The sequence below is a fragment of the Leptinotarsa decemlineata genome, unplaced genomic scaffold (assembly GCF_025532065.1).
Source record: "Leptinotarsa decemlineata unplaced genomic scaffold, Ldec_3_MD MMD2_tig00001973_RagTag_RagTag, whole genome shotgun sequence".
In the NCBI taxonomy this organism is placed as follows: Eukaryota; Metazoa; Arthropoda; class Insecta; order Coleoptera; family Chrysomelidae; genus Leptinotarsa; species Leptinotarsa decemlineata.
Window position 1 is genome coordinate 3,322,143 of NW_027412572.1, and position 144,179 is coordinate 3,466,321.

Below are 144,179 nucleotides of genomic sequence, written 5' to 3' on the forward strand. Positions count from 1 at the left end.
CGAGACTTATAAATTTATCAGTGGCTTTTTGAAGATTTTCTATTTGAAGGACCTCCTTCCGATATCTGGAATGCTCTTTGAGTTTGGATTTTTTTTTGGTTCGAAAAAATTATCTGAAGTAAAATGTGAAACTAATTTTGACTCTAATGTTTCCAAGTAGGTATTTTTTTCTGCAATAGCGATACATAATTGTGATTCCTGAAGTGAATCTAAAAAAATTAAGTATAATTTGTCACATAAACTAACGATAACGTGAATAACATGAATTTTGGAACCCCGTTTGAAAAAAAACTAACGATGAAATAAACGACGAATAAAAAATAATTAACTAAAAAATTATATAATATAAATTTGCTCCTAGTGACATCAACATGATCATACTGAAATATGACAGTATCAACAAGTAAAACGTGTTATCACGAAACACCTCCAATGACCATTGGTTCGAATAACACCAACGAACCTCTCCGTGCACGATCATTAAACTCCAGACCAATAGCGACACACCTAAAATTCTCCAATAATCGTGGAGCACGCCCCGCCCTACGCAGCCAGCAAGAATGGCTCGCTATGCAGTCAGTCCAGCTGTGAACACCGGGTGTACTAGTCCTCCCAGTGGGATACACCGTCCTGAGTGAAATGAACAGTTCGCTATTTTTTTAACATACGTTTCGAACTTATTTACTTCAGTGTAGTTTTTCCGCGATGAACAATTACCGATGAAGTGAACACTGAACGACTGCAAAGTGAAGTTTTCATAATGATAAATGCATTTATGGACAGTAGCCATCACCATTTGGCGACGTACGGTTTGAAAATGTCTCCGGGACATAACAGTGGTAGTGCTGCTATTCCGTCGCCGCATCAAAACCCCCCGGCTGCGATGACTGCCCCAGAAGTGGGCTCGGTACACCAGAATCACTTCCAGGCTAATTACGGGCACATGGGACATTTGGGATCGCATGCAGGTTATGCAGCGAGGGATTTTCTACTCCGCCGCGACCACCACGACTTTCCGACGGCACAAACCGCACCCAGCGACTCCGTTTTATTCCACCATCACACGGAAATGCCGCCTCACTACAATCCGCATTTGACCCCTCATCACCAGATGCTGCATTCAAGAACAGACCACCACGCGGCGTACCACCCTCAACCGAACCACCATCACCAGTATCTGAACCCCCACATGGGCATACCTCCCCATCCTACCAACGTCCATGGAGCTTTCTTCAGATATATGCGTCAACCGATCAAGCAGGAAATGCAATGCCTTTGGATCGACGCAGATCAACCTCCCCCGAGGAAGTCTTGCGGGAAGCATTTCACAAGCATGCACGAAATCGTGACGCATCTGACAGTCGAACATGTCGGGGGTCCTGAGTGTACGACACACGCTTGTTTTTGGCAAAACTGTTCCAGAAACGGCAGGCCGTTCAAAGCGAAATATAAACTGGTGAACCACATCAGGGTGCATACCGGAGAGAAGCCGTTTCCTTGTCCATTTCCTGGGTGCGGGAAAGTGTTCGCAAGGAGTGAGAATCTGAAAATTCACAAACGGACGCATACAGGTATGTAGATCGGTGGTTTTTGCCCGAAATTTAATGTTGGCCAAACGGGGAGAACCTTTCCCTGAAAGAATAAAAGAACATTCCATATTTGAAATCCATCTTTCGGCAGATGGACATGAGTTCAGCCACCACTGTGAACTATTGTATTTGCAAGGTTTGAAACTTAATCCTTCGGAATGCTTGGAAATGAATGGGTTCAAGAATCCTGGAAATTTACTAAATTACTAAATATTATTGAAGTATTTTCCTCTACTGAATCTGTTTAAGGGGTTGGAGGAATTTTGTTTGCGGCGAATATTTGATTACTGTTTACCTGGACTCGGGTTAATTATCAGTCATTAAGCAGGTAGAAGGCCATATAATTGAAATTGTTTTTATATAAATAACGAATTAGGTAGAAATCAGTATGAAAACGTTTCTGGGTTACGTGTTACGGGTTTGTAAGCTGTGCAGTGAAAATCTCAGAGTGAACCGTTACTTGAATATATCATCACAAAAGCAACTATCATGATTCAAAATCATAACCAACGCACTGTGTGCCCTGGTCTCTAATATTTACTAAAGAAAAACAACCGTCACGGCGATTTTTATCAGTCTATTATTTCGGAATCCATCGAAAGATAGAAAATATTTGAAATGTCTATAGATGTACCCCGACCTTGATATTTTGAAATTTTGGTCTATCTAGCATTATTGATTCTTACTACAGAACAACGTTCAACTCAAGTTCTGAACTGCTCTTACCATTATCAGAGTGATAAATTTTGAAAATTACTCAAATGGGAACTGCATGCGTATAGAAATTATTTTTATTTGATTCTGTCCAACTTATCTTCGAAATGGAAATAATATTAGTGTTTATTATCGGGCAAACTAGAAATTTCAGCTATATCCATTCGATCAAACTACTATACTGTACATTGGTTAGAAGCAAATTGGAATTTGGATCAATTATATCGTTTAGGGAGTTTCACTTCACATTATATGATTTGGAAAAACATGAGAACAAATTTCAAAAATATCACGTATGGCCAAACTACCGTTTAATAAGAACATCCCAATCAATCAAAACTGTGCTTTTTTCACTAGTTCGGACTTCCATTGTCTACTATATAAAATGATTTGAAATCCCTGAAACAAGTAAAAAGGAGTAATTAAAAAAGAATAGTTGAAAATAACAATTATATTAAGCAACAATAAACCTGAAATAAAATGATAGTGAAATAACCTACAAGTAAAAATATAATAATTGAATAAATAAAAATTAAAGGAATGATAAAAGAAAATAATAAAGAATAAAAAAGTGTAGCGATTCCAAGTCACGTTAGTTCACGACGTTTCGATTGTTGGTATCTACAATCGTCTTCGGGTGATGACTGGGATCACCCAGTCATCACAATAACTTAATATATATAAAATTTAAATGTAAATATGCATAGGTCAAATGTAAGTACGTACTTATATAATTCAAAATATAAAATGAAATGTATATATCAAAATAATTTTGTAATAAAGATTTCAATATGGTATAATATAAAAATAATATAAATAATTAATTGGCGCTCCGGGGCGACTTCATTGATTCCAGTGGCGCATTTGCTTTCTCAGCTGCCGGAAAACCCGGAAAAACCTGCAGCACCACATCATCTGAACTTGATCTGCCAATTTTTGAAATAATAATATAATTAATATACCTAATTTTTAATAAAATAAAGGTTGGAGAAAGAGAAACAATGAGTTCAGCAAAATGAAAGCTTACTTAAAATTACTAAATCAATAACACTGTAGGACAGTTTTATTGAGATCAGAAATTTTCATTATAGAATTCCTGCTTTTGACATGAGAAACTTTTCTACTGCCTTTCTAAAGTGCTAAATATTTTTCAATACTTCTAAATGTTTCGGTATAGGTGGTTATATTAAATTTACCTACTTTCGAACATGCCAATTTATACTCAATATAATAATTACTCAAAGTCTATGTAATAAAAAAAGTGAGTAGGTATAGAACAATTTCAACTGTGCAGGTATGCAGATTTAAAAAATCAGAATAAAAATAAATACGTGTATACGTACAAACATATAAATATACATTTATTCATTTCAAATATACATTTATTCAATATAAATTTTATTCATTTCATTTAAGTGATCATGAATTACCATAAAGTAAACAAGTCATCAATTACACATATAAAATATACATTATATACATAGATAAACATAAGAATAAATTAATTCCCAAAAAACAATACATGTTTAGGGACAATGTAACATACTAATTGAAAATAAAGATACTAAGATTAATACAATAAATAAAAATAGACAAATGAAAATATGTGAAACTACAAAACTGTAAGTCTATTTCAAGATATATTCTTTTAGTTGTGTTTTGAATTTCATATAATTCATCTTTTTAATATCGTTAGGTATTTCATTATATGTATAAATTAACTCCATCATGAAAAACATATTTTTGTATTTTGTGTTTGCCGTGTATTATGATCATGAATTGAATTGATTTCGTCGAAACATGATATTGAATGTTTTTTATTATTCTTTACATTATAAATGAACATGCATATTTTGAAATGGTATATTCCCCGATTCAGCTTATATATACATTTTATGATTTTATTTTGTAATTAATAAATTGATGGATGTAGCCGTTACTACGTGGTAGGAAATCATAATGAAGAAAAGAGAATTGAAACTTGTTATGGTTTTTAACCACTTTTATAAACATAAACATAGAAAGTGTCAATTATCTTTTCTTCATTATATTGTAACCGTTGTGATGGTTTCAAATGGGAGGAATTAGGTATTGAAGACTAGAGCTAAACATTTACATATAAATATACACATAATTGATTACCATAAAATGAAATGTAAAAATATATATGAATCAAAATGTAAAAGTGTGAAATTAATGAATGAAAGAATAAGATAATTCACACAAAGATATCCACAAAAACTCAATCATCGAAATATTCTTGTAATGTATGATAAGCTTTAGCCAATAACAAATCTTTCAGTGATTTTTGAAGTATTACAGGCTATTATTAGTTCAAGGAATTTATTATATTTTCAAAACCAGCATAAGTTGGCGATTTTTCAATTCCAAATGTTCTGTGAGTCATTGTTATCAAATTAGTAGCGTTTCTAGTGCCACATTGGTGGTGTAATTGTTTTTCTTCAACTCATTTTCAGTTTTTTAATATGCAAGCTAGATTTATAAGTATATGTAGATGCAGCAAACTGTTGAATTCTTTTTACTTTTGAAATATTCTTTGCAATCTAACAATTCGTTCCTGTTTAAAAAATATCCCATTTATTCTGTAGAATTTGCCTATAACACGATGTGAAATGATAATGCAGAATATATTAATGCATAACCTATAGAGAAATCGATTCTTAAGCATCTTGTTTAAGTATCTCTTGTATTGTACAGATATCTGGATGACGTTTTGGTATGTTTCACAGGTACTGAAAGACAATCAGTTATTTTTCATAGAGATATTAACAAAATTCATGAAAACATTAAATTTACTGTTGAAGTAGAAGTAGACAATTCAAACTCAATCATTTTCTTGGACTTGACACTTGGTAGAATGAACAAAAAATATGATTTCTCAATTTATAACAAACCTTTCCATACGGATATTACTATTCATTGCGATTCTACCCATCCGTATCAGCACAAAATAGCATCTTATAATAGCATAATTCATAGATTACTCAATATTCCTCTTTCAATAAATAATTTCAATAAAGATCTCAATATCATCAAGAAAATTGCAATAAACAACGGATTTAAAGCTTAATTAATAAACAAAATACTTTCCAACAAAGTGTACGCAAAAGCAATTCGAGAGGCTTGTCCTACTGATAAGTCAGGTAATCAAAATTATAAAACTTTAACATATTTTGGACAAACAACAGAAAAAGTGGCTTCATTTTTGAATAAAAAAGATATTGAAATTGCATATAGAACAGGTAATACATTGGAAAAGTTAGTTGAAAACAATAAAGACAAAACAATCAAATTAGAGAAATCAGAAGTACTTATATAAATTGAATTGTGGAACTTGTCCTAAGGTATATATTGGTCAAACTGGCCGAACATTTAAGAATCACATCCAAGAACATCATCTTTAACGGAGATTTTGATATTTTACACATTGAAAATAATTGATATAATATGCTCTAGCTAATTATAATTTGAGGATGTACCTTAGGTATAAAAGCTAGGTAGATGCTTTATATAATTATGATAAAAGAAATACCTTAGTCGGAATCTTTGACTTATATGATTACCTAAAGGATAAATCAGAGTATATAATTGGAATTAACTTGAATTATGTCATTCACTGCGAAAAAAAGCTATTGTGATAGTAAAACAAGTTTTGTTTCGAAGGAAACAAATTATTACAAGCAACATCAGTTTTGACCGAAATTCCTTTTTCAACTGTACCTAAAATAGTCGAAAACAAATCTTATAAACGCAAGACGCGAATTGATGTGGGATTACCAAATTCTTTAGATGTTCATCTAATAAAATCATTAAAAAATATATACGACTGTTACAAAAGCAATGAGATTCCTACAACTGAAATCATAAGGAAGAAATTGAATACTTCAGCATTGGATAAAGAAACTAGGATTTGGATTTAAAATAATAAACAAACGTCAAGCAGTTATGGAAAGCAGAAGAATAGTGGAATTGCGTAACAAATACTGAGAATAAATAACTGAATATAGACAAGAACAACGGCAAATTTGCTAATATTTGGACGAAACTTGGTATGACACTCACGACACAGTTACGAAAGGGTGGACTGATGGTTCGAGAATGTGTACGCCTAACATGCCTGCAAACAAAGGATCGCGACTAATCATTGTGCATTGCGGAGAAAGTAAAGGATGGGTTCAGAATTCTTTGAAATTATGTAAGGGACTGCAATGTTAACCATCATAAGAACATGGAAGCTAGTAATTTCGATGAATGGCTTGAAAACACATCGGTACCAAATTTGAATGCCAATAGTGTAATAGTTCTTGCCAACGCTCCCCATCATTCGCGACAGCTCCATTAAAGTACCGAATAAAAATTCGAGGAAAGATGAAAGACAAAGTTTTTCAATGGATACAAATCCCATCGAGTTGATTTGGGAAAAATTGAAACAAAGTATCAGGCGTAAAAATAATTGATAAGAAGGTGATGGAGCTAATTAAAAAAGAAGTATCTAATATTACCGAAGAAGACTGGCAGAAAAGGATCAAAAAAGTAATTTCAGTTGAAAAAGACTATATGGAGATTGGACACTTCGATATTAAGGGTGGAAATAAATTAATTATTGATTTAAATGACGACAGAAATAGAGAATATGGGAGAGGAATTATCAGAAGCTTCCGAAGAAGAAACTGTTACACTATAATAACTGTCAAGCAAGTTAAAATTTGATAGCATGTAACTTCAAAAATATCTTCATTCAAATTAGTTGGACAATTCTCAAATTCTTTCAAGCATGACTTGATCAATGTTTGTCAGTGAATTTCATAGATTTGATACTCTATAGAGTAAAGAAATTACAGAATGAACTTATTAAATTATTTTATTAATCGTAGAAAGTAGTAAAATGACGTAAGACAATTTAAAAAAGCTTGATGGATAGACCCAGGTATAAGACCGGGAGATATCCATCTGCTGATTGTGAACTGAAACGAAAACAAATAACACACGGCTTGGAAATGAAATAAATTATGAAGTCTCAACGTTATAAAAGAAATGTCATAAGTTTACAGATATAAAGGATACCAAAAAAAAAACTCATGACGCTCCGATTGTTATCACTTATATCAACTTTGAGTGAATTGTAACAATTGTAACTTAACAAATAATTTCATTTCCCTTTACAATTTATTTCATTAGTATAATTTTGTTTCTGCTGTTCAGATCATTTTGAATTTCCACTCAGTTCGAAATAATTTCTTTCGTCATAGATCATCTGTAAAATGTATGTAATATCTCAGTGATTTTACTAAATGTCATAATTTTACTCATATCCGCTCTTATAACTGTTTATTCGAATTTTAGATTCTGTTACCATTATCTTATCGTTCTCCTGTCTTTGAAAATAGTGGGTACCCTAAGAAAAATGAAAATATACATAAAAACTATTAGATATATTGATTTTGGGATAGGATCAAGACACTAGTCAATATTTCAGATTTCAATCAAGTACATAATTCACATTTTTGGGAAAGAAAGGACCTATTCACTTACAGCCAGGTTTTCGCAAGGGATACAGCTCTACAACCGTACTCTTGCACGTTGTCGACAATATAATTAGAGACACAGATCAGGAAAATTGTACTTGTTTGATATTTTTGGATTTCAATCGGGCCTTTGATACAATCAGCCATAAAATATCTCGCAGATAGTATTGTTTCGCTCTTTGGATAATTCTTGGAAAATCGTCAGCAAAAGGTCAATATATTCGGAGTTGAATCCCATTTCATTGAACCGTGGTGTTCCTCAAGGGTCTATTTTGGGTCCACTGCTATTTGCCATATACAGGCTGATTCACGGTGGATGGCACATTAGACGTTTCTGGTGAACCAGACAACGGATCACTTTGAAAATTTAATGGAGGGCATATTCGGACATTCTCTAGCCAACTAAAATATTTTCGACAATGCGGTGTTGCCGATTCTATTAGAAAGCAGTAGCAACTTTGATTTTTCAAATGGAACACTCTGTATATAATATTATTTTTGGAATCTCCAACAATTGCCCGACAACTTTTCCTGATATTTCCCTATACCTATCTGTTACCGTTTTCGAAATAAAAATTATTTTCAATTTTTTTCTTCGAAAATCATGACTTCTAAAAATGCCGATATCTTTTAGTTAAGAAGTACTATGATATCGAAATTTGGTTTGGAGTCAGGTGATACTTGGACACCTCCCACACGTCAGCCTAATCTCCGTTACTTCAATACAGGGTGGTAAAAAAATACAGTTTTTTCGTTTGCTTGAAAAAGTTGCTGAAATTTGATTATTTCAAATGGAACACTCTGTATATTATTGAAAATTCGGAAAGCTGCTGAAATTTGCTTTCTTTCTATGTATATCATACCTATACCTAACTAGTCAAGTTTCGGACTTATGAACATTTATTTGTGCAAATGTCCCTTCAGAATGGTATTTCCATTCGGTATTTGTTAAGCAGGGCATGATTACTATTTGACAGTAGCGTTGTGACATTCTTCTAATAATATCGACATTTTCGTCACTTCAGAAGTTGCAAATACCTTCAAAACGATGGAACAAAACTATTTTTAGTTGTTTATTATTTTTGGACAGTGTGACAAAATTATCAGCAGAACATGTAGAAAGTTCAATGAAATGTATCCGAATCTACCGCCAAGAAAAGTTGTCGGGCAATTGTTGGAGATTCCAAAAATAATATTATATACAGAGTGTTCCATTTGAAAAATCAAAGTTGCTACTGCTTTCTAATAGAAGCGGCAACACCGCATTGTCGAAAATATTTTAGTTGGCTAGACAATGTCCGAATATGCCCTCCATTAAATTTTCAAAGTGATCCGTTGTCTGGTTCACCAGAAACGTCTAATGTGCCATCCACCGTGAATCAGCCTGTATACCTACGTCGAATTTAGTCAAGTCTCCAGTACTGCAAAATACACCTATATGCTGATAACACTCAACTTTATTATAGATTTCCTTCACAAATGACTGATACGGCTTCTTGTCGAATAAATGAAGATTTCAAAGCTTTCACAGGGGCAGCCTCAAACCACTGTCTGATTATTAATAATAGTAAACCTAATGTCATTGTTTTCGGCTCCAAAATCAATCGCAGTACTGTACTTGATGATTTTGATGTTAGCATAAATAAAACTTCTCTCACAACTGTTCAAGAAGCAAAAAGTCTGGGAGTTCTCCTAGATGCCGATCTCAGATTTGAAAAACACGTCAATATACTCTTAAAACGTGCATATTTCATGTTGAGGATCATATACGGTCAAAGACATCTCTTTTCATTGTGGTTGAGGACGATATTATGTGAGGCAACAGTCCTTTCAAATTTCAATTATGAGATGTGCTCTTTGGTCAATGTTTAACTTGTCAATATAAATCAAAACTTCAAAAAATTCAAAATTCTTGCTTGAGTTTGCTATGGCATAAGGAGACGTCAAAGAATTCCACACAAACTTAAAACTGTTGGCTGGTTGAATATGAGTAGGTAATAGGAGAGTTCTTCATTCTGCAGTACTCTTCCATAAAAGTCATACTGACCAAAACCCCAACGTATTTGCATAGAGAAATTGCTCATCGCATAGACGTTCATAACCTCGATGTTATATAGAAATAAAGGTTTATTAACACCTCCTACTTTTCGACTTGAACTTTTCAGACGCAGTTTCAGTTAAGTTTGCTCAATCTATAATAATATTCCTGAAATAATCAAAAAGAGTGGGCTTCAGCGATTTCAAATTAGATTTAAGAAATATTTATTTGAAACTCAGTAATCTATTTCATTATTATTCTTGTCATACCATGCCTTGATTACAGTAGAACGGATTATTTTATAATGATGCTCTTATAACACCGCAGCGACTTTTTGAGGTTAAGTGGAAGAGCAATTATTGAAGATTTATCGTTATGAAAATTGAACTTCGCCTTTTGTTTCCAACTTATTCATATTTTTGTCTATACTGTTCATTAACTGTTGAACCTTATTAGTTGTAAACAATAACATTTATTATTATTTTAATTTTAATTCTTGATTATTTCATTCGTTCAATTGTATTTGCATTTCCAGGTATTATTTATTAATATATTTGATATTTTACCTATTCATTCTAATTTTATTTGATCTTTCATAGATTTTGAATCATAGTAGAATCATATCAGTCCATGCAAGTCCAAACTAATAAATTTCATGTATGCGTTTGTTTCACAATGTGTGTCACTTGATTTTTTTATTCAAAATTTACATTATACCGGGGAAATATGACCTGTCCCATCTACATAATATAGCACAAAGGACTAATAAATCTATGTATCTATCTATCTATATCTTTGAAAGATTCCTACATTTTTTTGTATGAAGATGGACAACTAGAAATGCAAAACTTTTTTTTCCCAAAAATTTATCTCTCCTAAAAATAAACCCCTTTCAATTCATAATTTACATTCTTCTTCAAAAAGTCATTGTTCCTCCCTTCCGCGATGAAACGGATTCATCTTCGAAAATGTCAAAATTTCAAACACACCAAACGATAATTTAAGCGATTTGTTGTTCAAGCTGTTCTAAATCCAGTGCTAATGAGGGGTTGGGACGGGTGTTTGTTTTTTCATCTGAAACCCTGCATTAACAACTTGTATTGAGATTGAAAGGAATTCAGTGAAGCCTTTCTATAATGAAATTTGTGTTCTTGATTCCGGTTTGTATCTGAAAAACACACATCCTTTCATACAAATCCATAATGATTTTTCAGTTTGAAAGATAACTTGAATTTGATCTTTTCATTAACCTCGTCATACATACCAATATAGCAAACTCCTCGTAGAGGTAGAGGTTTTTGGGGGTCTTCTACTGTGAATTTTCTTTGTAAAAACTTTTAATAAACATCTATAGGTCGTTATTAAGGCGCTATACGAAAGTAATATCTCTTTATTCATCACAATAAGAAGTACAGATTAAATAAAATTTAAAGAAATGATGAATAGGCGGAGTTCAGCTATGAGAGCTGCTTTTAAACCCAATCTCGATTGGTATGTATTTTTATTATTTTTCAATAATATTGGGATATGTGAGAAATTGCCAAAATATTTTTGAATATGTCGTGCCCTATCACTGTCGTGTAAGAAACATGTAATGCACTCTTTTCTTAAAGTTTCTCATTGAACTTCCTTTAAAGTCTTTGGGGATAGTGTTATACAACTTTGCCGCATTGTAGGAGAAACTTCGAGTAAACATTGCTGTGAAATGCCTGGGAATGAGCAAAGTATGCCTATTACGAGAAGTGCCACTGTGTGATAATGCAACCAGTCTTTCACGTAAATAAGGCGGATATCCCGAAACAAGAATTCTATGCGTGAAACTAAGCAAATGGATTTCTCTTAGATATTTGAGTGAAAGCCAGCCAGAATCTCGAAAGGACGGACTTATGTGATCATACTTTCGGATACCGTAGGAAAATCTGATACAACCATTTTGCATACGCTGGAGTCACATTACATTTAATTGTTGTAAGGCGGGTCCGTACATACAATGGCAGTAAATCAATCTCAAAAAAATAAGTGTTTCACAGAGACTCAACTTCAGACTTTTTGATAAAAGGTGTCTACTTGTTTCAATACATTGAATGACGTACCACACTAATGACTTACATGCTTCGTGAATCTCAAGTCTGTATCTAAACACAAGCCCAGATTTTTACATTCATTCACAAAAGGAATTATGTTATTGTTGACACGGATCGACAATGACTCACACACAATATTTCTTTTAATTTTGGGACCAAATAACATGACCCGGGATACATCATATAGAGTTTTGAGGTTTCTGTTAATATTTTCATTAACGATTTTAATATCTTTAAAGCTGAATGAACTATACAATTGAGTATCATCGGCGTAGTGATGCATTTTACCAAAACTAACAAATTCATGAAAGTCACTAATATAAATTGCAAAAAGGAGCGGTCCCAGAACTGAACCTTGCGGTACACCAAATTTTTTTGATCTTATTGTTGATTGGTTACCATCAAGGTGAGTGGATTGGGTCCAAAGTACTTAAACCAAAACACTTAAGTTTTATGCACAATAAAGAAGGATCCACGGTATCGAATGCTTTATTTCCTTTCTTCATCAAGTGATTTGAATATGTCGTCAGTGACGAGACTCAGAACTGTGGTAGTACTATATAGAGGGCGAAATTCAGACTGAACGGGGGTAATAAGATTTTTTCGTTTAACGTAATCTGTGATCTGTTCTTTAATGATCATTTCAAAGGCTCTTGAGATAGCAGAAAGAATACTTATCTGTTTAAAAATCTGTTTGAAATCTGTTTTCCGTTAATCAGCTGTCGTCCCCATACGAACGACAACTCTCAAAACTTGAGAACTTGTGCGAGCTAAGGATTAACGAGGTCTTACCTTTTAACGTGTGACTCCTAACACGGTCTAATAGGTCTAATATCAGAGAACTCTGAGGGATCGTTACATTTTACCAATGGCTTAACTTTGGAATGTTTCCATTGGAAGGGAAATGTTGCTAGTCTCAATGGCAAAGTTGAAGATATATGTTATGTATTCCAATAAATGGGGCAAAACTAAACCCCACATACGGATTGTGGTTTCATCAGAAGCTATAGCATTACTACTGATTTTATTGAAGTGCTTATTCACTTCATACGAGTCTACATTATGAAAAATAAACTCTGGTTCGTATCTAGGATAGCTATCTTCATAGATTTATTCACTTTTCGATGAGTCCATTCCATTATTTGATGAACTTCTTGAAGAAGTGTTAGGAATCACATGTTAAAAGTTAAGACCTCGTTAGTCCTCAGCTCGTACAAGTTTCGACTTTTGAGAGTTCGTAGGGGGGTGATAGCTTGGTTAACGGATAAACAGGTTTTTTAACAGATATTTCAGTCAATGTAACTCACTAAACCACGATATACAGTGTCACACATAAAGTCCACAGCATATGGAAGTTTTTCATGGATAGATTTATTCAATATTCGCAATTACGTAGCTTGAGTAGAAGTTTGTATACACTTTTGAGAGAAGAGATTTCGATATTTGAATAAGATTTTCATTTGGGTTCCATGGTGAGAGAGGAAAATGATCAAATTATCATGCAGGACTTTCTTATTACGTTCAAAGTTCATTTCTTTAGATTTATCATGCAGGATTTTAGGACAGACGAGGCAACATTCATGTCAAATGGAACTGAACTGTTAGTTCCCAGAATTGTAGTTGGTGGTCCAACAATAATTCACCATAAATGTGTGGTTTATTACATAACCCAATAATTGGACAATACTGATACTGAATGATTACATTACGATTTATCTGGTGCTGGAGTGATTTAAAATTATTGCAATCAAATATACTTGTGATGTACTGTTTGGAACCTTTGGTGTAGTAATGAATATTACTGGAGTTTTTTCCCAACACCAAATCGTTATTTTTACACCTCGACACGTGTTTCGATCACCAAGTGATCATCTTCAAGAGGAAGATAAAACTAAAAACTACTCAAAACTAAAGCTACTTATACTAGGTAATCAGTAATACCACCTATACAAGTGTACCACCCTAAATTAATTTTACAATTGGCCTTTCTATTGAATTGAAGGGGTTGTTTTTTTTTTAATTTCTTTTTATTATTTTACAATATGTCCTTATGTATGTTTAAATGTTACAGCTATATATATATAATTAGAGAATACCATTTTTAGAAGTGTTGTGCGAACATTAATCGCCTATTCATGAGAAATGCCACAAAGTCTGTGAACGAAGGGACTTGAATTTGCAGAGAACGGGAAGGACCGCTTATTGAATGATGAATTCGGGTTCTTTAAATTTAAACGATTGTTCAGATAAATCAATGAATTTGGGAATACTCATTTCGGTTTAGTTTTTTCACACAAACAATGATGACAATAAATAAAAGGAGATTTATGAAATTGATTCAACAAACTTGCGAAAAATTATTATTTGCTCAAAAACTACATCCAACAGTAAACTAAATAAAATGAATAATAGTTTGAGAAACTAGAAAAACACGCTTCGATAGCAATACAAACTTTAAAATAAAAAATAACTCGAAACTAATTTGAGATTGTGTTCAACATCGATAATAAGTCCTATGGCGGAAATCAGAATAAATGTATTCACAAAAATATTTATTTACATTGTAAAGAATCGTGAGATGCTTTAAATTATATTTTTATTGTGGCTCCAATCTAGAAAAAGCTCCCAACCAAATATTCATAACCCCACGCTTTTTTACAACAAGATTTTTTGTAAATGGATTTATTCTGATTTCAGACTTATTGAAAGCCATTACTTACATTTTGTATTCTATCTAAAATCACATATGTTGTATTGAAAACTCTTTCTATTGCTGGTATAATGGTATAATAATGGTATAATAGAAACATTATTGGAGATTTGCAGGCTAAAAGCAGAATCTGGCGCAAATACAAGCGTGAGTGTAATCTGCAGGCCCTTGAAGATTTCAAACATCTTCGGGCAAAAATTAAGCATGATGTTGATGTGGCATACAAAAAATTCTAAGGTGAAACTGAGGAAGAAATACACATCAATCCCAACAGATTTTGGTCATTTATAAATAATAAACGAGGTAGCTCCAAAATATCACAAGTACTGAATTTTGAAGGTCAATTGCTGGAGGGACCCTCTAATATCGTAAATGGTTTTGCTAATCTTTTCAAACAATCGTATACCCTTTCTTCCCCTTCTCAACCAAACTCTGATATTGATAATAATCACTTTCTTGATATATCAAGCTTCAGTTAAAACGAAGTATACGAGGCACTAATGTCGCTTAAGCCTAAAACGATCACTGGTCCAGATGACATTCCAGCTTTCATCCTAAAAGATTGTGCACTTGTGCTTGCTCGTCCTCTGTCTATACTGATTAATATCTGCCTAAGATTGGCTACAATACCAATCATTTGGAAATCATCAAAAGTCGCTCCCATTTTCAAGAAAGGAGAGAGACGAGATATTTCAAATAATCGGCCTATCTCTATTATTTGAAACTTTGCAAAGGTTTTTGAGATTCTGCTGGAGCGAGTTATATATCGGTATGTAAGTTGCAATATAAGCAGTGGCGTGACTACAGGGTGGCAAGTCGGCAAAATGCCACGGGCCCCCAGCCGGAAGGGGCCCAGGTCAGAGGAGAATCCCAACCCAAATGGGGTTTATGTCCATTGCACTGCTCATAATTTGAATTTGGCATTAAATGATGTAGTAAAAGAGGTCATAGTAATACAAATATCATTCGAAACTGTGCAACAAATTTATAATTTTTTGGGCCATAGTATTAAACGATGGAATGTATTATCTAGTTTTATATCTGATAATAAAGGAGAGACCGGGGTATCATCAAATTCAGTAACATTAAAAACAATCGATCCATCTAGATGGGCAGGATGCTTTGATGCCATGTTTGCTTTAAAAGTTCGGTTTGTTGATGTTCAAAAATTGCTTACAAAAACTGTTTTATTAAATTCCGAAACATTTTTATTATGTTGTTGAGTTTCCATTGCAAAGTCTTACAAACTATAGACGCGGCAGCTAAAGCACTTCAGTCTTAAGCCATCGATCTTTCAAATGCTTCGGAGTGTTGGCAAATCTGTCTATAGAACATCTTGAGGAGAATCGACATGAATTTGAAGATTTAAAAAATGGAAGCAAATAGTATTGCAGTGAAGTGGTCTATAAACCCTGAATTTCCTAAAACTCGTCAGAGGAAAGGGAAACGTCATTTTGATGAAATTTTTGAGGATGAACCTCTCCAAGATCCTGAAAGCTTGTTTGAAGTGAACATATTCTATCGTGTATGAGACATAATCATTAATCAATTGAAATCGCGTTTTCTTGGAATGCGTGAATTTGTCTTCAAATTCAGTGTCTTGCAACCTGCCACTTTGCAAAATTTGAACTATACTGATTTATTGGAAAAGGCTTTAGCATTTGTCCATCTACATGAAGAAGATATATCCATCTCGTTTTCCAAGCAAATTCTCAGTTTTCGATCCACTTTTAGACATGAAATAGAAACTTCATCTTCTATAACTTGCTGACTTATTAATAATAAAAAATCATTCTGTCTTCAAGCTTTCCTGAAGTGTGCTCTATATTTCTATTATTCCTCACCATTCCTGTGACTACGGCTAGGCCGAGCGATCATTTTTAAAACTGAAATTGATAAAAACTTATTTGAAAAATTCTATGGGACAAAACAGGTTAAGCAACTTGGCTATTCTATCCATCGAAAATTCTACTGATGTCATTATCACTTTTGCTGAACAGAAAGTCCGAAGGAAGGAATTTTAATCATCATATTGTTGTAGGCACCTTGTGTGCGTATATTGATTTGCTTTTTTGTTTTTTAAATCATTTTGACTACTCTATGTGCCCATATCAATTAAACGCTGACTGTACTTTAAATTAGGTACTTTTAATTTAAATTAAATTATTAGAAAATCATGTACCTAAGTATAACTATAAAGTTTGTATGTACCTACTTAACGTAGTAATTTATTGATGTACTCTTACAAGTAAAAGTGTATAAATAAGTATTATAAAATAAAAAAATAGTATTATTGTTGGTTCAGCTTCTTTATATTGGGGGAAGGGGGCCCATCCGATGAATTTGCCACGGGCTTCAACCGGCATAGTTACGCCACTGAATATAAGTATAAACCAACACGGTTTTATGAAAAATCGTTCAACGGTCACCAATCTTCTGACTGTAATCCAACATATTACTGTCTAAGGCCTTAGACAGGCTTGACCATGGCATTCTACTAAACAAACTAGTAGCCTTTGGATTATCTCCATCCTTAATCGCACTCTTTCAGTCCTATCTACGGGATCGAAAACAATATGTCCAGCTCAATGATTTCAAATCTACCGAATATAGTGCTTCTTCCGGTGTTCCACAAGGGTCAAATCTGGGACCGTTGCTCTTCAATATCTTCATTAACGATATTGCAGATTTTAAAGATGTATATTTCGTTTTATATGCCGATGATCTGAAACTATACTGCCTCGTTGAGAATATAGATGCTTGTGTGAACCTCTCAGCAAACGTATGACGGGTTGCAGAATGGTGTTATCGAAATAACTTGTCGCTAAACCCGGATAAATGTAAGGTCATATCCTACAGTTTAAAAACGAACATCTTGATCTTTGATTATTCAATAGAAAACGTTTCCTTGGTGAGACCAGAAACATTTACTGATCTTGGCGTCACATTCAACACTGCACTATCATTTTATAGGCATATCGATAATGTTGTAACCTCCTCCTGTCGTTTGTACGGAATAATTACACGTAAAAGTAGTGATTTCAAAGAAACTTCATTCTATGCTTTCATAAGATCAAAGTTAGAATACGCATCAGTTGTGTGGAGCCCCTTTTATCAATATCATATTGATAGAATGGAAGCAATTCAACGACGATTTTTAAAACTGCTAAGCCTAAAAACCGACGGCATTTATCCTCCAATAGGAACAACCCACTCTGAATTGCTACAAAAGCATAACTTTTTCAGTCTCGAAAAAAAGCGTGAATATTTTAGTGTTGTACCAACCTATGAAATTATCAAAAGCATAGTTGACTGCCCAACATTACTGGAAAAGTTTAATATTTGCATTCCTGGGATCTGTTCCAGACACCCGAGTACTTTCTATATAAAAACATCTCGCACAAATGTTCTGGAGAATTCTCCGATCCATACCATGTGTAAAGTAACAAATTTTGTTAGCGATAATTTAGATATATTTAGTTGTAAATTGTCAAATATAAAATCCCACTTTCTGAAATAATTGTTTTGTCACCTATAATAAATATAAAATGTGTAGTCTTTATAGTCACTCGTTTGTAGTGTTTGTAGACTTTACAGTCACTTGTTTCTGATGTATTTATTATACTTTGTTATTTCCTACTCTGTAATTGGGCTATGTCCTGTAGATTATTGTATCACAAATAAATAAATAAATAAATAAATAAATATATTATTATTATTACATCAAGCCATAGAACTTATTATCGACGTTGAACACAATCTCGAATTAGTTTCGAATTATTTTTTATTTTTCAGTTTGTGTTCCTATTGAAACCTGCTTTTTTAGTTTTTGAAACTATTATCCATTTACCACTTTTTAGTTTGGCTTGCTTTTTCAAGCTCATTTGTTTTAATACAAAAATATATACGCCAATGCAAACAGTGTGGTTGTCCCACTTGATCTCACACAGAGACTGTGACTATTTAATCTTGGCGATCCTGATCGGGATAATGAGATAAACCTATGAAATTATTGTCATCGATTCTTGATGACGTTTAAAATAGATCTGTCCGTTTAAAGATAGTCAAAATCGAGTCCAAAGGAGTCGGTTACCAACAAACATACAAGTTAAGCTAATAAAAGCATGTTAATATTTCGAAATTTCTTTAAAAATGATATATAGGTACGAGTGTGATAAGAATGAAGAAGTACTGGCATATTGACGTATATTCACTGAAAATCCGAATGTTTCACAACGAAAAACTAGAAAAACTTTCTAGCAAAGACATATTTCTGGTGATGCATTTTTTTCTGATATCAGTCCAATTTGCGTATTTTTCATGTTTTAATCGTACGCGCAAGTAGACGCCATAAAAATAAAGTTCCAACAATTTTGATACTATATTAAAGGAACATACTAACAAAGTAACATACTAATAAAGGAAAATTGAAGTGATGTTAACAAATAATCAACATCGTCCTCATCAATACTTTCTGTTTTGATGCACAGGAATAATTTAGTACCTACAAATAAAATTTTGAAACCTGTTTTTTGGCTTTTGTCCTTTGACGTCTATTCTTTCCCAGAACAGATACCTTTTCAAGAATAGTTGCTTTATCTCATGAAAAATAGTATTTAAATTGATTTTTAACCATTTGACCGTTTAGGGGCGTTACAGAAATCCCAGGCAAACAGAGTCAACAATAGTCATAAGTTTTCTACTTGACAACAACTTTGAGTTCGGGGAATAATGTCCTTTGTGTATACTTCTGGGAATTTTCATCTATTAACAACATTATATTGAGATGAGCAGCTCACCTCAGTGAAAAGTAGAATTAGCATACTCATTCAATAACCATTAGATCCTAACTGAACAATTAATATTCCTTTCATAAGAATAATAAACGGTTTATTCCGGATGATCTGAAATATATGTTCTTCGATCTGACCTGATTAATCATTTTATATCAAATCATCTCGTCCGTCTTTAAGTATCTTATGAAAGAATATCGAATAATCATTTATAATGTTGTCATAATTTTATAATTAGATTGAAGATATTATTGAATGTAGGAACATACTTATATTTTTGTATGGTTTTGATTATCGATGTAGATACTGTATTAAAACAATTATTATAATAACAGATAAGCTTTATTGTCGGAAGAATAGATCTTATTGACAAAGCTTGAGTAATTAAGTGAATAAAAATTATATATGCATGTACTCGTAAGTTAGTCTATATAGTCTTATGGCATTCATCGTTTCTCTAGTACTCTAGTTAGTAATAACCTACAAAAGAAAGCTGTTGAAATTTCATGATATCCAACTCATAAATTTGTGAGTTATTGTGCTAAGAAGAACACTACTTTTTTATTTTCAAAACAATGGATCAAAAACTGTTTCGTGTTTTAATTTCACACTGTTTTATGATGGGAAAACATATCGCTTGGCTTGAAAATTCTTATAAGGTCAGGTTGGGTCCAATATGAGTGAGTCTATTCGACCCTCCACCGCAACCCGCAAGGGTTTATTGTGACAATTTGCTACCAATTTAGACATTGACTGTCCGATAATATTTTTATTGACTTGTGTATGAGGTTGAATTGTTCCAATCTCTTGGCACACAATTCAGTAGCGTAAATTTTTGCTTGAAATACAGTGGCATAGGTTCCTATACTATAACAATTTTCAATTGAAGGTGATCCATTAGCAACGTCGCATTTGAAGTGACCAACGGATAATCCTCTTACCAACTCTGCAGAGGCGTACCAAAATAATATTTTTATTTATTCAAACACATTGGTAATTACGTAAAAATCGTTATAGTAGGTGGCGCTACCTGATGTCAATGGTAAAACTGCTTACATTTTCTTATTATGCCTAGTACGGTACTTCAAAAATACAAAAAAATTTACAAAATAATTATTATGTCTTCTTTATATAGAAAGAGAACTATAAAGCAAAGAAATACTTACACAGCTCTTCCAAAAAATGTTTTTTTTTGTGTTGCCCTGGATATTTTTGCAAGTTTTTATGTTTTCGAGTGCCTAAATCACGAATATACTAATGAAAGTACTGAATGTGCTCTATTTTTTATGATTTTTACGTATCTTGTATTTTTAATAATAATAGGCTTCTGCGCAACTTTTTTGCGCGTACTAACATCACGTGATCCCCACTTCTCGGGCTCCTTGCTCTGCAAAACAGCTGAGAACTCAGTTATTTGATAATATTGAAGTAATAACACGGAAATCTGGATAAGTTGTTATATGTTAATATTTTGTTTCAATTGTTGAGTGTCCGTTCTAATATATTTATCTTGTCTTTTTAAACATGAGTTTGTCACGAAGGAAGTGCAAATATAGTAGTGATTTATTCTGTTATATTTGTGGTATTTATATATCAAAAAAACAAAAAAGAAATATCACAGACTTTGTTGAGGAAACTTATGCTGAATATTTTGGTTTTAAAATGGACAAATAAGATAAATCATGGGTTCCTAATAAAGTTTGTAAGTTTTGCGTTGAGTCTTTGCGGTTGTGGAAAAAAGGAGAACGTTCTGGATTAGACTTTGGTATTCCTATGATCTGGATGGAGCCTAAGAATCATTTCGATGATTGTTACTTTTGCGTAGTAGATGCTAAAGGTTTTAACCGAAATCAAACGTGGAGATATCCAGACTTGATAATGAAGAAACCGAATGACACGTTACGGCATTTCAAGGACGCAAATATAATAGACGTGCGAAGTGTTGATCAGTTTACCGATGTTTCAAAGTATTTAACGAACTGGTTCACCTATTCGCTCGTTCAACCTATCGATATGCAGGAGCTATCTTGATACGGGGGTCAAATTTTATGGAATCATCTTACTTTTCAATTATTCACAATGGCGATGCACAGACAATAAAAATGACCCCGGTAAGAATTTAGTTCTAACATTCAACATTGTTGCCGTTAGCTCTCAGTTCAATTTGTATATGAGTTACCTTCAATTGAAAATTGTTATACTATAGGCATGTTGATATCTCTGTCCTGGGTCTGCGACTGAAAACGCCTGCTGGCTTGCTGCTGGCTTGGTCTATGACGTGGTCAAAGAGACACCGATGATGCAAAACGCAGTGGACGTTCAAATGAGGCAGTAACAAAAGAAAACAAAAAAAATCACGAAATCGTTTTGAAAAAGCTTTGCATAGGCCGGAATTTTTCACACTACAAGATAACGAAAGCGTCAACAATATAACGACAATATAGCAAATGATTTTTGGAACTAGAGAACACGATATACAGCCAAAGTGACCAAAATACGGTAATGCAAGAAACAGGGTTTTGCGTTTCAAGTCCGGTAGGTGACTTATTACGAGTTGTTTTACGAACGAGGCGACCGACGCGACGTAGGAGCCGAATTCGAAATATAAACTGAGATAACATCTAACGGACCGTGTATCGTATGATATTTTATTTCTGTCTTTATAATATTTTATGAATAAATTAAATCACTAATTTTATTTTTATGGTTTTAAATAATATCAGCATTTTTAGATAAGCAAAATATATAAAAAAATATAATTAGAAGTTCATTCCATAGTTTTCTGATATTTTTCATTTACTGAAGTTGGCAGAAATTAGTTAATTACGTACCGAGCGAAAAATTGTAAGCACGAGGCGTTAGCCGAGTGTGATAATTCGCAAGTGGACGTAATTGGCGTTATCCTCGAGTTGTGTACTATACTTTTTCTACGACTGACCGTAGAAAGGAGTGGTACAATAGATTTGTTTGAGATTATGACTATGGATAATAAATTCATAAACTCAGGCAGTCCGAACTCAATTAAATGATTTAAAGATTGGTGACAATATTTCCTAGAAATTATTTTATTAGGGTTCATTTTTGTTATAATTATGTACATTTACAATTGCAATTATATATGATAATATCATTTACTTAAAAGAAAAACCAGCAAATGGATTTGAACTCATGTTATAGGAAAAATACATGCAATATAGACACGCGTTGCCGCTGAGCTACTCTGACGATTACCAATTGATTGATTGAGATATGAGTAGTAAACATAATTGATATTCACTATTTGAGTGAATGAATGAATATGAAGAGTTTTAAATAATATACTAATGTCAAATACAAATGCGAACAAATCCTTTTGCTTGGCTATTATAGTTCATAGAATTACCGGAAGTAGGCTTTGCTTTAAAGGCGTCTGGCGTATTCAACCCTTATGTTGGGTCTCAGTATTTTAAAAATTGTTGCTAAAAGTTCATGAAAAATGAATAAAAGGAAAAAGCGGAGTGTTACCTTCGAAAACAAATACTTGGCATCTGGAGCTTCCTTAATGAATTGAGTATTTGTTCACTGGCGTTGACGATTTCTTCGGTTTAAAACCATCAGATTTGTGTTTTAGAGAGGCACGTTATTTGGAATTTTCGCTGATGTCAACATTTTTCTTGGTATTCAGGATACTTCTAAGCATGGATTAAACTGCCACAATGTCGATGGTTTCACTCATTTTGAGTTTTTACGAGAAGCTGAATGACAGCTTATAATTAAAACAAGTGGTTGTTGATTTACGGATATAACTAGATTCATTACCAACCCACAAACTGTTGAACAATAAATTTACTGAAAATATGATTCTTATTTCGATTTTATAGATAATTTGAAGAGGAAATTCTCTAATTTTGGTTTTTGACAATTGAATGTATTCATGAGATCATACTAATCAGAGTTAATGTGACATAGGTATTTCATTATTTTTTAAAAATTTTTTGCCGAAGTGGCTGCCATTAATTTAGAATATACGAGTAGGTATTCTAAATGAGCCATTGCCTACCTGCTATCAAACACGTAATGATTTGTTCAAAATGGAGGGAGTACAAAAATATATTTAACAAGTTAAAGACCTAAAGATTATCAGTAGGTGACAATAGACATGTGGTCCAATAAAATAAAAATTACCAGTTTTAGTTCAGCAACATATGTGATTAATGATAATTATAAGGCTACTCTATTAAAGTTTTCCAATATTTCTCATTTGCTGTTGGTGAAAAAAAATTTTTTACAAGTAAAAGTGCACAAACTATGTCAGTATATATATATATATATATATATATATATATATATATATATATATATATATATAGATCCAGATGAAGGTAAAATCATTAATTTTACTTAAGCTAAACGCTATGAAAAACGTAATTCGAAGTCTATTTTATGATTAAATAAGTTAGTTAGACTTTATTTACTTTATGACAAAATAATTTGTAAAAATTCTTTCAATACTGATTAGAATAATTTCAATTCAGAAATAGATTTCATAGTCAATGGTAAATAATTTATTAAAAATCCTTCGGCCAATTATAGATGGAAAGCTGTAAAGGACATGTGTTTTTTCTGGGTTGAGATAAAGAGAATTTCTGCAGAACCGCTCATAAAGATTCGACAATATCTTACTAGATTGTGTTTAGATATCAGAATAGAAGTGTCATCTGCATGAATTGTTAAGTGTAGTTATATGAAAAAAATACTTCACATACACGTAATTTTAAGTGAGTGAAATTTTACCCCACTTAGGTACATGTAGGTAAAATTTTACTTCTTTTATTAATTATATTGTGTAGGAATCCTGTGAATGATATCTGATTCGATTCCATTACGGATGTTTGGGGTACAAACTGAATAGAAAAAAGCGTTTTTGTATGATTCAATGGTCATATTAAAGTATTTGCTTCGAATGTATCTTTCTTGCGTGTAATTCAATGTTTATATGAAAGTAGCTGCTTCAGGAGGACTTCTTCTTCTAGTTTGTGTCTGAAAGTTACTTTTTTGCTTGATGTACACATTTTTGTTAGGAGTTCAGTTTGGAATTATTTGCTTTTTTTTCTTTGTAAAATTTCAATGGAGAGAAGTAGCAAGCCAAAACTTTTTTTCCCACTATTTCTTGGTTATTCGAGCTTTCGGTAAGTTATTTCCTTTTTCAAAAATATCTACAATTCAAAAACGTTTCGCCAGCACGAGTGGCTGGCTTCTTCAGATGTTTATTTATCTTGATTATTCACCGATGAATCATCAAGTGAATCATTGGTAATATATTATATCATATAATATAATCAAACCAATAAAATAAAAGTGAAAAGACAATAAAAAAGGGAAAAAGTAGATGAATATAAGCAAAAAATTAAAAATAAATTAAAAAAATTGAAAAAGATTTTAAACCAAGTCACTTCACAACGTTTCGATTATTAGTATCAACAATCGTCTTTGGGTGATGAGATTTTCACTATTTTCACTATTGTGAAGAAACTATAGCCTGAAACAGCTATTGCATGGACACGCCTGACGGAGCTATTGTATAGATACGCCCGAAGGAGCTATTGTATAGACACGCCCGAAGAAGCTATTGTATAGCAAAACACGTGTTGCGTTTTTCAAAAACTATTTAGTGAAAATCTCACAATAAAGTATTTCTTGAATACGTTATGGTTTTTCATCAAATATCGGCCGATTCTATCACATTTATTAAGGCAAATCATGCATTGTATATTGACGAAGTTATTGAAATTATTTTCAAAACTGAGTATATCAGTGGAGCATCGGTTGATCTGTTTCCACGGTTTGAATGATTTCAAGAAAAAAAAAACAATTGCCGATGTTACCCGTGTTAGAAAGTGTCCGCCTAACACTTGAATTTGGGTTATCGCGGTTCAGCGTTTAGTCTACATACACAAGAGAAAATCGCAGTGAACTAATGATTATTTTGACATGAGTTCTATTCAATATTGTGTAACAAAAGTGAAGAACTCACATGTGCACACCCTCAACAATCTGACAATAGCCTAACGACCGGAGGGTTAGTCAAGTAGGCTGGTCTATACAAGAGGGTAAGACTCTTGAATCAGTGTTGTTGTTGGCTGCTTCAAACTATTGCCAATTCGGAATAATCGTTCACACAGATTTGTTATAAAACGTATTCGTTTCTAAGGCGGACGGAAACAAATCGACAAATATTTTTTGTTCATAATTATAATAATAATAATAATAATAATCGTCTTTATTCATCGACATAATATAAAAAATGAAATACAAAAATTTAGAACAATAATTAAGGGTCAATGAAAAGGTGAAGTATCAGCCTAGGCTGCTTTTCAACTTAACCTAGCGAAAAAAGAAAAAAAAAAAAGAAAAATATAGGTTAATCATAGAAGACTATAAAAATATAAGTGAATCATAGAAAAATATTTAAGTAAAATTTGAGTATTAGCGTATATAAAATCCAAAATACTTATTTCCAGAACAATTTATACTCGTGTGAGTACACCTCAGTAAACACTTATTAACATTCATTTATTTATAACCCTAGCGTAAACAATAATCATATACAGGCCCGTCTTAAAAGCAACTCTATAGTGACTGAAGTAAGATTTTCAATTTCTTATTAAAATTGTATAAAGAGAAGTTCCAAAACTGCTTGGGAAGAGTGTTATAGAATTTAGGTGCAGAATATGAAAAAGAACGTTGGTACAGTGCAGTTGAGTGTTTGGGAATAACTAGCATATTATTTTTCCTTGTGTTCACCCCATTGAGGTTTTTGAACATAGTAAGTTTATTGAGGAGATACGTAGGTTTGCCAGACGTTATAACTTTGTGTGTCAAGGTAAGTAAATGGAGTTTTCGACAGTTATCTAATTTGAGCCATCCTGTTTCTTTAAATTTCATACTAATATGTTCAAATTTACATATTCCATGAGAAAAATGTAAACAAGAATTTTGAATTTTTTGTAGTCTAGCTGCATCAGCCTGTAGAAGTGCTGGACCATAAATACTGTCGCAATATGATAATTTAGATATCACCAGCGATTCGCACAACTCAAGTTTCATTTTAGTAGATAGCAAATCACGACTGGAATACAGCTGTCTCAGAATATTGAACGAGCTCTGACAGAGATAGCTGACGTGCTTGGTAAATCTTAGGTCAACATCAAACCAAATACGTAGGTTTTTGATTTCACTTACAAAGGTTAACGGCATACCTGCTAACCTGATTTGAAAATTTTGTGTTAGCTGTTCACGTTTTGATTTCGTTCCGAGAAGCATAGCTACTGATTTCGAAGAGTTAAGTATGAGATTATGTGCGGTTGAGATATTGTATTGTTAGGTCTTCTTCAATTTGAGAAGTTGCTGAAAGGATTGAATTGCTCGTAAAGTCTAGGTATAATTGAGTATCATCGGCATAGTGGTGGGTAGTACAAAACTTCAGACACTCATGAAAATCCGAGATATAGATGGAAAAAATAGGTCCCAAGATTGATCCTTGAGGCACTCCGTAATTCACTATTTGGGCATCTGACTTTAATGAACCTACTACTACCGATTGACATCGTTCCGATAAATAGTTACAAATAAGCCCACAAGCTTCCTGAGAAAAACCGTAGTATAGAAGTTTATCACACAAAACATTACGATCAATAGTATCGAACGCCTTACTATAGTCTAGTAGAATCAGGTAAACTAGTTGGCCTTTATCAATTGAAGTGAGAATGTCATCGGTGATATTTAGTAAAGCTGTAGTGGTGCTATGAGATTTTCGGAAACCAGATTGAACCGAAGTTATAATATTATTTGTTTCAACAAAATGACATATTTGATCTTTCAAGATTAGCTCGAACACCTTAGACAGAATCGGGAGTATGCTTATTGGCCTGAGGTGACCGAATTCAGTGGGATTAATACGCTTTGGTATGGGAATCACGTTAGCTCGCTTCCAAGCCGCAGGGAAGGTACAAGTAGAAATAGATAAATTAATAATATAAGTAATATGGTCAATAAGTTTAGTTTCTACATAACGCAACATTCGTAGAGATATTAGATCCGATCCTGTAGCATTACTGGTATAGCATTCAGGTGTTTCCTTACGGTGTCTTTGTCTATCACGTGAAAACTGAAGTTGCGATTATTTTGAAAAGAATATTTGTCAAGTAAAGATAATTGACCTGGAGTTTTAGTGACGTGATGAAATTGAGAAAATGATAATTCAATAATGTGGGATTATTTAGGTTATATGGAAGTTCAGATTTTTTATCGTTCCTCAGGATATCCAGAGATCTAAGGGTATTCCATTTGGCTTTGTCATTTTTATTGTGGAGTACAAAATTTAGATAAGCTCTTTTTTCGCGTCATATAGCTGCGGTTGTATAATTACGTATGTCCTTATAAAAAGTAAAGTCAGTTTCTAGTCTGGTATGCTTGAATTTGATCAAGGCTCTATTTCTGATCTTCATCATTTCTTTATTAGTGGGTGTCAACCACGGGGCTGGGCGTCTAGTAGTTCTAACTGTTCGAACCGGAGCGTGTTGATTATAAAGGGCTATAAGATTATTATACAGAAAAGTAAGTGCATCATTAGGATTTCCTAACGTATAGATGTGATTCCAGTCGATGAGATTGAGATCTACTTGAAAAAGGTTAAAGTCAAATTTAGTAAAGTCTCGATAAGTGATGTACTTAATGTGATTAGGAATGTCGATTGATTTGATAATACAACTGATCATGAGATGGTCAGAAATGCCTTGGATAATTATCAGTTTTTCAAAGTTCTGAGTAGTTTTGGAATATTAATTCGTAAGAGTCAGTTTTTCAATTTAAATCTCACCCTTATATTCGATACTTCATAAGCATTTAATTTATTTGAAGGACTATTTTTGTGTGTTTATACAGGACGTTTCGTTTAGCAAAAGTTTCCTATTTTGGGGAACTAAAATAATCTTTTTTTGGATCGGGAAGATCAGTGGTTGTTTTTGGAATATTCAACAAAAACTAAATTGAGTTGACGATAAGATGTTACATTTATTCAAAAACTGGACCAGTCAACTTTTCGTGTCTATCCTTTCTGCTATTTTACTAAGCGATTTTATAAGAGAAAACGGACTGTGTCATTCATTTTGCATAGTGTGAAAACTATATTGCCATGGAGGGTATTATTGATTTCTATCAAGTAACGGGTTTTCTGCAAGTTATTCAACTACATTTGTGTGATATGTAGCAAAAATATTTGCAATTTCATGTTCGCCAGTTATTATTTCCTTCTTATGTGTATACGCTTTATGTTAAACAAATCAGGTGAGTTTTCATTTTTCTCAAGAAAATATTCATTTACTAATTCGTCCCTTTCAAAGTAGTCCCCCTCAGATAAAATACACTTGTGTCAGCGTTTTTCTCAATTCACGAAGTAGTTTTGGTATGCTTTTTTTGGTATGTCCTTGAGCTCAGCTCAGCGATTCGATTTTTACCTCCTCAATCGTCGCAAAACGCCGTCCTTTCAATGGTTTCTTCAATCTTGGAACCAGAAAAAATTCGCAGATGGCCAAATCTGGTGAGTACGGTGGCTGAGGCATGATTACATTGTTGTTTATGGCCAAAAAATTACGAACAAGCAATGACGAGTGAGCAGGTGTATTATCGTGATTCAAAAGCCATGAATTATTTTCCTTATAAATCAATTAAAACAACGAAAAACCAATATCACAAACATAGGTCACATGAAAACTCAAGTAATTATGAAAAGACGTGAGAAATAATCGATAAGTGCTTGTAGTTTTTCTAGACTTTGCTAAAGCTTTTGACACGGTAGCACAAGGCGAACTACTGAACAAACTATAGAGGTACAGCATTTGTGGCCCAGCGTTAAACATTTTGCAAAACTATTTATTGCAAAACCAACCGTTAAAATTGGCAGTGAACTTAGTTCTTCAAATGAAATCACAATTGGTGTTCCATAAGGCACAGTATTGGGGCCGATTTGATTTTTAGTGTACGTAAATAATATTGGCTGTATAAAATCGGTTGATAATCTTATTTTATATGCAGACAACAGGGCGATCATTTTTTCTGGCAAAACATGACAACAAGTATAACAAACATCAGTAAAGGATTTGCAGGATATCCAGATATGGCTGAACTACAATCTTCTCAGTTTGAATCTGAATAAAACCAAATTCGTTTGTTTCACTTTTCTCAAAAACGATCAACCAATTGATACTGCCCTAAAAATACATACTTGTGAATGTCTACAAAGGAAGCAATGTGATTGCCCTTCGATAAAAGAAGAATCAAAGTATCACTGTCTTATATGAATTATCGCTGAAAAACTCTTCTAAAACTCTTCTGACTTTTATGCCTCTCACCAACAAACCAAACATGTGTTAGGAATCACACTTTAAAAGGTGAGACCTCGTTATTCCTTAGCTCGCACAAGTTTCGACTTTTGAGAGGTAGGAAAGGTGACACTTGGTTAATGGAAAACAGATTTTAACATATTTTTTCCAACAGCTGAAACTGAGAACATATACGTCTGGTTCACATGTATAGGTACTCGATTTAGCTCTTATTGGTGACATTTTTCAGCCCTGACCAAAAATTACGACCAAGGTGTCATTCTATTCGTATTTTTGCCTAGAAAGTTTGAGGGAAGGTCCGAAAACGCGCCGATAAAAATTACAAAAGTTATAAACAATTAGGTGAAAAAAAAATGGGGCTTTAGTTTTTTCTTAATATCTCGAAAGATTTTCAAAATTTTGGAAATTTGAAAAAAGATTTGAAAAGATTAATGAATTTGCGTAAAAAAAGTCCCGACTCCCGAAACTGTATCTCGATTATTTATAATTTTTACAGAGCCCTGAAAATAGAGCCAAAAGCGGGTAGTCTGGCTTCCGCGCGCCTTTCGTCACTCTGACATAAAAACAATAAAAATTATTTGAACATATTAAATGTAAATATTAAGGAACGAAAAAATTCATGTGATTTTGTGTGATCAATAAACAATAATCCGCAGTCAAAAAACGTTTATCCCAATTTTAATTATAAATTTGTTAATCAATAACTTTTTCTGAATTGAAAGTTAATATAAAAATCCCTATAATTATTAAACTAAAACCCTGGTATTTTTTTCCTTTGGTGAAGTTATCCTCAATAGGCAAAAAAATATATAACCGTTGCTAAAATAAAAAAATTGTTATTTTCTATTTTTTTATTAACAATTGAAAATTATGATTTTATAAAAAATACATTATAATTTTTTTGTTTTTAATTTTTCATTGTTTCAATGTCTCATGGCTAAAAACTAATTAATAATATTTTTTTTATCATAAATTCTATTGTTCTTCAAGGTTTTGAAAAAAACTGTTTTTTTATTCTTTTTTAATTGTTTATTAAAAAAAAATTGTTATAAACAAATTATTTTTTTTATTTTACTTTTTTTTTCAATACTTTGTTCTATAATAAAAGTAACTATGTGTTTTTTTTTATTTATTCTATTTTTTATAAAACTTTAATATTGTGATATTAAAAAAAACACATAGTTACTTTTATTATGGAACAGAGTATTGAAAAAAAAAATTTGTTCAACAATTTTTTTAAAGAAACAATTATAAAAAGAATAAAGAAAGTAGTTTTTTCAAAACCTTAAAGAACAATAGAATTTATGATTAAAAAAAAAACGGGTCCTCAATTTTAATATTTAGTTGCAAAAAATGATTGTTTATCAACAAACGCATTTTTTAACAACAAAGAAATTTTTTTAAGAAACCATTTTTTTCTAAAAATCATGATTTTTTTCCAATAACATAATGCAAAAAAAAAATTCGAATTGCTTGTAAACAAAGTATTTGTTTATAATAAATTTATTAACAATAGCTGTAAAAAAATTAAAAAAAAATATTATTAATTAGTTTTTAGACATGAGACATGGCTAATGTATTTTTTATAAAATTATAATTTTCAATTGTTAATAAAAAATTTGAAAATAACAATTTCTTCATTTTGGCAACGGTAATATATTTTTTTGCCTATTAAGGATAACTTCACCAAAGGAAAAAAATGCCAGGGTTTTAGTTTAATGATTATAAGGATTTTTATATTAACTTTCAATTCAGAAAAAGTTATTAATTGATGAATTTATAATTAACGTTGAAATTGGGATAAACATTTTTTGACTGCGGATTATTGTTTATTGATGTATCCCAACATTACATGAATTTTTTTATTTCTTAATATTTACATTTAATATATTTAAATATTTTTTTTTTGTTTTTATGTCAGAGTGACGAAAGGCGCGCGAAAGCCAGAATACCCGCTTTTGGCTCTATTTTCAGGGCTCTGTAAAAATTATAAATAATCGAGATACAGTTTCGAAAGTCGGGACTTTTTTACGCAAATTCATTGATCTTTTCAAATCTTTTTTCAAATTTCCAAAATTTTGAAAATTTTCCGAGATATTAAGAAAAAAACTAAAGCCCCATTTTTTTTCACTTAATTGTTTATAACTTTTGTAATTTTTATCGGCGCGTTTCCGGACCTTTCCTCAAACTTTCTAGGCGAAAATACGAATCGAATGACACCTTGGTCGTAATTTTTGGACAGGGCTGAAAATTTGTCGATAGCACAAAATGAGGGCCCAAGTCATAAAACGGTCGTAAAACTCGTAAAATCATAGGCGGAGGTTCCTGAGGTGTTTATTTATTAAATATAAAGCTTCAGTTTATATTCGAAACTTGCCTTGAAAGGGTGAAGTTGTTACGAACGAAAATAATTTTTGGTTTAGTACATTTTTTAATCGCATTTAATTTACGGCTCGTTGGTGTTTCGGCGTCTACAGCAGTAATTAACGTCTCTAATATTTATTTTGCGAATTTTGTGCAATGCGTGAGTAACTTTTTTTTATATTCCTACAAACATATACGTACCTTTCGTTCCTGCTTGTTTTGTTTGATTGCTTGCGATGGCTTCGTCACCATCATCAACATCATCAAGTTTTACACCGGTACTGTTGCGTACAGTCAGTAAGTCTGTCTATTCACCAAGAGAGAAGACTATTGTTTTGAACGTTCACGATGCTCTGGTTTCTCAGAATCCCACAAACACTGTTTAGAACATAATCAAGAGTTGTGCCAACATGACGGGCGTAGGGGAGTCAACAATATATAGGTTCCTATCAGAAAGAAAAAAAAAGGTATAGCTAACCCAAATACAAACGAATACTTAAAGAGGGGGAGAAAACCTATTGAAATTGATGAATTTGCCAAAAATGGTATTCGAAGGAAAATTCACGAATTTTTTTACAAAAAAGAAATACCCAACTTAAACAAAATTTTACAAGAAGTTAGAGACGACCCGGATTTGCCTCATGTCGGACGAACCAAATTGTGGCAAGTTTTAAAAGAATTAAATTTCCGGTGGGAGAAATCAGACCGAAAATCACTTTTGATTGACCGGGAAGAGATAATATGTTGGAGAAGAAAGTATCTAAGATCTATACGAAAATTTCGGGCTAAAGGAAGGCCAATTTACTATCAGGACGAAACGTGGGTAAACGCAGGTCATACTCTCACAAAAATTTGGACAGATAAAAATATATCAAGCTCCAGGCAAGCCTTTATGGAAGGTTGGTCTACTGGTATTTCCCCACCCTCTGGTAAAGGCAGTAGATTAATAGTTTCTCACATTGGCAGTGAAAAAGGATTTGCTAAGCATGGTTTGTTGGAATTTGAATCCAAAAGCACAAAAGACTATCACGAGGAGATGACAGCTGATGTTTTCGAAGAGTATTTTGAGCAGATGATTGAACATATACCACCAAACTCAATTATAGTATTAGATAATGCACCTTATCATTCACGACTATTTGAAAGACTTCCAACGACTGCGTGGAAGAAACAGGATATCATTGACTGGCTGCGGAATAAGTCCCTGCCTTACGAAGATGGAATGGTTAAAGCAGAACTTTTAAAAATTGCCTGGCAACACAAATCTAAGTTCAAGAAATACGTAGTTGACAAAATGGCGGAAAGACGAAACATCACAGTTCTTAGACTTCCACCCTACCACTGCGAATTAAATCCAATTGAACTCATTTGGGCACAAATGAAAAGCTATGTGGCTAGAAAAAATACGTCATATAAAATACAAGCTGTACGTGAATTGTTATATGAGTCTTTACAACATATTACAGAACAAAATTGGCGAGATGCAGTAAGACATGCAATAGAAGAAGAACAAAAAATGTGGGATCTTGACAATATAATTGATGCGACTGTAGAGACACAACCGCTAATTATTAACCTGCAAGACGACTTGGATTCCGAAGATGATCCTGTTTATTTTGAATTTGAATAGTTTTGTAAGTAATCGTAGTTTATATCATTTAAAAATAGGTATTAATTAAATAAATGTATCTTTTACAAATTGCAAGTAACTTATTATTTTTGAATAAAATAAAGAATTTTTTTTTAAATAAAAATACAGTTTACAGTACCTACAGTTTAAGAATATTAATATATTTATTTATTTAAAGTAACTAATGTTTTAATCATATACTCTACGACACTGGTCACTCATTTCCACTCAAAATACCTACATAATCGGATTAAAAGTTTTATAGCTGTATTGTATTTCTTCAGATACAAGGTGGGTTAGTCGAAAACATCTTAAACTGCCAGTTTTAGTTTGGTTTTTGTTATTATATTATATTAGCGTCCTCTCTGTATTTCAGTTCTCTAATGAGGGTCAAACTTGCAGTGAGCTATCAACAAATCATGAACGGACTATAGACTATATAATCGATACGACTGTACGAACATAAATAGTAAAAAATCGCTAATCGAATGTACGCAATCCAGGAAATATGAACATTCACGTTATTTTTTTAACAGTTCACATATTTTTTGTATTTTTTGTATCTTTTTATGTTCTTCACAGTTTTTTCACTGACTCCCAAAGAGTTTTATTACAAAGTTTTCCCTTTTCTATTATTAGTGTTATTCATTTGTTTTTGTCTGATATGATTCAGTAACAATCTGAAGCTAGGAGACATTGTATCAAATTATATTCGAAGTACTATTTCGATTCGATAGATAATGATATCAAGAAATTCTCAGGTATATCTACTAGAAAAATAATTGATCACTAATAACACGTTCTACACACATTCACAACTCGTTTCACTCGAACGAATTCCGAGAGATTTTCGAAATCCCTCAAACCACAATTTCATCCCTCAAAAAGTCCATACTTGAATGGATATTATTCCACAACGGAACTCTACTATAATGAGAGTATTATTCATATTATATTTTGAATTGCTTGTGAAATATTTGCCGCCGTTGTTCGTTTCAACAACAAAACGTACTTCAACGCTTGTCCTCCACACACAAAATATTTACCTGGCAATGAATAGTAGCAAACACAATCGACAAGATTATCCTGGCTTAGTACACCGACTATGTACTACTGCTTCGAGTGTAACACTATTTTGTATTTGTTTTTTTACGGTTCATTTCGACAGCACGAATATTTTCAGCAAGGGAAGTTCCTTACATATTTCCGAGTTACTTTTCTCATAATTTAACTGCAAGTTACTTCACCCAAACAGGCTACTAGTAAATTATATTACTCATTCATCACAAATTTACTGTTTTGCAACAAATATTTTATTTATTCATTTATTTGTTTATTCAAAATTTGGGATAAAAACAAGTAAATACCCATAGAAGCATCTACTGATAGTAGTGGTTTCAGAGATACACGGTGTCAACAAATACAAAACAAAAATTAATAAACTAATAAATTTTGTACATACTAACCAATTATACAGGCCAACAAAAAAAATGTTTTTGAAAGCTTTGTTTACTTTAATAGCTGATTTTTACAGATTTTTGTGGGCTGAATCCAAATCTGGTCTTATTTTTTTTTATATCACCCATAGTTTTTATACAATTTAAAATCTGAACGGTATATGGTAAAATTAATAAAACACTATGATAATACTAATAATAATAATAATAATAATACGTCGTCCAATCGCTTTCCGAATCGGAAGGACGAAATCCCGGCCTTGCGGTTCGGAAGATTGAACGGCGTGTACACAAGATGAAGGCTAAGATCACGTCGGCGAGACAACACGCGTCTCGTATCCAATGTGTGATGGATTACAGGGCGGCCAACAGGCCTTTCACGCCCGCAGTGCGGCGAATAGCCGCCAATCTACGACGTATCCATCACACTTTAAGCCAAGGCGTACTGCTGACCACCAAACAGCACTGCCTTGATAGGATACGAATGCTAGTGGCGGCTACGAAGTCACTAGTGAGGCGAGCGAGAAGTATCGCGGAAAACCTTAGGTTCCGCGAGAAACCTTCTCGCTTATTCCAAGAGCCTCCACGTGTTGTGGATAATCCGCCGACCGCTGATCAGGTGGAATCCTTCTGGAAGGATATCTATGAACACCCGCAGCCACTCAACTTAGACACTCCAGCCCTAGCGCAGTTCGAAGCTTTCAACAGAGAGCTTCGACAGCCTGAGCTCAATGAACTGCGCAACCCGATAACCCCGGATGACGTTCGAAGGGCCCTTGTTGGTTCCAAGAACTTTGCTGCTCCAGGCCCAGATGGGCCGAACACTTATTGGTGGAAAAAACTACCAAGTACCCACCGCCATCTGGCCAGAGTTTTCAACTCATGGCTGGATGGAGAGCAGCCGATTCCGGATTGGTTTGTCGAGGGGCGGACCGTTCTCATCCCCAAAAGCGGAGATTTGTCGATTCCTAAGAATTACAGACCGATAACATGCTTGAATTCGTGTTATAAGTTATTAACAAGCATCTTATACACACGAATACTCACCGCAGTTGACCGAGTGTTCGAACTGATATATGAGCAGAGAGGGTCGAAGAGAGTCGCTGGATGTAAAGAGAACCTGCTCATCGATAGATGTGTAACGCAGGACTCGATACAATATAAGCGTAACCTCTCTATGGCCTGGCCTGCTCAGATGCCTTGCGGTACCCGACAACATAGTGAAATGCATTGAACAACTGATACCACTTTGGCGAACTCGCTTCACCATAACATCTGGTCAAGCAAGAATTCAAACAGGATGGGTCACTTTCAGAAGGGGTGTATTTCAGGGTGATTCCCTCAGCCCCCTTCTATTCTGCATCTCACTATTGCCATTATCCGTTGCGCTCAGAAATACTCGATAACTGTGGCACCCCCGGAAACCGGAAGCACAAGGTCACCCATCTGTTTTATATGGATGATCTTAAACTTTATGCCTCTGGAGAGAAGGATCTCCATCAGTCCTTGAGGGTGGTGGAAGAGTACATGCATGCTATCGGTATGAAATTCGGGATAGACAAATGTGCAATGGTTCATCTCAAAAGAGGACGATGCGAGGACTACGGAGAGGATGTGCAGCTCGTAGATGGAAGCATCTTACACCATCTGGATGCCGAATAGACGTATACTTACCTCGGGGTGGAACAACGCCACTCACAAGAGGTAACTGCAGTCAAAAACTCCAATCCAATCTTACTCTACTCGTTTGGAGTAGTGAAGTGGACTCGGGAGGAGCTGTATCAACTCGACGTAAAGACCCGAAAAATGATGCATCTCTATAGGAGTTTGCATCCCAAATCGTCCGTTCCACGGTTGTACTTCCCCCGACAACAGGGAGGCCGTGGACTTTTGAGTTTGGAGTGTCTACATGACAGAATGGTACTGGATACAGCCTGTAAAGTCGTCAGGAGTTCGGATCCCCTTCTCTGCATGGTCCGCGACCATGAGAGAGAGCAGGAATTGGAGCTTTTCTCCTTAGGGCAGCTGCCCGAGCAGCTGCCCTAAGGAGACTCTGAACGAGATGACTACAACTCTGTCACCGAGTTGGAACCCGTTCAGCAAAAAGCTCAGATAAAAGCCGCAGAGATCACCTTACTTCTGCGGAGACACAAGGATAAGCCAATGCATGGGGTCTTCGTCAATAACATTGGAGACCTTGGCTTATCAAAGCGCCTGACGTTCGCTTTTTTCAGGTCGAGTGGGCTGAAGTCGAAAACTGAGGGGTTCATGGCTTGCCAGGATGGTTTCTTCAACACCTTAGTCTACCGCAGTCGCGTGATGGATATAGAGGTTACTGACACAAGGTGCAGGGCCTGCCGCGAGGCGCCCGAGACCCTAATGCACTTGCTATCAGCATGTCCAGCATATGCGGTCTCGGCCTATATCTATCGACATAACGCGGCCCTAAGAGTGCTATATTACCATCTACGGCACTCTTGCGGTATTGACGAGACACCGGTGTTGCCCTATGCTCCGGGGGATATTGAATCCGTTGTGGGGAACGAGAAGTGCCGAATTTATTGGAACTATTCGTTCCCCACCCTCAGGCTCATACAAGCTAATAAGCCTGATGTAGTCCTTCTCGACCACCAGACCAAAACTATATTTGTCGTGAGGTTTTCAGCTCCTGGCGAGACGAATATCGTCAAAAAGAGGAGGAAAAACGGATAAAATATTGAGATTTTCTCTTCGAACTCCGCAGACTCTATCCAGATCACTCTGTCAAGATGGTTGTTCTGATTATTGGAGTCCTTGGTGGAATGATGTCCTCTCTACTCTCTAATCTTAAAATCATACCGGCTTGCCGCACTAAGGCAGAAATCTTAGCCGCACAGATGCAGAAGGCTGTCATTCTTGGCTCACTGCGCTTGCTCAGGGCAAATGATTCTCGGACCCAATGATCACTTACCCCACGGTGTGGGGAGTGGTCATTGGTTGATTATTCTGGAGCGCCCTCCCGAATGTATCGGGGCTTCGGAGGATAGGGCATGACCAGCGCACACTACGGTGGAAAAAATAATAATAATAATAATAATCTTTATATTTTCCATTAGACATATACATGTATAGGAATCGTCAAATTTCACACATGAAATCATGAGCACACGCACTATAAATGTACATATATGTGCATATAAATTAATACATATAAATTATTATTAAAATATAAATAAGATCATAAGTAACAACAGATCATAAGTAAAAAAGTCTCAATCTTAAAATACATTTACAATCGTCATAAATTAAAAAAGAAAAAACTCGGCCAAATTATAAAAAACATTCTTGAAATAAAATTTTTTTCAACTCTCTACTGAAATCATCAACGGTGCCGTGCCTCCTTTATGTATTTTGGCAGCTTATTAAAAATTATTTTTCCCATAACAGATGGCGAGTCTGATGAAATTTTGTACTTGCAGTACGGAACATGAAAATTTGATTTTTGCCTCGTATTCACATTATGGATATTTGAGTTCAGTAAGAACTTATCTTCATTCTTAAAAGTATATAAAGATGATTCAAAAATATAAAGACTTGCAAGAGTCATAACCCTAAACTGCCTGAATAAACTCCTACAAGAAAAGGTGCTGTTAACTACAGCCAGTATTCGCAAAATCCGTTTCTGCACTATGAATACTTCAGATGCCAATGTAGAGTTACCTCACATGCATATGCCATAACTCAGCCTGGATGTAACCTGTGAGTGATATAAAGAAAGTAATTGTTGATTCGTCAAGAAATTCCTTATATTTTTGAAGGAATTTAATTTACCAATTAGAAGTTCACAGTGTTTTCTCCAATTCAGGCACGAATCGATAGTGAAACCTAGAAATTTTGTTTCTTCTGAATTTTCAAGTATTATGTTGCCTGTTCTGATTCGCATATCAGGGCATTGTTTTTGGTGATTGTGGAATCTTATCAGTTGCGTTTTATCGGCGTTGAGAAATAAAGAATTCATTCCACACCAATTGGTAATTTTCTGTACCACATTTTTACATTTGTCAGCTAAAACTTCTTCTGACTCGTCGTACACGATCAGTGAAATACAGTGTTGGCAGTCAGATGGCATTGGTTTATACTTCCTTTCTCTTTTTCTTTGAAGTTTCTTGTGTAGCTTTTCCTGCGATGTGCCGCTTGTTGAGCTTCATGGTGAAATGACCAACAGTAGTCTCCCATCATGTTGATATTTCAGCAGCTCTGCTAACGTTTTTCCATCAATTTAATATCTTGGTGAAAACACTCACACTGCTCCTCACTAACATCTCCCAAATTTTCCGGAAAGTAATCAAGATGGCTGTTCAAGAAGTGGACTTTCTGGCTCATCAAACATCCTAGTTTTTTTTAAATTCTTTAACATGTTAGCTACAATGGTACGATATTCTGGGTCTTTTGCATTTTTTCAAGTTTACGTCGAATATCATTTTTCGAATGTCGGGTTCTACAAAGACGCCTTCTTGAAGTTTAGCCTCTGAAAGGTTTGGAAATTTCTGACAGAGAGACTTGAAACAAGGTCCATCTTTAGGCAATGCCTTTGCAAACTGTTTCATGTTTCATGAGGCCTAACTTTATATGTAGAGGTGATAAGAGAATGTTTTTGCGGAGAATGTTCTTCTCGCTGGGTTTTAAAAACTCCCTCGAAATTAAACAACCTCATGCATTTATTTTTATGATATTTAGTAAGTTATAAAAATATCCCTAGACTTTTTCGATGTGTGTATTTCAGGAAGCGCCTCTGTAAGGCTTCTAGTTGATTTATATGAACCTGATAGTAGGGACTCCACACGACAGACGCATATTCCAGCCTAGATCGAACAAAATTGAAATAAAGTAATTTCAATGTTGAAGCTTTTGTATTTCTTTTGTATTTCTAACTAAGAATCCATACATGCGATAAGCTGCTGTTAGAGTAGTGTCAATATGTTTATTGAAAGAGAGAGATGAATCAAAAGTAACACCTAGATCAGTGAATGTGTCAGGACGCTCCAGAACTTGATTGTTTATGACGTAGTTGTGTAAATTCAAGTGTGTTTTCAGTGAGTAAGACATTACATTACATTTGGATATGTTGAGAGATAGACTATTCTTCCGACACCATGTAGCAACGCGATTTAAATTCAGGGCGAGACATTCGCAATCATTAGAACATGTTATATTGTGATAGAGTTTCAAGTCATCTGCGTATGAAAGGAAATTGACATCAATCTCAGCTCCGATATCATTAATGAACATATTGAACAGTAGGGGGTCCTAGATTTGGTTCTTGTGGTACACCAGATGTGGCTATATATTCGATAAACTTGAGACAATTGAGTTGGACGTACTGCTTACGGTTGTAAAAGTACGATTTGAAGAGGGTAATTAATTCATTGGATAACCCAAAAGTCGGAAGCTTGTTGAGCAGGATACTAACATCAAGTCTGTCGAACGCTTTAGAAAAATCAGTATAGATGACATCAGTCTGAAACTGAATACATTGAATGATTGAAGATTCGTGGTGGTTGAACGTCCTTTCATGAAACCGTGTTGATTGGGGCTAATAATGATACACACCTTTGTTAAGATTTTCTTAACTTTGGGAGATTCCCATATTTTTCTATAATCATGGAGAAGTAGAGAGCCGAAACCTTTTTTCCCCGAAAGTTAATCTCCCCTGAAAATATTAGTTTCGGGAAACGCGATAATGAACCAATCAGGAAGTAGAATACACTTTGTATGTTGAACCTGATTAGAAACTTATGAGAAAATATACTCGTATAAGCACATCCGAGTATTTGCGCTACAAATACCATGGCAATGCCTTGGCTTGTAATTCAAAATAATAAATTGTGAAATTTCACATTTAATGGTTGCGCTGTTCCAGTGAAATATATCGATTATTTACGAGCTCCTTTGTACATTTAGCCTTTGCCATTGTAATTTTTAACGTTCACATTAATTTTGAAATGTCTTCACAAGACTGGAGAGTCAGTTTTATGAACACGATGGCTTTACGCCAGGAAAGTAAGATTTTGCACGGTATAGTTGAATAATGATTCTTTTTACGTTCTCGAAATAGTTGATATCAAATGAATGATTAAATTTCCGAAGTAGAACTAGAAACTACATATTGAATAAAATATACTGAGAGAAGTTATAACAGAAGCAAAATTTTGAATTTGACAAATGGAAAACGGTGTTTCTCACGATTGGAATGAAAGTGGGAGATTACGTATATGATTGTTCCTTTTTATAAAAAGGAAGATGTGATGCACCGTTTGGAACCCTTGGTGTAGTGATGAATATTACTGGAATTTTATCCCAACACCAAATCGTTATTTTCAATACCTCGACACGTGTTTCGATCACCAAGTGATTATCTTCAAGAGAAATATTAAGGAAGATTCAATCTTATTTTTGAAAATGATCACTTGGTAATTCAAACAGGTGTCGAGGTGTTGAAAATAACGGTTTGGTGTTGGAGTTAAACTCCAGTATTCTTCATGAAAAGGTAGAAATTGATTTAATCAACCTGACCACCGGTGTAGAGAGAAGCATCAGAAAATTAGTTTACCAACCTATTGAAGTGATTATATCGAGTGGTCCAACGAAAAGTAAGCACCTTGCTTTTCTCCTTTTTTTGTAACTTAACGTAAAAATTCTCGGACAGGCCAATTTTGCTTTTGAGGGGGACACATTTTAGATGTATTTTTCTACCTGTGCCTTCAACCCCCTAGCGAGGGTGAGTAACAACCCTAAAATTTTAAATGGAAAGTGGGGTCGAGTGATATATCATTTGAAAGGGCACAAAATTATCTTTATCTTTCCAATCATACCTAATTTGTTGTATTTACTTGAATAGTTATAAAAAAAGCAAGAATATTTACTCGATATTTTTGGTGTTAATGAAAATGCGGAAAAAAACGGCATTTTTATCACTACTACATTCCTCAATTTCTCTCATGCATTTTTTGGTTCAAATAACAACAGCAGATAAGTGTACAAAAAGAATTTAGGCAAACGTTCATTGATTCAGTTCGGTTGCTTTTGAAATTATTTCAACTTTACTGTAAAAATGGTTTATTCCATTCTTGGAACGAGTTGAAATTGTTAAACTTTATTATCAACATAATAGTTGTGTTAGACTCACTGCTCGCCTCTTTAATAACAGTCATCCCGGGAAAAATGTCAATGATTCGTACTTTACCAAGTTAGTCCAAAAGTTTGTCGATACCGGATCTGTCTGTGATGTGAAACACCAGACACGGAAACCGATCAGAAATGAAGCAGTGGAAGTCGTTGTTTTAGGACATGTTGAATTGGATCATACTCAAAGTACCCGTCAGCTTGCTGCAGCCTCAGGTGTCTCCCGTTCGTCCATAATACGGATATTAAAAGCCTATAAATTTCATCCGTACAAAATTAAATTAGTACAGGAACTCAATGAAGATGATAGAAGGCTGCAATTTTGTGAACAACTGAGCCAGCTAATAATTGATGATGCGCACCTATCATTCAACACGTGCTTTTCCGATGAGAGTACATTTTTTTTAATGGAGCTGTGAATAGGCATAATTGCCGTTACTGGGATGACAGTAAGTTATACTTATTCCGAGAGGTCCATACCCAGTACCCTCAAAAAATCAATGTCTGGTGTGGCATATTAGGTAGTCATATCGTAGGGCCACTTTTTATTCCTGGGAATTTAACTGGTGGGGTCTACCTGAACATGCTTGAAGATATAATTGATCCTCTCATAACAGAAATAATTGAAAATGGCCAAAATCATAATGATGATCGGCTTCATTTCCAGCAAGATGGAGCACCTCCTCACTATGTTGCTCCGGTAAGAGAGTTTTTAGATGACTGGTTTCCTGGACGATGGATTGGAAGGAGAGGCCCCATCGAATGGCCTGCCAGGTCACCTGTTTTATCGCCTTTAGACTTTTTCCTTTGGGGATACTTGAAAAATAAATGTTTTGCTACGCAGCCTGAGTCCGTAGAAGATCTTCGCCAACGAATTACAGCAGAGTGCAGAAGTATAACACCTGATATGCTACAGAATGTTAGGAATAGATTCGTACAAAATCTGTATTATTGTATGGAAGCAAATAGGTCACATTTTCAGCACTTGCTGAAGTAGGATTCTACTAAGTCAATTACACATTTGAAAGTGCTGGGTTGTAGTTGTTTTTCTTCATAATACCTACATGTTTGAGTGAAATACAACAAATTAGGTATCATTGGAAAGATAATTTTGTGCCCTTTCAAATGATATATCACTTGACCCCACTTTCCATTTAAAATTTTAGGGTTGTTACTCACCCTCGCTAAGGGGTTGAAGGCACAGGTAGAAAAATACATCTCAAATGTATCCCCCTCGAAAGCAAAATTGATCTGTCCGAGCATTTTTGCGTTAAGTGGCAAAAAAAGGAGAAAAGCAAGGTGCATACTTTTTGTTCGACTACTCTGTATGAATAAGTAAGTATAGTTCAAGTAAACGATATAGTGCAACCTACCTTCCAACAGCTCCCAATAACCATTTCTGATTATATTAGAATCACAAACACTAACTTTCTTTGAGAGCTTCTGATAATTCCTTTTCAATATTCTCTGTTTCACTATCACTGTCGTCATTTGAATCAATAATGAATTCATTTCCACCATTAATATAGAAGTGTTCAGTCCCCATGTAGTCTTTTTCAACTAAAATTACTTTTTTAATCCTTTTCTGGCAGTCTTCTTCGGTAATATTAGATACTTCTTCTTCAACACCTTCTCATCAAATTCTGGAAAATTATTTTCACGCCTGATGCTTTGTTTCAATTTTCCCATACTTGTGTGTCCATACTTTTCAGCAATACTCTCAAAGGCATACACTTTTTCAAATGTGTTTATCTGTGAAACTTCAAGTAGTTGATTTTTGGTATAGTATTGGTATTGTTATTCATTAAAAACTTTGTATTTCATCTTTCCTCGAATTTTTATTCAGTACTTTGATGATAGGAAGCGTTGTCCAGAACTATTCGCTTCCAAATTTGTGATCAATGTGCTTTCAAACCATTCCTCGAAAATATTAGCTTCCATGTTTTTATGATAGTCAACATTGCCGTCCTCAAGTTTTTTTCCACATAATTTCGAAGAATTCGGAACCCATTCTTCACTTCCTCCGCAACGCACAATGATTAGTCGCGATCCTTTGTTTGCATGCATGCTAGGCGTATACATTGTCGAACCATCAGTCCACACTTTCGTAAGTGTGTCGTGAGTGTCATCCCAAGATTTGTCCAAATAGAAAATTTGCCGTTGTTCTTGTCTAAATTTAGTTATTTGTTCTAAGTATTTGTTACGCAATTCCACTATTCTTCTGCTTTCCATAACTACTTGGGTTTGTTTTATCATTTTAAATCTAAATCCTAGTTTCTTTATTCAAATCTGAAGAGTTTTGTCTCAGCAGTTTACGTTATGGCCGGAAGTATTCAATTTCTTCCTTATGATTTCAGTTGAAGAAATCTCATTGCTTTTGTAACAGTCGTATATTGTTTTTTTCAATGATTTTATTAGATGAATATCTAAAGGTTTTTGTAATCCTGGATCACGTCGCGTCTTGCGTTCATAAGGTTTGTTTTTGACTATTTTACGTATACAGTTGAGAAAGGAATTTCGGTCAAAACTGATGTTGCTTGTAATAGTGTGTTCACCAGCGCTATTGGAATCACTACACAGGAAAAAGTCTGTGTAATCACACTCGTTATTACTATTAGTACTTGTCCAAGGATACCACATTATAACTTCACCAATATCGAATTTCAACACTCAAATCGCGATCAGTTCCTGAACTGAACACGACGGCGATAACCATCCCCGCATTCCCGATTTCTGTTCGTCACCGTAACATGACTTCAAATTCAATTTTATGACTCTTCAGCCAATTATAAAACTCGGTTAGTAAACATTATCCAATACGAACCGCCAAGTGTACAGTCTACGTGGAGTAGTTCGCTGCTGGTTCATTTCTATGTATAGGTTCTTTTGGCCTTTGAGAGTGCCGTCAATTTTTAAAGTGCACAATATCGTTTACTTCTACTGTAATAGTTAGGCTGTGTCTCCTAATGGTGAAAAGTGAAAAATGCCCATCATGAATGCAGAACGCTAACAGAGTGCTCAAACAAAATTTTGTGATTGAATTTTGATTTGCTACATCTGAGTGGCTCTAACAGCGGTGCCTATGCGAAAGGAGCGATTCACGTTAGATTTGAATCGCTGAATATTAAATTCATTTGAAATAACGTTCTCGGGAAATTTATTCCACATAAACGTAGTTCTCCAAATGGAAGAGTTTTTAAACAGTGAAGTTCGAGGTGTTCTGAATTGAACAACAAAACGATGAGCAGTCACAGTCCGTCGCGTATTTCTAATATGTACCGCTCTTGGTAGAATCAAATATGCCGAATCACTTGAACACTTCCCGTGAAAGTAAGAAGATCTGATCTGATTTACAAAGCATCAAAGGTTGCTGAGGTGTGTACAGTTTTCTGGTTCGGAACAGTGTTGCAAGCTTTTGAGAAGCAGCCTTTGCAATTCCAACGACATGATTGTGCCAAGAGATATTGGTGTCCATTTTTATAATACATTGCCCTACTTTTGTATCGCGAACAAAAGAGTTCATGATCGTTCGGGTCGTTTTATTACCTGCAGTGGCGCTCGTTAGGGTATTCGTTTAAAAATACTTGTTAAAACTAATAACTATAACACACGATATTCTGATAATATTTATACACAATATCCTTGTTACATTTCAATTTAAAATATTTACATAATAATAAATAGGTACACTTATTTGAGAAGATATTAGGTATAAGCAAAAGTTATGGTTATGATGAATCTTTGTTGGATGTTATGATTGAAGATTCTACAACTTTCTCAACTGAATGGTCAATTTCCACTTGTTGTTCTCTTCGTTTATAACATGAATACGTTTTGGCCATTTTTAGGAATCGAAATTTTTTAAGGACTCCTCAATGAGTATTTTTACATCTTTCATTTTGAAAGTCATGTTTATTTTTGTAACGAACAGCTTTACTTGAGCCAAAACAAGTTCAGAGGGATTAGGTCCGCATCAATAAAGGGGTAAACGCAGAGTAATAATATTTCTTTTCTGTGACATCTTGTCGATTACATACGAGGTCTCTTCAAAAAATAAGGCGAATTTCCATGTTTCTCTAAAAAATATTTATTTATTCATCAATTCCTATTTTTTCTCAAGCTACACCCGTACGCTGTGCGAATCGGTGGGTCGAACTGCAAGGCCGGACGATCGATTTTCACTTGCTATCGTCCAACCCATGTTAGGAATCACACGTTCAAAGGTAAGACCTCGTTAGTCCTTAGCTCGTACAAGTTTCGACTCTTGAGACTTATTCGTAGAGGGGCGCCAGCTGGTTGACGGAAAAACAGATTTTAACAGATTTTTTTCCTCTATCGTCTCAGAACGCGGTCCTTTCATGAATCTCTCCGACCTCTTGGGAAGAGACAAAAATCGCAGGGGGCAAATCTGGTAAATATGGTGGCCGGAACATGATTACGGTGTTGTTTTTGGCTAAAAAATACGAACAAACAGATGCATTATCATTATGCAAAATCAATGACTTGTTTTCCCAGAATACCAGACGTTTTTTTTGTATAACTTTTCGCGACCCTGACAATACGAACATGTGGCAAGAACTCATAATTCACAAGCCACGGTAATACAAGAAAACAGTAAACGAAACCTTGACGTTTAATCAAACTTGGCGTGCTTTTTTTGGTCTTGGCTCTCTTGGGCTCTTCTATTGAGATGATTGGACTATAATTTCGATATCACAAGCCAAGATTCGTCTCCAATTATGACTCTTTTAAGCATCGCTGTTGACGGCATTCAATAATTCTTGAGCGGTGCTCATGGGATGGTTTTTTGGTCAAATTTAGCAATTTTGGAACAAACTTCGCTGCCACACGCTTCATGTCCGAAATTTCCAAAAATATTAATTTCATGAGACAACCGATATGCCGACATCCTCAGTAACTTCTCTAATAATGATTCGATGTTCATGTTCATAGGTTGTTGATGTGCTTAGGCGTCCAGGGCTCAAAGTACAATCTCCTTATGCCACTGTCAACATTTCAAGTGTTTTTGAGCACTTAATTTTATTTTTTACACAAAATTAGATGCAAATTCTTTCATTTGTTTGAAGGTGATTGACAATGTTTCATGATGAATTTCACTAGTTCGGACTTCCATTGTCTAATATACAGGGTGTTCCTTAAACACATGCTAATATTTAAGGAGGTAATTCTTAGACCCATTTTAAGGAAAAAACGTCCCATGGACGTATGTCCTAAACGCCTTAACTTTTGAAATACAGGGTGGCAAAGTTTTCAAAATTAATCAGTTTTTTAATAATAACTGAGATAATTTTGTAGACATCTTTGGTATATTTGGTACATATGTTCCATGCCTCAAGGCGCATTTTCTGATGTACAATTTTCTTAATTTTTCTCTGCCAGTGGCGTACGTACGAGTTTTGAAATGTATATTTTTGGCGAAAAAAATACTACGCCACTGCTTTATCTTGAATTAAAAATTATTTTTGCAATCTCCATACATTTTTGAGCACATTTGATTTATTGAGTTTTCTTTGTCCGACGCATGGTTTTCGCTCAAAAAATTAAAAATCGCTTTACTTAAGGATAAATTCCTTAAAAATCTGATGCGGTATCGTGCATCGACTGAAAGCAAACTAAGAGATCAGATTTGTTGCAAAATAATTGAGGATCTAAAAGGTATTTGTTTGTTGTCATATGCACTGTTCTCAATTGAAATTACGTCATAACGCAGCACCGCTTAATAATTTTTGAAAACATAAATTCAGTTATCCTGGAATAAATGACGTGTAGCAGAATTTATTTACTGCACCTCTTGGAAATATGGAGTTTGTCGATATGTGATTTCTTTTAAAGATTAAAAGCAGAAAAAACAGCGTACCCACCATAGCAATAAAAAACGAATTCTCTGTATGTACAAACGGCAGTAGCTAATATTGATGTTGGTTTAAAGTAAGGTGTTGGTGTTAAAAACTGTCACAGCGCGTTTTGATTAATTTTGAAGTGTTATTGAAGTTATTTTGGTAGTCCGCTGTTTTTCTGAATATCAGTAAATATGGTAAATTATCCGAATGCGGAAATGGCGCAAATGCATTACGTATATGGCCTTGCCGATGGTAATGCAACAAAAGCCAGGCGCATTTATCAGGAAAGATATCCTAATCGTGCCTTACCAGATAGCCGAACCTTTTCAATTATTCATCGTCGACTTGGGAAAACTGGTAGTTTCAAGAAAGGGACTCCGGAAGGTAGACCTCGTGTAGTAAGAACTCCTGAAATTGAGGAAGCGGTGCTGCAAGAAATTGAGGAACATCCTGAGACGAGTACGAGGAAGATCGCTAGAACTCTGGATATTTGTCATCAAATTGTTTGGCGTATTTTGGTTGATTTTTTGTTATACCCATACCATATTTCAAGAGTGCAGGCATTACTCCCCAGAGATTTTCCACAGCGTGTGAACTTCAGTCAGTGGTATCTACAAAGTATTGCACTAAATCCGCAGTTTGAGACACAAATTTTGTTCACAAACGAAGCAAATTTTTCTCGGAATGCCATTCAAAATTTCCATAACGATCATTTATGAGCTGAAGAAAATCCCCATGCAATAACCGAAACCCATTTCCAACACCAATTTTCGGTTAATGTATGGGCAGGAATTATAGGTGATCATCTAATAGGCCCATTTTTTCTACCAGGACGCCTTGATGGTCGTTCTTATTCACACTTTCTCGAAGAAGACTTACCTGGGTTATTGGAAGATGTGCCACTTGCGTTAAGGAATCGAATATGGTACATGCACGATGGCGCCTCTGCTCATTTCAGTGTAATTGTCCGAAACCATATAAATACAGTTTATCCTAATCGTTGGATAGGTCGCGGAGGACCTCAGCAATGGCCAGCAAGATCCCCCGATCTCAACAGTTTAGATTTTTTTTTATGGGGTCACCTTAAAACTCTTGTATATGAAACTCCCGTTAATAGAGAGCGAATAGTTGCCTCGTGTGAAACTATACGAAATACGCCGGGAATATTTGAACGGGTGCGTAATTCCATGCGTAGAAGGGCGGAAGCATGCATACTAAGTGCAGGTGGCCACTTCCAACAATTTTTATAATCAGTTTTGGTATTATTACTAATTAACAAATTTGTGCTATTCGTTTAGACTTACTGTCACAAAATAAAATAAAACTCGTTTTGTGAAAAATTTATTTTTTTGCAGAATATGTTTTCAAATATTATTAGGGAATTGGTAATGCGTTATGAAGCAATTTTCAGATTCTCATTCATTTCAGAATTGATCTAATTTCTTAATTTGCTTTCTGTCGATTTTGATTTTTTTGAGTGAAAATCGTGCGTCGGACAAAGAAATACCAGGAGATCAAATTTTCTCAAAAATAAATGAGGATTTTAAAAATTATTTTATTTTGAAAAGAAAACATTGGCGTAGTACTTTTTCCCCAAAAATATTCAATGCGAAACCCGTAGGGATGCCACTGTTTGAAAAAATACAAATTTGTGTACATCAGAAAATGCGCCTTGAGGCATGAAACATATGTACCAAATATGCCAAAGATGTCTACAAAATTATCTCAGTTATTATTAAAAAACTGATTATTTTTGAAAACTTTGCCACCCTGTATCTCAAAAGTTAAGGCGTTTAGGACATACGTCCATAGGAAGTTTTTTTCTTAAAATGGGTCTAAGAATTACCTCCTTGAATATTAGCATGTGTTTAAGGAACACCCTGTATAAAATGATTTGAAATCCCTGACAACTAAAAAAGAAGAATTAAAAATAAATAGATGTAAATAACAATTATATTAAGCAAAAAAACCTGAAATAAAATAATAGTGAAATAAAATACAAGTAAAAATGAAACAATTGAACAAAAAATAAAGAAATACAAAATGAAAATAAAGAGAAAAATAAAATGAAAAAGTTAAGAGATTTCAAGCCAAGTTAGTTCACGACATTTCGATTGTTAGTATCTCCGAGAGATGACTATTTATGGGTCGTTCGAGTACTTTCACTTATTTCCGCTTCCCATTTTTTCCACTTCACTGGTTCAGTGAGAGATGACCGTTTGGCGGGAGTTGGCCATTTTTCGCTTGATGATGGGTTTCCATATGTTGCGTATTTACACGCTGGCTTGGCTGAATACGTTGTTGGACAACATGTATGCGACTTCCTTGAATTTTCTCCCAAACCAATGTTCCTCTCTGTGTAAGATCTCAGCTTGGGTCCAAACATGGTCTGCTATTCCTGATTTCCTGGTTTCCCCTCGCTGTGTGTGTTTCTTGTGCTTGGCAAAGCTAACATTCAATGGCCTCTTAGTTTCATCAATATAGGCTATTGGATATTCGCATTGCCGAGCACAAGAAACACATACAGCGAGGGGAAACCAGCAAATCAGGAATAGCAGACCATGTTTGGACCCATCAGCACAACATCGTGTGGTCCCAAGCTGATATCTTACACAGAGAGGAACATTGATTTAGGAGAAAATTCAAGGAAGCCGTATACATGTTGTCCAACAACGTATTCAGCCAAGCCAGCGTAGAAATACGCAACATATGGAAACCCATCATCAAGCGAAAAATGGCCAACTCCCGCCAAACGGTTATCTCTCTGAACCACTGAACCACTGAAGCGGAAAAAATGGAATCCCGCGAAATTTGAACATTCACCTTTTAACATACCCCGTATCTGCTCATGGTTAAGTATATTTTTCCCAAAAATGTACCTGCAGTAACTTTGTTTTGTAAATAATTCATTACAGTGTTTTTTTGTTCGGGTGCTTAAGCGGAGCAAGATTCCAAAAAAATAAATTTTCAACACCTTTTTTAATGCATTGAAAATGGCATTTCCATGATCAATAAATGTCACTAAAATTGACATTCGATGCCAATCGGAAAAAAAATACTGTGCAAATGCCTTGAGCATTATAGAATTAGAATTCAGAGAATAGGTATTATGAACACAGTTTCTATGAATGACTTTTTGATCAACTAAACAGTTTATTTTCATCTACTCATTTACTTATTATGATTCGGAGACAATTATATAGGAATTTTGTTGGAAAAGTACAAAGAAGAGGTGATAATAAGCATAATGTATCCACAATATTCTTATGGCAGCTGTTGAAATCCTACCTAGCCAAAGTAGATTCCACATGAAACCCTTTAAATCATTTCAAGTAAAGCGATTATGTTGATATAAACCTTAATCTCCCATTGTATCAACTAGACCGAATAAAATGGTCACAATAACACTTAATCCATACCGAACGATACTCATTGTTAATAGTAATCATTAGGAAATATAATGACAGTGATAGTACCGCTGTTTTTTAATAAAGCGGATATGGGTGTACTACGACAAAGGCGAACAGAGATCTTCTGTTTTCTTAAAAAAAGGTCTTTTGTCGAATCTGAATGGAAGCTGAATAAAGGCGGTCATGAACCGTAGTTCTCAATATATCAAGTTACATCAGTGGTTTGACTTCCAATTTCGTTTACGAATCACGATTTCTCGGAGAGGAACTCTTTGTGATGCCGTTTGCGAGTTTGTTTCTTTGATTTGGGATACTGGCAAAATTTCAAATCGTCAAATCTTTGTTTTCAAGTGTCCCGACACACGATTAATTCATGTTATTGCAACTTTGTCACGGATGATATGACATTGATTCATTTTTCGTAAGAAGATGGAAAAATAAACAGTCAAAACCTTCTATCATCAATAATACTCTTCAATAATTATAATTCCGTTCAACAGCACACAAGAAAAAAGACGATTGGAATAGAAAAACAAATTGAACAAATGAAACTTCTAGAAGAAATTGTTATATTATTCATTTTATATTCCTAATGTATTCACGTGTACTCGAAAATTTTAAAGAACACATAAATTTTTATTTCTACGGAGACTCTTCTGATGTGTCAAAAACTTCCCTCCTCTATTTATTTCAGTGGCATGGGCGTCAAGTGATATATCATTTAAAAGAACTTTTGTCCCTCTATTATTTTTGTAATTTTCTTCGAAACTGGTTCATTCGTTATTGACAAATTGAATGTTAAACATTTTATTAGCTGTCGCGCATTTTATTGAGGAAATCAACAAAAGTAATATCAATGGCAATACAATCAAAGGATCAAGTGTTCAAAATGACCTCCATCCAGTTCCATACAATAATACAGTCTACTTTCGAAAGCGTTCCTTACATTATTGAAGATGTCCGGAGCCAGAAATTTGTAGAATTTATTTAATAAGTTGTAAACGTTTTGAAATGGACGACACTGTTAGTTTTTTTGCACTGGTAGTTTTTGTTGAATCTAGTTGTCGCAGAACCAAAAGTAGATAGTTGACCACTGTAACTTTTTCACGAATTATTATTCAGATTGTGAAAACATCATCATCCTCATCAGAAGGCGAAATAAAAAATGGTGTACCACAAGGTTCAATACTGGGACCGATACTTTTCCTGCTATACATAAACGATTTAGCATCTATCGATATAAAAAGAAAATTTACCCTATTTGCTGATGACACCACAATATCGAGTCGTGATAAAACTTCATGTAATCTCCACGAGAATATAAGTGCAGATATAAAAAAAAATAAAAAGTAGTGCGACTCTAATCTGCTGTCTTTCAATGTTTCCAAAACAAATTTAATATCATTCCGTTGCTTTATTGACAGCATTCCTTTACCAACACAGGACGCGGACAGGATAATTGAAAACAGACCTAGTACTGAATATTTGGGGGTAATAATTGACAATAAACTCAAATTCGCCGATCACATTGTAACCCACAATAAAAAGCTCTAGCTCCAGGGTGTTTTGCAGTGAGAATATCATACAAGGATCTTGGTTTGTCTGCCGCTAAATCGGCTTATTTCTCACTTGTTGCTGCAAGGCATCGGAGCAAATGCAAGATAAGCTAATGCGATGTTATTATTATTAATCCTTCAAGGAAGTATTTAATGTACTTAGTCACTTATTGCCGTGAAACAAAACCAATATTTTCTTATGTTATGTCTCAGATTTAGTTACTGTTGTGTTTTATCTCATATTTATTGTATCATCATCAGAACAAGAGCAATTGAATGATGACTTGTCATCATGTAAATTGAACTGCGCCTTTTATCTTCATATAATAAATGAACTGTTCCTGATTAATTTGCTTTAAAAGTATTAGAAGATAATGAAGATGATATTATTATATTCAATTTTGATATACTTTAGAAACTGAAATCTTAGACCCTACACAGCTTTTTTTCTCAATTTGAATGTTGAACAGCATAAAACTAAATCCACTCTGATAACTAATGAACACCTCTATAACACAAGACAGAAATACATTACTTAATTGCCTCCTCCAGCTTCAAAGTCTATTGGGCAGAAGAATTTAAAATTTTTGGGTCCGAATCTCTACGGGCGCCTTCCGCAATATATCACAGAATATCGAACAATTCAAAAATGAGTTGAAAGGTTATATCAAATCGACCTCGAGGGTTGATATACATTTATCAATCGAAAACGCCTTCATGATATAGCACTTCGGTCAACAGTGAAGTCCCTTCTTATTATAAACCCATTCCATGATATACAGGGCTTTTCATGATGAGCGTTCATTAGCCGTTTCTGGCAAACTGAAAATTCCACAGTTTGCATAAGTCAATATGACCCACACGCCTAAAATATTTTAGACGAAGCGGCGTTGTCGCTTCTACTATAAAGTAGCGGCTTCTTTGATTTTTCAAATGGAACACCCCGTATATAATATCATATTATGATTCATTATCACTTTGTCAATAAATTCATATACTATTTCCCTATACCTATCTATTACCGTTTAGAAGATATAAATTAATTTCTATATTTTTTTTACCAAACATGAACTTTCATAAATGCTGATAATCTTGAACTCTCTTGCACTAAATTGATCAAATTTGAAATGGAGTGGAGCGATACTATGAGGATCTTCACTCCGAGTCATATTTTCATTTGCCTCATACAGGGTCTTCGAAAAATGCAGATACTTTGATCTCATGAAAAAATGAGTGGAACTCAATTTTTTCAAATGTAACTCCCTGTATATTTCAACATTTTTGAGCTCTACATCCAATTTCAGATTAACTTTGTTCAGATAATACTATTTCTATTTAGAACCTTTTTCGAGATAAACTGTTTCAAACGGAAATTGACATGGTTTCCTTGTTCATCACTCATTTTTGTAAAACAGATTTCGTTTGATGTTTCTCAATTAGTCACAGATAATACAATAAAGAGATAATTAATAAAATACTCCTCAACCATCGAATGAAACTTCTCTTCAAACAATAGTTTTATTAACGCTGAAACACGAACTGAAAATAATAAACCCATAAATTAACCCATAAATGAGTTAATTTAATCGTCAGTGTATTTCAGAATATGTTCAAACACATCTCCACCTCTACTTAAACAAACATGTAATCTCTTCAAAAGATTGTCATGTGTAGCGCTTCTGATAAAGTCTGGAGTCAACTATTGAAAGCAGTTGCATCTCTCGATTTGATATCTTCCATTGTTGTTATTGGAGTAGAGTAAACCATATTTTTAATGAAACCCCACACGAAATAATCTAATGGATTGCCATCTGGTGTTCTAGGAGGCCAACGAAAAGGTCTATTATTACCAATCCATCTGTCTTCGAAGATTTCGGTTAAAGCTTCGCTGACTGAATGAGAATTATGGGGTGGAGCACCATCCATTTGGTACCATACACGTATTTGAATTCCATTCCTCAGTAAATCTTCATATTTTGATGCATTCAAATTATCATCATAAAACTCGATATAAAAAATTGACTCATTCTTTATGGCACAAAATACATTGAATTGCCATCTTTCTTGAAAACTCCTTTGGCGGACAACATGGGGATTTTCTGGCGCCCAATAATGACTGTTGTGTCTATTGAAGAAAACTTCATTTTTTGTGAACTTGGCCTCATCTGTCCATATGATATTGTCAAGGAAATGTTCATCCTCTTGAGTCTTGACAAGTAACCATTCAAAGAATTCCACTCTACGAGGTAAATCAGTCTCTTTCAAATGTTAGACACAGTAGAACTTATAGGGATGCCATTTATGCTTATTAAGAATTCGACAAATTGTCACGTAGGGTATACCTATCCCCCTTTCAGCCTCGTGCAGATAAGCATTTGGAAATGCATGAAAGTATTCCAAAACTGTTATACCATTGTCATCATCCACTCAAGTCTTCTTACGAATGATTTTTGGACGGAAGGTTCCATTCAACCTACAGTTTTTTAGTAGTCGATTTATCACATTATTATTCGGCTTCGGAAGTTGTGGATATCTTTCATGAAATACTCGGCATGTTCTACTTGCAATTCTATTGCACTCACCATAAATTATTAATAAATTCAAGAAATATTCATTACTGTAACCTAAACTTGACATTATTCTATTATAATTGGTAGCTATCACAATCAGTCAAAACCACCAATGAAAGTCTGACGTTAAATAATTGGTTTATTTATTTTTCCAAAGCATACTATTAAAAAATATTAATGTGTGTACGTTAGAGACCAATACCTCAATATATACACATTGTAATTTTTTCTAAGGTAGGTACATACCAATTTCGAATTGACTGATCTGAGACAGTTGAAAAACTGGATCAAAAATAAATATTACTAAGTATAAAAAAAATGTTGAATATCCAAAATAAGTGATGAATTCAAAAAAACGAGCAAGAAAACCACGTCAGTTTCCGTTTGAAACAGTTTATCTCGAAAACGATTCAAAGTAGAAATAGTATTATCTGAACAAAGTTGATCTAAAATTGGATTTAGAGCTCAAAAATGTTGAAATATATAGGGTGTTCCATTTGAAAAAATTGAGTTCCACTCATTTTTTCATGAGATCAAAGTATCTGCATTTTTGAAGGTCCTGTATGAGGCAAATGAAAATATGACTCGGAGTGAAGATCCTCATAGTATCACTCCACTCCATTTCAAATTTGATCGTTTTAGTGCAAGAGAGTTCAAGATTATCAGCATTTATAAAAGTTCATGTTTGGTAAAAAAAATATAGAAATTAATTTATATCTTCTAAACGGTAATAGATAGGTATAGGGAAATAGTATATGAATTTGTTGACAAAGTGATAATGAATCATAATATGATATTATATACGGGGTGTTCCATTTGAAAAATCAAAGAAGCCGCTACTTTATAGTAGAAGCCACAACGCCGCTTCGTCTGAAATATTTTAGGCGTGTAGGTCATATTGATTTATGCAAACTGTGAAATTTTCAGGTTGATCTGTTGAATAGTTTGTCATAAACGGCTAATTAACGCTCATCATTAAAAGCCCTGTATATTTTCTGAGATATATTGCTTTGTCCATGCATGTGTTAATATATGAAAATTACTCTATAAAACACTAGTTATATTTTTCATTTTTACCTCAAGTGTACGTTCTTCTTGTGTTTTTTAATGTATTTTTTTAAAATGTATGTTCATGCATCACTTCTAGAGATTTGAAATAATGCTTGTGTATCATATCTACTATTACCCTGCGTCTTCTCAACCTATTCAAGAATTTGATTTCTTACAGGTTCCCCCACTTTGTTGTACATTATTTAGGTTAGCTTATGATACTTCTATGTTGTAACGGTTACTTTTCGTGTAATAAATTATTATTATTATTATATCAGTTGTAGGTACTTGTAAAACAGGTTGACTAGGCAACTTGAAATAAAAAATAAGTATTTAATTCGCTTTTTTTGTAAGATTCGATGATATTAATATCTTCAAACATTATAACTCCAAAACTCCAGCAATTAAAAACAAATATTTTTATTCACATTCAAGAATTATTTGAATTATAAAACTACAGGCTAGAATACTGCTCACAGATCATTATCATCTCTGATTGAAATTAAGAAATGATTCAACTCTAGTGGAAAGCAAAAATATATATTTAAAGATTATCTCAAAATCTCCGTAGTCCATCAAACTTTTATTATCCTGCCTGCTGCCTGAAGGTTCAACTCTGACAATTGAAAGCATGAAATGATTTACTGTCGTTTTGTTTGGAATGATTTCTTTTTCACGAAAGGTTTCTAAGAAGGTACTTGATTTATATGAAACCTTCGTGTGACTTAATATAGATATATTTACAAACCTAACAATACTCTTTGCTAGTCTTTTGACGGATTATAAATGGAAGGACAAACTACCTCCTCACATTTTATGGCAGGTTTAACCTAATAGTTTGTTAAGATGATCTATTTTTTGTACTATTTTTTTTTAGTTTTCTTAACGGGAAGTTAGCAAAATTATTTTTTAGACTGCTAGTTGAAATATCATTCTTTTTTGTCTGAATAATTTCATGACACTGTGAAATTATCAATCGATAGTTCATTCATTTTTTAGTAGGAACAGTCTTGCATACAAAAATTTTAAACAAACAGTCACAATATTTTTTTATCAAACCAAAACTTCAGGTTTCCAACTTCAAAACTGACGAAATTCAGTACAATCTTTGAACATATATTTACTCCTTGGGGGTGGACATTCTTGATTCCCTTTCTTGATGCTTATTTGCGCTATACAAAGAACCTACCTGCATATTTCAAGATTATAGGTTCAGTAGCTTCGGCTGTAATGAATGGCTTCGAGAATGGAAATATGGTTATCTATGAAGAGATTCGCCAAACTACCACAACCGTTAACAACGTCTGCCCTCACGCGACTGCCCGCGTATGGGTCGCTCATATATTTACCCCCTGGGGGTGGAAATTCCTGATTCCCTTTCTTGATGCTTATTTACGCTATACAAAGAACCTACCTGCATATTTCAAGAGTATAGGTTCAGTAGTTTCGGCTGTAATGAATGACTTCGAGAATGGAAATATGGTTATCTATAAAGAGATTCGCCAAACTACCACAACCGTTAACAACGTCTGCCCTCACGCGTCTGCCCGCGTATGGGTCGCTCATATATTTACCCCTTGGGGGGTGGAAATTCCTGATTCCCTTTCTTGATGCTTATTTACGCTATACAAAGAACCTACCTGCATATTTCAAGATTATAGGTTCAGTAGCTTCGGCTGTAATGAATGGCTTCGAGAATGGAAATATGGTTATCTATAAAGAGATTCGCCAAACTACCACAACCGTTAACAACGTCTGCCCCCACGCGTCTGCCCGCGTATGGGTCGCTCATATATTTACCCCTTGGGGGGTGGAAATTCCTGATTCCCTTTCTTGATGCTTATTTACGCTATACAAAGAACCTACCTGCATATTTCAAGATTATAGGTTCAGTAGCTTCGGCTGTAATGAATGACTTCGAGAATGGAAATATGGTTATCTATAAAGAGATTCGCCAAACTACCACAACCGTTAACAACGTCTGCCCTTACGCGTCTGCCCGCGTATGGGTCGCGTTCTCGGTGATTGCGCTTCATTGCTTAGACCGCCCCTCTACCTCCGTGCATCGTCCCCCGTCGTCTTACAGTAGACGCGACGCGTAATGGCTTATGTCGTCAATTCAATCTTATTGTGATAACTTTCAAACGATTCTTCCAAATTACTCAGTTTATCTATATTAAATACTTATAATGACAGTTGTATCAACTTTGATGAGAATTTGATAGATATCCTGAAATGTACATTTTAAAAATAGTATCCAATTTAATTGTATTTATGGCTCAGTATTTTGCATATAGTGGCTACTACATAAGAGGTGGATAATAATAATAATATCCTCAAGAGCGGAGATTTGTCGATTCCTAAGAATTACAGACCGATAACGTGCTTGAATTCGTGTTATAAGTTGTATACAAGTATCTTATACATACGAATACTCACCTCAGTTGACCGAGTGTTCGAACGGATATATGAGCAGAGAGGGTCGAAGAGAGGAGTCACTGGATGTAAAGAGAACCTGCTCATCGATAGATGTGTAACGCAGGACTCGATACAATATAAGCGCAACCTCTCTATGGCCTGGATCGATTACCGTAAGGCATTTGATATAATATCGCATGCGCTCATCTTGCGTTTGCTCAGATGCCTTGCGGTACCCGACAAAATAGTGAGATGCATTGATCAACTGATACCACTTTGGCGAACTCGCTTCACCATAACATCTGGTCAAGTAAGAGTCCAAACAGGGTGGGTCGCTTTCAGAAGGGGTGTATTTCAGAGAGGCATAAGGTCACCCATCTGTTTTATATGGATGATCTTAAACTTCATGCCTCCGGAGAGAAGGATCTCCATCAGTCCTTGAGGGTGGTGGAAGAGTACACGCATGCTATCGGTATGAAATTCGGGATAGACAAATGTGCAATGATCCATCTCAAAAGAGGACGATGTGGGGACTACGAAGAGGTTGTGCAGCTCGTATATGGAAGCATCCTACACCATCTGGATGCCGGAGAGACGTATACTTACCTCGGGGTGGAACAACGCCACTCACAAGAGGTAACAGCAGTGAAAAACTCTCTCCGCGGCAAGTATCAGCACAAACTTCGACAGATCTGGTCATCGGAACTATCGGTGAAGAACAAAGTTGCTGCAACAAATATGCTTGCCGTTCCAATCTTACTCTACCCGTTTGGAGTAGTGAAGTGGACTCGGAGAAACTGTATCAACTCGATGTAAAGTCCCAAAAAATGATGCATCTTTACAGTAGTTTGCATCCCAAATCGTCCGTTCCACGGTTGTACTTCCCCCGACAACAGGAAGGTCGTGGACTTTTGAGTTTGGAGTGTCTACATGACAGAATGGTACTGGATACAGCCTGTAAAGTCGTCAGGAGTTCGGATCCCCTTCTCTGCATGGTCCGTGACCATGAGAGAGCAGGAATTGGAGCATTTCTCCTTAGAGCAGCTGCTCGAGCAGCTGATGAACTCGGTATAGTTTTCGACTCTGAAGGAGGTGACTACAACTCTGTCACCGAGTTGGAACCCGTTCAGCAAAAAGCTTAGATAAAAGCCTCAGAGATCACCTTACTTCTGCGGAAAAACAATAATAAGCCACTGCATGGGGTCTTCTTCAATAACATTGGAGACCTTGGCGTATCGAAGCGCCTGACCTTCGCTTTTCTCAGGTCGAGTGGGCTGAAGTCGGAAACTGAGGGGTTCATCATGGCTTGCTAGGATGGTGTCACCGTCCTTTTTTGGATCGGACCGTCAAATGTGATAAAAAGTCAATCGTCTACGACAACATGAGTCATTCAGGCCAGTGGTTGGACCCGATGAGCGAAAATCCATCAAAAAAAGACCTTCTAAACTATAATAGGGTCTACCACAAAATGAGTCTTTTACCTCTAAAATTTTAATATGGTCAGGTAAATGATTAAACATCTTGAGACTATTATAATATATAGAGTATTTGACTAGACAAAGGGCATAATAATTGGAGTAACCGATAAATACCAATTTATGTTTGTTAATTAAACATACTGTTTCTGAAATAAAGATTCCAAAAACTGTCAAGATTTTATGTAATTCAAATAGGGGTTTGCAGGAGTCTCGACTTTTGGCATTACACATGAATCTTATAGCCCTTTTCTGAATGATGAACACCGTCTGCATTTGAGTTTTGCAACATACTCCCCAGAAAGGAATTCCATACCTTAAATGTGAGTCAACAAGTGAGAAATAAGCCGATTTAGCGGCAGACAAACCAAGATCCTTATATGATATTCACACTGCAAAACACACTGAAGCTAGCTTTTGATTGTGGGTTACAATGTGAGTTTGAGTTTATTGTCAATTATTACCTCCAAAAATTTAGTACTAGGTCTGTTTTCAATTATCCTGTCTGCGTCCTGTGTTGGTAAAGGAATGCTGTCAATAAAGCAGCGGAATGATATTAAATTTGTTTTGGAAACATTGAAAGACAGCAGATAAGAGTCGCACCACTTTTTTATTTTTTTATATCTGCCCTTAGGTATATTCTCGTGTAGATTACATAAAGTTTTATCACGCCACAATATTGTGGTGTCATCAGCAAATAGGGTAAATTTTCCTTCTATATCGATAGATGCTAAATCGTTTATGTATAGCAGGAAAAGTATCGGTCCCAATAGTGAACCTTGTGGTATGCCATTTTTTATTTCGCCTTCTGATAAAGATGATGAGGTTTTCATAATCTGACTTCTTTCTGTGAGATGATTTTCGAACCACTTATGAGTAATTCCACGAATGCCATAGTGATATAGTTTTTTTTAGCAGTATTCCATGATCTACACAGTCAAAGGCTTTAGCAAAGTCACAGAACACTGCTGCTGATGACTCTTTTTTATTAATATTTCCATAAACGTCATGCAACAAAGAAAAGATAGCATCATGGGTGTTCTTTCTTGATTGAAAGCTGAACTGGTTGTTGCTTATGACACTATTATTATTTAAAAAAATTGTCAATCTTAATTTAACCAGTTTCTCTATCAGCTTGCCTAGAGTGGGAATGAGACATATAGGACGGAAGTTCGAAGGATCACTGAGATCACCACCTTTGTGCAATGGGATAACTATTGATTTTTTTAGGCAGGAAGGGAATGTTCCGGTCCTGAAGGATGAGTTTATTACGAACGCTAGAGCATTTGATGTGGTATCAGGAAGGTTAGCAAAAATTATAATTGAAATTTCGTCTATTCCCGCAGCCTTTTTATTTTTAAAAGATTGAATTATTTCTTTAAGCTCATTTGCTTCAGTAGGGTGTAAAATAAAGTTATCAGCGATCCATATGTTCTCTAAATGAGTAAGACTTCAGCTCCTCAGACCTCTCCCCAAACAGACTACCATCTTTTCAAGCACTTTAATAACTTTCTCACCGGTAGAACCTTCGCCAATCAGGATCAGGCAAAAACGGCCTTTATCGACTACAACATACAATTTTCATCCTGACGGAATTGATATCATGACAACGGAAAAAACTTTTGAAACTACCTAAATTTCTTTTTTAAATCGAGATCGTTCACAATGACTCACATGTACATTCATTCCATATAACAACAATTCTTAAAATATATTTTAGGCGATGAACTGAACTGAACTGAGAGAGGTTCTCTGTTGAATATTCAGTTAATATTTTTGAATCCAACTCGAGGTCGCATTCCATTGATTTCGATGAAGGGGTGTAGGTGTGGAGGGACAGCTTTGACCTGTGACCTCGCTTCGACCCTCTGGTCGACTGCTTTTATTCTTCGATGCACACCATTGTTAGGCAGAACATGTTTGCATACATATGATGTTTCAAATGGATCGACTATATTTCAGAATTTACTTATTCTCACAACACGTTTTTACATTTTACTAGTTCAGACTTTCATTGTCTAATATGATTCTAATATGATTCGAAATGTATGACAGAGCAAATTAAATTAGATTGAATAGCTAAAATATCAATTATATCACTACATGTCTGTACAGTATATTCTAACCGTACAAAAGAACAAACAAAGAAATAAAACGTTCAGTTTGTGTAGAGGCAAGAAGATCGAAAGCGCTCGCATATAATAAATAGAAGTTATAAATCTTCAAATCCTTTTTGTGACATATGTTAATGTTGAAATACATTTTCATTAGAATTTGACAGATATTCTATAATGGGCATTGTAAAAAAAGTATCCAATTTAATAAATTGATGGATGTAGCCGGTACTACGTGGTAGGAAATCATAATGAAGGCAAGAGAAATGAAACTTTTTATGTTTTTTACCACTTTTATTTGTAACTAACGTTACTGCAGTTTCGTATATTGTACATTATATATTGTGAATTTAATATAGATCAGTATGGCTCTTTGTATAGATACATTTGATTCCATCGTTGCTATGAAATCATAATATCAATAAACTGAAATTCAAATTTTCGCGCATATTTTAATTTTCAAACTTCCTGTTTTACTCGAACTAGCATCAGTGTATTTGAGAAACCGATCCACAGAAAACACTACTTTCAAAGATCCTGGACCGACATACCATTCAGAATGGCTTCCGCCATTTATTGCTTGAAAATTTTCCTGTTCCAGGAATAAGGACTCCGTCATATCTGTATTTTTATAACCTTATTATATGTATAAGCTCCGCGACAAGATTTAGAATGTTTTACAAATTTATTGGAATCTGAAACGATCAATAAGAAAATTTCAGAAGCAGCGTCAAAAAAATTTAGCACTCATCTCTGGTATTTGTCTGAAGAACTTATTTGTTCATCACTTTTCGATGATAAGCTAAGCTCAGAAATTAAAGTTGAATTTATCCAATCAATGAATAAAAAAGCTAGCGAAACTACAAGTTAAAAACGTGTTAATATCAAAAAAGTCCAGATTGATTCGTTCATGACTAAAAATATGTTCAATTTGAGCGACTTCAACTTCCTGCTGAATTTCTACAACTTTATCCAGATCAATGGAAATCTAATAAAGATAAGGCATCATAAATGATATCGCTGAACGAGGAGTTCAATTGATGGAAGCATATGAGTAATCGGAGTTTATTTTATAATGAGAAACAGGCACAATACTTATTGCAAGTTGCGGCAATGTACAGAAAGCAAATTCCAAATGCTAATAAGCAAACAATAATGTTACCACAGAACTCAGAAATGATTTAAAAAAAATAATTTCAATAATTCTATACCAGTACATTGAAATTTATATTTATTCACCGAATAGAAATTATAGTCTATAAATAACAATTTCATAACTTCACAGCGTCTATTGCAAATGATACTGTAAGATTGAATTTCCAATTTCAAAAAAAATTGGTTACAATTAACATTCACCTTTCCAGTTCTACAATTCAGAAACTGTTGATTGGGGAATGTTTGCTCAAAGGAATTTTTTTCTAGCAAATTCAATTTTCTACGAAATTTACACACTCATTTTTTCAAAATAAATGATTTTAATGCCTAAAAATCGAGTGGAAACCGAAAAAAAAAAAATTCTCGTGTTATTCATTTGTGAAATCGAATTATCGAACGTGCGAAGCCTCTAACTGACTTAGATTTTTTTTCTAACAGGGATATTTTCTTCTGTAAATTATTAGATTTTCAGGTAGGACAAAAAACAAAATATCGCCTTGAAATAAAACCCTAATATACATATATTAATTTTCTACAAATATTTAAACTTATTATGGGTTTTCGTTCATAAATTAATATTATTGAACATATTTTTTAGTTTTATTTATTATTTTCATTATCGAATACATCAGTAATTACTGTTTATTTATTTATTTGTAATACAATACTCTACAGGACATAGCCCAATTACAGAGCAGGAAATAACAGAGTACCTATAATGAATACATCACAAACAAGTGACTGTAAAGTTTACAAACACAACAATCCATACAAACAAGTGACTATAAAGACTACACATTTTATATTTATTATAGGTGACAAAACAATCATTTTAGGAAGTGGGATTTTATATTTGACAATTTGCAAGTAAATACAGGGTGATTCAAAAGTACTTTGACAAACTTCAGGAGGTGATTCCTCACAATATTCTAATATGAATTGTCCAAATAAATAAATGTCCGGAAACGCTTCGTTTCCAAGATACAGAATGTTGAAGTTTTATTTTTATTTTCGTTTTTTTCAAATAACTTTTGAAATACTGAACTTAATTAAACGAAACTTGGTAATAGTAGGTTTTTAAGGTGTCGAATTCGAACCTGATGTTCTTATTGCTCTTACTCGTAGGGGGCGCCACCTACACGTCTTTTTCTTTTTTAAAGATTCATAACTTTTTTGGGCGTACTTTTAGCACATTTTTCAGTAAAAAAATCGATTCCTCTATCATATCTACGTAAATAAGCTACCCTTGTTACTAGTCGCTGTAAGCAACCGTTTTCTAAATATTTGGACTTGAAAACTTCAAGTCGATTATTTGATAATCGATGCATGTTGAACTTATTACGAATATTTTGCATTTTTCACAAGAATGCTTTGGAAATAAATTTGACGTTTGTGAGTAGTTTTGGTAATTACATATTTTGTGGCAGTTAGACGTTTTGTTGAAGTTTCCGTAAGTACAAGTAGAAAACACTTATTTTGAAAAAATGGATTATTTAAACAATAATGCTCATTTAGCCGATATGCATTTCGTTTATGGCCTTGCGGATGGCAATGCGCGCGAAGCAAGACGTATTTACCAGGAGCGATTTCCTAATCGAGTACTGCCTTCAGCTCCAACATTTGCTAGTCTCCACCGTCGTTTGGCAGAAACAGGTAGCTTAAAGAGGGCAGCTGATATTATTGGAAGACCACGAGCAGTCCGAACCCCAGAATTGGAAGAAGCTGTTTTGAACGCTCTCGAGGAGAATCCAGAAACAAGCACAAGACTAATTGCTGAAGCTGTCAATTCTACTCAGTCCACAGTTTGGAGAATTATCCACGATCAACAGTTTTATCCATACCATATTCAAAGGGTACAAGCTCTTTTGCCACGAGACTTTCCCCAACGCATTACTATGTGTCAGTGGTTTTTGAGAAAATTGGCTGAAAATCCTCAATATTTAAGATATGTACTCTTCACGGACGAGGCAAACTTCTCCCGAAATGCTATCACAAACTTTCATAACAACCATGTTTGGGCTCTTGAAAATCCGCACGCAGTTAGTGAAAGGCATTATCAGTATCAATTTTCTGTAAATGTATGGGCGGCAATAATTGATAATTACTTGATAGGTCCTTTCTTTCTTCCGCTCCGACTGAATGGCGCATCTTACAGACACTTTTTAGAAAATGAAATGCCGGGACTACTTCAGAATGTACGATTAGAAATTCGTATCCGCCCCATTTTAGCGTTGTAGCCAGGGAATTCCTTAACACAGTCTATCCAAATCGATGGATCGGTAGGGGTGTAGAAGAACCTAACCAGGCGTGGGCACCAAGGTCCCCAGATCTAAACCCGATAGATTTTTATTTTTGGGGACATTTGAAGTCACTAGTTTATAAGACTCCAATAGTGAACGAGGAAGATCTAAGAAACCGAATAGTAGACGCCTGTGAAATAATAAGAAACACAACAATAATTTTTGAGCGGGTACGAGATTCAATGACTAGACGACTGACTGCCTGTATCTTCGCTGAAGGTGGACACTTCCAACAATTTATTTGAATACAATTTAGTTTCGTTTATTTCAGTTTATTCTACATGTTCAAAATTTCCTGAAATAAAATGTTGACATTTCTTGCAAATTTTATTGAAACAAATACTGATTATGCACCCTTGATACAAAAATAGCTATTTCGCTTAAGGATGTCATAAAGGAACGTACCCAACAGTAATGACCTCTTCAAACGAGTAAAACGTCAAATTCATTTCCAAAGCATTCTTGTGAAAAAAGCAAAATATTCGTAATAACTTCAACATGCATCGATTATCAAATAATCGACTTGAAGTTTTTAAGTCCAAATATTTAGAAAACGGTTGCTCACTAGTAACAAGGGTAGCTTATTTACGTAGATATGATAGAGGAATCGATTTTTTTTACTGAAAAATGTGCTGGAAGTACGCCCAAAAAAGTTATGAATCTTTAAAAAAGAAAAAGACGTGTAGGTGGCGCCCCCTACAAGTAAGAGCAATAAGAACATATGGTTCGAATTCGACACCACAAAAACCTCCTATTACCTAGTTTCGTTCAATTAAGTTCAGTATTTCAAAAGTTATTTGAAAAAAACAAAAATAAAAATAAAACTTCAACACCCTGTATCTTGCAAACGAAGCGTTTCCGGACATTTATTTATTTGGACAATTCATATTAGAATATTGCGAGGAATCACCTCCTGAAGTTTGTCAAAGTACTTTTGAATCACCCTGTATATCTAAATTATCGCTAACAGAATTTGTCACTTTACACATGGTATGGATCGGAGAAATCTCCAGAACATTTGTGCGAGATGTTTTTATATAGGAGGTCTGGAACAGATTCTAGGAATGCAAATATTGAACTTTTCCAGTAATGTTGGGCAGTCAACTATGCTTTTGATAATTTTATAGGTTAGTGCACACTATAATATTCACGCCTTTATTCGAGACTGCAAAAGTTATGCTTTTGTAGCAATTCAGAGTGGGTTTTTCCTATTGGAGGATAAATGCCATCGGTTCTTAGGCTTAGCAGTTTTAAAAATCGTCGTTGAATTGCTTCTATTCTATCAGTGTGATATTGATAAAAGCACAACTGAAGCGTATTCTAACTTTGATCTTATGAAAGCATAGAATAAAGTTTTTAAGGTCGAAGTTTCTTTGAAATCATTACTCTTACGTGCAATTAATTCGTACAAACGACAGGAGGAGGTTACACCATTATCGATATGCCTATAAAATGATAGTGCAGTGTCAAATGTGACACTGTTTCTGGTCTCACCAGGAAAACTTTTTCTATTGAATAATCAAAGATCAAGATATTCGTTTTCAAACTGTAGGACATGACCTTACATTTATCCGGGTTCAGTTATTTCGATAACACCATTCTACAACCCGCCCTACGTTTGCTGAGAGGTTCACACAATCGTCTATGTTCTCAACGAGGCAGTATAGTTTTAGATCATCGGCATATAAAAGGAAATACCCATCTATAACATCTGCAATATCATTAATGAATATATTGAAGAGCAACGGTTTCAGATTTGAAGCTAGATCAGTTTATTTTCTGGAATAGTTCATTTTTTATTTTCTGATAAATACTTTTTTTTAAATTTAAATTTTATGTTCAATTTTAAAGTTTGTTTCATTATTACTGTTGTAAGATTTTAGTAATACCGGCAAAAATTGTGATTTATACATAAAACTTGCATTTCAACGAAAAACGTTACATAATTAAATTGTATCTTGATTGTACTGATTATAACATAAATGTTTTTGCCAAATAAATATTTTTTCTTGTTTCTATGACATAATTTCTTTTTATTTCTATATTTTTCTAACTCCCATTATTGATCTTTCGGTAGTAATGGGTAATTATTCTAAAACGGGTAGGTTTACGGAAATCAAAAGTGGCACTATGCGGAAATTTTTTTAAAACCTTGTTTTCTAAATAACTCCATAATTTACTGGCATGTTTTCAGTACATAACTTAAATAAGATACTCAAACTAACTAATGAAATTAACTGCATTATTTTCTTCCAGTTATTTGCTAAGATATTTAAATGGTCAAACTGAAACATGTGAATTTTTGTATAACGCCGCTTTTGTTTTGAAGGTGCGAAGTGATAACATAATAATAGTTAACTGACAAGAGATGTCAACATGTGTTTTTATAGAAATAATAAATTTATATATTTCATTATGAAAACAGGACAGTTGCACAAAAAACTTTTTTGTTAAAAGTAAGTTTCATTTTGTTCGTGAAATTGTTCAACTTGCTACGCTCGTTTCGTAAACTTTTCCACTCACAAAATGAAACCTTTCTTTCAACACTCATATCATAAATAGCTATTTTAAACTCGATCCAAAGCAATGTAATGTACTAACTAACTGATTTCCGAAACTTCATCCATATCTTCATGAAAGTGAAAATACCAATTCCTTCCACATTTATACCGTAGTAGAGAACAGAGCTGCCATTAATCACACATCACATATTATAAGGTCCGCATGAGCGAACATCTCTGAAATTTTGTGAATAATAGTGGCGGTTGCGGTCGGTTCCAGTAACAAAAAAGTAATAAAGCAAAATTTACTACAGCTTTTCTCTGAAATAGGCAATGACCTGGAATGTAAAGATCTCCAAACAAACGATTTTATTTATGCTCTTTTACCTACCTGGGGACCCATGTCTGTCTTCCTGATGTACATTGATACCTTTGAATTTGAATATTTAATAAGTTAATAAATTCATTTTTAAAAACATGCATAAGCTAGCGGTCACAAGATATATATAACAAAATTACTGAACTAATGGAGTACGCAGCATGCAGAAGAATATTTTCAGGACATTGATTCCAATATTTCGACACTTGTTTATTGTCATCATCAGGGAAACTACAAGAGTAAAAATTTGTGTATTCACATATTGTTTAAGTTTTGATAAAACTACTTACATCATCCACGAGGTTGTATGCAAATGGAAAAATCATCAAATATATGTACAAGAAAACATTAGGTATGGTAAAGTTGACAATACAATATTTGTAACAGATTAAAATAATATTACCTACTATAAAACACTCTTGGAACTTTCAGTCAATATTTAAAAAATGTTATCAATGTTGAAATTCAATAGCACGCAGTAACAGAATAACGAGAATATTCGAATATTGACTTGATGGACGCTTATTTTTTACATCAAGGTCAATTTTTAATAGTAGTGCCAATCTAATCAGTTGAGGCAACCCAAAAACCAGTTTCATAGAACACTAACTAAGAAAAGAAATTGACAGATGTCCTAACTTTTAGAATTGAAGATATATTAGAATTAAAATTTATGAATTTCACAATATGAAATTAAATAAAATTGGAGCTAACATTTAGATATAAGTTAGAAATTTGACAAATCAGGTAGGAATACAGGGTGTTCCTTAAACACATGCTAATATTCAAGGAGGTAATTCTTAGACCCATTTTAAGGAAGAAACGTCCTATGGACGTATGTCCTAAACGCCTTAACTTTTGGGATACAGGGTGGCAAAGTTTTCAAAAATAATCAGTTTTATAATAATAACTGAGATAATTTTGTAGACATCTTTGGCATATTTGGTACATATGTTCCATGCCTCAAGGCGCATTTTCTGATGTACAATTTTTAAAATTTTCTCTGCCAGTGGCGTACGTACGAGTTTTGAAATGTATATTTTTGGCGAAAAAAATACTACGCCTCTGCTTTATCTTGAATTAAAAATTATTTTTAAAATCTCCATACATTTTTGAGCACATTTGATTTGCTGGGTTTTCTTTGTCCGACGCATGGTTTTCGCTCAAAAAATTAAAAATCGCTTTACTTAAGGATAAATTCCTTAAAAATCTGATGCGGTATCGTGCATCAACTGAGAGCAAACTAAGAGATCAGATTTGTTGCAAAATAATTGAGGATCTAAAAGGTATTTGTTTGTTGTCAGATGCACTGTTCTCAACTGAAATTACGTCATAACGCAGCACCGCTTAATATATTTTGAAAACATAAATTTAGTTATCCTGGAATAAATGACGTGTAGCAGAATTTATTTACTGCACCTCTTGAAAATATGGAGTTTGTCGATATGTGATTTCTTTTAAAGATTAAAAGCAGAAAAAACAGCGTACCCACCATAGCAATAAAAAACGAATTCTCTGTATGTACAAACGTCAGTAGCTAATATTGATGTTGGTTTAAAGTAAGGTGTTGGTGTTGAAAACTGTCACAGCGCGTTTTGATTGATTTTGAAGTGTTATTGAAGTTATTTTGGTAGTCCGCTGTTTTTCTGAAGATCAGTAAATATGGTAAATTATACGAATGCGGAAATGGCGCAAATGCATTACGTATCTGACCTTGCCGATGGTAATGCAACAAAAGCCAGGCGCATTTATCAGGAAAGATATCCTAATCGTTCCTTACCAGATAGCCGAACCTTTTCAAATATTCATCGTCAACTTGGGAAAACTGGTAGTTTCAAGAAAGGGACTCCGGAAGGTAGACCTCGTGTAGTAAGAACTCCTGAAATTGAGGAAGCGGTGCTGCAAGAAATTGAGGAACATCCTGAGACGAGTGCGAGGAAGATCGCTAGAACTCTGGATATTTGTCATCAAAAATTGTTTGACGTATTTTGGTTGATTTTTTGTTATACCCATACCATATTTCAAGAGTGCAGGCATTACTCTCCAGAGATTTTCCACAGCGTGTGAACTTCAGTCAGTGGTATCTACAAAGTATTGCACTAAATCCGCAGTTTGAGACACAAATTTTGTTCACAGACGAAGCAAATTTTTCTCGGAATGCCATTCAAAATTTCCATAACAATCATGTGTGGGCTGAAGAAAATCCCCATGCAATAACCGAAACCCATTTCCAACACCAATTTTCAATTAATGTATGGGCAGGAATTATAGGTGATCATCTAATAGGCCCATTTTTTCTACCAGGACGCCTTGATGGTCGTTCTTATTTACACTTTCTCGAAGAAGACTTACCTGGGTTATTGGAAGATGTGCCACTTGCGTTAAGGAATAGAATATGGTACATGCACGATGGCGCCCCTGCTCATTTCAGTGTAATTGTCCGAAACCATTTAAATACAGTTCATTCTAATCGTTGGATAGGTCTCGGAGGACTTCAGCAATGGCCAGCAAGATCCCCCGATCTCAACAGTTTAGATTTTTTTTATGGGGTCACCTTAAAACTCTTGTGTATAAAACTTCCGTTGATACTTTAGAAGATTTAAGAGAGCGAATAGTTGCCTCGTGTGAAACTATACGAAATACGCCGGGAATATTTGAACGGGTGCGTAATTCCATGCGTAGAAAGGCGGAAGCATGCATACTAAGTGCAGGTGGCCACTTCTAACAATTTTTATAATCAGTTTTGGTATTATTACTGATTAACAAATTTGTGCTATTCGTTTAGACTTACTGTCACAAAATAAAATAAAACTCGTTTTTGTGAAAAATTTATTTTTTTGCAGATTATGTTTTCAAATATTATTAGGGAATTGGTAATGCGTTATGAAGCAATTTTCAGATTCTCATTTATTTGAGAATTGATCTAATTTCTTAATTTGCTTTCTGTCGATTTTTATTTTTTTGAGTGAAAATCATGCGTCGGACAAAGAAATACCAGGAGATCAAATTTTCTCAAAAATAAATGAGGATTTTAAAAATGATCTTATTTTGAAAAGAAAGCATTGGCGTAGTACTTTTTCCCCAAAAATATTCAATGCGAAACCCGTAGGTATGCCACTGTTTGAAAGAATACAAATTTGTGTACATCAGAAAATTCGCCTTGAGGCATGGAACATATGTACCAAGAGTCTTTTGTTATAGTTGTGTTCAGTTGCTAGTATTTTTGTAGAATTGAAGCCCATACAATGACCTTCATTATTTACGTGATTACTCAAAGCAGATCTATCTGGTCCTAAAATCTACAATCACTTTTATGAGATGTTATTCTATGTTTTAATAATAATGTTGTTTGTCCGAAATATTCTTCATTGCAGTTGGAACATGGTATACAATAAATAAGTTCTGAACGTTGAAGAATTGGAGTTTTATCTTTTGTTTTGGTAAAGATAGATTCAATAGTTAAAACAGTTTTATTTGCAATTTTGATATTTTCAAAATGTTTGAAAATTCTGGCCAATCTAGGCGTGATTTCTGTAATGTAAGGAAGAGAGGTGTAGAAAATATTATTATTATTATCGTGGTTCAAATCCACCTGTTCATTAGTATTCAATCATGATAAGTGATTAATATTTTGTAATTATATATGATTGTGTGAGGTACTGAATAAGATCTTGGGTGTGAAATGATGGACCCAAGTTTCATCAATGGTTATGAAACGACGCAAGAATTCAGCTTTGTTGTTATAAAACTTCGCAAAACACTTAATTGAAACATCTTCATGACACCTTTTTTGCAAACAGCTTTCCCATATCCAAATTTTCAGATATACAGGCTGATTCACGGTGGATGGCACATTAGACGTTTCTGGTGAACCAGACAACGGATCACTTTGAAAATTTAATGGAGGGCATATTCGGACATTCTCTATCCAACTAAAATATTTTCGACAATGCGGTGTTGCCGCTTCTATTAGAAAGCAGTAGCAACTTTGATTTTTCAAATGGAACACTCTGTATATAATATTATTTTTGGAATCTCCAACAATTGCCCGACAACTTTTCTTGATATTTTCCTATACCTATCTGTTACCGTTTTCGAAATAAAAATAAATTTCAATTTTTTTCTTCGAAAATCATGACTTCTAAAAATGCCGATATCTTTTAGTTAAGAAGTACTATGATATCGAAATTTGGTTTGGAGTTAGGTGATACTTGGACACTTCCCACACGTCAGCCTAATCTCCGTTACTTCAATACAGGGTGGTAAAAAAATACAGTTTTTTCGTTTGCTTGAAAAAGTTGCTGAAATTTGATTATTTTAAATAGAACACCCTGTATATTATTGAAAATTCGGAAAGCTGCTGAAATTTGCTTTCTTTCCATGTATATCATACCTATACCTAACTAGTCAAGTTTCGGACTTATGAACATTTATTTGTGAAAATGTCCCTTCAGAATGGTATTTCCATTCGGTATTTGGTAAGCAGGCCATGATTACTATTTGACAGTAGCGTTGTGACATTCTCCTAATAATATCGACATTTTCGTCACTTCAGAAGTTGCAAATACCTTCAAAACGATGGAACAAAACTATTCAAACGAAGTTCTTATGAATTTGTTTATTATTTTTGGACAGTGTGACAAAATTATCAGCAGAACATGTAGAAAGTTCAATGAAATGTATCCGAATCTACCACCAATGAACCTCAAGAAATTTATACGAATTCAGAACAATTTCAATGCATTTGGATCAACTTTAAAAGCACCAAGAAACTTGCCTCGACCCGTAACTTTCGAAGACAACCAGATTAATGTCTTAGCATATTTTCACGCATTTCCCGAGTCATCGATAAGAAGTGCTGAAGAAGATTTGGGTATAAAATATTCATCGGTTCAAAGAATCTTGCGAAGACATAAAATGCATGATTATAAATTCACCAAAATTCAAGCAATGAAGCCTCAAGATCCTCAACAGAGAGTAGAATTTTGTGAAATGTTGTTGACACGCATTCAAGAAGATCCACTTTTTTTAAATAAAATTATTTGGACTGATGAATCGAAATTTTCGAGAGAAGGGATTTTCAATAGAAAAAATCGTCATTATTGGTCCAGTGAAAATCCTCACGTCACAAAAGAAGCCGGATTTCAAGAAAAATTTAGTTTTAATGTCTTCTGCATGTTGATGGACAACAAATTGAGGTACATACGAGGGGTCATTAACATCCAGAAGCTACCTGAATATTTTGGAGGATACTGTAGATAGTTTCGTGGATAATCTGCCACTCGAAGATTATCGAAACTGTTGGTACCAACTAGACGGAGCTCCTGCACATTGCACAAGAGAAGTGAGCGCAGAACTGGATAGACTATTTGACGATCGGTGGATGAGGCGCTTGGGACCATGGAATTGGCCAGCGAGATCACCCGATCTTAATCCATTAGATTTTTATTTGTGGGGAATGTTTAAAGAAAAAGTTTACAAAATACCCGTGCGTTCGAGAGATGAATTGTTAGAAAGGATTGCCCAAACATTTGAAGATTTGGATCCCAATGAAATCAGATCTGCCACCACGAAAGCAGTCAACACCCGCATTTTAAAGTGCTTGGAAGTGAACGGCCAGCGATTCGAACATATTTTGAAATATTCCACATGATTGTTTTACTTTTTTATAATTATTCATATCAATATTTCCAATTTCAAGTTTCTTGGTGCTTTTTTAAAGTTTATCCAAACATATTGAAATTGTTCTGAATTCGTATAAATTTCTTGAGGTTCATTGGCGGTAGATTCGGATACATTTCATTGAACTTTCTACATGTTCTGCTGATAATTTTGTCACACTGTCCAAAAATAATAAAAAAATTCATAAGAACTTCGTTTGAATAGTTTTGTTCCATCGTTTTGAAGGTATTTGCAACTTCTGAAGTGACGAAAATGTCGATATTATTAGGAGAATGTCACAACGCTACTGTCAAATAGTAATCATGGCCTGCTTACCAAATACCGAATGGAAATACCATTCTGAAGGGACATTTTCACAAATAAATGTTCATAAGTCCGAAACTTGACTAGTTAGGTATAGGTATGATATACATAGAAAGAAAGCAAATTTCAGCAGCTTTGCGAATTTTCAATAATATACAGGGTGTTCCATTTAAAATAATCAAATTTCAGCAACTTTTTCAAGCAAACGAAAAAACTGTATTTTTTTACCACCCTGTATTGAAGTAACGGAGATTAGGCTGACGTATGGGAAGTGTCCAAGTATCACCTAACTCCAAACCAAATTTCGATATCATAGTACTCCTTAACTAAAAGATATCGGCATTTTAAAAGTCATGATTTTCGAAGAAAAAAACTGAAATTAATTTTTATTTCGAAAACGGTAACAGATAGGTATAGGGAAATATCAAGAAAAGTTGTCGGGCAATTGTTGGAGATTCCAAAAATAATATTATATACAGAGTGTTCCATTTGAAAAATCAAAGTTGCTACTGCTTTCTAATAGAAGCGGCAACACCGCATTGTCGAAAATATTTTAGTTGGCTAGAGAATGTCCGAATATGCCCTCCATTAAATTTTCAAAGTGATCCGTTGTCTGGTTCACCAGAAAAGTCTAATGTACCATCCACCGTGAATCAGCCTGTATATGATGTACACACTTTTTCAAAGTCTGCTAGCTCGCGCACTTTCAGTTGACGATCATTCAGTACCACTTTGTGGATTTTATTGGATTTTTATTGTATATCATCGACTTATTGGAAAATACCAAGAATCCAATATACAGGGTGTAACATAAGTATGTTAAAATATTCAAGTGACGTATTCCCGAAACAATTTCAAGAAAAAAAGTCTATATGAACTTGTAGCCGAAAATGCTTTGTTTCGGAGATACAGGGTTTCGAAATTGAATTTTTTTGTTCCATTTTTGAAAATAACTTGCAAAAAATAAGTTATTTGCATGAAATTCGGGTTTTTTTGACGTGGGAAAGCATAATTTCGTGTTCATTTTCATGTAACATCTAGAGGGCGCTGTCATTATTTATTTCAAATTGCCCTAACTTTTCTGACAGTAAACTTTTGGTACTTTTCATGAAAAAACCTAATTTCCACACCTTTTCCAAGTAAAAAAGATACACCTCCTCAACAACGCTGGAGGTGATCGTTTTCGAGATATTTACAATTTTCTATATCGATGCATATTACTTTATAGCCAAATCTGATTTTAATAATTTTTGTCACTCTCCGCTTGCAAATTAATTTAGTTAAATCGAGTAGGCTATGAAAGTTTGTTCATAAAAATAGAATTTCGCTGTCACATTTTTAACTATTAATTGACAAATTTACAGTTCGGAGTTTATATAGTGATTTTTTGGTACCATGCCCGATTTTACGAATGCTAAAATGGCTGATAAGGTTTTGCATACGGTTTGGCCGACGGAAATTCAAGCGAGGTCAGACGCATCTATCAGGAAAGGTATCCCCAACGCGTAACTCCTTGTGCAGCGACATTTGCGAATCTTTTCCGGCGACTTTCCGAATCTGGAAGCTTTGAAACAAATTCTGCAGTAGGACGGCCACGGACTACAAGAACTATATAATTGGAGAAGGCGGTTCTCGAAGAAATTAGTGAACATCCAGAGACAAGTACAAGAAAAATTAGTCAAACTTTAAATGTGAGTCACATGACAGTTTACAGAATTTTAAAGGAACAACAATTATATTCTTATCATATTCAGCGCGTCCAGACACTTACGCTACATGATTTTCAACCACGTATCGAATTTGCTCAATGGCTTCAAAGAAATGTCGAACAACATCCGCAAATTTTATCGAAAATCCTTTTCACAGATGAGGCTAATTTTTCAAGAAAAGGTATCATGAACTTCCGTAACAACCACATTTGGGCGGAAAATAACCCACATGCGATAACGACACTCATTTCCAAGACATATTATCTTTTAATGTATGGTAAGGCATAATTGGGGATTATTTAATTGGGCCCTATTTTCTACCCTTACGTTTGAATGGAGGTGCTTACCTACATTTTTTGGAACACGAGCTTCCCCAACTTATGGAAGATGTTCCCATTGGTCTTCGAAATCACTTTTGGTTTATGCACGATGGAGCTCCTGCTCATTTTATCTTCTGGAGAATATTCCCTGGAAGTGCTCCTGGCGAACCTTTGATATATTTTAAGAATATTCCTTGGGAATATTCTTGGAATATCTTATAATATTCTTAGAATAGTAAGGTATATTTTATTAAGAATATTCCAGGAATAGAACCCGAGGAATATTCATAAAATATTCAGAATATTCTTAGTTTATTGTAGGAATATACAATAGAGAAACACCATAGAATATTCTTTAAATATATTTTATGAATATTCTAGGAATATTTGGAATATTCCAAGAATGTGACGAGTAACCGCTATTAGGCATGTATATATTGCATTTTGATACAAGATTCACACAAGTAATAAAACACATAATATTCATAAACAAATATATTTTAAAAACAATATACACTGAAATATTTGACGTTTCAACCAATATTAAAAATAAAAATTCTAATTCAAAATATTTATTCATTGAATACTGTCATATTACAAATATTAAAAATGTATTCAAATTGGGATGTTCCTACTCTCAAACAAATGTATAATAAAATAACAACTCTGTGAATTCATCAGCACTAATTAAAAAATAATAAATATATCATTTCATTGAAAAAGAAAAAGTGTATTACATCAAGAAATAGGTTAGGTTAGGTTTCTCACTTAAAAAAATAAACCCACAAATGAAGTATTCAAAATGAGTGGTATGATAGGTTCTTCAATGAATTTCACTTACTTAAAGTTATCCAAACTTTGATCACCAGAATAGCTTTCTTTATATTTGTCCAACAATGCATCTGCCAGTGTTTCAATAGTAATACCTGGAACAAAATGTACATTAACGTTCATTATCACTATTTGAAAGTGGCACAATAAAACTGGAATAAAAATCGAATAGATATTTTTCGCATAGGTTACTCATGAACATTTACAACATTTTATGACTTGGAGAGCAACTTGCATTGTCTTGTTGAAAAGTACTCATTACGTTTTCAGTTCCTTGGCGCACCTGCCTGTACCAGGTACCACTCTGTTTCCTTTTGGGCAAATTGATACTATCTTGAAAACGAGTGATAAAAATTATGAAAACAAATGATACAAAAGAATGTGTCATTCACTTACTTTTCTCTATTGAAGATACACAACTGAAATCACTCTAGTTCAAACATGTACTTAGTCAAACCAACAAATCCCACACACCAACTCTCCTCGAACCTAAAATGAGGTATAGTAGGTTAATCACCATGACTTTACTATCGATACTATTGCATTTTACTTACTTTTCTTGAAGACTGAATACATGCAACTCTCCTGTTTGAAGATCCAAAATCAAACTATTCGCTGTACTGCAAATTGGACAACCCCAAATTATAAATGGTACACTGAACGTGACAGAATTATACTTTGATAATAACACCAAAACACCATGCATTACACACGTGAACCTGCCACGTCAACCGCCATGTTGAATCAAATGTCGAATTTAACGCAAATGTACCATGCATTAAGGGACAGCCGCTTTCACAGAGCTTATTCGACTGTCGCGCGCTACACTTCAATTGACCAATGAGAAACGTTTACTCCAATTCTTCACTTCCCCATTTCTCTGTTTCCAGGATTTTTCACTTTGTAATTAAATAATTTCAAATACAGAAAGACAAATAGGACTTTTGGGGACAACTATAATCACTAGTTCATACTAGCCCCATTGAAAACAAGGAAATGTTGAGGGATCGCATCATAGCTTGCTGCGAAACGATAGGAAACACTCCGGGCATTTTTCAATGCGGAATTCTTTGATGAGGAGAGCAGAAGCTTGTATTACTGTTGGGGGTCGTCACTTTGAACAGTTGTTCTAATAGTTGTTTCGTTCAATTTTTATGTTTATTTTCCTAATAAATAACATAGTACTTCTCCGAATTGTTTTTTCTACAAACTCTGAAATGTAGCACTTTCTAATTGAATATTATGACCTGACAAATTTTTTTAATTTGGATTGAATAAGCAGTTCGATAATGCTCTCTTCTATAGATACTTTCACGAAAGTGTTCAAGTGACTTGGCACATTGGTTTCCACCAAGAGCGGTACTTATTAGAAATCCGCGACGGACTGTGGTTGCTCATCGTCTCGAGGTTCAACTCAGTATACCTCGAACTTCACTGTTCAAAAACTCTTTCATCTGGAGAACTGCGTTATTATGAAAAAAATTTTCTAAGAACGTTCTCTTAAATGCATTTAATCCCCAGCGATTCAATTCCAAGGTGAATCGCTACTTTCGCACAGGCACCGCTCTGAGAGCGCCTTAAAGATTTTCCGGAAGTGCTTGTGTTTTGTCCTTTAAAAAATCACCATTTCTGGAGTCGTCACCTCATTTGGTCGACCACTGTGATGCTTGTATTGGCAGCACGTACAGCCTCGTTTTAACTCTGCTACCCAATATTTTACTGATGGAAACGAAGGAGCAGACTCACCCAGAGTAAATTCAGCGAAAATCTTCAATATTGATGGCTGCCAAACGAATACTAAACAAAGCTGCCTTTTCAAACTTGAAATATATACTTTATAGATTGTGTACTTTCTAATACCGTGATATTTCCCAAACAACTACCGCCATCTCTAGGTCAGGCCCGGTATTTCTGGGATCCCCTGTATGAATTCTTCAAAGTGAATTTGGACACGGAATTAGTGTGGGTCTGAATGATTAGGATTATTATTTCTGATATTTTCATTGAAGGTGCTGTAACAGAAGAAACCACTGGGTTTGTGTAACTTGAATAATGAATAAAGTTCAGACTGTTGTGGGTTCATCACTACCAATCTAGCTTTTTGTCTTTTCTTGTGATGCTATTGTGAACTATCTATGTCATTTACTACTGACTTGTCTTTGATGCCCTCGTTAATGTGATAACTGTATCGATCCCGAAAATTTTTGAATTTTTGAAGCATTTGATATCATAACTGGGACCTTCTTTTTTAAAGACAAGTTTCATTGTTAGAAAATATAGTATCAGTGTGATTAACAATTCTATACCTTGTTATGTTAACGTTTTGCATTTATGATGATCATTCATTAATTTTTACAATTAAGAAACACAGTAGAGGACAAATGACGGTTAATTCCACTCCCACTACTTTCATTCATAAATTCTCGGTGACCTCGAGACGAAGTGCGGAGCCAATTTCGTTCTTTTACCATAGGTGTGAGCTCACATAAAATCTTAATTTAAGGATAATATAGAAGATATTGTGGTATACATTTTTAAGGCTGTTGGTGGCACTGAATAACTGGGTTGCAAATTTAACTTTCATTGTCTCGAAGTTGGTGGGAAAGACATCAGATATGTTAGTTTTGGGACCTCTACGAATTGGATACTTTTTTTCCTTAGTATAAAATTTAATTATGTAAACCCATGTAATAGTTTTATTCCATAATATAAAATTATATTTCATTAGCATATTTATCAAACTATCAATGAGGTATATCAAACATAAAAAATTTTTTTGGTCATTTACATAAAAAAAATTGATCATCGGGAGAAATATTTAAGATATTTTTCAATTGGATGGTATTGGATCCCATATCTGAGATAGGAACAACAACATTAAGACTTCCTTTAAATTTTTACCAAGACAGATAGTATTATAAAAAAAGTGAGCTAATGGCTGCTTCTAATTTTAAAATATACCTCTTACCACTAAAGTGGTTAATACTTCTGCCGGCTTCATTTTTTTGTTACCAGTATCTTCGAAACCAATGATATAATCGGAACGACTGTAAAATACATTGGCTTTACATACATTTTCGTCAACACATAAAAGCAGAATTTATCCTGGGGACTTTCAATTTTAGCATTTTGAAAACCAAGAGTTATTTTCCAAGCTACAGGATATTTCTAGTCCACTAAATAATTTTCTTAGAGTTTGTGGCGCTGGCAAACAAAACAGTTCCATCAATACATTTTTATATACTTTAGTTACAGAAAAGTATATTGTAAACATTTGTATTCAAATTCAATACTATATCTTATGCCTTTGGGGGCATTTTGACTTAGGCATAATTGTGAATTGAGAAAATCAGCGATCTCTCCTGTTGGGCAAGCCTTAACAATCACTTCTTGTAGGTGATCTAAAGATATCGAATTAGACGCATCTGCAAGTTTCCATCTCAACTCTTCATTAGCGGTACGTCGTCTTTCTCAAAGGTTCTTGGCAATGTACTAGATTTCGGGAATGACGTTGAAGTAGAAGGGATGGCTAAATCTGATAATGGTGTGTCGTTCGTCCCAGAGGTTCCTAAAATTGAAAATGGCAAAATAGTGGAATGTATTGTTTAATATTACTCAATAACATAATCGAACATAATCAATAACATAAATGACATTATCTTACCTATATCAGTACTTTCTTTATTGATGTATTTTTCACATCTCCCATTTTCTAATCACTTACTAATAAAACAAAGAACAGTAACTAACTACTGGCCAACTACAAAAACTTAAAACAATAATAACAACAGCAAATAAACTGAAGACAATATCAATTTCCGACCATTTATTAAAACTAATCCGATGCTCGTGGTACCGTCGAATCCTTCGGTACTACAGCACTGAACGCGTCGGATGAGAGTCGCATCCTAAGAGCGATTAAAGGTCCCCGGCAACTCGGGCAGATCACGTGGTAAGAGAGTCTACTGGTTGTATTATTCTACTGTGACCAAGTTGTGTAGGTACATTATTACAAAAACTGATACTCAAATGTCTATCGCCTAATAAGATCACTTCGTACCGCACTTTCAACTAAACTTTCTTGATATGCCTGTTGGTAGTGTTTATATATGGTAATGGAAGTCTCTGGAAGTCAATTCTCCAACTTGTCCAAGATCAAACTCATAATCCAGTTCAAGCATACAAAATTGATATATTTTTCTTGATTTCAGGAGAGAAACCCTTCAAATGCGAATACGAAGGTTGTGACCGTAGATTTGCCAATTCCTCAGATAGAAAAAAACATTCACACGTTCACACTTCGGACAAACCTTACAACTGCCGGATAGCAGGGTGTGATAAGTCCTACACGCATCCCTCCTCCCTTAGAAAGCATATGAAAGTTCACGGATGTTCTGGAAGGTCGCCACATCACTACGAAAGCGACGGCGAAGAATCGAATACTTCCTCCACGGGAAGCATATCAGTTGCAGCTTCTCCTCATATTTCCTCCCCGCAAGTACCTGGAGCGACGGCTCTAAGTGACTGGTATGTTTGTCAAACTACACCTTCAGCGCCTGACTCTTTGAGTGGTTTGGGCCATTTTGGAACTTTACACCATGGTGGGGCGGCTACTGCGTATTGAATTGGCCTCGAACGCTTTCGCTGAATCAGTGTCAAGTGATATTTTTTCTAAAGTTTTGTATATAAGTATATTGTTGATAGAATGTAGATTCAACAAACACTATCCGAAGAAGCAATCGCTTCTAAATAATTTTCCACTCATGTTTGGAGCTCATTGTGAATCAGTATTTTTTGAGAGTATGTACCTATGTAAATAGATATATTAAAATGTGTTTGGTACTTATCCAAAAATTCCTTGAAATACAGTCCAGTCATATCAATAAGTTCACCTCGGAATTTGAGATACTCCGTTATGAACTCGTATAAAATTGTGTTTTGACATCCTACAAATTGCATTAGAACCTACATATAGTAGGGGATACGCGACTATCAAAATCTAAGGTCAAAGGTAACAAAAATCGATTTTCCTATGGATTTCAGCTATTTGGCTATTTGTATTCATTATCGATACTCACTTAGGTATATATTTATTCTAACTGAGTATCAATTTATTTAATAATACTTACCTGCCCGTGGAGTCAGACAAAACAAGACAAGTTTTATTTTCCAAGAAACTACGTTCATGAATATAAGTACATAATTTAGTTGAAAATGACAAGTTTTGCTCGAAGAGCATAAGAAAAAAAAAAAGGTGTGATAACACTAGCCAACAAATAAGAAAAAAAAAATTGGGATTAATATTACAATGGCTATACATGAGAGTTTAAAGCATCCTGATTGCGACTTCAATATCAAAAATGTTCCATCACGTAAAGATTTTGAGTTATAGTTCACATATTAGGGAAATGTAAGATCAAAACAAGAAAAAAAACAATATATTTTGAGGATAACAGACTTTATTTACAGTACACACGAAAAAACATTCAAATGAAGTATTTTATTCATAACCTTTCTGCAAATGTTAACTTTCGTTTATATGTTTCATCGTTTTCCCTCATGAGGAACCAACAATAATCCCCCATCATAGCTGCATCCCATCTGTCTTGGTAACGTTGCTCCATTGTCAGTATGCCTTGGTGGAACCTTTCCACTTGTTCGTCACTGACAGCACCCAAATTTTCTGGGAAAAAATTCGAATGAGAGTGCAAGAAATGGATTTTGAGAGACATGCGACATTCCATTCTGCAGTAGTTTTCAAATAGGTAGTTCTTCTACAAGTGTTTCGCAGTTTTCTACTTTCTTGTTCCCTAAAAACTCCGAAACAATTCTTTTGAAAGAACTGCACGTAGCTAATTCAACAATTCTTAATTTTTGATCAAACTGTCAACCACTAAGTAGTTTTCTTATTTGTGGTCCAACAAAAATACCTTCCTTGAGCCTTTCATCACTTAATTTTGGAAAAACGTCTTTGAAATATCCGTCTTTGTCCAATGATTTTATAAATTTTTCATTAACCCCAGTTTGATGTGTAATGGAGGTAACAAAACGGGATTAACAAGAGGTATTCTTCACGTTAGCTTGACCTGGAATATATTTCCTACTGTTCCAAAACAGCAAAACTTTGTGAATCCGCCCTGAAGACCTAGTAATAGTCCTATGACTTTTAGGTCATAGAATAAGTGACATACTTTCGTGTGTTTTCTTCTTGGGAACTGCATGTGCAAGAGGAATAGAGGGTCTTTTGTTACCATTATGGAGCATAACGGCTTTTAAACTTGTTTTAGACGCTGTATTGCCAGATTTTAAACAATTTCCTCAATTTAGGGAAAGAGCAAATTTGGAATGTCGTGTTCGTTAAATTTTTGTAAAAAAAAAAATCATAACTCAAAAATCTTCCATGTTAGGAAACTTTTTCTATCATTCTCGCATTTAGGTACTGAAAATTAATAAAGACCTGCCTTTGGCATTACAGTCGTAAACTAGGGTAATTATTTTGGTCATACGAAAGTTTGCAAGAACATCATATTGAAGTAGTAATAGTATTCTGAAGAAAATATCAATTTTCTTTTCCATTTTTTTACTTGATGGTATGGCGAGAGTAAGTCAGTTTTCGCTTGATTATGGATTTCCATATGTTGCGTATCTCTACGCTGGCTTGGCTGAATACATTGTTGGACATGTATGCGGCTTCTTTGAATTTCTTCCGAAACCAATGTTCCTACCTAATAGAATCTATTGAAAAAAGTCATAAAAAATTCATTGAGATATAGTCTGTGAAAGTTTCATCAACATTTTTTGAAAGAATTAGTCGATTTGTTTAGAATTTTGATTCCTATAATTGAATGATGGTATCAAGAAAGTGTCCTTGTTACGAGTGTTGTGATTCTGGATGTCAGAAAATATTGTGAAATCTCGTTTTCTTTGAATATGTGCATATTGACCAATGTAAATATTTTCAACTTGAAAAAAAATGTTCTTCACATGAATCTGATCTTCGGAGTCTTAAAAGAATGAATAGAATTTTTAAGGAAAATACTTAATTATATTTAATTCTGATGCAATTTATATTGATAACTTCTTAAATGAATAAAAAAATAAGGAAGGCAGAAATTCTCAATTGATATCTATACATTTCCATACATTTATGATTGTGGAAATTAAAAAAAAATGAAAATCACAAGAACTACAACTTATGATTTCAATTGTGAGAAATTCTCAATCAATGTTTTCATTAAAAAATATTTCGTACATTTATGAATGTGGAAATTAAAAAAAAAAATGAAAATTACAAGAACTACAACTTATGATTTCAATTGTGATTTTCATTAAAAAATATTTCGTACATTTATGAATGTGGAAATTAAAAAATAATGAAAATTACAAGAACTACAACTTATGATTTCAATTATGAGAAATTCTCAATTAAGTCCTTTATTGAGAAATATTCCATATTTTCTAGATTGTTAAAATAAAAAAAAATAAAATTACAAGAACTACTACTTATGATTTCAATTGTGAGAAATTCTCAATCAATGTTTTCATTAAAAAATATTTCGTACATTTATGAATGTGGAAATTTAAAAAAAATGAAAATTACAAGAACTACAACTTATGATTTCAATTGTGAGAAATTCTCAACTGAGGCCTTTATTGAGAAATATGCCATACTTTCTAGATTGTCAAAATAAAAAAAAAATGAAAATTACAAGAACTACAACTTATGATTTCAATTGTGAGAAATTCTCAACTGAGGCCTTTATTGAGAAATATGCCATACTTTCTAGATTGTCAAAATAAAAAAAAATTAAATTACAAGAACTACTACTTATGATTTAAATTGTGAGAAATTCTCAATCACTGTTTTCATTAAAAAATATTCCGTACATTTATGAATGTGGAAATTAAAAAAAAAATGAAAATTACAAGAACTACAACTTATGATTTCAATTGTGAGAAATTCTCAATTAAGGCCTTTATTGAGAAATATTCCATACTTTCTAGATTGTCAAAATAAAAAAAAAATAAAATTACAAGAACCACTACTTATGATTTAAATTGTGAGAAATTCTCAATCACTGTTTTCATTAAAAAATATTCCGTACATTCATGAATGTGGAAATAAAAAAAAAGTGAAAATTACAAGAACTACAACTTATGATTTCAATTGTGAGAAATTCTCAATTGAGGCCTTTATTGAGAAATATGCCATACTTTCTAGATTGTCAAAATAAAAAAAAATTAATTACAAGAACTACTACTTATGATTTAAATTGTGAGAAATTCTCAATCACTGTTTTCATTAAAAAATATTCCGTACATTTATGAATGTGGAAATTAAAAAAAAATGAAAATTACAAGAACTACAACTTATGATTTCAATTGTGAGAAATTCTCAATTAAGGCCTTCATTGAGAAATATTCTATACTTTCTAGATTGTCAAAATGAAAAAAAAATAAAATTACAAGAACTACTACTTATGATTTCAATTGTGAGAAATTCCCAATCACTGATTCAAATTCGGCAGTTTCTCAAATGCTTTTAAAAACGTTATTTCCTTTTTTCGGAATGTAATTGAAATGTAATTGAAGTTTGTCCCTCAATTATTTTTTAATTATAGAAATGGGTTATAAGTATTATTGAATAGATCAGTGGTTTCCAAACTATGGGTCGCGACCCACAATGAAGGTGGGTCCCCAGGCCAAAAATTTGTGAAACGCTGGAATAGACAGATATTTAATTTAATTAAGTAAAATAATTATTATAGTTGATGAGAAATGAAAAATAATAACAATTGTTTATTTATCAATAATTAATGAACTGTACATGGCGTGTTTTTGACCAATACTTCTGGTTGACCTTGAAGATGCTCTAACTCCGCGCTTTCCGCCCTCTATCTTTGAAAAGATTCAACGTGTAGAATGTTTTTTCAAACAAAAGTTGTAGGGAATTCAATCCGCTACAATATTGATAACGAATATGAATGGCGGAAACCCGGTAGGAAGCAAGATATTTGCAAAATAGTGCAAAAAATCAATTTTTGTGACCTTAGACCTTAGATTTTAGTAGTCGTATACACTCTACCATATGTAAGTTTTGAGACAACTTTCAGGATGTCGAAATTCAAGGTTATAGCTGGGTATCTCAGATTCCGAGATATTCACCTAATTTTGAGTAAGATGACTGGACCAATAATCATTTGTTGATAAGGATTATTCCAACTCTGATTTGAGAGTTTCAGTTCAAATAATTCCATTACAATATTTCAGAAATCAAAACAAGTCTGAAGACTGTATCATTCATGATGATTAAAAGGGAATGGAAAGGTAATGAAATAATTAATTAATATGATGGTCAGACATCGAAAAATAATATATTATAAAGTTATATATAGCTGTTGGCTATTTCGTTCTAATTTCAATGGTTTTTTCCTGAATAGTGACAGAGGTAATGAATTTTTGAACGAATTTAACGAGATCCCAATTTGATATACAGTGTTACACATAAAGTCCGCAACATTTATTGATAGATTTATTAATAATTTGATTCACCAGTGAATTTCTGCATTTCTTCAAATCTGAAATAATCACTGTCTTTTCTACTACTGTTTTTTTCCGATTTTTTTCGATTTTTTCGAATTTTGCGCTGTATCGATTCGAACGAAACATGATTCCAACTCCATAATTTTGATGAATAAAAGACTTTAATGTCATATCTTCCAAAAAAATACCCACATTGGCCTGTTTTCAGAAAAAATTAATGCAGCTCCAGAAATTCATCTTTGTTGCATAGCTCATTAATTTTTTTTCATTTCATTCCATTTCAAAACATATTGGCTTTCATTGAGTTATCCCAATAATCATCTTTCAATACGCCGTCCTTACCGCTTCATACAAATTATAATCCTGTCATTCACAGACTTTGTGGAGTCTAATAAATAGGGGATTTATGTTAGCACAACACTCCCGTATTACATTCTTTGAACATTCTTTGCTTGCACTTTTGCTTGCAGTTTTTGATTCAGATATTTTTAGAGCCTCGGCTATCTCTATAAACTTTACTTTGCAGTCATCTAAAATTATTTTGTAGACTTTTTCATGTTTTCGTCGGTAACAACCTCTTTGGGACGTCCACTGTATGTATTGTCCCAGGCGCTCATTTTTCCTCGTTTAAACTTAGTAAACCACTTCGTAACGGTTGATTTTCTTGGTGCAAAGTCCGAGTAAAGTTCAGCAAGCCAAGCTTTGGCTTCAACAGTATTTTTTTCGCCAAAAATTCATGCTTTATCAACACATAAAATTCCTTTTTATATATTTTCTTCAAACAAACAAAAGTTCCCTCACTCAAAATGTTCTATCCTACAAACTAATAGTCCGACAGCTGTGATATTTGTACACGTGTCTTTTAAAGGTTAGGGTTAACTGAAAATCATATGGATTTGATACTAGTAGCGCCATCTATGTATTAGCCTACGAACTTTTCAGCTCACCTAATAAATCCAACAAAAATCTTACACCACAAATGTTCTATATCGATTTTTATAAGTTGCTCATTTGTTTCAGATGTCTTGTATTGTAACAAATTTGAAACTCTATGTTTTCTTGAAAATACTTTGGAAAATGTACGAGTTCATTAAGTACCCAATATTGGAATATTGAAATCTTTTCTATCTCTCAAGGTTGGGAATAAATTGGTATCTCAAATTGGGGTTTATTGTATGTTTCACTCTGGTTATAATTCAACTCCATTATTTTTTGACTTATTGTTGAATGAAAGCAAGGTGAAAAATACATCATTAATATATATTGCGCAAAAAGGAAATGTCAAAATATACAGGTTGTAACAGAAAAGTAGGTCATAAATTGAACTACATATTCTAGGATCAAAAATAACTGGAACCCATGAAAGTGGATCCATGACTTTTCTATCGTAAGATCATCTTTTTCACACAAAATCACTAAATCTGTTCAGTCCACAAAAATTTTAGGGCGAAGAAAATCCTCGCCCAAAAGACTTATCACTAAATGATTTTTAAGTCAATGTTTGGGCAGGCATTGTAAATGATAATTCAATAGGACCAGTAATTCTTCAAATAATTTGAATGGTGCAAATTACTTTCTTACAAAATATTCAGTATTTGCAAAGTAATTCTGTTCAGTATGTACCCTTTAAGGCCCTGATGCACCTCTTTCTTGGCCAGCCAGAAGTCAAGATCTTAAACCTATTGACTTTTGCTTCAGGGGTTTATGAAAGAGGACGTTTATTTTGTTGAAAGAATCGGCGAACAACAACTGATGCATCAAATCATTGAGAGTTCTCGTCAGAGATCCTTCAAAAAAACCTTTCATAATGTCGGTCCACAAAGACCCCTAGATACCAATTTTGAATGAAATCACATAATAATATCAAACCGCAATTGTAATTATAAATATTCATGATTTCTAATCGAAAATTTTTTATATCGTACCGCTTGTTTATCGAATCTGAGAATAAATCACAAATTTCTTCATCTTATTTTATGAAGCACAGTTCATTACTTTTGAAATTAACATTTATCATTGTTATAAATTAGATCATTTGAAATACTTTAATTTAAACCCAGTAAACCTCGCGCTTTATTATAAAGCCATACATAAATAAAAATCTAGTAAGTGGTAGAAAAACTGGCCCCATTTTCATAATCATTAATAATGAATCAGATTTCCTGTAGGAAATATTTGAACAGAATACATTTTCACCTGAAATGATTTATTTTATAAATATATACTATCCCCCCGATTATCAACTAAACCAACCGCCACTGTTTTATGGTCCAACTTACTTTCCGTAAGTAAACAAAGTTATGCTGCCTTAAATGTAAGAATGGAAAAGGCTTCTCTATTGTCTTTTGTTACTCTGAGGGCAAAACAAATTCGAACATAATATATTAAACCAATGGTGTCATGATAGTGATTTAATTGTAACGCATAGAAAAGTTTGAGGGTTCTAAGGATTCAATACCTCTCTAAAGTTTTAATGGGTTGAACGTATTTGGTGGTTTTATATGAAAAAGATGCTCTCACGATAAGAATTAAAAAAACGATTTTCATTCTGAATTTTCCAAAGGCTGTAACTTCTTTGTGTGCACATTTGCCTTGAGGTAAGTTATATACAATCGAGTTAATTTTTACCCCAGAATATGTGGTTCCATTGGTGACTTACATTTTTGTCACACCCTGTGGATGACTTTAAAAATACATGATGTTCTGTGACTTCCTGGATGGCATTCTGACGTAGAATGAATCTAAAACACACACTGTACCTAAAAACCAGAGCTGCAACTCTTTTCCCGACTCGCTCTTCAGCAACCACGAAAAGATAATGATGATGATAATCGAGAAGAGGAGAGTGCTGCAGTTCTGGTGTTTGTTTTTGATCCTAAATTTGGCATTTATTTTTTATTGAATTAAAAACATCACCATGTTTACGGTCAATATGGAGAAAATGGAGAAAAAACTATGCTTTATTCAGAGGAAAATATTTTTCAAGGGCTCACATGATTGTCACATCGTTTTAGCGATCTTCATGCTTGCCACACAAAACATTATTTTTTCTCCTAATGAACCAATAAAATATTTCGATTGAGGTTCATGATCATAAAACGATTGAAATTTCCAATTTTGAATATCTGTTTTTTTCTCTCATTCATTGTTTTATGTAAATGTTATGTGAATGTCTATTGTAAATTTATGTGAAATAATTTCAAATTGATTAACTATTATTGTGTATAATATGTTGTAAATAATAATTTATTAAGATATATGTAAAATTGTACAATAAGTTTGAATTAAATGATATCTTATATGTGTGTAATATATGAAATATTTTCCCCAAAATATTGTTTATTGAATTGCCGAAATTTTTATATTTAAGAAAATCACTACAGAAATGACCAAACCAAATCGTAATTTGAAAAAGTATCAGATATTACGTTAATATTAGTAATTTACAGAATTAAAATAAAAAAAACAATAAAAATTAATTGGCGCTCCGGGACGACTTCATTGATTCCAGTGGCGCATTTGCTTTTTCAGCTGCAGGAAAACCCGGAAAAACCTGCAGCACCACATCATCTGAATATAGTGATCCAACAATGTCCTCTCTCTTATAAAACAAAATGTAGGGTGTCTCCAGAGGGTCCAATAAATTCAATGCATCACCAGAACACTTCGTGACACGACTATCGTCAAACTTAAACCAGTCCGTTTCTTCTTTGACCAAGGCGTAATGATGACCAAATTCAACGCCAGAACCACAGTGAACAATGACTGCATGAATATTATAATAGTGGTCTGCTAGATTGAAATGTTCATCTATTTCGAACCTTCTAAAGAGTTTCTTGCTTCCGTTAGAGGTTGTGTCTTGTTTGAAAATCATCAGTGTTATTATTAGATTGACTGGAGCCTCAGCTATACTTCCTTATAACAGTCAGTTAGTTTGGCGCATGTTTGATCATCGCAGTCGATCATCACCTGTTAAAAATTCCATTTTCAGAGGATTTAACAATAAGCTTTGCACGGACTGGTTCACAACACAACAAAAAAATATTTTTTGAATGTTTCCTACACTAAATTAGTCAATTTCTCGTAATTTTGGGGTGATAAAAACGAAAACAACAATGAAAAATTTTTATTAGCTCTAGTTTTTGAGATACACAGTACTCAATCTTAAAGAGTAGTTATACTATACGTGAAAAGTGAAAGTACATAAAACAATATTGTTATGTTTCTTTTAGAATATTTTAAGTACACAATTGATAAAAAAAACATTCTTAGTGTTTTGACAAATAAAAGAAGTTTGTACCACCAAATTTCAATTAAGTCCATCCGATTCATTGTAAGATCGCTGTCGTTTAGCTTGTCTTTTATAAAACACTTCTGGAGCATCCCTACACACAGACCAGCAGTAGTCTGCAAGCATTGCTTCATTCCAACGGCCCTGATATCTCTGTTCCATTAAGGCAATGTCTTGATGGAATCTTTCTCCATGTTCGTCACTCACAGCTCCACAGTTTTGTGGGAAGAAATTAAGATGAGAGTGAAGAAAATGAATTTTTAGGGACATGTTGCATCCAAGTTGGTGGTAAGCTTGAAGAAGCTCTTTAACCAATGCTGTGAAGTTATCATCTCTTTTGTTACCTAAAAACCCATGTACAACCCCCTTAAAGGCTTCCCAGGCTCTTTTTTCATTTTCTGTTAAAATCATGTCAAAAGCAGGATCATTTACGATTTCACGGATTTGAGGCCCAATAAAGATGCCTTCTTTGACTTTAGCATCACTCAACCTGGGAAACTTTGCTCTCAAGTACTTAAAAGCTTGTCCTTCCTGGTCCATGGTCTTCACAAAGTTTTTCATTAGTCCCAACTTAATATGTAATGGGGGAAGGTGAACATCCTTAGGATCTACAAGAGGTTCGTAAACTACATTTTTCTCATTAGGGTTTAGGTCTCGTGTAGGCTAGTTCATTTTTTTATAGTGAGATTTTCTATCCCGACTGTCCCACAGACACAAAAAACAACAGTACTTGGTGAACCCTAATTGCATTCCTAGGAGTATAGCAATGACTTTCAGATCACCACAGATGTGCCACTTGTGTTGTTCATATTTGATTGATTGGAGAAGTGTTTTCATATTTATATACGTTTCCTTCATGTGAACTGCATGACCTATAGGAATAGAGGGTAGCTGATTTCCATTATGCAGAAGTACAGCTTTTAAGCTTAGTTTTGAAGAGTCTTTAAACAGTCTCCATTCAGATGGAGTGTGATCCAAATTCAAGCAGTCCATCAAACCATTAACATCAGAACAAACTACGAGGTTTTCTTTTTTCTCAAAAAAAGGAAGCAAATCTTTTTGACGCTATCTATACTGAGATATTTTCACATCATGTTTTAGAAGATTCCACTGTTGTAGTCTTGACCCTAACAGCTCAGCCTTTTCCTTAGACAAGCGAAGATCTCTTATAAGGTCACTCAACTCTGCTTGACTAATTCTGTGCGGATCACTAGACCTATCGCTTACCTCAAAATCAGGGTCATAGAATGTAGAAGGATGGGTTGCTCCTTCTAAACAGTCTTCATCACCTTCCTCTAAAATTTCATAGTTTTGGGGTGGAGAAGGGACTGGCAAATTGTCTGAGTGTGGTACAGGCCGAAGAGCAGATGGGAGATTAGGGTATTTAACCGTTCCTCTTTTCTTCATAGATAAACCTTGCTTAATGGGAGGAGTTAAGCAGAAATAACAGTCGTCTATATGATTGGTAGGCTCACGCCAAACCATAGGTACTGCAAAAGCCATTGCCCGGTTTTTATTTTTCAGCCACTCTCGCAATATGACGGAACAAGAATTACAACATATATGAGGAGCCCATGATTTATCTTGGTCCCCAACTTTCACACCAAAATAATGTTCATAGGCTGTCTTAACGATAGGTGTCATTTTACGTTTCTGAGCCTTAAATGTTATTTCACCACATATATAGCAAAAGCTATCGACAGAATTCACACACTTTCCAGGCATTTCAGATCAGCATTTAAATTAATTTAAAAATCAACTTCACACGATAATTTCAATAGCAACCACGTGCGTACAATTGACAAACTCACATAGGTTATGTTTACTACTTAAGAACAGCTGATGAGAGGGGTGTTATGTAAACAAACATGTGTACCAACTGTTGGTGATGAAATATTTCATTTGTTGAAAACTGAATATACATATATATATATATATATATATATATATATATATATATATATATATATATATATATATATATATATATATATATATATATATAATGATACTATATCTTGAAAACAAGAGCTAATATATAATTTTTATGGTCACTTTCGGTTTTAACACGTGGAAATACATTAAAATCATCTAATTTCAACCCCGAAACAAAAACTTTGTTGTGTTGTGGTTATTAGTCGTATTAGGAAAAGTTAGATGAAGTTCCAGAAATTCACATAAGTTTTCAGTACTTCTTGAACATTTACCACAAAGTAAACAAGTGAGGATTTTTCCAGAAAAAGATTTACAAACACAAGACGAGATAGGTTGTACGGAATCATTCAGTCCAGAGCGGCTGGGAGTATTGATTTTGCTATTGTTTTGCTCACGAAGAGTATTCAACAAGAACCCCAAGAATTAGTTTAGTGATCCAATAATTTTTCTGAAAAAAGGTTGGTTGAGTAACAGAACCCATTTTTTTCTTAAAAAAACAAATGTTTTCTTGCCGTACTCATGAGTTGCGCTGCGGTTTTAGCGCTGGTCGTTTAAAAAAAATATAAAAAAAAAATGTTTAATGTCTAAACAGGAGTAAATCCCAATAACAAGACATATTAATATTATTATCAAGCATGTTACAGTTTATATCTGCCTATATACACACAATACACATACATATATACATACATACATACACATATACATGAATACAGAACTAATTTATCAACCAGAAACACCTGAAGCGAGTAAACAAAAAATAAAATAAAGTAAACATTTAGGAGAGTTAAGCAAAAATTAGGTGGAACACGTGTGTGCAGCAAGCTAGGAGAGTAATTGAAAAAAAACTTAAGTCAGATATAGAGCTAACAAGTAAAAACATAGTTCAGGTGTATTACAAAAAAAACATAATTCATCAGTAATACAGTAGGATCAACGAGCTCACATGGTAGAATAACTTTCAATTTGGTCTCATGTATTTTGACTAGAGTGTAAAAGTTTCTTAACGTGGTTCTTAACTTGACCAATAGGTTCATAATAAATGTCGAGATTTTCACAGAGTTGATTGTAAAGTTTGCTCATTGCAACAACTGGCGACTTGAGTAATATGTTTGTTCTAGAATTTGGTAGATAAAAAGTCAGTTCATTTCTAGAATTGATTCGTGAAACATGCAAGTTGAAGTGGGAGAGTAGTTCGGGACAGTCAATCAGATTATTCACTAGTTTATAAATGAAAATTATAGAGTAGTAGGTTCTTCGGTTTTGAAGGGATAATATATTGAATTTATTCAGTAGAATTCTGTTGTCGATGCCTTGTTCAGGGTAAACTCCTTCTAGCTTGTAAGTAATATATTTCATAAAGCCTCTTTGTATAGACTGGATTTTGTTTATGTGGACATTGTATATGGGTGACCATATAAGGGAGGCATATTCCACGAGATTTGACGTATTCATTGAAAAGAGTTAAAAAACTGTCTTTGCTACGAAAGTTCTTACAGTTACGATAAATGAGCCCTAGCATCCGTTTAGCTGAGCATGTTATTGTGTTATAGTAGATGGAGAAACTCAGTTTAGGGTCAACGAGGTGCTAAATTGCTTCCTTGAGGGGCACCACTGGTTGCAATAAATTGGAACGACTTGTGACTCCTATAATCTACGAATAGAAAACGTTCAGTTAAGTATGAGCGGAAAGGTTCAAGAGTTGGGAGTCGAATCCATATTGGTGAAGTTTATTGATAAGAATGTTATGATCCAACTTGTCAAACGCCTTCGAGAAATCTGTGTAGACAGTATCTACTTGTAGGTTATTATTAAGTGCATTACGTACTGATTGTGTGAAGCACATTAAGTTAGTTATTGTTGATCTTCTGCTAAAGAAACCGTGTTGATTGTTTGAAATTAAATTCTTAACATCAGGAAAGATTCTGTTGTATAAGCACATCTCAAAAGCCTTTGCAAAGTTTGATAACAAGGTTATAGGTCGGTAGTTTTGGATGATATTGTTTATTTCACCAACTTTGAAAATTGGGCAAATTTTTGATATTTTTCATTTGTTAGGAAAGCATCCTGTACTCAGTGCTAGATTGAAGATTGACTGTAATGGTATGGCTAGGAGGTGTGCACAGTCTTTAACGAAAAAGCTAGGTATGGTATCATCCCGCTTGTGAGTTTTGGTTTTAGTTTGTTGAGAGAATTGCAGACTTCATATAGTGAAAAATGTTTTAAAGAAATGATAGGCTTGTTTGAGGTAACATTCGTGTGTTCATATGATTGTAGGGGTGTAGAATATGTTCTTTCAAAAAATTGTGCGAATGCATTAACGATTTCGGAGGCATTGTTGTATTCAACATCGTCCCAGAATAGAATACTAGGAATTCTTGATGTACCTTTTTTATTTTGAATGTATGACCAGAAATTGGTAGGATCTTCTTTGATTGCCCTTTCAGATTTATTTTTATATTCTCTGTATGCTAAATTGATTTTTTTTGATGGATCGACAAAGAGATCGGAATTCTTCTTTGAGAATACCGAATCTTTAGTTTTCTGTTTTCTAAAAATTTCATTTTTTCTTTTAATATCGTTGATTATTTCAAAATTGAACCAGGGAGGATATTATCTCGCCATTGTGCAATAAATGATCGTATCAAAGGGGCTTTTACTTCAGTTAAAATTCCTGCAATTTTAGAACCCATAGGCACAAGTCGAGACGACGGAAAACGGCCGGATGGTATGACACTTGTTCCATGGAAAAACGGTAAATCTGTTGTTTGGGACTTTACTTGTGTGGATACATTAGCAACTTGCCATCTTCCTGCTACCTCTGCGAAAGCCGGTGCTGCTGCTTCTTCAGGAGAAAGTTCCAAACTACGGAAATATCAGACTTTGGGAAATGATTATATCTTTCGCCCGATAGCTGTTGAAACTTTTGGTGTTTTTGGCTCTGAAGCCTTAACTTTCATCCAAGAAATTGTAAAAAAGGTAACCAATGAAACCCATGAATCAAGAACCACGTCTTTTCATATTCAAAAAATTAGTATATGCATCCAAAGAGGAAATGCGGCTTCTTTTTACGATTGAAAAACGATGAATTCATGGAGGATATCAATACTAGTATATCTAGAAAATACACCAGTCACCTGAATGGGGTTGTTCAAAGTGATATACACTGTCCGCCACTTGCGATGGAACACCCCATTTTTACGGTAAAACATATTAGGGGGCAAAATAAGCTCAAAATTCCTTCAGATTAGTGATCAGGACTACCAACTCACTACGAATACACTTTTTTCCTGAAAAGATTTCAATCCTGAAAATTCCGAATTTGTCTCACTTCTTATGGAAACACCCCCGTATCTTCGGTAATATTCGAGGTGGAACGATGAAACTCTCAGGACTGATGGAAATGCTCAAAACGCACCTACCACCTGAATGGGGTTGGCCAAAGTGATATACACTGTCCGCCACTTGCGAGGGAACACCCCATTTTTACGGTAAAACATATTAGGGGGCAAAATAAGCTCAAAATTCCTTCAGATTAGTGATGAGGACTACCAACTCACTACGAATACACTTTTTTCCTGAAAAAATTTCAATTCCGAAAAATCCGAATTTGTCTCACTTCTTATGAAAACACCCCCGTATCTTCCGTAATATTCGAGGTGGAACGATGAAACTGTCAGGACTGATGGATATGCTCAAAACGCACCTACCCCCCAATTGAGCTTGGCCAAAATGATATACACTGTCCGCCACTTGCGATGGAACACCCCATTTTTACGGTAAAACATATTAGGGGGCAAAATAAGCTCAAAATTCCTTCAGATTAGTGATGAGGACTACCAACTCACTACGAATACACTTTTTTCCTGAAAAAATTTCAATTCCGAAAAATCCGAATTTGTCTCACTTCTTATGAAAACACCCCCGTATCTTCCGTAATATTCGAGGTGGAACGATGAAACTGTCAGGACTGATGGATATGCTCAAAACGCACCTACCCCCCAATTGAGCTTGACCAAAATGATATACACTGTCCGCCACTTGCGATGGAACACCCCATTTTTACGGTAAAACATATTGAGGGCAAAATAAGCTCAAAATTCCTTCAGATTAGTGATGAGGACTACCAACTCACTACGAATACACTTTTTTCCTGAAAAAATTTCAATTCCGAAAAATCCGAATTTGTCTCACTTCTTATGAAAACACCCCCGTATCTTCCGTAATATTCGAGGTGGAACGATGAAACTGTCAGGACTGATGGATATGCTCAAAACGCACCTACCCCCCAATTGAGCTTGGCCAAAATGATATACACTGTCCGCCACTTGCGATGGAACACCCCATTTTTACGGTAAAACATATTAGGGGGCAAAATAAGCTCAAAATTCCTTCAGATTAGTGATGAGGACTACCAACTCACTACGAATACACTTTTTTCCTGAAAAAATTTCAATTCCGAAAAATCCGAATTTGTCTCACTTCTTATGAAAACACCCCCGTATCTTCCGTAATATTCGAGGTGGAACGATGAAACTGTCAGGACTGATGGATATGCTCAAAACGCACCTACCCCCCAATTGAGCTTGACCAAAATGATATACACTGTCCGCCACTTGCGATGGAACACCCCATTTTTACGGTAAAACATATTGAGGGCAAAATAAGCTCAAAATTCCTTCAGATTAGTGATCAGGACTACCAACTTACTACGAATACACTTTTTTCCTGAGAAAATTTCAATCCTGAAAAATCCGAATTTGTCTCACTTCTTATGAAAACACCCCCGTATCTTCCGTAATATTCGAGGTGGAACGATGAAACTGTCAGGACTGATGGATATGCTCAAAATGCACCTACCCCCCAATTGGGCTTGGCCAAAATGATATACACTGTCCGCCACTTGCGATGGAACACCCCATTTTTACGGTAAAACATATTAAGGGCAAAATAAGCTCAAAATTCCTTCAGATTAGTGATCAGGACTACCAACTTACTACGAATACACTTTTTTCCTGAGAAAATTTCAATCCTGAAAAATCCGAATTTGTCTCACTTCTTATGAAAACACCCCCGTATCTTCCGTAATATTCGAGGTGGAACGATGAAACTGTCAGGACTGATGGATATGCTCAAAATGCACCTACCCCCCAATTGGGCTTGGCCAAAATGATATACACTGTCCGCCACTTGCGATGGAACACCCCATTTTTACGGTAAAACATATTGAGGGCAAAATAAGCACAAAATTCCTTCAGATTAGTGATGAGGACTACCAACTCACTACGAATACACTTTTTTCCTGAAAAAATTTCAATTCCGAAAAATCCGAATTTGTCTCACTTCTTATGGAAACACCCCCGTATCTTCCGTAATATTCGAGGTGGAACGATGAAACTCTCAGGACTGATGGAAATGCTCAAAACGCACCTACCACCTGAATGGAGTTGGCCAAAATGATATACACTGTCCGCCACTTGCGATGGAACACCCCATTTTTACGGTAAAACATATTAAGGGCAAAATAAGCTCAAAATTCCTTCAGATTAGTGATCAGGACTACCAACTTACTACGAATACACTTTTTTCCTGAAAAAATTTCAATTCCGAAAAATCCGAATTTGTCTCATTTCTTATGAAAACACCCCCGTATCTTCCGTAATATTCGAGGTGGAACGATGAAACTGTCAGGACTGATGGATATGCTCAAAATGCACCTACCCCCCAATTGGGCTTGGCCAAAATGATATACACTGTCCGCCACTTGCGATGGAACACCCCATTTTTACGGTAAAACATATTGAGGGCAAAATAAGCTCAAAATTCCTTCAGATTAGTGATCAGGACTACCAACTTACTACGAATACACTTTTTTCCTGAGAAAATTTCAATCCTGAAAAATCCGAATTTGTTTCACTTCTTATGAAAACACCCCCGTATCTTCCGTAATATTCGAGGTGGAACGATGAAACTGTCAGGACTGATGGATATGCTCAAAATGCACCTACCCCCCAATTGGGCTTGGCCAAAATGATATACACTGTCCGCCACTTGCGATGGAACACCCCATTTTTACGGTAAAACATATTAAGGGCAAAATAAGCTCAAAATTCCTTCAGATTAGTGATCAGGACTACCAACTTACTACGAATACACTTTTTTCCTAAGAAAATTTCAATCCTGAAAAATCCGAATTTGTCTCACTTCTTATGGAAACACCCCCGTATCTTCCGTAATATTCGAGGTGGAACGATGAAACTCTCAGGACTGATGGAAATGCTCAAAACGCACCTACCACCTGAATGGAGTTGGCCAAAGTGATATACACTGTCCGCCACTTGCGATGGAACACCCCATTTTTACGGTAAAACATATTGAGGGGCAAAATAAGCTCAAAATTCCTTCAGATTAGTGATGAGGACTACCAACTCACTACGAATACACTTTTTTCCTGAAAAAATTTCAATTCCGAAAAATCCGAATTTGTCTCACTTCTTATGAAAACACCCCCGTATCTTCCGTAATATTCGAGGTGGAACGATGAAACTGTCAGGACTGATGGATATGCTCAAAACGCACCTACCCCCCAATTGAGCTTGGCCAAAATGATATACACTGTCCGCCACTTGCGATGGAACACCCCATTTTTACGGTAAAACATATTAGGGGGCAAAATAAGCTCAAAATTCCTTCAGATTAGTGATGAGGACTACCAACTCACTACGAATACACTTTTTTCCTGAAAAAATTTCAATTCCGAAAAATCCGAATTTGTCTCACTTCTTATGAAAACACCCCCGTATCTTCCGTAATATTCGAGGTGGAACGATGAAACTGTCAGGACTGATGGATATGCTCAAAACGCACCTACCCCCCAATTGAGCTTGGCCAAAATGATATACACTGTCCGCCACTTGCGATGGAACACCCCATTTTTACGGTAAAACATATTAAGGGCAAAATAAGCTCAAAATTCCTTCAGATTAGTGATCAGGACTACCAACTTACTACGAATACACTTTTTTCCTGAGAAAATTTCAATCCTGAAAAATCCGAATTTGTCTCACTTCTTATGAAAACACCCCCGTATCTTCCGTAATATTCGAGGTGGAACGATGAAACTGTCAGGACTGATGGATATGCTCAAAATGCACCTACCCCCCAATTGGGCTTGGCCAAAATGATATACACTGTCCGCCACTTGCGATGGAACACCCCATTTTTACGGTAAAACATATTAAGGGCAAAATAAGCTCAAAATTCCTTCAGATTAGTGATCAGGACTACCAACTTACTACGAATACACTTTTTTCCTGAGAAAATTTCAATCCTGAAAAATCCGAATTTGTCTCACTTCTTATGGAAACACCCCCGTATCTTCCGTAATATTCGAGGTGGAACGATGAAACTCTCAGGACTGATGGAAATGCTCAAAACGCACCTACCACCTGAATGGGCTTGACCAAAGTGATATACACTGTCCGCCACTTGCGATGGAACACCCCATTTTTACGGTAAAACATATTAAGGGGCAAAATAAGCTCAAAATTCCTTCAGATTAGTGATGAGGACTACCAACTCACTACGAATACACTTTTTTCCTGAGAAAATTTCAATCCTGAAAAATCCGAATTTGTCTCACTTCTTATGAAAACACCCCCGTATCTTCCGTAATATTCGAGGTGGAACGATGAAACTGTCAGGACTGATGGATATGCTCAAAATGCACCTACCCCCCAATTGGGCTTGGCCAAAATGATATACACTGTCCGCCACTTGCGATGGAACACCCCATTTTTACGGTAAAACATATTAAGGGGCAAAATAAGCTCAAAATTCCTTCAGATTAGTGATCAGGACTACCAACTTACTACGAATACACTTTTTTCCTGAGAAAATTTCAATCCCGAAAAATCCGAATTTGTCTCACTTCTTATGAAAACACCCCCGTATCTTCCGTAATATTCGAGGTGGAACGATGAAACTGTCAGGACTGATGGATATGCTCAAAATGCACATACCCCCCAATTGGGCTTGGCCAAAATGATATACACTGTCCGCCACTTGCGATGAAACATCCCATTTTTACGGTAAAACATATTAAGGGCAAAATAAGCTCAAAATTCCTTCAGATTAGTGATCAGGACTACCAACTTACTACGAATACACTTTTTTCCTGAGAAAATTTCAATCCTGAAAAATCCGAATTTGTCTCACTTCTTATGGAAACACCCCCGTATCTTCCGTAATATTCGAGGTGGAACGATGAAACTCTCAGGACTGATAGAAATGCTCAAAACGCACCTACCACCTGAATGGGCTTGACCAAAGTGATATACACTGTCCGCCACTTGCGATGGAACACCCCATTTTTACGATAAAACATATTAAGGGGCAAAATAAGCTCAAAATTCCTTCAGATTAGTGATGAGGACTACCAACTCACTACGAATACACTTTTTTCCTGAAAAAATTTCAATTCCGAAAAATCCGAATTTGTCTCACTTCTTATGAAAACACCCCCGTATCTTCCGTAATATTCGAGGTGGAACGATGAAACTGTCAGGACTGATGGATATGCTCAAAACGCACCTACCCCCCAATTGGGCTTGACCAAAATGATATACACTGTCCGCCACTTGCGATGGAACACCCCATTTTTACGGTAAAACATATTAAGGGGCAAAATAAGCTCAAAATTCCTTCAGATTAGTGATCAGGACTACCAACTTACTACGAATACACTTTTTTCCTGAGAAAATTTCAATCCTGAAAAATCCGAATTTGTCTCACTTCTTATGGAAACACCCCCGTATCTTCCGTAATATTCGAGGTGGAACGATGAAACTGTTAGGACTGATGGATATGCTCAAAATGCACCTACCCCCCAATTTGGCTTGGCCAAAATGATATACACTGTCCGCCACTTGCGATGGAACACCCCATTTTTACGGTAAAACATATTAAGGGGCAAAATAAGCTCAAAATTTTTTCAGATTAGTGATCAGGACTACCAACTTACTACGAATACACTTTTTTCATGAGAAAATTTCAATCCTGAAAAATCCGAATTTGTCTCACTTCTTATGAAAACACCCCCGTATCTTCCGTAATATTCGAGGTGGAACGATGAAACTGTCAGGACTGATGGATATGCTCAAAACGCACCTACCCCCCAATTGGGCTTGGCCAAAATGATATATACTGTCCGCCACTTGCGATGGAACACCCCATTTTTACGGTAAAACATATTAAGGGGCAAAATAAGCTCAAAATTCCTTCAGATTAGTGATCAGGACTACCAACTTACTACGAATACACTTTTTTCCTGAGAAAATTTCAATCCTGAAAAATCCGAATTTGTCTCACTTCTTATGAAAACACCCCCGTATCTTCCGTAATATTCGAGGTGGAACGATGAAACTGTCAGGACTGATGGATATGCTCAAAATGCACCTACCCCACAATTGGGCTTGGCCAAAATGATATACACTGTCCGCCACTTGCGATGGAACACCCCATTTTTACGGTAAAACATATTAAGGGCAAAATAAGCTCAAAATTCCTTCAGATTAGTGATCAGGACTACCAACTTACTACGAATACACTTTTTTCCTGAGAAAATTTCAATCCTGAAAAATCCGAATTTGTCTCACTTCTTATGGAAACACCCCCGTATCTTCCGTAATATTCGAGGTGGAACGATGAAACTCTCAGGACTGATGGAAATGCTCAAAACGCACCTACCACCTGAATGGGCTTGACCAAAGTGATATACACTGTCCGCCACTTGCGATGGAACACGCCATTTTTACGATAAAACATATTAAGGGGCAAAATAAGCTCAAAATTCCTTCAGATTAGTGATGAGGACTACCAACTCACTACGAATACACTTTTTTCCTGAAAAAATTTCAATTCCGAAAAATCCGAATTTGTCTCACTTCTTATGAAAACACCCCCGTATCTTCCGTAATATTCGAGGTGGAACGATGAAACTGTCAGGACTGATGGATATGCTCAAAACGCACCTACCCCCCAATTGGGCTTGACCAAAATGATATACACTGTCCGCCACTTGCGATGGAACACCCCATTTTTACGGTAAAACATATTAAGGGGCAAAATAAGCTCAAAATTCCTTCAGATTAGTGATCAGGACTACCAACTTACTACGAATACACTTTTTTCCTGAGAAAATTTCAATCCTGAAAAATCCGAATTTGTCTCACTTCTTATGAAAACACCCCCGTATCTTCCGTAATATTCGAGGTGGAACGATGAAACTGTCAGGACTGATGGATATGCTCAAAATGCACCTACCCCCCAATTGGGCTTGGCCAAAATGATATACACTGTCCGCCACTTGCGATGGAACACCCCATTTTTACGGTAAAACATATTAAGGGCAAAATAAGCTCAAAATTCCTTCAGATTAGTGATCAGGACTACCAACTTACTACGAATACACTTTTTTCCTGAGAAAATTTCAATTCTGAAAAATCCGAATTTGTCTCACTTCTTATGGAAACACCCCCGTATCTTCCGTAATATTCGAGGTGGAACGATGAAACTCTCAGGACTGATGGAAATGCTCAAAACGCACCTACCACCTGAATGGGCTTGACCAAAGTGATATACACTGTCCGCCACTTGCGATGGAACACCCCATTTTTACGGTAAAACATATTAAGGGGCAAAATAAGCTCAAAATTTTTTCAGATTAGTGATCAGGACTACCAACTTACTACGAATACACTTTTTTCCTGAGAAAATTTCAATCCTGAAAAATCCGAATTTGTCTCACTTCTTATGAAAACACCCCCGTATCTTCCGTAATATTCGAGGTGGAACGATGAAACTGTCAGGACTGATGGATATGCTTAAAACGCACCTACCCCCCAATTGGGCTTGGCCAAAATGATATATACTGTCCGCCACTTGCGATGGAACACCCCATTTTTACGGTAAAACATATTAAGGGGCAAAATAAGCTCAAAATTCCTTCAGATTAGTGATGAGGACTACCAACTTACTACGAATACACTTTTTTCCTGAGAAAATTTCAATCCTGAAAAATCCGAATTTGTCTCACTTCTTATGAAAACACCCCCGTATCTTCCGTAATATTCGAGGTGGAACGATGAAACTGTCAGGACTGATGGATATGCTCAAAATGCACCTACCCCCCAATTGGGCTTGGCCAAAATGATATACACTGTCCGCCACTTGCGATGGAACACCCCATTTTTACGGTAAAACATATTAAGGGCAAAATAAGCTCAAAATTCCTTCAGATTAGTGATCAGGACTACCAACTTACTACGAATACACTTTTTTCCTGAGAAAATTTCAATTCTGAAAAATCCGAATTTGTCTCACTTCTTATGGAAACACCCCCGTATCTTCCGTAATATTCGAGGTGGAACGATGAAACTCTCAGGACTGATGGAAATGCTCAAAACGCACCTACCACCTGAATGGGCTTGACCAAAGTGATATACACTGTCCGCCACTTGCGATGGAACACCCCATTTTTACGGTAAAACATATTAAGGGGCAAAATAAGCTCAAAATTTTTTCAGATTAGTGATCAGGACTACCAACTTACTACGAATACACTTTTTTCCTGAGAAAATTTCAATCCTGAAAAATCCGAATTTGTCTCACTTCTTATGAAAACACCCCCGTATCTTCCGTAATATTCGAGGTGGAACGATGAAACTGTCAGGACTGATGGATATGCTCAAAATGCACCTACTCCCCAATTGGGCTTGGCCAAAATGATATACACTGTCCGCCACTTGCGATGGAACACCCCATTTTTACGGTAAAACATATCAAGGGCAGAATAAGCTCAAAATTCCTTCAGATTAGTGATCAGGACTACCAACTTACTACGAATACACTTTTTTCCTGAGAAAATTTCAATCCTGAAAAATCCGAATTTGTCTCACTTCTTATGGAAACACCCCCGTATCTTCCGTAATATTCGAGGTGGAACGATGAAACTCTCAGGACTGATGGAAATGCTCAAAACGCACCTACCACCTGAATGGGCTTGACCAAAGTGATATACACTGTCCGCCACTTGCGATGGAACACCCCATTTTTACGATAAAACATATTAAGGGGCAAAATAAGCTCAAAATTCCTTCAGATTAGTGATGAGGACTACCAAGTCACTACGAATACACTTTTTTCCTGAAAAAATTTCAATTCCGAAAAATCCGAATTTGTCTCACTTCTTATGAAAACACCCCCGTATCTTCCGTAATATTCGAGGTGGAACGATGAAACTGTCAGGACTGATGGATATGCTCAAAACGCACCTACCCCCCAATTGGGCTTGACCAAAATGATATACACTGTCCGCCACTTGCGATGGAACACCCCATTTTTACGGTAAAACATATTAAGGGGCAAAATGAGCTCAAAATTCCTTCAGATTAGTGATCAGGACTACCAACTTACTACGAATACACTTTTTTCCTGAGAAAATTTCAATCCTGAAAAATCCGAATTTGTCTCACTTCTTATGAAAACACCCCCGTATCTTCCGTAATATTCGAGGTGGAACGATGAAACTCTCAGGACTGATGGATATGCTCAAAACGCACCTACCCCCCAATTGGGCTTGACCAAAATGATATACACTGTCCGCCACTTGCGATGGAACACCCCATTTTTACGGTAAAACATATTAAGGGGCAAAATAAGCTCAAAATTCCTTCAGATTAGTGATCAGGACTACCAACTCACTACGAATACACTTTTTTCCTGAGAAAATTTCAATCCTGAAAAATCCGAATTTGTCTCACTTCTTATGAAAACACCCCCGTATCTTCCGTAATATTCGAGGTGGAACGATGAAACTGTCAGGACTGATGGATATGCTCAAAATGCACCTACCCCCCAATTGGGCTTGGCCAAAATGATATACACTGTCCGCCACTTGCGATGGAACACCCCATTTTTACGGTAAAACATATTAAGGGCAAAATAAGCTCAAAATTCCTTCAGATTAGTGATCAGGACTACCAACTTACTACGAATACACTTTTTTCCTGAGAAAATTTCAATTCTGAAAAATCCGAATTTGTCTCACTTCTTATGGAAACACCCCCGTATCTTCCGTAATATTCGAGGTGGAACGATGAAACTCTCAGGACTGATGGAAATGCTCAAAACGCACCTACCACCTGAATGGTCTTGACCAAAGTGATATACACTGTCCGCCACTTGCGATGGAACACCCCATTTTTACGGTAAAACATATTAAGGGGCAAAATAAGCTCAAAATTCCTTCAGATTAGTGATGAGGACTACCAACTCACTACGAATACACTTTTTTCCTGAAAAAATTTCAATTCCGAAAAATCCGAATTTGTCTCACTTCTTATGAAAACACCCCCGTATCTTCCGTAATATTCGAGGTGGAACGATGAAACTGTCAGGACTGATGGATATGCTCAAAACGCACCTACCCCCCAATTGGGCTTGGCCAAAATGATATACACTGTCCGCCACTTGCGATGGAACACCCCATTTTTACGGTAAAACATATTAAGGTGCAAAATAAGCTCAAAATTCCTTCAGATTAGTGATCAGGACTACCAACTTGCTACGAATACACTTTTTTCCTGAGAAAATTTCAATCCTGAAAATTCCGAATTTGTCTCACTTCTTATGGAAACACCCCCGTATCTTCCGTAATATTCGAGGTGAGACGATGAAACTCTCAGGACTGATGGAAATGCTCAAAACGCACCTACCACCTGAATGGGCTTGACCAAAGTGATATACTCTGTCCGCCACTTGCGATGGAACACCCCATTTTTACGGTAAAACATATTAAGGGGCAAAATAAGCTCAAAATTCCTTCAGATTAGTGATCAGGACTATCAACTCACTACGAATACACTTTTTCCCTGAAAAAATTTCAATTCCGAAAAATCCGAATTTGTCTCACTTCTTATGGAAACACCCCCGTATCTTCCGTAATATTCGAGGTGGAACGATGAAACTCTCAGGACTGATGGAAATGCTCAAAATGCACCTACCACCTGAATGGAGTTGGCCAAAGTAATATACACTGTCCGCCACTCGCGATGGAACACCCCATTTTTAGGTAAAACATATTATGGCGCAAAATAGTTCGCTTCCAATACCTAAAACCCTTCATTCTATCTGGAGAGTACTCTCAGGTATGAAAGATACAGATGCTGTGAGATGCTATCATCCATTTTGAGCCTATCTGAGGAAAATGTCACAGCACCACATTCTCAGATTATCGAGATAGTGTGAAGCAGTGTATGAAAAATTATCGATGGCGGCATCTATTATAACTGAAGAAGATTATTCATAAAACTAATTGTGGTTGCTGAACATCCAAATTCTATCCCAACCAGAAGTGAGAGCTCTCGATTGATGAGCAAAAATTGCAAAAAATGGAAAAAATCTATATTCAAAGGTTCACATCTCGAAAACTGTACAATTCTGAGCTTTGGCTGTGGACACTTTCAATCAGCACATCAAAAACTACAACATATCAAAATTTCGGCAAAATTCATGGCAAGCCATTTCTCATAAGAAATGTGCGGGGTCCTTTATCAAAATATTGCGGAAACATTTTACCATACGAAACAAAATTAATCTTCATACTCATTGCAACACCGAAACAACTGTTAATTTTTAAAGAAAAAATCGCACTCGGTGAACAGGTAGAATTTAGATTTATTTTCCAAAATACGGAAATATCAGACTTTGGGAAATGATTATATCTCTCGCCCAATAGCTGTTGAAACTTTTGGTGTTTTTGGCTCTGAAGCCTTATCTTTCATCAATGAAATTGGAAAAAAGGTAACCAATGAAACCCACGAATCAAGAGCCACATCTTTTCATATTCAAAAAGTTAGTATAGCTATCCAAAGAGGAAATGCGGCCTCTTTTCACGGTAGGTACTCTTCCCGATTCTAAAAAAACTTGATGAAATTTACATGTTTCCTGAAAACCAACTTTATAAAGAAAAGAGAGGTAATAACAAACAACCTCATGGAATTGAAACAAAAGCAAATGGAAAAAATACTTTCTCTCAGCAAAATTCTGAAATGGGTTTCAAAAATATTTCGAATTGTTCAGTAATAAATTCTTCAGTTGAAACCTTTGGGTTAAATGTGTTGAAAAATATTGGTTACACCTGTTTCATGAAGAGCGTAATCCAGTGTTTATCAAACACGAGATGGTTTTTGGTATATTTGAAAAACGATGAATTCATGGAAGATATCAATACTAGTATTTCTAATATGGAAAGTATTTTAATCAAAGCATTTGATAGAGTAGTAAATACGGCATCCTTAAAAAATCAGATTCAAAATTTTGCTCCTCGATTCATGGGTAATTTCCATCAAGACGCTCAGGAGTTTCTTCGTTATCTTTTAGAAGGTTTATATGAAGACGTTAATATAATTAATGAGAAACTTGAACCAATCTTAACGGAGATTGACGAAAAATTGAGCGACAGCCAAAAAGCACAAGAGTCATGGCTCACATATTTGAGGATGCATAACTCTAAAATTGTAGATAATTTCGTTGGTCAATTGAAATCCACGATGAAATGCACATACCTACTGTGGACACTCATCAGTAACCTTTGATCCTTTCTGGGATTTGTCTCTCTCCATACCACAAAGAACCGACCAATTAAGTTTGTGGTAATGCTTGGATTCGTTCACAAGATAAGAAACTTTGGATGGAAATGAAAAACTGACGTGTTCTAAATGCAAGGAAAGTAGAAAATGCACAAAGTCCCTATCAATCCACAAGTTTTCCCATATTTTAGTAATTCATTTAAAAAGATTCTCTCCAACGGAAAGATCTAGAGGCAAATTGAATGATGTCATCGAATTTCCTCTAGAATGATTGAATATGGACAATTTTGCAGCAATGAATGTGGTTACTTGTTATAATCTATATGCACTTTTAAATCACAGTAGAACTACTTACAGAGGGCATTATTCAGCATACTGCGAACACCCGCAGAATGCTGATTCGCGGCACAAATACAATGATTCACACGTGTCACAAATTTCACCAAAATAGCTTGTGAGTGGAGAGGCATACGTCCTCTTTTATGAAAAGGATGGAACAAAATCGAACCATTGAGATAACTGAGGGAAAGTTTCTTTCTGCAATTATTATTTATTTGTTGTTAATTTCAAACAAAATAAATATCTTTGTTCATAATTTTTTTTTAAATTAAATTTAATTAAAGTCTTTTGGATAAATATGGTTGAACATCTTGAATAGTTGAATGATCAAAATAAAAAATGTATCTATATTCTCTTTCATGTTCAACGCGAGCTGTGGGGTTTTTTATATTTTGTACCTTAGAGTCTCTCATGTGATCTGAAACTCATGTTTTGAGATACCGTCCGGTTTGACCAACATATCATTTGTGACAGCTTCCACAGTTAAATTTGTACACTATATTGGATAGTATTTCTTGTGGTGTTTTTGTTTTTTGTTTCGAGAAAAAATGCTTTCCAACTGTATCTATATATTATTCAGGCCAGTTTCAATTCCCTACACAGTAGGTTAATGGACTGACACCTCTCAGAAAACAACTAGTCCCTTGGCTAATTCCTGCATATGCAGTTGACGATAAAACTACCGGAATTGATTTTCAATGGGGAATGTTCCTCCTGACGAAAATCAAGTAGTTTTCATAAAAGAGCTCTAAAACAACGCATTTTAAACGTATCATTTCAACCTTTTTCTTTATTCAAATACTTAAAAAAGAGGAAAGAAATAAAGCATTCAACATTTAAAGGGATTCGTTTTTATTTCACTATTTAGAAACATCGGTTATAGCTAATAAAGGACAATGAATCTGTTACCTGTATGATACAAATAAAGATGGCATATTTCAGAGGCGTGCTGTTCTGTTTACTTACGTTCCGAGTTCCGAGACATTCTGTGACATATCACATTTTGTGCACCTAACCTATCTTCCTCTATATAAATAAATAACAAAACAACTGTCTTAATTGTTGATTTATAAAGATAATTTTCTTTTTCTAAAGTAGAATATCTAGGTACGTATAAATCATTTCAACTTGATATAGGCGCTGTTGCCAATATGTGAATTAGAAACAAATCACTTAAAAAATCAAAACCCAACATTTGAAACATCAATTTGAATACTTTTCGAAGTGAATTTGAAAAACTCATGAATTAAACTCAACTTTATTTTATTCAAGCTTGCATTTGCTGTAATAACCCGAATTCATTCCCCATTATACGAAAGAGCACTTTTGTAGACCGGTTTCGAGCTATTCGCCTTCTCGTCAGTGCATCAGCAACATGAAATCGATGATTTCCGAAAATTAGAAATTGAATTCCTTTCGGAGTATCATTCTTCGAACAAAACTGAAGCGAACGACAAACAACATATTTGTCATCGCCTTATCTGCCATTCACTCTATTGCTGAACGATCAACCTGGAAATAACATAATCCATAGATATGACAGAGACTATACTAACACAACAAACTGCAATTGTGCTGTTATAGAAAGAACGAAAATAATTGAGTATCTGAGAGATATTGTGGATCGGCATATGAGATGGGATGACCACATAAACTATGTTGTAAAACGGCTCAGACTTGAGCCGTTTGAGAAATATACTGGAGTACAAAAATTTGATCACCATATACTTACCAGTCTCTAGCAGAAACTGTAATAAAATATTGTATATATCTCAAAATATAATCTTGAAAATATTATTCAAAAAACCTAAACTGTACTCCACCAAATGTTTGTTTAAGAAAACGCAATTGCTGAAAACGAGAGAACTCTATATCTATTCGTATTTCCGTATTCAAACTCTCGCTTCAACAATGACAACTAGGTACGAAACATTTCCACAGAGCTATTTAAAATACTTTCTTTCTGCTGGAAAAATATAAGTACGCGGACTTTTTGTGTTTTGTCATTTTTTCGCGAGGTTTCTGTCTTTTCTTTGCGAGGTTTGTGCAAATATCATCTGCCATCTGCGATGTGGTATTCTTGACTGGGGTACATGTACCTCTTGGATACGTGTTTTCGCTTTGCAAACATTTTCGGTGAAAATTTTTTGCCAAAAAAATTATTCTATCAAATTTGTCTATTTCTAGTCATGTGTGTCGAAATAACCAATGAAACCATCATTACACTGATAACTACCCATGGATAGTTTTCACGGGTAGTTATCACTTATGTCATGACATTGCTAAGCAACCAACACAATAAAGTTGTTTGACATTTCAGTAATTCAATTTATTTCTAAATTTCACTTCCTCGCTTTGGTGTTCAAAATGATGCGGCAATTGACAAAATCATTGAAGAAGATACACCAAAAAATACTGTCAATAGTAAAAAATACACTTGGAAAATATTTATGGAGTTTTGTGACGCCAGAAAATATGAATTGGATGGAAATCGTACTCTCGAAGAGCTTGCATTAATACTCAAGGATTGGGCGATTAATATGAGAAAAAAGGATAGCACAGAATATAACAAGCAAATTATTACAAGAAAAGTATTACAAGGAGTATAATATCATGCTAGACCCCTTTAAAAGTGTTGCATTCAAACAAACGCGGAATGCACGCGACGCAGCACGAAGAAATTTACAAACAGATCCCACTAAACGTACAACAAGCTCAATACCATTAACTTCAAATGAAATGAGTAAAATTATAAACTTTTGGGGTGAAAATACCCCTATAGGACTCCTACGTAAATTTTATCACATAGCAGCGGTGGAATTGGCTTGGAGAGGTGGTGAAGGTGCTGCTTGCTTATTTGATAGAATATAATCCAATTTTCAGTAAAACCTGCCAAGGGGGTTCAAAGAACTGCGTCTCTAGCAAATGGTTAGTTCAAAATAGTGATAACAATGCTTGTCCTGTCAGATTATTCATTAAATTATTATCAAAACGAGGCACAAATATCAAGACAAATAGACTATTTTTAAAGCCAAATCGTCACTGGAAGACAGGAAGCGATAACTGGTATGACAATATGCCTCTGGGTAGAAATATAATCAACGGATGGACGAAATCTTCTGCTGAGCAATTGGCTTGGATACGAAACAGAGGAAAATAACCAATCACTCTAATAGAGCAACTGCAGTCAGTCAACTAGCTAAGAGTGGAGTTCAAGAACAGCAATTGTTGAAAATTACTGGGCACAATAATGGAAATTCCATAAAACCTTATTTGAATATTGATCAGGAACATCATAACCAAATAATCAATAGTATGCGTGGAAACACCTATGCAGTAACCGAGGCAAATACAGCAAGATCAACGGAATATCATTATACGAATTGTTCTTTTAATAACTGTGTGTTCAATAAATAATTTTGTTCGAATTGCAAAAAATTTTCTCACCGAATTTCCCTCGAACATTGATAAATAACTCATAATTTTATCACAACTTCCTCAAGCACGTTATTTTAGGTAACATCCCTCCGCCTTCGGCGTCGGGATGTTACCAAATAACGTGCTTTCGAAAACTGTGATAAAATTATTTCGTTAGTTATCAATGTCCTTGGGATATTATAGCTGAGAATTGTAGCAGGACTGAAGTGGGGGCTGTCATGTAGAGAGGCCTTTAAGCGACTAAAGATTTAAAGTGTGATGATAGGCTTGTATCTGTATGAACTGTATACAGTGTTTGAAAGCCGAATGGAAAAAATTCATTATTTCGTTTACTGTATATATTTTTACAAAGTCCCGACACACGTCAAATGTAAATTATAATTTGACATTCTTCAACGTAAAAATTCCACCCCTACCTTCAACCCCCTTCGAATGACAGGTACAACCCCCAATTTTTTAAATGGGAAGTATAGGTTTGTGATATATACTTTGAAACGTCACTTTATTTTATATTCAAAAATGTTATTGCTTTCAAGTTTATTGCAATAGTTAAGATAAAATAAATTAAAATCATGTGGTTACCGAAATTCGATAAAATACCCTCAAAAACTAAAATGTAATGCAAAACGTAATGAAATGTAGAATACGAAAAAGAACTATGGATGTTAACGAAGTAGATGTTCAAAGTGTTCACCGCGAACGTCTTGGAAACATCCTAATCTCTAATAAAACTGTCTTCCAATATTATTTAACATATCAGGCGTGACCTACCTAACCGTAATCGTTACTCGTTCTTTTAAGTCATTCAAAGCTCAAGGTTTAGTTTTGTACACATTGATCTTTACATATCCCCATAAAAAGAAATCGCGCTGGCCATTCAATAGATCCTCGCCTCCCTATCCACCGATTGGGGAATGTTGTATCGAGGCATTGTCGGACATTAACTTGATAATGTGGTAGTGCTCCATCCTGCTCAAACTATATCGTATTCATTTGAACTTGAGGGTTTCCTGGATCAAGATATAAATTTGCTAAATTTGGAATGACATCATTTTGAAGAAGTGCCAAATAATTATCGCCATTCAAGTTGCCTTAAATGAAAAGGGACCAATGATATGGTTTCCTACAATACCAGCTCAAGCTTTAATCTTTGGAGGGTATTACTTGTGTTCATCTCTCATCGAGTGAGAATTTTCCGTTGACCAGTAGCGGCAATTTTGCCGATTAGCATGACCGTTAAGACACAAAGTACACTCATCAGAAAATATAACGTCTTCTAATTGGATGATATTGTTATCCAACATGTCCATCATTTGCTCACAAAAATAAGTTCTTCTATCAAAATCGTCTTCCATGAGCTCCTGAGTAGGTATCATTTTACAGAGGCGTATTTTATTTTCTTTTAATATGTTTACTATCGATGTATGCCTAACATTGAATGTAGTGGATGCCTGTCTACTCAATGAATGTGGGTTTTCCTCAAACTCAAGTATCACATCTAATTTGAGTTCATCACTCATTGCCTTGGCAGCTGCTTTCTTTATCAGCTCCACATGAACAAGCTCGTGAAACTGCTTCTCTATTTTGCTCATTGTTTCTCGATGGGCGGTAGATTAGGAAATTTTTCATGAAATAGGCGAGCTACTTCCTGTTGTGCTCTGGTTTTATCTCCGTAACCAATCATTTGTAGAACTGTTATTTTATGCATTTCCGTTTATCTAACCATTTGTCAGACTTGAATTTAACGAACTTTGAACTTAAATTAAAATACACACAACTAATGTTGTAACATAGAAAACAAGTTGACAAGGCGTTTTAAACTAAAGAAACCACGGAAATTATTTATAGTTTTTTAAAGGATATCATCTTAAAAAAACATTGCTATGTTTTTTGCTCACTTTCCTATTATCAATACCTCAACATGAAATAAGTTTTGAATATATTGCAATAAGTTTTGAGTCAAGGTGTAAAGGTGAGCTAGTGAATAAATGCTTGTGTTTTTGAATAGTTTTTCTTGTGAAAAAGTAGGCTGAAAAGTTGCCCTTTTCTGAACTTTGAAGGGTAGTAACTTTAAAAATAAGGGAGAGCGCCGCTTTTTTCTTTCGGATTCGTAATCTACGCATCAAAATACGTGAGTAGGCTCAAAACATTTTTTTAAATCGCCGGGTGTCCTCAAAACGAATATTTACCTTTGAAGTTTTAATTACATGGGTCTCCTGTATATAATGCAGTTATTCAAAGAGAATGGCTGGATAATAATTACTGAAATCGATGACACTCAAGTCAACTTGCCAAGTTTTTATGTCAGTGTTGGTGGTTTGACCAATCAACCGACAATCGAGGACCGCCGGTACTGACGATGCCCAATAGGCTGAAACAACTGTCTACCGGTGGCTCTTAAATTGAAAGCAATATGGGAATGATGAAAATATTTATTTATAATTTATTTATATTCATTCATAAAATATTTATATTTTGATTTTCATGAAATTATTTTCCAGCAGCTTACAACAGTGTATGGGAATTTTAAAAACATCACGAAGGAATTCAGATACAAAAATACAGCAAGGACACCCTGTACATATATTGAAACCCACAGCTTTCACCGGAAACAAGCAAATAAGAGTGGGAAATTCAAATATTAAGATTCTTACATCGAAGCGCATCGAAATACGAAAAACTGATAACCGATATAGGTTAGAAAGAAATGTCAGATAAAATTAAATTAACATCTGTGATGAAAAAAACGAAGAAGGCATAATAAACTAATTGTTATTATTTAGGAATGATGTAAAATTCAAAATGTATTATTGTGAATCACTTCCTTAGAAACTGACATCAAGTGATGCCACAAATGTGCGGTTGGCTCCTGTTTTTGACTCCATGCGTATGTGCTGTATCCTGCTTTCGGCAAACAAGTGTTGCCCATCTTTACACTTGGCTGCACCGCGCTGATGAGGCCAATAGCCAGAAACACGTGTCCGCGGTTTGCCCCCTTTTTGGAGTGTTATGTCCACTATTTATTATATTTTTGATTTGTATCATACACACTCGATAAAATCTCTCTCTGTATTTATATCCTGGACCCGGATGTCACGCAAACAAGTGTTGTCCATCTTTACACTTGGCTGCACCGCGCTGATGAGGCCAATAGCCAGAAACACGTGTTATGTCCACTATTTATTATATTTTTGATTTATATATATATATATATATATATATATATATATATATATATATATATATATACTTGGGACTTGGGAAAACTTGAACATCCATAAATTTAACAGTCATAAATCACTTATCGAGGAACAAGTACAAATCAAAACACAACAAGACCTCTCATTCAATATATTGAACAAAACCATTCACATTCCTAGAGGCAAATTTACCTAAAGTACCTGAAATACCTGAGTTAAGACGCTCTGACCGTATAAAGAGGCAGACGACAGGATGACAAGTTCAGTCTGAGGAGTGCCTAGAAGATGACAGTACCACCAACTGTCGAAAGCGCTCGCAGATAATTAATAGAAGATATAAAGCTTTTGTGAAATTTAATTTTGAAATACTGAAAATAAAGGAAAATTAGTTGCGGTTTTTCCGGGTATTTGATCCGTGTATGTGATATTATCTTTAATTTCACCAGTTCAATATATATATATATATATATATATAAATATATATATATATATATATATATATATATATATATATATATATATATATATATAAATTCGAGAAAGGTTAAGGCAGGCAAGCTGCTGGAAAATAATTCCATGAAAGTCAAAAGATAAATAAATAAGTACCATTCTGATCATAGGTGGTTCCACTTATGTATCGATTGCCTTTCTTGGTTTTTCACATTTTATCTTCAATCGAGGACTGCCTGCCCGGTACTGACGATGCCCAATAGGCTGAAACAGTTGTCTACCGGTGGCTTTTAAATTGAAATCAATATGGGAATGATCAGAATGGTACTTATTTACTTATCTTTATATATAAATAAATAAATATATATATATATATATATATATATATATATATATATATATATATATATATAGAACAAGAGAGGTCCCAGTACACTACCTTGGGGTACACCATATTCAATAGTTTCTTCCTGATTGAGGACATCGTCTACCTTTACGATCTACCGTCTATTTGTGATGAAGCTTTCAACTAATTTCTGGTTTTCATATAAACACAGTAATAAAAAAAAGATCTACTGATATTTGTTAATAAGTAGTCTTATCTACGATAATTGAAAATACAAAAAATAATACATAATAATTTGGTATCACCTTAATGGTCTCTTAAATGGTCTAATAGATTTCTTTTGAACAGAATAAGACTGTTAGAAAACTTGACATTTTCAAGTAGACTGTTATACTTAATAAATCCTTTAAAAATTAATATTTTAGTGTTGAACGTTTTAGTTTGATTATTTACATATAAATGATTTCTTATTCTAGTATCATACTGATGAATTTGATTATTTAAAATTACAAATTTGTCAAATAATGAAGGTAAAAGGTTATGCAAATTTTGTAAATATAAATCATCGTTAAATATGTAAGCCTACTTTCAATAGATAACCATTCTAGAGTATTTAACATTGAAGCATATATGGGTACTCCTGCCAGACCTCAAATATCATTTACCTAATTTTGTTGTAATTTGGCAATGGTATTTATAACATTAAGGAGCTAATTTAGCAAGAACGTGATTCAATTTATTAAGTCCAGTGGCGTTTCGAGCGGGATTTGAACGAATATTTTTGACTTAAACATGTACGCAACGGATTTTTGTGCAATTTTTATTATCTCTTTGAATTAAGCAATCAGTAATACAAATTTTTTGTCTCTTGAATTTTGTTCGTATCTTGCTTACTTTTTAAGAAAAAAAAGTCGACCTAATTGCATATTCCTGGACCTCACAAGGAATAATATGGGGAATAAAATGTTTCTTTTGGAAATTATTATTTTTACAATTTTTCATTACTAATTATGTTATAATAACAACAAATATTAAATAACATTAACATCTAGACTAACGGATTGCACTAAATTAAGAGTTGGAAATGGCCTCCTTCGGTTTCAATACAACCGTCTAGCCGCCGCATCATTGAATTTCGCACTCTTCTGAAAATACCTGGCGTATTTTTTATTATGTCACATGAATTAATGATTTTATTCCGTAAATCCTCTTCACTTTGAATAGCAGTTTTGTATACCAACGCTTCAAGGTGTCCCCAGAGAAAATAATCTGAGGGATTCATTTCGGGTGAGCGAGGTGGCCATGGGTGTGGGCCTGCTCTCCCAATCCAGCGATTATGGTGATTTTCATTCAAAAATTGCCCTGCCACTACACTAAAGTGTGGTGGAGCACCATCGTGCATGTACTACATACAGAAACTTTCCATGACTGGAATTTCTTCTAAAAGTCCAGGTAAAACAAATTCTAAAAACCTTCGCCATTCTTCTCCATTAAGTCTAGGTGGAAGGAAGTGAGGCCCAATGAGATGGTTACCGATAATTCCAAGCCAAATATTAAAAGAAAACTATTCTTAAAAATTATTTTCTTTCAAGGCGTGTGGATTGTTTTCGGCCCAAAAGTGATTGTTGTGGAAGTTAGTAATTGAATTGCGAGAAAAACAAGCTTCATCTGTAAACAATATTCGACTTAGGAAACCTGGATTTCTTATTATTTTACCGCGTAATCAATTAGAAACAGCTAGTCTTACAGGCAAATCTCTGGGCAATAGAGCTTGCACACGTTGCATGTGATAGGGATATAGCTGGTGGACTCTTAAAATCTGCCACACTGTGACATCGGTAATATTCAGTTCTTCAGCTATTTTCCGACGATCTTTTAAAGCTGCCTGTTTCACAAAGTCGTGCATGGAGACGTACAAAAGTTCTTCTATTAGGCACTACACGCTGAGGAAATCTTTCATGGTAAATGCGTCTTGCAGCAGAAATGCATATCTGCCATTTCACTGTTAGTAAATTGAACCATGTTTTACAAAAATGGTTCGAAAAATAACCACTAAACACACTTTTTATAACAATTATAAATTAAAAGCTATAAAGTTGACAACAACTTTCAAGTTGTTTATTAAATGCTGCAATCGTTTTCCAAGGCAACCCTTGATTATTATTAATGGTATTTTCAGAAGAGTGCGAAATTCAATGATGCGGCAGCTAGACGGTTGTATTGAAGCCGAAGGAGACCATTTCCAACACTTAATTTAGTGCAATTCGTTAGTCTAGATGTTAATGTTATTTAATATTTGTTGCTATTGTTACATAATTAGTAATGAAAAATTGTAAAAATAATAATTTCCAAAAGAAACATTTAATTCCCCATATTATTCCTTGTGAAGTCCAGGGATATGCAATTAGGTCGACTTTTTTTTCTTAAGAACTAAGCATATTATGAAAAAAGTTCAAGAGACAAAAAGTTCTAATTGCTTAATCCAAAGAAATAATAAAAATTGCACAAAAGTCAGTGGCGTACATTTTTAAGTCAAAAATATTCGTTCAAATCCCGCTCGAAACGCCACTGTACCTAATAAATTAAATCACGTTCGGGCTAAATTAGCTCCTTAATGTAATAAATATCATTGCCAAATCACAACAAAATAAGATGAAGGATATTCAAGATATTTACGAATAACTTTTTTTATTTTTATTTCAACACCCTGTATCTTGAGAACGAAGGATTTGTGGACCCATGTTTATATGAACATTTCGTTTCAAAATTACCTAAAGAATCGTCTGTTAAATTTATGGTACATACTTAATCAACTCTCTGTATACAGTTATCCGTAATTGCATAGTGTATTGGGACACTTGTGAAAAAATATAATTTCTTCAATTTTTTTTTCTATGTTAGTGGAATGATTATTCATTGATAGATGCTTGTCCAACATGAATCCTAGATATTCAAATTCAGTAATGAGCTCAATTTTGTCATTTTCTATTTTCATTTCAATTTGATTTAAATCAAATTATCTGTACTTAAACGGTTTAGTAAGTATCACAGCCTTTGTTTTGTTGACATTTAGCTTCTATTTATTAGTTTTTAGCAATGTAGCAATATTATTCAATGCTTCATTCATTTTTTTAATAGCTTTATCTATATCTTTATCACTAACCGATACTAGGGCATCATCAGTAAAATAAATGCTTATGGGAAGTTGTAAAAGAAGTAAGCAACACACATAAAACGAAACGCCCCATTACTCAAATAAAAACTGAAGAGGATGGTACTGTAACAGATAAACATGCAATCGCCAACGAATTCAACTTTATATATTCCACCTTAGGAAAAAAAATGGCAGATAAGATTAAAAAAACCCAAATTTCCTATATTTCCCTGAAACTGTACCAAATTCTTTTGTTCTTCTTCCTACCAACAGAAATGAGATCAAAGAGGTTATCAAAGATCTAAACCCAAAAAAATCCACTGGAATTGACGGTATCTGTTCTGAAACGTTGAAATCCATTTCCTTGTATATCGAGGAGCCTTTGGCATTCATTTTCAATATGTGTATGGATACAGGTTTCTGGCCAACAGCACAAAAAAAAACAATAGTTATTCCTTTATTCAAGAACGGCGATGAGACAGTGGTTACAAATTACAGACCCATTTCCCTTACTACACACCTGAACAAAGTTTTTGAAAAAATCCTTAAAAAAAGGATAACATAATATCTAATTGTCAGTTTGGATTTCGCGAAAAAGTATCCACTCAGGACGCAATCATAGCTCTCATCACAGATATATCATCAGCTCTTAATGAAAATAAACCATGCCTATGCGTATTCATCGACTTGTCGAAGGCATTCGACACAGTTGACTATGACCTTCTATTGAAATCCTTGGAGGATATTGGTATAAGAGGCAAAACTTTGAATTTGTTCAGAAGATACCTCACTGATAGATTCCAGTGTGTGAGAATTGATGACGTGCTGAGTGACACGCGAAAAACTGTTATTGGGGTTCCCCAAGGCACGGTTTTAGGACCAATCCTTTTCAACATATATGTGAATGGACTGTACTCTATCGAAAGCAAAGGTAAAATATTAGGTTTTGCAGACGATACGGCTATTTTCTACAAGGCGAATGGCTGGGAGGAACTGAAAAGTATTGTTGAAACTGATCTCGGATCAATAAAAAATTGGCTTGAACATCGATTGTTGACAGTAAATTTCGATAAAACTCATTATCTACCCTTCAGTTGCAATAATTTCAGTAATCCTTCTTTTTCACAATTGAAGATTGGACAACATGTAATACTTTCCGAATCAAAAGTGAAATATCTAGGTGTGATAATTGACTCACATCTCAAGTGGAAGGAACATATTCAATATATCTGTAATAAGTTACGTTGTATACTATACAAATTCAAATATTTGTTGAAAATACTGACATACTCTGATCTCAAAATTCTATATCACACACTCGTGGCGAGTCATCTGAGCTATGGAATCGCTTGCTGGGGTGGAACATTCCATATACACCTTCGTCCACTTGAGGTGCTCCAAAACAGGTTCCTGAAATTGATACTATCAAAACCACCACATTATTCAACAGAATCATTGTATTCCGAAGCTAAAGTTTTCGATATCCGCCAACTGTTTTTCTATAATATTGTCATAGCTTATTACAAGAACAGATGTTCCACTCTTCCGATTCACTTATACAACACCCGTAAAAAAAATAACCACGTTATTCCTCAAACGCAAAAATCAATTTTCCAGCATTCATACAATTACCTTACTCCTAAGCTGTTCAATACTATTCCCGACGAAATGCGCAGTATCACAATTATTCATTTGTTCAAGAAAAAATTAAGATTATTCATATTATCTCAACCAAGAAATTTTTTTGCTGAACTTGTTGACAAAAAAAATATTTGAAATTTGTGTGTTATGTTTGTTATATACCTGAACCCATATGATGCATATGTTTGCATGTACATCAATAACATCAATTCATTTAAGTATAAAGCAGTTTCATAATATAATATATAATGCGCGTTATTATTTTTTGAAATTTTTTACAACAGTACCTATTATGAAATGAAAAATATCACCCTTCTGATCGTTCACCTTCTAGGTTTACAATTTGGTCATTTTATAGCCCTAACATTATTTTCAAAAGAGGGTGGTCTGTATGTATTTGTGTGTGTATGTGTTAAGTTTTCTTTTTTAGGCGAAACAAGTGCTTCTGCACTTATTGCCATTTTACTTTATTGAACATAGCTATTATTTGTTTGTATGATTATAATTATTCTTTTTTATGAATAAAGTCATTATTATTATACTGGCCTGAACGAATTGTTCCTTTAGATGATTTGATTTATAGCCAGTCTTCAAGTATGCCCTCTGACTATACGTGAAAGATTTTTTTCCTTTTACGAGGAATTGGGCAAATTTGGATATGCAGTTGGTTACCTCGTTCACAGGCAGATGGAGCAACGACAAACCTGTTGTTTGTTGTAGTCTTCAGCTTAGTTCGAGGAATGATACTCTGACGGAATTCGATTTTCAATTATCGGAAATCATCGACTTTATGTTGATGATATACACTACCTTGCACTGACGAGTGGCCAAACAGCCCGAAACCGGTCTGCAAGTGTGTTCCAATAATTGAAAATCTATTGCGGCAGTTGTATTGCCAACAGCATATGCAGGAATAACTTCTGTGAAGAATCCTGCACTGACACCTGTCGGATATAATCCAACGCCCTTCGTGGTATTAGCCAGGGGAGTAGTTGTTTTCTGATAGGTGTCAGTCCATTAACCTACTGTGTAGGGTGTTGAGACTGGCCTGAACGAATTGTTCCTTTAGATGATTTGATTATTATTATTATTATTCACATTCATTACATTTGCTGATATCATTAATGTAAATTAGGAATAGCAATGGCCCTAAAATACTTTCCTGCGGAACCCCGTGGTCTACGCTTATTGATGTTGAGACAAACTCATTAATTTCGGTTACCTGCTTCCTTGCTGTAAGGTAATCACTGATCCAAACAAATAGTTTTCCTTCAATGCCATATATTTTAATTTTTTAATCAATATATTACAAATAAACCATTTAAAACGCACGTTTAAGATCTAAAATTACTGCTATAGTGTACATGCCTTTACTCATTCTGTCGTTCCATTCAGTAACTGTAAGCTGAGGTGCGGATTCGCATGAATGTCTGGATCTAAAACCAGATTGGTTTGTGAATAGTATGTTTTTTTATTGAAATATTCCAACAGTTGTTGATATACTATTGACTCTAACAGTTTTTCAGCACAAGGTAAAGTATTAATTGGCCGATATTCATCAGATTTTTTGTATTTGGAACTTTTTCGATAGGCGTGACTGTACTGGTTTTTAGATCATCTGAAAGACTACCATTTTGTAACAAGGTGTTCACAAAATGATACCACATATGTCCAATTACTTAAAAAAACTACTCTTTATAATTTCGCTCTGTATACTGCATTTACTTGTGATCATTTGTTTGCTAAATCGGACACAATTGCTTTCAATTCTTGGAGAGAGTATTTTAAAATCACTGAAATCCTCTTCATCAACGTAGTCGATGTGACAGGTAAATCCAATATCTTCAATATCAGAAATAATGTCTGTAATACTATTTACAAAAAATGAATCAAAACAATTAGCCAATTCCTGTTTTTCTCTAATGATAACTTTTTGATTAATTTTTTCAAATTGAATACCATTAGCAAAATAATTAGTGAACTGTTTTGGATTGATTAATTTTTTTAGAGTTTTCCACATTAAACGCGGGTTATGTTTGTTGCTGTCAATCTATTTAACATAAAATTGGCTTTTCTTCACCTTTATAATATTTACGACAGCATTACATTTATTTTTATAATCATGCCAATTAACATCATTAGCATTTCTTTTAAATAACTTGTAAGCAAAATCTCTTTCTTTACTCAACCTTCTGATTTGACCATCATACCAAGGCAGATCTTCTTCGTAAAAAGTAATTGTTTTTAAAGGTGCAATTTCATTCAAGATGTTTTCACAATTTTCTTTAATATTATTATAAATCTGATTCACATTTGTATTGTTAAGTGAAAAGTTACAATCTATCAAATTAAGATTTATGTTGAACAAATCTCTATCTGTCAAGATTTTTTTTGAACTTCGTTTTTGTATCAAAGAGTTTAATTTATTTTTGTATTGTTTATGATCATTTTTCAGTTCTGCGTTTTCGGGGTATTCAAGAGTATTTTTAAACATTTTATATTTAATATCTATTGATTTCCACAAAGCATTTGTCACCCTAGGTGTAATATTGCAATTTTTCTATATTTTCTTCTACTGCTTTTGAATAATGTAGCTTCACCAATCAACTTCGATAGGGTATTTACGAATGTGTTTAATGCAGAATCAGGATTTTCTGCAGAGTAAATAGAAATACGTTGATCAATGTATTTAATTCTAGTTGACGTTTTTTTGTTTTGTTTGGGTATATCGAAAACTATTTGAAACACTGTCAAAAACTGATCAGTAATATTCGTTTCTACAACTATTGGCAAGATAGGTATAGGACATTATTAACAAAATAAACATAAATGTGTTAATATACTGGGCGTCCTATTTAAAAAACATAATTGGCTAGGATTTTTTGATAGAAGTCGCCGCAATGCTGAAAATATTTTAGATCGATAGAATAGGTAAGGAAATGTAAGACGTGAAATTTTCAGAAAAATCCTGCGTTGCGTTTTCCAGAAACGTCTAACCTATGTTTTTGAATTAAATAATATTTGTTGAATATCTTTTAAAGGACAAGGAGTAAAAAATTTAAATTCGGCAGGCAAGTGCAACTTGTTGAACCCTGTAATAAAAGTAATTAAAAAAACAGGGTTGTCATTTAAAAAAAAATATCGATGACGTCATATCTCATATTTGAGACACACTGTATAATTTTTTTTGCATCAAAATAAAGGCGATTTAAAATACAAATCGATATGTCCGAGCATATTTCTGAAAGAAACAACACTTTTGATTTAGTGAATTTGTTCCATGTTAGAGACTCGCACTGTATAATGCAATGTATCTGATCTTTCCAACAATTAAAATTGAATCGAATCCATTTCATTAGTTGAAAGGGTATAATAAATGCATTTATGAATAATACGTTTAAAAAATTGAGAGTTTTCCGAGTATCTTTCGAATCGAATGTACATTTCTGAAATTATTATTTTGTCTTTTTAATGGGCACATAACTCAAGATTTTAAAATTTATGGTTGGGTCCCATTTGAATATTTATCAAGAAGAATATTTTTCTCCACTCGCCTACCTGTCTCCTTCAAACATATTTCCATGTGTTTAGAATTCGAAGAATGTGAGCATCATTTTGAACCGTATTAATTATCATATAGGGTCAGAAAAAACTCGAGCCCGGTTGAAATATGATGAAAACGATATATTATACTTTCAATCCTTCAGAACACTAACAGTTTGTTTATCGTGAAATTTAATATATTTATTTTATCGATATCGTTATTATGTCACCGCCGAAAGGGAATTCGACAGTAGGCTACTAACAGTAATCTTTTCTAAGACCCACTTTATTCAATGTATAACAATTTACCCACATATAGTAAAATTACAGTTAATATAAACGGTAATATCATTAACATCTTAAGGAGAGAACATATAAAATATCTAGGCCTCATTATAGACCAAAATCTTAGATGGCACAAACACGCTGAATACGTAACAAAAAAATTGAGATCATTGATAACGAAATTCAAACTGTATCAAAAATTACTCGACTCGACTGTATGTAAGCCTAGCCCAAAGACAAATAAACTATGGCATACTTGTTTGGGATGGGATAACAATAATTATATTAAAAACCTAGAAGTGACACAAAAATGGCAGATATAGATAATGTATAATAAAAGCTACAGATTTGTGTCAGATAAACTCTTTCAACAATCTAAGCTATTTACAATCCATCAACTGTACTTCCTTAATCTTGCATCTTACCATCACCCAGAAAAGTATGAACTGCCCCAAATACACCATCCATACATACCAAACAACCAGAATACCAAAAGTTGGAACTACAAAAAACCAAAGATTCCTCTCTTATCTACGCCCGATAATTGTATACTTACGTACTAAGTTCTATTATTCTAGTTATCCCTGACAAACAATTGAAGCTGTTGCTAGGACTACCTAAACAAATAAGCTAATGAATATACTGTCACTTTTAAAAATGTATTTGTTGTGTAGTTTATGATTAGATATGGCAAATTATACTAGAAACAAGAAAACTGACATGTTGCTAATTTACGGAGAAACAAAAAAGAATGCAACTGATGCAGCTCGAATTTATGCTCAGATGTTCCCTAATCGTCGCCATTCCACTATGTATTATTTTCCAAAACTGGAAAGAAAAATGCGAAATGAACCAGAAGAAAATACCAATAACTTCATCGTCATTGAAGAAAAAGAAGTAGGTGGCCTATGTTGAAGTGAATTGTAAGGCGTCAATTCGCCACATTGTTTCTGAGTGTGATACAAGTTATTATCGATAAGTAATTATCGATCATTCATACAGAGAAGATGTACGTTTTCCATTTAAAATTATTTATTCAGATGAAACCCAATTCACCAACTTGGGTATGTTCAATAGGAATAATAAAAGGTACTGGTCTTGAACAAATTTACATCTGACGCAACAAGGAAATTTTCAAGAGCGATTTGGTTTCAATTGCTGGATGGTTATTATCGGAGGAGGGTATTTTCGACGGAAAACTGACTGCGGAAAGATACATACAGTTCCTCAGGAATCAAATTAATGATTTCATTGAAGATTTGCCACTGGCTAACCAAATTGATATCTATTTTCAACAAGATGGAGCGCCACCTCACAATTCTCAAGTCAAAAGAAAACATCTGAATGACACCTTCCCAGAAAAGTGGATTGGCACTTATGGACCTATTCAGTGGCCTGCAAAGTACATTCTTGAGTTGTCATATTTTTACATGAATGTATTATTTCTTTTTCATATTCTAATAGATCACCAGATCTTACATCGATAGTTAAGGTAGAATTCCATGACATCACTGAGGAACCACCAATCAATGTGATGTGCGCAACAATTGAAAAAGATGAACTTTGCTGTGTGCACAATCTTGTCCCCGATTTTCGTTCGAACAGTCTCCTGTTCGAGACTGAACAGGAGAGTTTTAAGCGGTGGTTGCCCCATAGGAGAATCTATGAGGTTGGGGCCCCAACATCGAGTGCCCGTTATCCCAAGTAAAAGTATCCAGCAAGGAATCAAACGGAAAAATATCAGTATGGCTTCTTTTGAAGAAAATAGCTTCAGACTCAATGCTGAACTAGACAGAGCTCGACGAAAACCAGCGGGATGGAAAAAAAGACGATGTTTATAACAATTACCAATTGATTCATCATAGTATCTCTTGCATTACTCAGGTACCCTGGACAAATAGATGGATTGACCATTTTGGGATTGATGTTCATATCAATATAGGATAGCAAGAATAAGGTTTGTTCAATTTCTACTAATCTCAGCATGATAATGACATATTTATTGAATATAGCAACAAAATTGAATGATCTTTCTATTTTGTATATATAGGTAAAGAATGTTTCCTGGCTGCTGATTGTTATTTTCACTCATCCACGACATCTCTGGCTTGAAAACTGATGGAATTCAAAGTGAAAGTAGATTATCGCTGAGGAGTGTATCGGACCAACATCGAGTTGTTTCTCAATATTCCCCAATATCGAAACTGGACAGAACAGTTTTAAGCAGTGGTTGTCACATAGGAGAATCTGTAAGGATGGGACCCCAACGTCAAGTGCCCGTTATTCCAAGTAACAGTATCCAGCAGGCAATCAGTCTGGCTTCTTTCGAAGCCAGACTCAATGCTGAACTAGACAGAGCTCGACGAAACCCAACTGGATGGAAAAAAAGACGATGTTTGTAACAATTACCAATTGATTCATCATAGTATCTCTTACATTACTCAGGTGCACTGGACAAATATATGGATTGACCATTATGCGGTTGACGACATATTTATTTTGTAGAGATTCATATCAAATATAGGTTAGCGAGAATAAGATTTGTTTAATTTCTAGTAACCTTTGTATGATAAGGACATTTTCATTGAATGTAGTAAATGAAATTGAATGCTCTTTCTGTTTTGTGTATAAAGGTGAAGAAGAATGTTTCATGTCCACAATAAAGTATCTATATTCGTATACCTGTGCAGGTTCTTGGCCTGAGTCGTTTTGAACCTAATTGATTGATAATACTTAGCGTATTCATTATTTCTATTATATTATATTTATCAATGGTTATAATAACTTCATTTGTTTGAAGGTGGTTGACAATGTTTCGTGGTGCATATGGTGTCTAATATGATAAAAACATTTGAAATCTCTGAAAAATTATATTAACCGAACAAGAACTGAAATTTCAATGAAACGAGCAGTCAAAAATAAAAACAGATTGAACTATCAACACGTGATGAGATTTATTATCAAGAAATGAAAATGAAATCTAAAGGATTCCATGCCAAGTTACTTCACCTGAAGAAAGTATTCTTCGACGTAACCTTCATGAAGTCTCTATAATGGGATTATGTAGAATGAAGTAAGTGAATAATAATCCAAAATTTTTATTTTAAGTCTCGAAACCTCTGTTCAGAATGTGCTACTTACAGATATCTATGTGGGAACGTATATAAATTCATTGGTTGAGTTGATTCAAGTTGGAGGTTATGATGTTTCATATTGTGAGTAATGACGATTCGTGTTGGTAGTTATGATGCACCATGTTGGTGATTATGTTCGAAAATTCATTGGTTATGTTGATTTAAGTAAGTGGTTATGACGATCTGTGCTGGTGTTTATGATAATCCATGTTGGTGGTGATGATGATCCATAATTAGTTAGGTTGGTTCAAGTTAGTAGTTATTATGATCCATATTGTTGGTTATGACGATTCGTGTTGGTGGTTATGATGATCCATGTTGGTGATTATGATGATTCATGATGTAATATTCATTGGTTGAGTTGTTTTAAGTTAGTGGTTTTGATGATCCATATTGTTGGTTATGACGATTCGTGTTGATGGTTACGATGATCCATGTTGGTGATTATGATTCACGATAGAATTTTCATTGGTTGAGTTGATTCAAGTTAGAGGTTATAATGAATCATATTGTGGGTTATGACAATTCGTGTTGGTGGTTATGATGCACCATGTTGGTGATTATGATCAAAGATTCATTGGTTAAGTTGATTCAAGTAAGTGGTTATGATGATTCGTGCTGGTGTTTATGATGATCCATGTTGGTGTTGATGATGATCCATAATTGGTTAGGTTGGTTCAAGTTAGTAGTTATTATAATCCATATTGTTGGTTATGACGATTCGTGTTGGTGGTTATGATGATCCATATTGTTGGTTGGAACCATATTGGTTGTTGGAACCAACTAAAAGCTCGAACATTGATAATATCAGAAATTGTTTCTTCAGATTGTTCTTAGGTTTTATATACTCGTATATCGCCAAATTTGAAAACAAAAGTGTTATTCTCATACTTGTTTGAAAGTGCAGTTAGGAGTTTCCATTATAAAGTAACAATACAAACAAATATATTGCAAAAGCCTCAAAATACTTTGTACTTTTCACTATGAACACAAGCTACACATGTAAGTTTATCATTCAAGAGAAGAAAGCACGCACAATATTAATTTCAATATTTCCACACTCGATAATAGGAAATTACTTGTGATAACACAACGGCCAACGGAATTGTTATCAAATTCAATGAACGTGACTCTGTCTTCCGTGATGATTTCATAATGATAATAAAAAAGATAATGAATATACTTTATTGTCATACAACCTCATTGTTGTTTTAAAATGTTGTGGTGGATGAGACAAAATCACCAACCTCGATGCACTGATATACACACCAATACATACTTTGTTTTATCTGGATTATTTTTATTCATTATCTGTTTATATTTATACAGAAAGGGGGGTGAGGGTTTCCACAATGATTACACAATCACATCTATTGCCGTTATTCATTAAAACAATAAATATTACACACTCGATTAGAAATTTGACCTGGAGTGAAAGGTATACTTTGTATTTGTCATTACTTTTTCATGCAAATCATCGAAAATCTAATAGTTATTGAAACCAATAGTATACATGCTATATAAAATATCACTTTCATTTCTTTTTGCGTTCTGCAAGTATTTCTCCTTCTATTCAAACAAGTACTTTCCCATTTTTCTCGATCAAATTCAAAATCATTGAATTTAATTATTTTCAATTCATGGTTGAGATATGTAACGTTCGTTTCTAGGATACCTATTTCGAATACAGATAGTTGGCAATCATTTTCTTGTGATGAGCTGAATATTTCGATGAATTATATAACAGAATTTTGATTGTCCCCTTTTAATTTTGATCTATCCCATCAAAGCTAATCCAAATCTAGGAGCTATTCTCCCATAAGTCCCAAATGTTCTTTCTCATGATTTCCAGAGGAAGGCTTTTAGATTTAGTTTTCTTGCACGTGGAGAAAGTTTACAAAGAATCAACCTAATTTTTTTCATTGGGATTAATTTTATTTATTATCTGTTTATATTTATAAAGAAAGGGAGGTGAGGGGTTTCTCAATGATTACACAATCACATCAATTACCGATATTCATTGAAACCATAAATATCACACACTTGATTAGAAATTTGACCTGGAGTGAAAGGTATACTTTGTATTTGTTATTACTTTTTTATAAAAATCATCAAAAATCTAATAATTATTGAAACCAATGGTATAATTACGATAATTGACGTCGCTTTTCTAAAGATAATATTTTAAATTCATGTCGTAGCGTATTCATTATTTCTAGTATACTTCGATCCAAGATCTTTGGTGTCAGTTTTTCTTTCAAGAACCACACCATTAATCCTTGAAAAATATGCCTTCTTGACTATGCTAGGTTATAAATAGAAAACAGTACATACGAATTTTCTGTATTTTCAACTAAAATTCACAAATCACATTCACTACGGAATGCTAAAATATAAAAGAATGTGACAGTCAAAATTTCAGTATACAGGACGAAATGTAACAAAAATATTTCAAAATCCTATAAATAGATATGAGTTATTTGAATCACTCTGTTGATCATTTCTGATTTTGGTTTCTGTACATTTTCACCTAATGCGAAACAATAATATATATCGCAACGGAAATTGTGAATCGCAAAGAATTGAGAAAAAAATTGAAATTTCTGATTAGACATGAAGAGAAGTTGTAAAAACATTGAGCAAGGCATAAAAATGTATGTTGATGAATTTTTGAATAATGTGAATAGTAAAAAAGAAACAGAACAAATTTAGGTAGTTACGTATATAATGATGGGGTCGTACCAAAGGAAAAACAACAGATGTATTTGCAAACTTCCTTCACTCGGTTTTTTGTGCTGATGTTGCTACATATAATTATGATACTTTGAATGATGTTAGGATTTGTAACGAATATTTTACAGTACATTCGAAAATAAATAGCGATTTTGATAAGTCATTGAAAAGATTAAAACCCAAGAAGGCAGCACTGAAGGAGGCACTGATGGGATCCCTACACATATTCAGTTTAATCATCAAATCAAATATTTATTCTTTCACTAGTTCGGACTTTCATTGTCTACTATATAAAATGATTTGAAATCCCTGAAACAAGTAAAAAAGAATAATTAAAAAAGAATAGCTGAAAATAACAATTATATTAAGCAACAATAAACCTGAAATGAAATGATAGTGAAATAACCTACAAGTAAAAATATAATAATTTTATAAATAAAAATTAAAGGAATGAAAAAAGAAAATAATAAAAAAGTGTAGAGATTCCAAGTCACGTTAGTTCACGACGTTTCGATTGTTGGTATCTACAATCGTCTTCGGGTGATGACTGGACTGATTCCTCCGAGAGATGACTATTTTATAGGTCGTTGAAATACTTTCACTTTCTCTACTTTCCATTTTCCGCTTCACTGATTCCGTGAGAGATGACCGTTTTGGCGGAAGTTGGTCATTTTTCGTTTGATGATGGGTTTCCATATGTTTCGTATATCTACGCTGGCCTGGCTGAATACGTTGTTGGACAACATGTATACGGCTTCCTTAAATTTTTTCCTGAACCAATGTTCCTCTCTGTGCAAGATCTCAGCTTGGGACCACATGGTCTGCTATTCCTGATTTGCTGGTTTCTCCTCGCTGTGTGTGCTTCTTGTGCTCGGCAATGCGAACATTTGATGGCCTCTTAGTTTCACCAATATAGGATTTTCCGCACTCACAGGGTATCCGGTAAATGCAATTCTTGGAATCGCAGTCCGCGTTTGGGGGCCTGGTTTTCGTGAGGCTGCTACGGATAGTGTTACCGGATCTGAAACAGGTTCTAATGTTGTACTTGGAACCAATTCTTCTTATCCTCTCCGATAATCCTCTGATGTAGGGAAGTGCAAGCACTGATTGTGACGGCTTCTCTTCCTTGGCGAGGCTCCTGCTGTCTTTTAGCCAAAGTCTTTTCTACCATCGCTTTGGAGTATCCATTCCGCTGAAGATCATTTTTGATGATGTCTAGTTCCTTCTCGAGACCTTCCTTTGTATTACAGAGCCCAAAAGCACGGTCTAATAGAGTTTTGATGATTCCTCTTTTTGTCGATTGATGGTGGTTGGATTCGTGGTTCAGATACTGTCCCGTATGGGTGGGTTTTCGGTATACAGATGTTTCCCACTTAGTGTCGGTCCTCTTCACCAAAACGTCTAAGAATGGCAATTCATTGTGGATTTCCTTCTCCATTGTGGAAGTGATGGAAGGTCTCACGCTGTTGATGTGTTTCAGAAAGGCATCTATTGCAGTATCCCCATGGTTCCATATTATGAAGGTGTCGTCAACATATCTCAACCAGACTCGAGGTTTCTTGTGGGCTTCTTCAATGTCCAGAGTTTCAAACCACTCCATATATATGTTGGCTATGACTGGTGAAAGTGGCGATCCCATTGGCAGTCCCTAATCTTGTGTAAAGAATTCATCCTTCAGTTGGAAATAACAGTTTCGTACACAGCATCCTAGTTATTCCATAATTACTTCTATGGGTAGATTTGTTTTTCATTCCTTTAATTTTTATTTATTTATATATATATATATATATATATATATATATATATATATATATATATATATATATATATATATATATATATATTACCCCAAACTGATACCTATTTTGATTTGAATAAGCAATGCCTAAAATGATAAATTTCAATTTCACAATATTGCCTTATCTACTAGTCTTAAATTAATTTCACAATGTGTTCTTATGTAAGAGTTAGGTGAATCTAATAAATAAAATATTATTTTAACAAGCCATACTGGGTGATTTTCTAAGACGGCTCCCCCATATAACTTTTTTATTATTGGGGATAGAAAAACGAAATTTTGAGTTTGTATATTATAGTTCAATTTACATTCCTTGACATATTTACTTGATTTGCCGTACTTCCGGTTTGACCGGAAATGACCCCAACTTTCGATTTTTATATGGGACATCCTATATATTTTTACTCATTTCGATGGAGAATGACATTCTCTGAATGCAACAAAACTCCATTTGTCAATATCTGAATAATAATATCATTTTTATTCAACTTTTTTTTAGAATGCCATGGATCGTGTAAATCGCTTCATTCTCGATCAAGTTACATGGGAAAACTACGACTTTGAGGCTTGTGACTTCAACAATCGTTTTAAGAATTATTTCACAGTCGCAAATATTGATTTTTCCAGTTAACTTGATTTTGTCACATGGATATTGGGTGCATCGTCAGTTTTTCGTGAAAGATCATTTTCTTACGAATAATTTGATGCCACACACTTTCACTTTATTTCAGTTGCAAGCAACGATCATACCCAATAACCTAATAATACGTATTCTGTATACTTATGTACTAAGTTATGTTATTCTACTTATCCGTGACAAATAATTAAAGCTGTTGCTAGGATTACCTAAACTAATAACCTAATGAATATGCTGTCACTTTTAAAATTGTATTTGTTGTGTAGTTTATGATTAGATATGGCAAATTATACTAGAAACAAGATAACTGACATGTTGCTAATTTACGAAGAAACAAAAAAGAATACAACTGATGCAGCTCGAATTTATGCTCAGAAGTTCCCTATTCGTCGCCATTCCACTCTGTATTATTTTCCAAAACTGGAAAGAAAAATGCGAAATGAACCAGAAGAAAATACCAATAACTTCATCGTCATTGAAGAAAAAGAAATAAAAGTGTTGGCCTTTGTTGAAGTGAATTGTAAGGCGTCAATTCGCCAAATTGTTTCTGAGTGTGATATAAGTTATTATCGATAAGTAATTATCGATCATTCATACAGAGAAGATGCACGTTTCCATTTAAAATTATTTATTCAGATGAAACCCAATTCACCAATTTGGGTATGTTCAATAGGAATGACAAAAGGTACTGGTCTCCAACAACGAAATTTTCAAGAGCGATTTGGTTTCAATTGCTGGATGGGTATTATCGGAGGAGGTTATTTTCGACGGAAAACTGACTGCGGAAAGATATATACAGTTCCTCAGAAATCAAATTAATGATTTCATTGAAGACTTGCCACTGGCTAACCAAGTTGATATCTATTTTCAACAAGATGGAGCGCCAACTCACAATTCTCAAGTCAAAAGAAAACATCTGAATGACACCTTCCCAGAAAAGTGGATTGGCACTTATGGACCTATTCAGTGGCCTGCAAAGTACATTCCTGAGTTGTCATATTTTTACATAAATGAATTATTTCTTTTTCATATTCTAATAGATCACCAGACCTTACTCCGATAGATTTTTTTTCTCTGGGGAATATTTAAAAATCAGGTTTACAATACAACATCAGCTACTCATAAAGAACTACAGCCATAAAGTTAAGGTAGTATTCCATGACATCACTGAGGAACCGCCAATCAATGTGATGTGCGCAACAATTGAAAAAGTTGAACTTTGCTGTGTGCACAGTCTTGTCCCCGATTTTCGTTCGAAATCTAATATTGCTAATCAGCATCATTGCATTGTTGTTAATTGCCGTATCTCATAACTATATTTAGGTAAATGAACTTTAACTAGATAGATTATTACAGTGGAGTGTACCGAGGCTATAAATTTGGAAAAAGAAAAGTTTTCAGAAATTAGTATTTTTGACTATTTGGCTTTCGACAATATTTCAATATGATACCCAATTAGAAATAGAAATTAGAATGGAATGTTTATCAAAACCAATGATATACTTGTTACCAAATCTTGATAAACTGATTGGAGAATGGTTGAAACTATTAACCTGATGTGCGCAGGTACCTGAGTTACCTCAGGTACCTGAACAGGTAACTCAAGTAGTATTTAAGTCTTGGCTCCGCAGAAAATATTTAATTTAGATTCCTTCTTTTGCTATTACGTACCAGTGTACAATTTTTGCGAAAGAACGCAATTTTACTTAGAGCCACAAAACAAATCGAAATATTTGGAGCAGATATCCGTGCAATGGAATTGACTAAGAACAGGCCAGCATCAACAAGGACAATTCTGAGACAGGAGGCAAAGGAATCAACAGTTGGTGAATACAAGTTAGTGAAGACTATCGGAAAAGGAAAATTTGCGAAGGTCAAGCTAGCCAAGCATGGATCCACCGGTGAAGAGGTTGCCATCAAGATCATCGACAAAACTCAACTCAAGCCCCGGTCGTTACATAAATTGTACAGAGAAACGAAAATAATGAAAATGTTAGACCATCCAAACATAGTGAAATTGTTTCAAGTTATAGAAACGAAAAATACCCTTTACCTGGTCATGGAATATGCATCAGGGGGAGACATGTGTGATTATCTGGCCCGCAACGGTAGCATGAAAGAAGATGAAGCCAGGGCGAAATTCAGGCAGCTTGTTTCTGCGGTGCAGTACTGTCACCAGAAGGGAATCGTTCACAGAGACCTAAAGACCAATAACGTACTGCTGGATAGGAAAATGAACATTAAACTTGCGGATTTTGGATTGTCAAATGAATTCACCCCAGGAAATACATTGGAGACATTTTGTGGGACTTTACATTATGCAGCACCTGAGATATATCTGAAGAAGAAATACGATGGGCCTGGAATAGATATTTGGTCTTTAGGCGTTATATTATACATGTTGGTGTCGAACACTTTACCGTTTGCCAGTTCGATATTTTCGAATCTTAAAGAGCAAGTAGTTCATGGCATCTACCGAATTCCTCCTTGTATGACAGCAGGATGTGCAAATCTCGTGAAGAAGATTTTGGTGACGGATCCCACAAAGAGGGCAAACTTAGATACCATCATGAAAGATGAATGGATGAACCACGGAAGTGGAAATGATGCAATTGAGTCCCATTTGGAGCCCGGCCACTCCCTCATCTCACAGAAATATGACGATGCGTTTGCTACGTATCTGCTGTTGGACAGAAACATCTCAGACTTGAAAACTTATGGAATTCGAAGTGAAAGCAGATTATCGCTGAGGAGTGTAACGAACCAACAACGAGTTGTTTCTCAATATCCGTCAATATCGAGACTGAACAGGAGAGTTTTAAGCGGTGGTTGCCCCATAGGAGACCATAGGAGGTTGGGGCCCCATCATCAAGTGCCCGTTATTCCAAGTGAAAATATCCAGCAGGGAGTCAAACGGAAAAATATCAGTATGGCTTCTTTTGAAGAAAATAGCTTCAGACTCAATGCTGAACTAGACAGAGCTCGACGAAAACCAGCGGGATGGAAAAAAAGACGATGTTTATAACAATTACCAATTGATTCATCATAGTATCTCTTGCATTACTCAGGACAAATAGATGGATTGACCATTTTGCGATTGACAACATATTTATTTTGTTGATGTTCATATCAATATAGGATAGCAAGAATAAGGTTTGTTCAATTTCTACTAATCTCAGCATAATAATGACATATTTATTGAATATAGTGACTAAATTGAATGATCTTTCTATTTTGTATATATAGGTGAAGAATGTTTCCTGGCTGCTGATTGTTATTTCCACTCATCCACGACATCTCTGGCTTGAAAACTGATGGAATTCAAAGTGAAAGTAGATTATCGCTGAGGAGTGTATCGGACCAACAACGAGTTGTTTCTCAATATCCTCCAATATCGAAAATGAACAGGACAGTTTTGAGCAGTGGTTGTCACATAGGAGACTCTATAAGGATGGGACCCCAACGTCTAGTGCCCGTTATTCCAAGTAACAATATCCAGCAGGCAATCAGTATGGCTTCTTTCGAAGCCATACTCAATGCTAAACTAGACAGAGCTCGACGAAAACCAGCTGGATGGAAAAGAAGACGATGTTTGTAACAATAACCAATTGATTCATCATAGTATATCTTGCATTACTCAGGACAAATAGATGGATTGACCATTATGCGATTGACGACATATTTATTTTGTAGAGATTCATATCAAATATAGGATAGCGAGAATAAGGTTTGTTTAATTTCTAGTAACCTTTGTATGATAAGGACATATTCATTGAATGTAGTAAATGAAATTGTGTATTTTTTGTTTATAAAGGTGAAGAAGGATGTTTCATGTCCACAATGAAGTATCTATATTCGTATACCTGTGCAGGTTCTTGGCCTGAGTCGTTTTGAACCTAATTGATTGATAATACTCAGCGTATTCATTATTTCTATTATATTATATTTATCAATGGTTATAATAACTTCATTTGTTTGAAGGTGGTTGACAATGTTTCGTGGTGCATATGGTGTCTAATATGATAAAAAACATTTGAAATCTCTGAACAATTATATTAACCAAACAAAGACTGAAATTTCAATGAAACGAGCAATCAAAAATAAAAACAGATTGAACTATCAACACGAGATGAGATTTATTATCAAGAAGTGAAAATTGAAATCTAAAGGATTCCAAGCCAAGTTACTTCACCTAAAGAAAGTATTCTTCGACGTAACCTTCATGAAGTCTCTATAATGGGATTATGTAGAATGAAGTAAGTGAATAAAAATCCAAAATTTTTATTTTATGTCTCGAAACCTCTGTTCAGAACGTGCTACTTACTGATATCTATGTGGGAACGTATATAAATTCATTGGTTGAGTTGATTCAAGTTAGAGGTTATGATGATTCATATTGTGGGTTATGACGATTCGTGTTGGTGGTTATGATGCACCATGTTGGTGAATATGTTCAAAAATTCATTGGTTAAGTTGATTTAAGTAAGTGGTTATGACGATCCGTGCTGGTGTTTATGATAATCCATGTTGGTGGTGATGATGATCCATAATTAGTTATGTTGGTTCAAGTTAGTAGTTATTATGATCCATATTGTTGGTTATGACGATTCGTGTTGGTGGTTATGATGATCCATATTGTTGGTTATGACGATTCGTGTTCACCTGAAGCGAAATAACGCCTAACTGAACTATTTTGTTTGCCCGACAAGCATGCTTCGAAGAAAGAGTGAGCATTTCCTCTGAACCGCTCGAAGTTGCTGTCAACTTCTAGAATAGCTGTCAAGGGTCGCTTTAACTGCAATAATCTTCTCGACGATGATGACTGGTACATCTGTTATGGGTGGTATGGGGATTTAATGAACAAATAATCAATCAAAATTATAATATATAATATAATTATATTCAAAAAAAATCAGAAAACGAAAGTAAAAATGTACGTACTTTGTCAAGAATTACAAACTTAAACACTCACAATATTTTGTTGGAACCAACTAAAGGCTCGAACATTGATGATATCAGAAGTTGTATCCTTAGATTGTTCTTAGGTTTTATATACTCGTATATCGCCAAATTTGGAAAAAAAAAGTGTTATTCTCATACTTGTTCGAAAGCGCAGTCAGGAGACTCCATTATAAAGTAACAATACAAACAAATATATTGCAAAAACCTCAAAATGAGTCAGTACGTATGTTTAATTCAAGAATTTCTCTCTCTCTTTCTCTATTCATTTTGTTCGCAAATATTTTCGCATACATCTTACAACACACAACATCATAGAATATCTTTCCCAAATTAATGTGAAAAGTAATGTCGCTACACTCTGACACGGTGATTCATGGTATATTTTCAGTATTAGCTCATTAAAAATATTAGATAATCAAAAAATATGTTAAAAATGATTTTCCGTTACCCAGCTGTCGCACCTTTACGAACGATAACCCTCACAAGTCGAAACTTATGCGAGCTAAGGACTAAGGAGGCCTAACTTGTGATCCCTAACACGGATTTGACGATACCAAGTGAATATTGATCTTTGAACCTGCGGCTTGAGGAGCCACCGACCAACACTGCAGTCAGTTGTGTGAGGGAACAAAGCACCCACCTTATTTATATTCCACGGCCCGGACTGTATGGTGTACCTTCGAGTAGTTTTTTAGGTTGAAATACTGACGAATTATCGAAATATGGGGAGAGTAGCTACATTACAGACTTTGTCTCTGGTGGGTCAAAATCATACGCATACCGTCTTTATTCCACGATGCGAGATGAAACGTGTGATATGATCAAAGCGACAGGAATCACATTAAATTATAATACATATATCACGAGTATAAAATGAAAAAAAATATTTCAAGAAATCACGATCACTCTCTATCAATTAAGAGAGTTTTGACCTCCACGTTGGTGTACGCTGGAACAATTTGAATCGGCAAACAAAACACATTTTCTGAAATACCTATCTACATGTGAATTTTGCCTCAATTTCATCTTACGACTACTGATAAGATAATCACAATATGCAATGCACAAATGAAAAAGCCCACTAACCTCAAAATACTTTGTACTTTTCACTATGAACTCAAACTACACATGTGAGTATATCATTCAGAAGAAGAAAGCATGCACAGAATTAATTTCAATAATTCCACACTCGATAATAGGCAGTTACTTGTGATAACACGGCGGCCAACTGATATACACACCGATAAATACTTTGTTTTATCTGGATTGATTTTATTTATTGTCTGTTTATATTTATGCAGAAAGGGAGGTATGGGGTTTCTCAAAGATTACATAATCACATCAATTACCGTTATTCATTGAAACCGTAAATATTACACACTCGAATAGGAATTTGACCTGAAGTGAAACAAGTACTTTGCCATTTTTCTCGATCAAATTCAAAATCATTGAATTTAATTATTTTCAATTCATGGTTGAGATATGTAATGTTCGTTTCTAGGATACCTATTTCGAATACAGATAGTTGGCAATCATTTTCTTGTGATGAGCTGTATAATTCGATGAATTAAATAACAGAATTTTGATTGTCCCCTTTTAATTTTGATCTATCCCAAACATCAAAGCTAATCCAAATCTAGGAGCTATTCTCCCATGAGTCCCAGTTGTTCTTTCTCATGGTTTCTAGAGGAAGACTTTCAGATTTAGTTTTCTTGCACGTGGAGAAAGTTTACAAAGAATCAACCTAACTTTTTTATCTTTTTTTTATCCGGATTAATTTTATTTATTGTCTGTTTATATTTATACAGAAAGGGAGATAGAGGGTTTCTAAATGATTACACAATCACATCAATTACCGATATTCATTGAAACCATAAATAACACACACTCGATTAGAAATTTGACCTGGAGTGAAAGGTATACTTTGTATTTGTCATTACTTTTTTATAAAAATCATCAAAAATCTAATAATTATTGAAACCAATGGTATAATTACGGAAATTGACGTCGCTGTTCTAAAGATAATATTTTAAATTCATGTCGTAGATCCAAAAACCTTGTTGAGTTATAGTTTAACCACCTGAGATATCGTTAAAAAAATAAATACCTCAAGAATTTGTTCTGAATTTTCTGTAGTTCTTTCATATAGGTTTGGAACTTCGCAAACCAAATAATGGAAGCAAACTCCAATTTTTGTCTTACCAACGAAAAATAAAGTAATTTAATAATGTCTTTATTAGAGAATGAAGAAGTGTGTCTGATTGCAAAACCCAACATTCGACTACCAGATTTCATAATATCTCGTATATGATCAACAAATGAAAATGGTCTATTATCCTTCGATCCAAGATCTTTGGTAACAGTTTTTCTTTCAAGAACCACACCATCAATCCTTGGAAAATATGCCTACTTGACTGTGCCAGGTTTTAAATAGAAAACAGTACATACGAATTTTCTGTATTTTCAACTAAAATTCACGAATCACATTCACTATGGAATGCTAAAATATAAAAGAATGTGACAGTCAAAATTTCAGTATACAGGACGAAATGTAACAAAAATATTTCAAAATCCTATAAATAGATATGAGTTATTTGAATCACTCTGTTGATCATTTCTGATTTTGGTTTCTGTACATTTTCACCTAATGCGAAACAATATATATCGCAACGGAAATTGTGAATCGCTCAATATGAAATAATAAATCTAATATTTTCGGTGGATTGTGGCATCAACTAGAAACAGTTGAATGAGTTTTGAAGTTTCAGATTATTATAATAATAGGTTCAAAGAATTGAGAAAAAAATTGAAATTTCTGATTAGACATGAAAAGAGAAGTTGTAAAAACATTGAGCAAGGCATAAAAATGTATGTTAATGAATTTTTGAATTATGTGAATAGTAAAAAAGAAACAAAACAAATTTAGGTAGTTACGTATATAATGATGGGGTCGTACCAGAAGAAAAAACAGCAGATGTATTTTTGCAAACTTCCTTCACTCCGTTTTTTGTGCTGATGTTGCTACATATAATTATGATACTTTGAATGATGTTAGGATTTGTAACGAATATTTTACAGTATATTCGAAAATAAATAGCGATTTTGATAAGTCATTAAAAAGATGGTATATAATTATAAGAAACTCAATATATTCATCATCAAATATATTGTACCTCAACAACATGGATTCATGAGACAAAAGTCTATCCATACAAAGGAATCACGCACACTCCTTACGAAAAATGGCTTTCTGTCGAATCGCTTGAAATTTTAGTATTTTGTTGAGCTCGATCTACTGATCAAAAGTCACCATAGGCACAAAAATATATAGAATATATACATAGAATACTATGTATAGTTTTCGAAATACAAAGCTGGAAAATGCCTCTTTCAGACCAATATCAACTAGTTAATATCACACATAATTATTGGTAGTATTGAAAAAAACTAAATGGAGTTTATAGTTCTGATCTCAAACCAAACTTCCATATATATATATATATATATATATATATATATATATATATATATATATATATATATATTATGAACTTTAAAGAATACTATGTAGGATGAATCGTTATTATTTTTGAGTACTATAAAATGAAAAATGAAACTTCAGAATGTGTTGACGCTTTCTTGCACATTGTTAAAAAAAATCACAATAACTCATTCAACTGTTTCTAGTTGATGCCAAAATCCATCGAAAATATTAGATTCATTATTTTATATAGAGCGATTCACAATTTCCGTTGCGATATATATTATTGTTTCGCATTAGGTGAAAATGTACAGAAACCAAAATCAGAAATGATCAACAGAGTGATTCAAATAACTCATATCTATTTATAGGATTTTGAAATATTTTTGTTATATTTCGTCCTGTATACTGAAATTTTGACTATCACATTCTTTTATATTTTAGCATTCCATAGTGAATGTGATTTGTGAATTTTAGTTGAAAATACAGAAAATTCGTATGTACTGTTTTCTATTTATAACCTGGCACAGTCAAGTAGGCATATTTTTCAAGGATTGATGGTGTGGTTCTTGAAAGAAAAACTGATACCAAAGATCTTGGATCGAAGTATAATAGACAATTTTCATTTGTTGATCATATACGAGATATTATGAAATCTGGTAGTCGAATGTTGGGTTTTGCAATCAAACACACTTCTTCATTCTCTAATATAGACATTATTAAATTACTTTATTTTTCGTTGGTAAGACCAAAATTGGAGTTTGCTTCCATTATTTGGTTTGCGGAGTACCAAACCTATATGAAAGAATTAGAGAAAATTCAGAATAAATTCTTGAGGTATTTATTTTTTAACGATATCTCAGGTGGTCAAACTATAACTCAACAAGTTTTTGGATCAACGACATGAATTTAAATTAAAATATCATCTTTAGAACAGCGACGTCAATTATCGTAATCAGTGCATCGAGTTTGTTGTTTTTGTCTCATCCACCACAACATTTCAAAACAACAATGAGGTTATATGACTTCAGACAATAAAGTATATTCATTATTATTTTTATTATCATTATGAAATCTTCACGAAAGACGTTCACGTTCATTGAATTTGATAACAATTCCTTTGGCCGTCGTGTTATCACAAGTAACTTCCTATTATCGAGTGTGGAAATATTGAAAATAATTTTGTGCATGCTTTCTTCTCCTGAATGAGTTTTCCATACTTATTTTTTTCACGCAACAAATCCTTGATTTCTTTCGACAACCAAATTGGATATCTTTCATTTGTTTTGTTTGCCGCTATGATGGCATTCCAAATATTGTAGAACACCTCTGAAGCTATATTCTATCAAAGTTAGCTTTTCTATATTATACTTATCTACTTTGTTGGTATTTACAAAATATTGCAAGCTTTAAGGAATTATTATATTTACATGTATCGCAGAGTGGTAAGCGTCTTCCTCAACGAACACGGTAAATCATCTCTAGTTACTACACAGATATCTGAATTATTATCCGCAGAA

General features: G+C 34.4%; 1 protein-coding gene and 2 pseudogenes across 1 annotated transcript; all 3 read left to right on the forward strand.

Annotated features, from left to right (window-relative positions):
- The first annotated feature begins 593 nt into the window (after positions 1-593).
- LOC111514763 (pair-rule protein odd-paired) lies at positions 594-85,373 on the forward strand. Its single transcript, XM_074176583.1, has 2 exons — positions 594-1,571; positions 82,311-85,373. The coding sequence occupies exons 1-2, from the start codon at positions 761-763 to the stop codon at positions 82,721-82,723; spliced, it is 1,224 nt and encodes a 407-aa protein (XP_074032684.1). The 5' UTR covers positions 594-760; the 3' UTR covers positions 82,724-85,373.
- A 23,605-nt stretch (positions 85,374-108,978) lies between these two features.
- Positions 108,979-110,032, forward strand: LOC141482764 (ubiquitin carboxyl-terminal hydrolase 2 pseudogene; annotated as a pseudogene).
- A 25,937-nt stretch (positions 110,033-135,969) lies between these two features.
- On the forward strand, positions 135,970-137,241 carry LOC141482765 (serine/threonine-protein kinase MARK2 pseudogene; annotated as a pseudogene).
- Positions 137,242-144,179: the final 6,938 nt, after the last annotated feature.

Coding starts and splice junctions, on each gene's coding strand:
- LOC111514763 (XM_074176583.1), top strand. CDS start 761: ATGATAAATGCATTTATGGACAGTAGCCATCACCATTTGGCGACGTAC. Junction 1,572..82,310: donor TCACAAACGGACGCATACAG/GTATGTAGATCG, acceptor TCTTGATTTCAG/GAGAGAAACCCTTCAAATGC.